General features: G+C 36.4%; 13 protein-coding genes across 13 annotated transcripts in view; 2 read left to right on the top strand and 11 right to left on the bottom strand.

Annotated features, from left to right (window-relative positions):
- LOC138328954 (uncharacterized) overlaps positions 1 to 1311 on the bottom strand; it is a 1852-nt gene extending 541 nt beyond the window's left edge. The window contains 5 exon segments of the mRNA XM_069275661.1: positions 136 to 294; positions 296 to 426; positions 584 to 731; positions 894 to 990; positions 1134 to 1311. Of these exon segments, the coding sequence (XP_069131762.1) occupies positions 136 to 294; positions 296 to 426; positions 584 to 731; positions 894 to 990; positions 1134 to 1216 (618 nt within the window). The 5' untranslated portion in view covers positions 1217 to 1311.
- A 1851-nt stretch (positions 1312 to 3162) lies between these two features.
- Positions 3163 to 5011, bottom strand: LOC138328952 (uncharacterized). Its single transcript, XM_069275660.1, has 5 exons — positions 4826 to 5011; positions 4586 to 4682; positions 4269 to 4416; positions 3821 to 4110; positions 3163 to 3438 (listed from the first exon to the last, which is right to left on the bottom strand). The coding sequence occupies exons 1-4, from the start codon at positions 4906 to 4908 to the stop codon at positions 3821 to 3823; spliced, it is 618 nt and encodes a 205-aa protein (XP_069131761.1). The 5' UTR covers positions 4909 to 5011; the 3' UTR covers positions 3163 to 3438.
- Positions 5012 to 6842: 1831 nt separating this feature from the next.
- On the bottom strand, positions 6843 to 8691 carry LOC138328951 (uncharacterized). The gene is made up of 5 exons (XM_069275659.1): positions 8514 to 8691; positions 8274 to 8370; positions 7957 to 8104; positions 7510 to 7799; positions 6843 to 7125 (listed from the first exon to the last, which is right to left on the bottom strand). The coding sequence occupies exons 1-4, from the start codon at positions 8594 to 8596 to the stop codon at positions 7510 to 7512; spliced, it is 618 nt and encodes a 205-aa protein (XP_069131760.1). The 5' UTR covers positions 8597 to 8691; the 3' UTR covers positions 6843 to 7125.
- Positions 8692 to 10532: 1841 nt separating this feature from the next.
- LOC138328950 (uncharacterized) lies at positions 10533 to 12383 on the bottom strand. Its single transcript, XM_069275658.1, has 5 exons — positions 12206 to 12383; positions 11966 to 12062; positions 11647 to 11794; positions 11200 to 11489; positions 10533 to 10815 (listed from the first exon to the last, which is right to left on the bottom strand). The coding sequence occupies exons 1-4, from the start codon at positions 12286 to 12288 to the stop codon at positions 11200 to 11202; spliced, it is 618 nt and encodes a 205-aa protein (XP_069131759.1). The 5' UTR covers positions 12289 to 12383; the 3' UTR covers positions 10533 to 10815.
- Positions 12384 to 14229: 1846 nt separating this feature from the next.
- LOC138328949 (uncharacterized) lies at positions 14230 to 16082 on the bottom strand. The gene is made up of 5 exons (XM_069275657.1): positions 15905 to 16082; positions 15665 to 15761; positions 15346 to 15493; positions 14899 to 15188; positions 14230 to 14516 (listed from the first exon to the last, which is right to left on the bottom strand). Exons 1-4 carry the CDS (start codon positions 15985 to 15987, stop codon positions 14899 to 14901), a joined length of 618 nt encoding a protein of 205 aa, XP_069131758.1. The 5' UTR covers positions 15988 to 16082; the 3' UTR covers positions 14230 to 14516.
- A 4953-nt stretch (positions 16083 to 21035) lies between these two features.
- On the bottom strand, positions 21036 to 22295 carry LOC138328948 (uncharacterized). The gene is made up of 4 exons (XM_069275656.1): positions 22147 to 22295; positions 21907 to 22003; positions 21588 to 21735; positions 21036 to 21429 (listed from the first exon to the last, which is right to left on the bottom strand). Exons 1-4 carry the CDS (start codon positions 22227 to 22229, stop codon positions 21140 to 21142), a joined length of 618 nt encoding a protein of 205 aa, XP_069131757.1. The 5' UTR covers positions 22230 to 22295; the 3' UTR covers positions 21036 to 21139.
- A 4526-nt stretch (positions 22296 to 26821) lies between these two features.
- Positions 26822 to 30287, bottom strand: LOC138329872 (uncharacterized). Its single transcript, XM_069277162.1, has 4 exons — positions 30205 to 30287; positions 28216 to 28297; positions 27832 to 27980; positions 26822 to 27669 (listed from the first exon to the last, which is right to left on the bottom strand). Exons 1-4 carry the CDS (start codon positions 30285 to 30287, stop codon positions 27381 to 27383), a joined length of 603 nt encoding a protein of 200 aa, XP_069133263.1. The 3' UTR covers positions 26822 to 27380.
- A 2047-nt stretch (positions 30288 to 32334) lies between these two features.
- On the bottom strand, positions 32335 to 33959 carry LOC138328947 (uncharacterized). The gene is made up of 5 exons (XM_069275655.1): positions 33782 to 33959; positions 33542 to 33638; positions 33225 to 33372; positions 32779 to 33068; positions 32335 to 32391 (listed from the first exon to the last, which is right to left on the bottom strand). The coding sequence occupies exons 1-4, from the start codon at positions 33862 to 33864 to the stop codon at positions 32779 to 32781; spliced, it is 618 nt and encodes a 205-aa protein (XP_069131756.1). The 5' UTR covers positions 33865 to 33959; the 3' UTR covers positions 32335 to 32391.
- Positions 33960 to 35707: 1748 nt separating this feature from the next.
- Positions 35708 to 37560, bottom strand: LOC138329871 (uncharacterized). The gene is made up of 5 exons (XM_069277161.1): positions 37478 to 37560; positions 37238 to 37334; positions 36919 to 37066; positions 36471 to 36760; positions 35708 to 36089 (listed from the first exon to the last, which is right to left on the bottom strand). Exons 1-4 carry the CDS (start codon positions 37558 to 37560, stop codon positions 36471 to 36473), a joined length of 618 nt encoding a protein of 205 aa, XP_069133262.1. The 3' UTR covers positions 35708 to 36089.
- A 7243-nt stretch (positions 37561 to 44803) lies between these two features.
- LOC138330246 (bridge-like lipid transfer protein family member 3B) lies at positions 44804 to 138302 on the top strand. The gene is made up of 18 exons (XM_069277716.1): positions 44804 to 44942; positions 49526 to 49688; positions 61577 to 61615; positions 62207 to 62289; positions 62744 to 62852; positions 63478 to 63718; positions 66711 to 66874; positions 67313 to 67487; positions 68249 to 68350; positions 80833 to 81315; positions 125182 to 125288; positions 125706 to 125774; positions 126398 to 127547; positions 127932 to 128524; positions 129573 to 129729; positions 130532 to 130800; positions 131425 to 131527; positions 134372 to 138302. Exons 1-18 carry the CDS (start codon positions 44899 to 44901, stop codon positions 134827 to 134829), a joined length of 4509 nt encoding a protein of 1502 aa, XP_069133817.1. The 5' UTR covers positions 44804 to 44898; the 3' UTR covers positions 134830 to 138302.
- LOC138328847 (bridge-like lipid transfer protein family member 3B) lies at positions 81425 to 125139 on the top strand. Its single transcript, XM_069275570.1, has 3 exons — positions 81425 to 81438; positions 81579 to 81907; positions 124779 to 125139. The coding sequence occupies exons 1-3, from the start codon at positions 81425 to 81427 to the stop codon at positions 124802 to 124804; spliced, it is 369 nt and encodes a 122-aa protein (XP_069131671.1). The 3' UTR covers positions 124805 to 125139.
- Positions 89834 to 104065, bottom strand: LOC138330244 (protein trapped in endoderm-1-like). The gene is made up of 2 exons (XM_069277714.1): positions 102840 to 104065; positions 89834 to 93954 (listed from the first exon to the last, which is right to left on the bottom strand). The coding sequence occupies exon 2, from the start codon at positions 92864 to 92866 to the stop codon at positions 91880 to 91882; it is 987 nt and encodes a 328-aa protein (XP_069133815.1). The 5' UTR covers positions 92867 to 93954; positions 102840 to 104065; the 3' UTR covers positions 89834 to 91879.
- On the bottom strand, positions 107104 to 108083 carry LOC138328848 (protein trapped in endoderm-1-like). The gene has a single exon (XM_069275571.1). The coding sequence runs from the start codon at positions 108049 to 108051 to the stop codon at positions 107104 to 107106; it is 948 nt and encodes a 315-aa protein (XP_069131672.1). The 5' UTR covers positions 108052 to 108083.
- Positions 138303 to 138771: the final 469 nt, after the last annotated feature.

Genomic DNA, 138771 nt, shown 5'->3' with positions numbered 1-138771 from the left:
GACACGGACGTTTTTTTTTTTTATCGTAGACAGAGTACTAATACAGGAGTTCCGAGGACGGGGATTGACTTTACAAAACGGGAAAAAATATATGTGTATCTCTATTTGTAAGGGACACATGCTACATGTACCAACCTAATAAGGCACTGGGTACCAGGCGTTGATTTGGCGCTGGACACACAGCGGGAACAAAGCTAAATGCTCCTCCTCGAAATAGTCGCAGAACTTCCGTGCCCAGTATAATTCATCGCATGGGAGCTCCTTTGTCAGCTTTACTCACAGTTGAAGCCCCTTGGCTAAACATCCTCATTGCATGGGAGCGCTTTTCGAAATCCACAAGGTTCCACACACGGGGCTCGAAGCGCTTCCACGAAGCACGCTTGGCCTGGCATGGATCAGTGCCACAATAACGGCAGAGTGAGCGACCTTAAATAACGACAACGGGTGATTAAAACATCTCAAAATGTTCATTGAATACTACAGCCTAGTAAACACATTCCACAGAAAGTGGGTTTTTAGTTCTTTTTTACACTATGACTGAAAGATGAAGAGAAAAGTGACAAGGAATAGCAATACTACTTACGAGCTCTCCATTCCCTGAACATGGAACAAACGGTTCTCCATCTTTCTTTGGAGCGCTTTCCAACTAGTGGTGCGTACGCATGTGAGTAAGAAATCACCAGAGACACAATTCCACAAAGAATGGTACAAAATGCCTCATTTCCGATAGTCTGAAATAAATAAAATGGTTATTGAACTAAGTTCCAGAGTTGCGTACCATGCTAATATTTCAACTGTTGCAAGACAGAAGCGTCTGCGAGCGTTATTACACACCATATTTATTGTACAATACGCCAAGATCAGAGTTCGTTTAGATCTAATACTCTACTCACCCACAACAGATCGCCTTGTGTTGGGCATGCTTTTCGAAAATCTGTGGCGGTGAAATAGTTTGAGATTATTTTGGTATATCCTAGCTCGGGCTCCACGCTGAACAAATAAAATTACAAAAGTATTAAAGTTGGTATCATAACACAATAAATCATACCATGAACAAGTCATGGTACAAAGTACAGTTGAACATGGCTTATAAATGTGACAAAACAAAACACCAGAAAATCGTCCAAACTTACCACATAATGCCTTTATAGGCAGCAGGGCCTTGCTGCACGACGCTAATGATTACCAAGAAAATCAAGAAAAGTTTGATATCCATGTTGGTAAACGAGGAATTATAACGGCAAGGAGCTGGTAGCGGAGAAACCCGTCGTCTCCGCCATGACCTATTGCTAAGCAGCCTGGCAACAAGTATTTGACGTCACAATAGGCCCTTCGTCATCACCACCATGACGTCACATTATTTGTTTCCGCTTGGAGTAGCAATGAACGGAAAAAAACGGCCTGGCCACGGAGAACGGCCTGGCCCCGGGTGATATTTCCATTAAGTGGGATGCCCCTGTTTTGAACCATGCATGAGCAATTAAAAATCAAGTATATTCTAATATTGGTATATCCAATATCAAGGGTTTGATTTAAGTTTCATTATTTAGAAAAAATAAATATAATTATAATGGGTTAGAGAGTACAATATTAGGATCGCTCGGAAGTGTGTCATGGCCGGAAATGCTAGCTTTACGTGAAACCAAATCAATGGCGCGTATTTCGGCAAAATTATTGAAACATCTACATGATTGACCGGATATAATAAATAAGCTTATTTTACCGATGTGATAGGGAATCCTCAATTCTAAGTAGGTTTAAAGGAAACATTTGTGTACGATTACTGCAATTTCGGGTCGAAAAATTATGATATTATGCAATTTATGAGGTGTTTTGCTTTAGTTACCATTGTTTTCAAATGCATAGATAAGCGCAGAATTTGGTCAAATATTTGCCTAAATATCATATTGAAATTGCACATGATGTGCATATTAATTACATATATATATATATATATACATCCATGCACATGTTTTTCACAGTTTAACGGCTATATTTAGATTTCTAAGACATGTGCCTTATTTTCATAAATCTAACAAATCTACCATTGTCAGTCACCAGAGAAGGAAAGTAAATCAACGGAGAAGTAAATAATCATGCGGTCGATTGGAGGCAAATTCTGTGTTATTACCGTGACAAAAATGATGTGTAAATATCAAATGTATTTATGATTTGGTGGGATGAAGCATCAGGCGGGACAAATCCGTTGTGTGGTGCACGTCTTGAAATTGGGAGAGTCTGTTGTAAAGTACCAACGTTGACACCTGGTATTGTCATTAGATGGTTTACAAATAGTTATTTTGTATAGATGACAGTCCTTGAGGTTTTCTTTATAGAAGTCGTATGCCGCATCACATATGTTGCTTCCGCTTCCGGAAAGGGGTAAGGTTTGGATACAGCTACGATTGAAATAGATGTCATGACACTTTCAGAATTGGTTTGTTGACCTATTAAATAGTTAACATTTCCAGCGTGGACATCATTATCTGGAAAGGTATTTCAGGTATAATTACAGAATCAAATGTCCTTATTTTTTAATTAGATATGGAGTATCTGTTGTGCATTTTAACAACAAGAAAAACGATGGCCATAGGAAGCCACCTTGAAGAACTCAGCTACATTACATATTTAAAAATAAAAGTGAAGATTAGTATATTTCTACCATGGTGACCACAATAAGACGCCTTAATTTCTATGACAATGTCAGAAGTTCTCGCAATTTTTTCTGTACGTTTGCGCAGCCAGGGTTATGTAAGGACGGTCTCCCACGTATATGAAGTGTGTGTGTTTTGGGAGAACAAGTAAGGTTGACGGATTACGTAATATTTAACGCCTAACTCAGTATGTGTATGGTTATTTAACAATTGTTGAACTGGTATACAACCCTCCATATTGGATGGACCGATTTTAGAATATACTTGATTTTTAATTTGTGGTATATATATGTCTTAAAACAAACGTCACTCGCTTTATACAAATATCCTCCGTGACCATGCTGTCCTTCTGTGATCTGCTACCTCTATCTTCCCTCCACCTCCAAATTCGGACACGTCATTAGAAGACCATACATGTAAATTTGACTGTAACACAAGCGCGATATAGGACGTAGTCAAAACAAAACTCGATTGTCAATAGCAACATATTTTAATGAATTCTCCCAAAAGCATCAATGATCAATATTGATCATGTCATAAAAGGAAAATTATTATCGACATAAATGTTATCGAAATTTACGTTGAAAAAAAAAATCACTCCAAATCACAGGAGTAACCAACACAGTCCGGTAACACGACATTCTTCTGTACTCGGCGATCACTCGGGAACGACATCAAATAGTTCAGAAGGAAGTACGGACGGATAAGGATGAGAGATGAAAACAGAGCGGAACGAACAGGTTGTATCGATATATTCGCCACCTCTGCCTAATCATTTGAGGATCTGAAATAAACAATCCAAGCTTTAATCAATGTACAAAAGGTATTTCAAGTAATAATGATGCTCATTTATTCCGCTATCTAAAACAACATGGGTTTGTGACAAGATAGAAATTCCTTACCCAAATATTTTGATTTCAAACTGATTTCCTCATGTTACCAGATGCTTCAATATTTCCAAAAGAAACTTAACTGGTTCTATTTTTTCAGTCATTAATTTGAGTTGAACGAAATGTTTAGATAATCTTTACACTAATAGACACGGACGTTTTTTTTTATCGTAGACAGAGTACTAATACAGGAGTTCCGAGGACGGGGATTGACTTTACAAAACGGGAAAATATGTGTATCTCTATTTGTAAGGGACACATGCTACATGTACCAACCTAATAAGGCACTGGGTACCAGGCGTTGATTTGGCGCTGGACACACAGCGGGAACAAAGCTAAATGCTCCTCCTCGAAATAGTCGCAGAACTTCCGTGCCCAGTATAATTCATCGCATGGGAGCTCCTTTGTCAGCTCTACTGACAGCTGAAGCCCTTGGCTAAACATCCTCATTGCATGGGAGCGCTTTTCGAAATCCACAAGGTTCCACACACGGGGCTCGAAGCGCTTCCACGAAGCACGCTTGGCCTGGCATGGATCAGTGCCACAATAACGGCAGAGTGAGCGACCTTAAATAACGACAACGGGTGATTAAAACATCTCAAAATGTTCATTGAATACTACAGCCTAGTAAACACATTCCACAGAAAGTGGGTTTTTAGGTTTTTTTTTACACTTTGACTGAAAGATGAAGAGAAAAGTAACAAGGAAAAGCAATACTACTTACGAGCTCTCCATTCCCTGAACATGGAACAAACGGTTCTCCATCTTTCTTTGGAGCGCTTTCCAACTAGTGGTGCGTACGCATGTGAGTAAGAAATCACCAGAGACACAATTCCACAAAGAATGGTACAAAATGCCTCATTTCCGATAGTCTGAAATAAATAAAATGGTTATTGAACTAAGTTCCAGAGTTGCGTACCATGCTAATATTTCAACTGTTGCAAGATAGAAGCGTCTGCGAGCGTTATTACACACCATATATAGTATTTATTGTACAATACGCCAAGATCAGAGTTCGTTTAGATCTAATACTCTACTCACCCACAACAGATCGCCTTGTGTTGGGCATGCTTTTCGAAAATCTGTGGCGGTGAAATAATTTGAGATTATTTTGGTATATCCTAGCTCGGGCTCCACGCTGAACAAATAAAATTACAAAAGTATTAAAGTTGGTATCATAACACAATAAATCATACCATGAACAAGTCATGGTACAAAGTACAGTTGAACATGGCTTATAAATGTGACAAAACAAAACACCAGAAAATCGTCCAAACTTACCACATAATGCCTTTATAGGCAGCAGGGCCTTGCTGCACGACGCTAATGATTACCAAGAAAATCAAGAAAAGTTTGATATCCATGTTGGTAAACGAGGAATTATAACGGCAAGGAGCTGGTAGCGGAGAAACCCGTCGTCTCCGCCATGACCTATTGCTAAGCAGCCTGGCAACAAGTATTTGACGTCACAATAGGCCCTTCGTCATCACCACCATGACGTCACATTATTTGTTTCCGCTTGGAGTAGCAATGAACGGAAAAACGGCCTGGCCATGGAGAACGGCCTGGCCCCGGGTGATATTTCCATTAAGTGGGATGCCCCTGTTTTGAACCATGCATGAGCAATTAAAAATCAAGTATATTCTAATATTGGTACATCCAATATCAAGGGTTTGATTTAAGTTTCATTATTTAGAAAAATAAATATAATTATAATGGGTTAGAGAGTACAATATTAGGATCGCTCGGAAGTGTGTCATGGCCGGAAATGCTAGCTTTACGTGAAACCAAATCAATGGCGCGTATTTCGGCAAAATTATTGAAACATCTACATGATTGACCGGATATAATAAATAAGCTTATTTTACCGATGTGATAGGGAATCCTCAATTCTAAGTAGGTTTAAAGGAAACATTTGTGTACGATTACTGCAATTTCGGGTCGAAAAATTATGATATTATGCAATTTATGAGGTGTTTTGCTTTAGTTACCATTGTTTTCAAATGCATAGATAAGCGCAGAATTTGGTCAAATATTTGCCTAAATATCATATTGAAATTGCACATGATGTGCATATTAATTACATGTATATATATATATATACATCCATGCACATGTTTTTCACAGTTTAACGGCTATATTTAGATTTCTAAGACATGTGCCTTATTTTCATAAATCTAACAAATCTACCATTGTCAGTCACCAGAGAAGGAAAGTAAATCAACGGAGAAGTAAATAATCATGCGGTCGATTGGAGACAAATTCTGTGTTATTACCGTGACAAAAATGATGTGTAAATATAAAATGTATTTATGATTTGGTGGGATGAAGCATCAGGCGGGACAAATCCGTTGTGTGGTGCACGTCTTGAAATTGGGAGAGTCTGTTGTAAAGTACCAACGTTGACACCTGGTATTGTCATTTGATGGTTTACAAATAGTTATCTTGTATAGATGACTGTCCTTGAGGTTTTCTTTATAGAAGTCGTATGCCGCATCACATATGTTGCTTCCGCTTCCGGAAAGGGGTAAGGTTTGGATACAGCTACGATTGAAATAGATGTCACGACACTTTCAGAATTGGTTTGTTGGCCTATTAAATAGTTAACATTTCCAGCGTGGACATCATTATCTGGAAAGGTATTTCAGGTATAATTACAGAATCAAATGTCCTTATTTTTTAATTAGATATGGAGTATCTGTTGTGCATTTTAACAACAAGAAAAACGATGGCCATAGGAAGCCACCTTGAAGAACTCAGCTACATTACATATTTAAATATAAAAGTGAAGATTAGTATATTTCTACCATGGTGACCACAATAAGACGCCTTAATTTCTATGACAATGTCAGAAGTTCTCGCAATTTTTTCTGTACGTTTGCGCAGCCAGGGTTATGTAAGGACGGTCTCCCACGTATATGAAGTGTGTGTGTTTTGGGAGAACAAGTAAGGTTGACGGATTACGTAATATTTAACGCCTAACTCAGTATGTGTATGGTTATTTAACAATTGTTGAACTGGTATACAACCCTCCATATTGGATGGACCGATTTTAGAATATACTTGATTTTTAATTTGTGGTATATATGTCTTAAAACAAACGTCACTCGCTTTATACAAATATCCTCCGTGACCATGCTGTCCTTCTGTGATCTGCTACCTCTATCTTCCCTCTACCTCCAAATTCGGACACGTCATTAGAAGACCATACATGTAAATTTGACTGTAACACAAGCGCGATATAGGACGTAGTCAAAACAAAACTCGATTGTCAATAGCAACATATTTTAATGAATTCTCCCAAAAGCATCAATGATCAATATTGATCATGTCATAAAAGGAAAAATATCATCGAAATAAATGTTATCGAAATTTACGTTGAAAAAAAATTGCACTCCAAATCACAGGAGTAACCAACACAGTCCGGTAACACGACATTCTTCTGTATTCGGCGATCACTCGGGAACGACATCAAATAGTTCAGAAGGAAGTACGGACGGATAAGGATGAGAGATGAAAACAGAGCGGAACGAACAGGTTGTATCGATATATTCGCCACCTCTGCCTAATCATTTGAGGATCTGAAATAAACAATCCAAGCTTTAATCAATGTACAAAAGGTTTTTTCAAGTAATAATGATGCTCATTTATTCCGCTATCTAAAACAACATGGGTTTGTGACAGGATAGAAATTCCTTACCCAAATATTTTGATTTCAAACTGATTTCCTCATGTTACCAGATGCTTCAATATTTCCAAAAGAAACTTAACTGGTTCTATTTTTTCAGTCATTAATTTGAGTTGAACGAAATGTTCAGATAATCTTTACACTAATAGACACGGACGTTTTTTTTTTATCGTAGACAGAGTACTAATACAGGAGTTCCGAGGACGGGGATTGACTTTACAAAACGGGAAAATATGTGTATCTCTATTTGTAAGGGACACATGCTACATGTACCAACCTAATAAGGCACTGGGTACCAGGCGTTGATTTGGCGCTGGACACACAGCGGGAACAAAGCTAAATGCTCCTCCTCGAAATAGTCGCAGAACTTCCGTGCCCAGTATAATTCATCGCATGGGAGCTCCTTTGTCAGCTCTACTGACAGCTGAAGCCCTTGGCTAAACATCCTCATTGCATGGGAGCGCTTTTCGAAATCCACAAGGTTCCACACACGGGGCTCGAAGCGCTTCCACGAAGCACGCTTGGCCTGGCATGGATCAGTGCCACAATAACGGCAGAGTGAGCGACCTTAAATAACGACAACGGGTGATTAAAACATCTCAAAATGTTCATTGAATACTACAGCCTAGTAAACACATTCCACAGAAAGTGGGTTTTTAGTTCTTTTTTACACTATGACTGAAAGATGAAGAGAAAAGTAACAAGGAATAGCAATACTACTTACGAGCTCTCCATTCCCTGAACATGGAACAAACGGTTCTCCATCTTTCTTTGGAGCGCTTTCCAACTAGTGGTGCGTACGCATGTGAGTAAGAAATCACCAGAGACACAATTCCACAAAGAATGGTACAAAATGCCTCATTTCCGATAGTCTGAAATAAATAAAATGGTTATTGAACTAAGTTCCAGAGTTGCGTACCATGCTAATATTTCAACTGTTGCAAGACAGAAGCGTCTGCGAGCGTTATTACACACCATATATAGTATTTATTGTACAATACGCCAAGATCAGAGTTCGTTTAGATCTAATACTCTACTCACCCACAACAGATCGCCTTGTGTTGGGCATGCTTTTCGAAAATCTGTGGCGGTGAAATAATTTGAGATTATTTTGGTATATCCTAGCTCGGGCTCCACGCTGAACAAATAAAATTACAAAAGTATTAGAGTTGGTATCATAACACAATAAATCATACCATGAACAAGTCATGGTACAAAGTACAGTTGAACATGGCTTATAAATGTGACAAAACAAAACACCAGAAAATCGTCCAAACTTACCACATAATGCCTTTATAGGCAGCGGGGCCTTGCTGCACGACGCTAATGATTACCAAGAAAATCAAGAAAAGTTTGATATCCATGTTGGTAAACGAGGAATTATAACGGCAAGGAGCTGGTAGCGGAGAAACCCGTCGTCTCCGCCATGACCTATTGCTAAGCAGCCTGGCAACAAGTATTTGACGTCACAATAGGCCCTTCGTCATCACCACCATGACGTCACATTATTTGTTTCCGCTTGGAGTAGCAATGAACGGAAAAACGGCCTGGCCACGGAGAACGGCCTGGCCCCGGGTGATATTTCCATTAAGTGGGATGCCCCTGTTTTGAACCATGCATGAGCAATTAAAAATCAAGTATATTCTAATATTGGTACATCCAATATCAAGGGTTTGATTTAAGTTTCATTATTTAGAAAAATAAATATAATTATAATGGGTTAGAGAGTACAATATTAGGATCGCTCGGAAGTGTGTCATGGCCGGAAATGCTAGCTTTACGTGAAACCAAATCAATGGCGCGTATTTCGGCAAAATTATTGAAACATCTACATGATTGACCGGATATAATAAATAAGCTTATTTTACCGATGTGATAGGGAATCCTCAATTCTAAGTAGGTTTAAAGGAAACATTTGTGTACGATTACTGCAATTTCGGGTCGAAAAATTATGATATTATGCAATTTATGAGGTGTTTTGCTTTAGTTACCATTGTTTTCAAATGCATAGATAAGCGCAGAATTTGGTCACATATTTGCCTAAATATCATATTGAAATTGCACATGATGTGCATATTCATTACATGTATATATATATATACATCCATGCACATGTTTTTCACAGTTTAACGGCTATATTTAGAGTTCTAAGACATGTGCCTTATTTTCATAAATCTAACAAATCTACCATTGTCAGTCACCAGAGAAGGAAAGTAAATCAACGGAGAAGTAAATAATCATGCGGTCGATTGGAGACAAATTCTGTGTTATTACCGTGACAAAAATGATGTGTAAATATCAAATGTATTTATGATTTGGTGGGATGAAGCATCAGGCGGGACAAATCCGTTGTGTGGTGCACGTCTTGAAATTGGGAGAGTCTGTTGTAAAGTACCAACGTTGACACCTGGTATTGTCATTTGATGGTTTACAAATAGTTATTTTGTATAGATGACTGTCCTTGAGGTTTTCTTTATAGAAGTCGTATGCCGCATCACATATGTTGCTTCCGCTTCCGGAAAGGGGTAAGGTTTGGATACAGCTACGATTGAAATAGATGTCATGACACTTTCAGAATTGGTTTGTTGACCTATTAAATAGTTAACATTTCCAGCGTGGACATCATTATCTGGAAAGGTATTTCAGGTATAATTACAGAATCAAATGTCCTTATTTTTTTTTATTAGATATGGAGTATCTGTTGTGCATTTTAACAACAAGAAAAACGATGGCCATAGGAAGCCACCTTGAAGAACTCGGCTACATTACATATTTAAAAATAAAAGTGAAGATAAGTATATTTCTACCATGGTGACCACAATAAGACGCCTTTATTTCTATGACAATGTCAGAAGTTCTCGCAATTTTTTTCTGTACGTTTGCACAGCCAGGGTTATGTAAGGACGGCCTCCCACGTATATGAAGTGTGTGTGTTTTGGGAGAACAAGTAAGGTTGACGGATTACGTAATATTTAACGCCTAAACTCAGTATGTGTATGGTTATTTAACAATTGTTGAACTGGTATACAACCCTCCATATTGGATGGACCGATTTTAGAATATACTTGATTTTTAATTTGTGGTATATATGTCTTAAAACAAACGTCACTCGCTTTATACAAATATCCTCCGTGACCATGCTGTCCTTCTGTGATCTGCTACCTCTATCTTCCCTCCACCTCCAAATTCGGACACGTCATTAGAAGACCATACATGTAAATTTGACTGTAACACAAGCGCGATATAGGACGTAGTCAAAACAAAACTCGATTGTCAATAGCAACATATTTTAATGAATTCTCCCAAAAGCATCAATGATCAATATTGATCATGTCATAAAAGGAAAAATATCATCGAAATAAATGTTATCGAAATTTACGTTGAAAAAAAATTGCACTCCAAATCACAGGAGTAACCAACACAGTCCGGTAACACGACATTCTTCTGTACTCGGCGATCACTCGGGAACGACATCAAATAGTTCAGAAGGAAGTACGGACGGATAAGGATGAGAGATGAAAACAGAGCGGAACGAACAGGTTGTATCGATATATTCGCCACCTCTGCCTAATCATTTGAGGATCTGAAATAAACAATCCAAGCTTTAATCAATGTACAAAAGGTATTTCAAGTAATAATGATGCTCATTTATTCCGCTATCTAAAACAACATGGGTTTGTGACAAGATAGAAATTCCTTACCCAAATATTTTGATTTCAAACTGATTTCCTCATGTTACCAGATGCTTCAATATTTCCAAAAGAAACTTAACTGGTTCTATTTTTTCAGTCATTAATTTGAGTTGAACGAAATGTTTAGATAATCTTTACACTAATAGACACGGACGTTTTTTTTTTTATCGTAGACAGAGTACTAATACAGGAGTTCCGAGGACGGGGATTGACTTTACAAAACGGGAAAATATGTGTATCTCTATTTGTAAGGGACACATGCTACATGTACAAACCTAATAAGGCACTGGGTACCAGGCGTTGATTTGGCGCTGGACACACAGCGGGAACAAAGCTAAATGCTCCTCCTCGAAATAGTCGCAGAACTTCCGTGCCCAGTATAATTCATCGCATGGGAGCTCCTTTGTCAGCTCTACTGACAGCTGAAGCCCTTGGCTAAACATCCTCATTGCATGGGAGCGCTTTTCGAAATCCACAAGGTTCCACACACGGGGCTCGAAGCGCTTCCACGAAGCACGCTTGGCCTGGCATGGATCAGTGCCACAATAACGGCAGAGTGAGCGACCTTAAATAACGACAACGGGTGATTAAAACATCTCAAAATGTTCATTGAATACTACAGCCTAGTAAACACATTCCACAGAAAGTGGGTTTTTAGTTCTTTTTTACACTATGACTGAAAGATGAAGAGAAAAGTAACAAGGAATAGCAATACTACTTACGAGCTCTCCATTCCCTGAACATGGAACAAACGGTTCTCCATCTTTCTTTGGAGCGCTTTCCAACTAGTGGTGCGTACGCATGTGAGTAAGAAATCACCAGAGACACAATTCCACAAAGAATGGTACAAAATGCCTCATTTCCGATAGTCTGAAATAAATAAAATGGTTATTGAACTAAGTTCCAGAGTTGCGTACCATGCTAATATTTCAACTGTTGCAAGATAGAAGCGTCTGCGAGCGTTATTACACACCATATATAGTATTTATTGTACAATACGCCGAGACCAGAGTTCGTTTATATTTATAATACTCTACTCACCCACAGCAGATCGCCTTGTGTTGGGCATGCTTTTCGAAAATCTGTGGCGGTGAAATAATTTGAGATTATTTTGGTATATCCTAGCTCGGGCTCCACGCTGAACAAATAAAATTACAAAAGTATTAGAGTTGGTATCATAACACAATAAATCATACCATGAACAAGTCATGGTACAAAGTACAGTTGAACATGGCTTATAAATGTGACAAAACAAAACACCAGAAAATCGTCCAAACTTACCACATAATGCCTTTATAGGCAGCAGGGCCTTGCTGCACGACGCTAATGATTACCAAGAAAATCAAGAAAAGTTTGATATCCATGTTGGTAAACGAGGAATTATAACGGCAAGGAGCTGGTAGCGGAGAAACCCGTCGTCTCCGCCATGACCTATTGCTAAGCAGCCTGGCAACAAGTATTTGACGTCACAATAGGCCCTTCGTCATCACCACCATGACGTCACATTATTTGTTTCCGCTTGGAGTAGCAATGAACGGAAAAACGGCCTGGCCATGGAGAACGGCCTGGCCCCGGGTGATATTTCCATTAAGTGGGATGCCCCTGTTTTGAACCATGCATGAGCAATTAAAAATCAAGTATATTTTAATATTGGTACATCCAATATCAAGGGTTTGATTTAAGTTTCATTATTTAGAAAAATAAATATAATTATAATGGGTTAGAGAGTACAATATTAGGATCGCTCGGAAGTGTGTCATGGCCGGAAATGCTAGCTTTACGTGAAACCAAATCAATGGCGCGTATTTCGGCAAAATTATTGAAACATCTACATGATTGACCGGATATAATAAATAAGCTTATTTTACCGATGTGATAGGGAATCCTCAATTCTAAGTAGGTTTAAAGGAAACATTTGTGTACGATTACTGCAATTTCGGGTCGAAAAAATTATGATATTATGCAATTTATGAGGTGTTTTGCTTTAGTTACCATTGTTTTCAAATGCATAGATAAGCGCAGAATTTGGTCAAATATTTGCCTAAATATCATATTGAAATTGCACATGATGTGCATATTAATTACATGTATATATATATATATATACATCCATGCACATGTTTTTCACAGTTTAACGGCTATATTTAGATTTCTAAGACATGTGCCTTATTTTCATAAATCTAACAAATCTACCATTGTCAGTCACCAGAGAAGGAAAGTAAATCAACGGAGAAGTAAATAATCATGCGGTCGATTGGAGACAAATTCTGTGTTATTACCGTGACAAAAATGATGTGTAAATATAAAATGTATTTATGATTTGGTGGGATGAAGCATCAGGCGGGACAAATCCGTTGTGTGGTGCACGTCTTGAAATTGGAAGAGTCTGTTGTAAAGTACCAACGTTGACACCTGGTATTGTCATTTGATGGTTTACAAATAGTTATCTTGTATAGATGACTGTCCTTGAGGTTTTCTTTATAGAAGTCGTATGCCGCATCACATATGTTGCTTCCGCTTCCGGAAAGGGGTAAGGTTTGGATACAGCTACGATTGAAATAGATGTCACGACACTTTCAGAATTGGTTTGTTGACCTATTAAATAGTTAACATTTCCAGCGTGGACATCATTATCTGGAAAGGTATTTCAGGTATAATTACAGAATCAAATGTCCTTATTTTTTAATTAGATATGGAGTATCTGTTGTGCATTTTAACAACAAGAAAAACGATGGCCATAGGAAGCCACCTTGAAGAACTCAGCTACATTACATATTTAAAAATAAAAGTGAAGATTAGTATATTTCTACCATGGTGACCACAATAAGACGCCTTTATTTCTATGACAATGTCAGAAGTTCTCGCAATTTTTTTCTGTACGTTTGCACAGCCAGGGTTATGTAAGGACGGCCTCCCACGTATATGAAGTGTGTGTGTTTTGGAAGAACAAGTAAGGTTGACGGATTACGTAATATTTAACGCCTAACTCAGTATGTGTATGGTTATTTAACAATTGTTGAACTGGTATACAACCCTCCATATTGGATGGACCGATTTTAGAATATACTTGATTTTTAATTCGTGTTATATATGTCTTAAAACAAACGTCACTCGCTTTATACAAATATCCTCCGTGACCATGCTGTCCTTCTGTGATCTGCTACCTCTATCTTCCCTCCACCTCCAAATTCGGACACGTCATTAGAAGACCATACATGTAAATTTGACTGTAACACAAGCGCGATATAGGACGTAGTCAAAACAAAACTCGATTGTCAATAGCAACATATTTTAATGAATTCGCCCAAAAGCATCAATGATCAATATTGATCATGTCATAAAAGGAAAAATATCATCGAAATAAATGTTATTAAAATTTACGTTGAAAACAACAAAGAAAACGCACTCCAAATCACAGGAGTAACCAACACAGTCCGGTAACACGACATTCTTCTGTACTCGGCGATCACTCGGGAACGACATCAAATAGTTCAGAAGGAAGTACGGACGGATAAGGATGAGAGATGAAAACAGAGCGGAACGAACAGGTTGTATCGATATATTCGCCACCTCTGCCTAATCATTTGAGGATCTGAAATAAACAATCCAAGCTTTAATCAATGTACAAAAGGTTTTTTCAAGTAATAATGATGCTCATTTATTCCGCTATCTAAAACAACATGGGTTTGTGACAGGATAGAAATTCCTTACCCAAATATTTTGATTTCAAACTGATTTCCTCATGTTACCAGATGCTTCAATATTTCCAAAAGAAACTTAACTGGTTCTATTTTTTCAGTCATTAATTTGAGTTGAACAAAATGTTTAGATAATCTTTACACTAATAGACACGGACGTTTTTTTTATCGTAGACAGAGTACTAATACAGGAGTTCCGAGGACGGGGATTGACTTTACAAAACGGGAAAATATGTGTATCTCTATTTGTAAGGGACACATGCTACATGTACAAACCTAATAAGGCACTGGGTACCAGGCGTTGATTTGGCGCTGGACACACAGCGGGAACAAAGCTAAATGCTCCTCCTCGAAATAGTCGCAGAACTTCCGTGCCCAGTATAATTCATCGCATGGGAGCTCCTTTGTCAGCTCTACTGACAGCTGAAGCCCTTGGCTAAACATCCTCATTGCATGGGAGCGCTTTTCGAAATCCACAAGGTTCCACACACGGGGCTCGAAGCGCTTCCACGAAGCACGCTTGGCCTGGCATGGATCAGTGCCACAATAACGGCAGAGTGAGCGACCTTAAATAACGACAACGGGTGATTAAAACATCTCAAAATGTTCATTGAATACTACAGCCTAGTAAACACATTCCACAGAAAGTGGGTTTTTAGTTCTTTTTTACACTATGACTGAAAGATGAAGAGAAAAGTGACAAGGAATAGCAATACTACTTACGAGCTCTCCATTCCCTGAACATGGAACAAACGGTTCTCCATCTTTCTTTGGAGCGCTTTCCAACTAGTGGTGCGTACGCATGTGAGTAAGAAATCACCAGAGACACAATTCCACAAAGAATGGTACAAAATGCCTCTTTTCCGATAGTCTGAAATAAATAAAATGGTTATTGAACTAAGTTCCAGAGTTGCGTACCATGCTAATATTTCAACTGTTGCAAGATAGAAGCGTCTGCGCGCGTTATTACACACCATTTATAGTATTTATTGTACAATACGCCGAGACCAGAGTTCGTTTATATTTATAATACTCTACTCACCCACAGCAGATCGCCTTGTGTTGGGCATGCTTTTCGAAAATCTGTGGCGGTGAAATAATTTGAGATTATTTTGGTATATCCTAGCTCGGGCTCCACGCTGAACAAATAAAATTACAAAAGTATTAAAGTTGGTATCATAACACAATAAATCATACCATGAACAAGTCATGGTACAAAGTACAGTTGAACATGGCTTATAAATGTGACAAAACAAAACACCAGAAAATCGTCCAAACTTACCACATAATGCCTTTATAGGCAGCAGGGCCTTGCTGCACGACGCTAATGATTACCAAGAAAATCAAGAAAAGTTTGATATCCATGTTGGTAAACGAGGAATTATAACGGCAAGGAGCTGGTAGCGGAGAAACCCGTCGTCTCCGCCATGACCTATTGCTAAGCAGCCTGGCAACAAGTATTTGACGTCACAATAGGCCCTTCGTCATCACCACCATGACGTCACATTATTTGTTTCCGCTTGGAGTAGCAATGAACGGAAAAACGGCCTGGCCACGGAGAACGGCCTGGCCCCGAGTGATATTTCCATTAAGTGGGATGCCCCTGTTTTGAACCATGCATGAGCAATTAAAAATCAAGTATATTCTAATATTGGTACATCCAATATCAAGGGTTTGATTTAAGTTTCATTATTTAGAAAAATAAATATAATTATAATGGGTTAGAGAGTACAATATTAGGATCGCTCGGAAGTGTGTCATGGCCGGAAATGCTAGCTTTACGTGAAACCAAATCAAATGGCGCGTATTTCGGCAAAATTATTGAAACATCTACATGATTGACCGGATATAATAAATAAGCTTATTTTACCGATGTGATAGGGAATCCTCAATTCTAAGTAGGTTTAAAGGAAACATTTGTGTACGATTACTGCAATTTCGGGTCGAAAAATTATGATATTATGCAATTTATGAGGTGTTTTGCTTTAGTTACCATTGTTTTCAAATGCATAGATAAGCGCAGAATTTGGTCAAATATTTGCCTAAATATCATATTGAAATTGCACATGATGTGCATATTAATTGCATGTATATATATATATATTCATCCATGCACATGTTTTTTACAGTTTAACGGCTATATTTAGATTTCTAAGACATGTGCCTTATTTTCATAAATCTAACAAATCTACCATTGTCAGTCACCAGAGAAGGAAAGTAAATCAACGGAGAAGTAAATAATCATGCGGTCGATTGGAGACAAATTCTGTGTTATTACCGTGACAAAAATGATGTGTAAATATAAAATGTATTTATGATTTGGTGGGATGAAGCATCAGGCGGGACAAATCCGTTGTGTGGTGCACGTCTTGAAATTGGGAGAGTCTGTTGTAAAGTACCAACGTTGACACCTGGTATTGTCATTTGATGGTTTACAAATAGTTATCTTGTATAGATGACTGTCCTTGAGGTTTTCTTTATAGAAGTCGTATGCCGCATCACATATGTTGCTTCCACTTCCGGAAAGGGGTAAGGTTTGGATACAGCTACGATTGAAATAGATGTCACGACACTTTCAGAATTGGTTTGTTGGCCTATTAAATAGTTAACATTTCCAGCGTGGACATCATTATCTGGAAAGGTATTTCAGGTATAATTACAGAATCAAATGTCCTTATTTTTTAATTAGATATGGAGTATATGTTGTGCATTTTAACAACAAGAAAAACGATGGCCATAGGAAGCCACCTTGAAGAACTCAACTACATTACATATTTAAAAATAAAAGTGAAGATTAGTATATTTCTACCATGGTGACCACAATAAGACGCCTTAATTTCTAGGACAATGTCAGAAGTTCTCGCAATTTTTTCTGTACGTTTGCGCAGCCAGGGTTATGTAAGGACGGCCTCCCACGTATATGAAGTGTGTGTGTTTTTTGGAGAACAAGAAAGGTTGACAGATTACGTAATATTTAACGTCTAACTCAGTATGTGTATGGTTATTTAACAATTGTTGAACTGGTATACAACCCTCCATATTGGATGGACCGATTTTAGAATATACTTGATTTTTAATTTGTGGTATATATGTCTTAAAACAAAATTCACTCGCTTTATACAAATATCCTCCGTGACCATGCTGTCCTTCTGTGATCTGCTACCTCTATCTTCCCTCCACCTCAATATTCGGACACATCATTAGAAGACCATACATGTAAATTTGACTGTAACACAATCGCGATATAGGACGTAGTCAAAACAAAACTCGATTGTCAATAGCAACATATTTTAATGAATTCTCCCAAAAGCATCAATGATCAATATTGATCATGTCATAAAAGGAAAAATATCATCGAAATAAATGTTATCGAAATTTACGTTGAAAAAAAATGCACTCCAAATCACAGGAGTAACCAACAGTCCGGTAACACGACATTCTTCTGTACTCGGCGATCACTCGGGAACGACATCAAATAGTTCAGAAGGACGTACGAACGGATAAGGATGAGAGATGAAAACAGAGCGGAACGAACAGGTTGTATCGATATATTCGCCACCTCTGCCTAATCATTTGAGGATCTGAAATAAACAATCCAAGCTTTAATCAATGTACAAAAGGTATTTCAAGTAATAATGATGCTCATTTATTCCGCTATCTAAAACAACATGGGTTTGTGACAGGATAGAAATTCCTTACCCAAATATTTTGATTTCAAACTGATTTCCGCATGTTACCAGATGCTTCAATATTTCCAAAACAAACTTAACTGGTTCTATTTTCTCAGTCATTAATTTGAGTTGAACGAAATGTTTAGATAATCTTTACACTAATAGACACGGACGTTTTTTTTTATCATAGACAGAGTACTAATACAGGAGTTCCGAGGACGGGGATGGACTTTACAAAACGGGAAAATATGTGTATCTCTATTTGTAAGGGACACATGCTACATGTACAAACCTAATAAGGCATTGGGTACCAGGCGTTGATTTGGCGCTGGACACACAGCGGGAACAAAGCTAAATGCTCCTCCTCGAAATAGTCGCAGAACTTCCGTGCCCAGTATAATTCATCGCATGGGAGCTCCTTTGTCAGCTCTACTGACAGCTGAAGCCTTGGCTAAACCTCCTCATTGCATGGGAGCGCTTTTCGAAATCCACAAGGTTCCACACACGGGGCTCGAATTAAAAATCAAGTATATTCTAATATTGGTACATCCAATACCAAGGGTTTGATTTAAGTTTCATTATTTAGAAAAATAAATATAATTATAATGGGTTAGAGAGTACAATATTAGGATCGCTCGGAAGTGTGTCATGGCCGGAAATGCTAGCTTTACGTGAAACCAAATCAATGGCGCGTATTTCGGCAAAATTATTGAAACATCTACATGATTGACCGGATATAATAAATAAGCTTATTTTACCGATGTGATAGGGAATCCTCAATTCTAAGTAGGTTTAAAGGAAACATTTGTGTACGATTACTGCAATTTCGGGTCGAAAAATTATGATATTATGCAATTTATGAGGTGTTTTGCTTAAGTTACCATTGTTTTCAAATGCATAGATAAGCGCAGAATTTGGTCAAATATTTGCCTAAATATCATATTGAAATTGCACATGATGTGCATATTAATTACATGTAGATATATATATACATCCATGCACATGTTTTTCACAGTTTAACGGCTATATTTAGATTTCTAAGACATGTGCCTTATTTTCATAAATCTAACAAATCTACCATTGTCAGTCACCAGAGAAGGAAAGTAAATCAACGGAGAAGTAAATAATCATGCGGTCGATTGGAGACAAATTCTGTGTTATTACCGTGACAAAAATGAGGTGTAAATATCAAATGTATTTATGATTTGGTGGGATGAAGCATCAGGCGGGACAAATCCGTTGTGTGGTGCACGTCTTGAAATTGGGAGAGTCTGTTGTAAAGTACCAACGTTGACACCTGGTATTGTCATTTGATGGTTTACAAATAGTTATTTTGTATAGATGATTGTCCTTGAGGTTTTCTTTATAGAAGTCGTATGCCGCATCACATATGTTGCTTCCACTTCCGGAAAGGGGTAAGGTTTGGATACAGCTGCGATTGAAATAGATGTCATGACACTTTCAGAATTGGTTTGTTGACCTATTAAATAGTTAACATTTCCAGCGTGGACATCATTATCTGGAAAGGTATTTCAGGTATAATTACAGAATCAAATGTCCTTATTTTTTAATTAGATATGGAGTATATGTTGTGCATTTTAACAACAAGAAAAACGATGGCCATAGGAAGCCACCTTGAAGAACTCAACTACATTACATATTTAAAAATAAAAGTGAAGATTAGTATATTTCTACCATGGTGACCACAATAAGACGCCTTAATTTCTAGGACAATGTCAGAAGTTCTCGCAATTTTTTCTGTACGTTTGCGCAGCCAGGGTTATGTAAGGACGGCCTCCCACGTATATGAAGTGTGTGTGTTTTGGGAGAACAAGAAAGGTTGACAGATTACGTAATATTTAACGTCTAACTCAGTATGTGTATGGTTATTTAACAATTGTTGAACTGGTATACAACCCTCCATATTGGATGGACCGATTTTAGAATATACTTGATTTTTAATTCGTGTTATATATGTCTTAAAACAAACGTCACTCGCTTTATACAAATATCCTCCGTGACCATGCTGTCCTTCTGTGATCTGCTACCTCTATCTTCCCTCCACCTCCAAATTCGGACACGTCATTAGAAGACCATACATGTAAATTTGGCTGTAACACAAGCGCGATATAGGACGTAGTCAAAACAAAACTCGATTGTCAATAGCAACATATTTTAATGAATTCTCCCAAAAGCATCAATGATCAATATTGATCATGTCATAAAAGGAAAAATATCATCGAAATAAATGTTATCGAAATTTACGTTGAAAAATTCTCTCCAAATCACAGGAGTAACCAACACAGTCCGGTAACACGACATTCTTCTGTACTCGGCGATCACTCGGGAACGACATCAAATAGTTCAGAAGGAAGTACGGACGGATAAGGATGAGAGATGAAAACAGAGCGGAACGAACAGGTTGTATCGATATATTCGCCACCTCTGCCTAATCATTTGAGGATCTGAAATAAACAATCCAAGCTTTAATCAATGTACAAAAGGTATTTCAAGTAATAATGATGCTCATTTATTCCGCTATCTAAAACAACATGGGTTTGTGACAAGATAGAAATTCCTTACCCAAATATTTTGATTTCAAACTGATTTCCTCATGTTACCAGATGCTTCAATATTTCCAAAAGAAACTTAACTGGTTCTATTTTTTCAGTCATTAATTTGAGTTGAACGAAATGTTTAGATAATCTTTACACTAATAGACACGGACGTTTTTTTTATCGTAGACAGAGTACTAATACAGGAGTTCCGAGGACGGGGATTGACTTTACAAAACGGGAAAATATGTGTATCTCTATTTGTAAGGGACACATGCTACATGTACAAACCTAATAAGGCACTGGATACCAGGCGTTGATTTGGCGCTGGACACACAGCGGGAACAAAGCTAAATGCTCCTCCTCGAAATAGTCGCAGAACATCCGTGCCCAGTATAATTCATCGCATGGGAGCTCCTTTGTCAGCTCTACTGACAGCTGAAGCCCTTGGCTAAACCTCCTCATTGCATGGGAGCGCTTTTCGAAATCCACAAGGTTCCACACACGGGGCTCGAAGCGCTTCCACGAAGCACGCTTGGCCTGGCATGGATCAGTGCCACAATAACGGCAGAGTGAGCGACCTTAAATAACGACAACGGGTGATTAAAACATCTCAAAATGTTCATTGAATACTACAGCCTAGTAAACACATTCCACAGAGAGTGGGTTTTTAGTTCTTTTTTACACAATGACTGAAAGATGAAGAGAAAAAGTAACAAGGAATAGCAATACTACTTACGAGCTCTCCATTCCCTGAACATGGAACAAACGGTTCTCCATCTTTCTTTGGAGCGCTTTCCAACTAGTGGTGCGTACGCATGTGAGTAAGAAATCACCAGAGACACAATTCCACAAAGAATGGTACAAAATGCCTCTTTTCCGATAGTCTGAAATAAATAAAATGGTTATTGAACTAAGTTCCAGAGTTGCGTACCATGCTAATATTTCAACTGTTGCAAGATAGAAGCGTCTGCGCGCGTTATTACACACCATTTATAGTATTCATTGTACAATACGCCGAGACCAGAGTTCGTTTATATTTATAATACTCTACTCACCCACAGCAGATCGCCTTGTGTTGGGCATACTTTTCGAAAATCTGTGGCGGTGAAATAATTTGAGATTATTTTGGTATATCCTAGCTCGGGCTCCACGCTGAACAAATAAAATTACAAAAGTATTTAAGTTGGTATCATAACACAATAAATCATACCATGAACAAGTCATGGTACAAAGTACAGTTGAACATGGCTTATAAATATGACAAAACAAAACACCAGAAAATCGTCCAAACTTACCACATAATGCCTTTATAGGCAGCAGGGCCTTGCTGCACGACGCAAATGATTACCAAGAAAATCAAGAAAAGTTTGATATCCATGTTGGTAAACGAGGAATTATAACGGCAAGGAGCTGGTAGCGGAGAAACCCGTCGTCTCCGCCATGACCTATTGCTAAGCAGCCTGGCAACAAGTATTTGACGTCACAATAGGCCCTTCGTCATCACCACCATGACGTCACATTATTTGTTTCCGCTTGGAGTAGCAATGAACGGAAAAACGGCCTGGCCACGGAGAACGGCCTGGCCCCGAGTGATATTTCCATTAAGTGGGATGCCCCTGTTTTGAACCATGCATGAGCAATTAAAAATCAAGTATATTCTAATATTGGTACATCCAATATCAAGGGTTTGATTTAAGTTTCATTATTTAGAAAAATAAATATAATTATAATGGGTTAGAGAGTACAATATTAGGATCGCTCGGAAGTGTGTCATGGCCGGAAATGCTAGCTTTACGTGAAACCAAATCAATGGCGCGTATTTCGGCAAAATTATTGAAACATCTACATGATTGACCGGATATAATAAATAAGCTTATTTTACCGATGTGATAGGGAATCCTCAATTCTAAGTAGGTTTAAAGGAAACATTTGTGTACGATTACTGCAATTTCGGGTCGAAAAATTATGATATTATGCAATTTATGAGGTGTTTTGCTTTAGTTACCATTGTTTTCAAATGCATAGATAAGCGCAGAATTTGGTCAAATATTTGCCTAAATATCATATTGAAATTGCACATGATGTGCATATTAATTGCATGTATATATATATATACACCCATGCACATGTTTTTCACAGTTTAACGGCTATATTTAGATTTCTAAGACATGTGCCTTATTTTCATAAATCTAACAAATCTACCATTGTCAGTCACCAGAGAAGGAAAGTAAATCAACGGAGAAGTAAATAATCATGCGGTCGATTGGAGACAAATTCTGTGTTATTACCGTGACAAAAATGAGGTGTAAATATAAAATGTATTTATGATTTGGTGGGATGAAGCATCAGGCGGGACAAATCCGTTGTGCGGTGCACGTCTTGAAATTGGGAGAGTCTGTTGTAAAGTACCAACGTTGACACCTGGTATTGTCATTTGATGGTTTACAAATAGTTATCTTGTATAGATGATTGTCCTTGAGGTTTTCTTTATAGAAGTCGTATGCCGCATCACATATGTTGCTTCCACTTCCGGAAAGGGGTAAGGTTTGGATACAGCTACGATTGAAATAGATGTCATGACACTTTCAGAATTGGTTTGTTGACCTATTAAATAGTTAACATTTCCAGCGTGGACATCATTATCTGGAAAGGTATTTCAGGTATAATTACAGAATCAAATGTCCTTATTTTTTAATTAGATATGGAGTATATGTTGTGCATTTTAACAACAAGAAAAACGATGGCCATAGGAAGCCACCTTGAAGAACTCAACTACATTACATATTTAAAAATAAAAGTGAAGATTAGTATATTTCTACCATGGTGACCACAATAAGACGCCTTAATTTCTAGGACAATGTCAGAAGTTCTCGCAATTTTTTCTGTACGTTTGCGCAGCCAGGGTTATGTAAGGACGGCCTCCCACGTATATGAAGTGTGTGTGTTTTGGGAGAACAAGAAGGTTGACAGATTACGTAATATTTAACGTCTAACTCAGTATGTGTATGGTTATTTAACAATTGTTGAACTGGTATACAACCCTCCATATTGGATGGACCGATTTTAGAATATACTTGATTTTTAATTTGTGGTATATATGTCTTAAAACAAAATTCACTCGCTTTATACAAATATCCTCCGTGACCATGCTGTCCTTCTGTGATCTGCTACCTCTATCTTCCCTCCACCTCAATATTCGGACACATCATTAGAAGACCATACATGTAAATTTGACTGTAACACAATCGCGATATAGGACGTAGTCAAAACAAAACTCGATTGTCAATAGCAACATATTTTAATGAATTCTCCCAGAAAGCATCAATGATCAATATTGATCATGTCATAAAAGGAAAAATATCATCGAAATAAATGTTATCGAAATTTACGTTGAAAAAAATGCACTCCAAATCACAGGAGTAGAACCAACAGTCCGGTAACACGACATTCTTCTGTACTCGGCGATCACTCGGGAACGACATCAAATAGTTCAGAAGGACGTACGAACGGATAAGGATGAGAGATGAAAACAGAGCGGAACGAACAGGTTGTATCGATATATTCGCCACCTCTGCCTAATCATTTGAGGATCTGAAATAAACAATCCAAGCTTTAATCAATGTACAAAAGGTATTTCAAGTAATAATGATGCTCATTTATTCCGCTATCTAAAACAACATGGGTTTGTGACAGGATAGAAATTCCTTACCCAAATATTTTGATTTCAAACTGATTTCCGCATGTTACCAGATGCTTCAATATTTCCAAAACAAACTTAACTGGTTCTATTTTTTCAGTCATTAATTTGAGTTGAACGAAATGTTTAGATAATCTTTACACTAATAGACACGGACGTTTTTTTTATCATAGACAGAGTACTAATACAGGAGTTCCGAGGACGGGGATGGACTTTACAAAACGGGAAAATATGTGTATCTCTATTTGTAAGGGACACATGCTACATGTACAAACCTAATAAGGCATTGGGTACCAGGCGTTGATTTGGCGCTGGACACACAGCGGGAACAAAGCTAAATGCTCCTCCTCGAAATAGTCGCAGAACTTCCGTGCCCAGTATAATTCATCGCATGGGAGCTCCTTTGTCAGCTCTACTGACAGCTGAAGCCCTTGGCTAAACCTCCTCATTGCATGGGAGCGCTTTTCGAAATCCACAAGGTTCCACACACGGGGCTCGAATTAAAAATCAGTATATTCTAATATTGGTACATCCAATACCAAGGGTTTGATTTAAGTTTCATTATTTAGAAAAATAAATATAATTATTAATGGGTTAGAGAGTACAATATTAGGATCGCTCGGAAGTGTGTCATGGCCGGAAATGCTAGCTTTACGTGAAACCAAATCAATGGCGCGTATTTCGGCAAAATTATTGAAACATCTACATGATTGACCGGATATAATAAATAAGCTTATTTTACCGATGTGATAGGGAATCCTCAATTCTAAGTAGGTTTAAAGGAAACATTTGTGTACGATTACTGCAATTTCGGGTCGAAAAATTATGATATTATGCAATTTATGAGGTGTTTTGCTTAAGTTACCATTGTTTTCAAATGCATAGATAAGCGCAGAATTTGGTCAAATATTTGCCTAAATATCATATTGAAATTGCACATGATGTGCATATTAATTACATGTAGATATATATATACATCCATGCACATGTTTTTCACAGTTTAACGGCTATATTTAGATTTCTAAGACATGTGCCTTATTTTCATAAATCTAACAAATCTACCATTGTCAGTCACCAGAGAAGGAAAGTAAATCAACGGAGAAGTAAAATAATCATGCGGTCGATTGGAGACAAATTCTGTGTTATTACCGTGACAAAAATGAGGTGTAAATATCAAATGTATTTATGATTTGGTGGGATGAAGCATCAGGCGGACAAATCCGTTGTGTGATGCACGTCTTGAAATTGGGAGAGTCTGTTGTAAAGTACCAACGTTGACACCAGGTATTGTCATTTGATGGTTTACAAATAGTTATTTTGTATAGATGATTGTCCTTGAGGTTTTCTTTATAGAAGTCGTATGCCGCATCACATATGTTGCTTCCACTTCCGGAAAGGGGTAAGGTTTGGATACAGCTGCGATTGAAATAGATGTCATGACACTTTCAGAATTGGTTTGTTGACCTATTAAATAGTTAACATTTCCAGCGTGGACATCATTATCTGGAAAGGTATTTCAGGTATAATTACAGAATCAAATGTCCTTATTTTTTAATTAGATATGGAGTATATGTTGTGCATTTTAACAACAAGAAAAACGATGGCCATAGGAAGCCACCTTGAAGAACTCAACTACATTACATATTTAAAAATAAAAGTGAAGATTAGTATATTTCTACCATGGTGACCACAATAAGACGCCTTAATTTCTAGGACAATGTCAGAAGTTCTCGCAATTTTTTCTGTACGTTTGCGCAGCCAGGGTTATGTAAGGACGGCCTCCCACGTATATGAAGTGTGTGTGTTTTGGGGAGAACAAGAAAGGTTGACAGATTACGTAATATTTAACGTCTAACTCAGTATGTGTATGGTTATTTAACAATTGTTGAACTGGTATACAACCCTCCATATTGGATGGACCGATTTTAGAATATACTTGATTTTTAATTTGTGGTATATATGTCTTAAAACAAACGTCACTCGCTTTATACAAATATCCTCCGTGACCATGCTGTCCTTCTGTGATCTGCTACCTCTATCTTCCCTCCACCTCCAAATTCGGACACGTCATTAGAAGACCATACATGTAAATTTGGCTGTAACACAAGCGCGATATAGGACGTAGTCAAAACAAAACTCGATTGTCAATAGCAACATATTTTAATGAATTCTCCAAAAAGCATCAATGATCAATATTGATCATGTCATAAAAGGAAAAAATATCATCGAAATAAATGTTATCGAAATTTACGTTGAAAAATTCTCTCCAAATCACAGGAGTAACCAACACAGTCCGGTAACACGACATTCTTCTGTACTCGGCGATCACTCGGGAACGACATCAAATAGTTCAGAAGGAAGTACGGACGGATAAGGATGAGAGATGAAAACAGAGCGGAACGAACAGGTTGTATCGATATATTCGCCACCTCTGCCTAATCATTTGAGGATCTGAAATAAACAATCCAAGCTTTAATCAATGTACAAAAGGTATTTCAAGTAATAATGATGCTCATTTATTCCGCTATCTAAAACAACATGGGTTTGTGACAAGATAGAAATTCCTTACCCAAATATTTTGATTTCAAACTGATTTCCTCATGTTACCAGATGCTTCAATATTTCCAAAAGAAACTTAACTGGTTCTATTTTTTCAGTCATTAATTTGAGTTGAACGAAATGTTTAGATAATCTTTACACTAATAGACACGGACGTTTTTTTTATCGTAGACAGAGTACTAATACAGGAGTTCCGAGGACGGGGATTGACTTTACAAAACGGGAAAATATGTGTATCTCTATTTGTAAGGGACACATGCTACATGTACAAACCTAATAAGGCACTGGATACCAGGCGTTGATTTGGCGCTGGACACACAGCGGGAACAAAGCTAAATGCTCCTCCTCGAAATAGTCGCAGAACTTCCGTGCCCAGTATAATTCATCGCATGGGAGCTCCTTTGTCAGCTCTACTGACAGCTGAAGCCCTTGGCTAAACCTCCTCATTGCATGGGAGCGCTTTTCGAAATCCACAAGGTTCCACACACGGGGCTCGAAGCGCTTCCACGAAGCACGCTTGGCCTGGCATGGATCAGTGCCACAATAACGGCAGAGGAGCGACCTTAAATAACGACAACGGGTGATTAAAACATCTCAAAAATGTTCATTGAATACTACAGCCTAGTAAACACATTCCACAGAGAGTGGGTTTTTAGTTCTTTTTTACACAATGACTGAAAGATGAAGAGAAAAGTAACAAGGAATAGCAAACAATACTACTTACGAGCTCTCCATTCCCTGAACATGGAACAAACGGTTCTCCATCTTTCTTTGGAGCGCTTTCCAACTAGTGGTGCGTACGCATGTGAGTAAGAAATCACCAGAGACACAATTCCACAAAGAATGGTACAAAATGCCCTCTTTTCCGATAGTCTGAAATAAATAAAATGGTTATTGAACTAAGTTCCAGAGTTGCGTACCATGCTAATATTTCAACTTGTTGCCAAGAGAAGCTTCATGCTCTGCGCGTTTATTACAACAACCAATTTTATAGTATTCATTGCTATAAAATCCGTCCGATCGACCAATACCATAGTTCTTATATAATTTAATAGCTACAACTCAATACGTCACGCCACCACGAGAGTCGCCTTGTGTTGGAGCATACTTTTCGAAAATCTGGTGTGCGTGTAAAATAATTTGTCGATGTATTCTTTGTATACTTCCTAGCTCGGGCTCCACTGCTGAACCTAAATTAAAATTACCAAACCTTATGTTAAGTTGGTATCATAAACCAACTAAATCATACCAATGAACAAGTCATGGAACATCTAGGAACCAGTTAGAACATGGCGTAATAAACATACACTTGACAAAACCAAAACACCATAGAAAATCGTCCTAACACTTAACACATAAATGCCCGTTTAAAAGCAGCAGGGCCTTGCTCACCTACGCAAATGACTTAACCTAAGAAGAATCAAGAAAAGTTTTATGGGGATATCCATGTTGGTAAACGATGTAATTATAACGTCCAAGGAGCTGGGTACGTAGAAACCCGTCGTCCTCCGCCATATGACCTATATGCTAAGAGGCCAGACCCAGGCAACGAAGAAATGCTGAACTTCTCAATAGCCCAATCGTACCATCACCCACCAGGCACGTCACAATTATTTGATTCCTTCCCGCATGCGTCCGCAATGAACGGTCGAAAAACGAGCCAGTCCCAACGGAGAACTGCCAGGGCCCCGAGTTGTGATCGAATACCGAATCAAGTGGGATGCCCCAGATTTGTGAGAACCATGGCGCTCAGAGCAAGTTCAAAAAAATCAAGATTATATTCAAAAATTGTGTAACATCTCAATATCAAGGGTTTTGATTTCAAGTTTCATTAATTAGAAAAATAAATATAATGTATATGGGTTTAGAGAGTACAATATTAGGATCAGCTCGAATTAGTGTAGTCAAGTGGCCGGAAATGCTAGCTTTACGTGAAACCAAATCAATGGCGTCGTATCTTCGGCAAAATTATTGAAACATCAACATGAATGACCGGATAATAATAAATACACGCTTTTTATTTTACCGATCGTGATAGGGCCATCCATCCTCAATTCTAAGTAGGTTATAAAGGAAACATTTGTGTACGATAATTACAGCAATTTTCGGGTCGAAAATCTAATGATATTCAACATCAATTTATGAGGTTGTTTTGCTTTAGTATACTTACCAACTGTTTTTCAAAAAGCATAGATAAGCGCAGAATTTTGGTCAAATATTTGCCTAAATATCAATATTGGACCAAATAGCACATGATGTGCATATTAATTACATGTATATATATATATACATCCATGCACATGTTTTTCACAGTTTAACGGCTATATTTAGATTTCTAAGACATGTGCCTTATTTTCATAAATCTAACAAATCTACCATTGTCAGTCACCAGAGAAGGAAAGTAAATCAACGGAGAAGTAAATAATCATGCGGTCGATTGGAGACAAATTCTGTGTTATTACCGTGACAAAAATGATGTGTAAATATCAAATGTATTTATGATTTGGTGGGATGAAGCAGGCGGGACAAAAGGTGACGTCTTGAAATTGGGAGAGTCTGTTGTAAAGTACCAACGTTGACACCTGGTATTGTCATTTGATGGTTTACAAATAGTTATTTTGTATAGATGACTGTCCTTGAGGTTTTCTTTATAGAAGTCGTATGCCGCATCACATATGTTGCTTCCGCTTCCGGAAAGGGGTAAGGTTTGGATACAGCTACGATTGAAATAGATGTCATGACACTTTCAGAATTGGTTTGTTGACCTATTAAATAGTTAACATTTCCAGCGTGGACATCATTATCTGGAAAGGTATTTCAGGTATAATTACAGAATCAAATGTCCTTATTTTTTAATTAGATATGGAGTATCTGTTGTGCATTTTAACAACAACAAAAAAACGATGGCCATAGGAAGCCACCTTGAAGAACTCAGCAACATTACATATTTAAAAATAAAAGTGAAGATTAGTATATTTCTAGAATGGCATAACAATAAAGAATACAATGAATAATTCATGAAGTACAAAGTACATTCGAGATGAACATGGCTTAGTAAATGTGACAAAACAAAACACCAGAAAATGCACAAACTTACCATGTAATGCCTCGATAAGCGACAGGGCCTTGCTGCACGACGCAAATGATTACCAAGAAAATCAAGAAAAGTTTGATATCCATTTTGGTAAATCCAAGTATTACAATAACAAGGCAAGGAGCTACTCGCAGAGAGACTCATCATCTCCGCCATGCCTAATTGCTAAGCAGCTAAGCAACAACATTTGACGTCACAACTAGTCTTTCGTCGTCATCACCACTATGACGTCATACTATTTAGAGAAGCAACCTTGGAGTGCATTGCTGGAAATACGGGGCAAATTCTGTATCACGACCGCGAAATAAAGTTGTGTAAATTTATTAAGGACGATGTCAGCATTGTATATCGATACCTGTAGTCTATGTACATATATATATCCTTTAGTGGCGTAAATAATAGAAGTACAAAACTAGGATCCGTTGTAAGTGCATGTACATGGCCTAGAATTGGGAGAGCTTTACGTGAAACCAAGTCAACGTTTACACCTGCAAACTGTTATTGAGGTTGTATTGACATATTTGACCGTATAGAAATAAAAACCGTTTTGATGTTGACGTGTGGCAGAATTATGTCTTATTCTAACATAATGTTTAAAGTGAAAAATAATTATCAATTATGGACATTTTTGAGGTTCCACCTGGGCGGTAAAAAATCCATATAGGCCGAATCAAACTTTTTCGTTTTTATATTAGATACCATTGTTTCAAATGCATATGTCAAAATGATTATCTGATGTACATGTTAATTACAAGAAATCGGTGTGGCTATAGGACGTCACCCTGGAGAACACTCAGTTATATATATATAATATTTGCATATTTCTGCATTAAGTACTAAGGTCACCACAGATATAAATTTGAATCTAATCTATAATCCTATATCATCTAAGACACCGTCAACCAATTAGGAAAAAAAACTGACAAAATTAACCTTTTAATTAATAAGGGTCGTTCTGGCAGACTTTTTCCATTAGTTAATAAAAAAGTTATTTACTGTTCCTGCTAAGCGCTCAGAATAAAGGGAGAGTGACGGGACAGTGGGGTGTAATTGTTCAGTGTCTCTGGTGGTTTGTTTCAGTTAGACAACAGTATAAAACCGGCAAACGTTCCATTATTACAAAGATGGCAATGCGAAACATACTGCAGTCTTCCATATAGTATTTTATGACTGTGCTGAATTTTCATAAATTTATTGTACTCGGCAATCACTAAGTGAGGCTACTATGGCCTCAGACCACAATTACATTCACTATATGTACCAAAGAGAGAAAAAAAATGAAAATTGTATATATTTGAAATTTAGGGGGAAAAAAAAGTGATTTCAAATAAAATTAAAATTGAAATTTAGGTATTACTTTCTGAAGCGTAGTTGAGTAAGAAAGTGTGTGAACAACATGCTTGTTTTCGAGATATTCTCACCTACATGTCACAAATACACAAACCTATTTTTATGATAGGGAAATCCGGAACCCGAAGAAAATGCACTACTCAAGCCTCATAACAGAAAATGTGTCCTACGCACAATAAAGCTCCTTGAAAAATGGGTTAAAACTAAATTATCCCCGGTAGTACAGATATTAAAATAAAAAAAGTGAAGTATAAAGTATACACATAACTGCAAAGCTAAAGCCTTAATTTCTAACAAAAGTTTTGTAATATCCCTAAAAATTAATAATTACATTACGTTACAACACCGGGAAGTATTCTTGTTATCTGGGGGTCATTTCACACAGGGATATGAGAATCGGTTACAATTCGTAATATCAATTCGCGCCTAACGTTTTCGGGGTTAGATAAAAAAAAAAATCGGTAAAATCGTATATACAATAATGGTACTATACACGAATAGTAAAATGGTCACTCTGATGAGTAATTGATATAAACTGTAACTAATTCTCAAATGCCAATATATGTCTTAAAATTAGTGTCCTTTATACAAATATATGAAGTACTAGCTGTCGGTCTGTGACCAGCACCGATCTCTGTAAACTCTGTATTTCCTGGACAAAGTCATGATACATCACAGTCCGGTAACACGACATTCTTCTGTACTCGGCGATCACTCGGTAACGACATCAAATAGTTCAGAAGGAAGTACGGACGGATAAGGATGAGAGATGAAAAAAACAGAGCGGAACGAACAGGTTGTATCGATATATTCGCCACCTCTGCCTAATCATTTGAGGATCTGAAATAAACAATTCAAGCTTTAATCAATGTACAAAAGGTATTTCAAGTAATAATGATGCTCATTTATTCCGCTATCTAAAACAACATGGGTTTGTGACAAGATAGAAATTCCTTACCCAAATATTTTGATTTCAAACTGATTTCCTCATGTTACCAGATGCTTCAATATTTCCAAAAGAAACTTAACTGGTTCTATTTTTTCAGTCATTAATTTGAGTTGAACGAAATGTTTAGATAATCTTTACACTAATAGACACGGACTTTTTTTTTATCGTAGACAGAGTACTAATACAGGGGTTCCGAGGACGGGGATTGACTTTACAAAACGGGAAAATATGTGTATCTCTATTTGTAAGGGACACATGCTACATGTACATGTACCAACCTAATAAGGCACTGGGTACCAGGCGTTGATTTGGCGCTGGACACACAGCGGGAACAAAGCTAAATGCTCCTCCTCGAAATAGTCGCAGAACTTCCGTGCCCAGTATAATTCATCGCATGGGAGCTCCTTTGTCAGCTCTACTGACAGCTGAAGCCCTTGGCTAAACATCCTCATTGCATGGGAGCGCTTTTCGAAATCCACAAGGTTCCACACACGGGGCTCGAAGCGCTTCCACGAAGCACGCTTGGCCTGGCATGGATCAGTGCCACAATAACGGCAGAGTGAGCGACCTTAAATAACGACAACGGGTGATTAAAACATCTCAAAATGTTCATTGAATACTACAGCCTTGTAAACACATTCCACAGAAAGTGGGTTTTTAGTTTTTTTTACACTATGACTGAAAGATGAAGAGAAAAGTAACAAGGAATAGCAATACTACTTACGAGCTCTCCATTCCCTGAACATGGAACAAACGGTTCTCCATCTTTCTTTGGAGCGCTTTCCAACTAGTGGTGCGTACGCATGTGAGTAAGAAATCACCAGAGACACAATTCCACAAAGAATGGTACAAAATGCCTCATTTCCGATAGTCTGAAATAAATAAAATGGTTATTGAACTAAGTTCCACAGTTGCGTACCATGCTAATATTTCAACTGTTGCAAGATAGAAGCGTCTGCGAGCGTTATTACACACCATATATAGTATTTATTGTACAATACGCCAAGATCAGAGTTCGTTTAGATCTAATACTCTACTCACCCACAACAGATCGCCTTGTGTTGGGCATGCTTTTCGAAAATCTGTGGCGGTGAAATAATTTGAGATTATTTTGGTATATCCTAGTTCGGGCTCCACGCTGAACAAATAAAATTACAAAAGTATTAGAGTTGGTATCATAACACAATAAATCATACCATGAACAAGTCATGGTACAAAGTACAGTTGAACATGGCTTATAAATGTGACAAAACAAAACACCAGAAAATCGTCCAAACTTACCACATAATGCCTTTATAGGCAGCGGGGCCTTGCTGCACGACGCTAATGATTACCAAGAAAATCAAGAAAAGTTTGATATCCATGTTGGTAAACGAGGAATTATAACGGCAAGGAGCTGGTAGCGGAGAAACCCGTCGTCTCCGCCATGACCTATTGCTAAGCAGCCTGGCAACAAGTATTTGACGTCACAATAGGCCCTTCGTCATCACCACCATGACGTCACATTATTTGTTTCCGCTTGGAGTAGCAATGAACGGAAAAAACGGCCGGGCCACGGAGAACGGCCTGGCCCCGGGTGATATTTCCATTAAGTGGGATGCCCCTGTTTTGAACCATGCCTGAGCAATTAAAAGTCAAGTATATTCTAATATTGGTACATCCAATATCAAGGGTTTGATTTAAGTTTCATTATTTAGAAAAATAAATATAATTATAATGGGTTAGAGAGTACAATACTAGGATCGCTCGGAAGTGTGTCATGGCCGGAAATGCTAGCTTTACGTGAAACCAAATCAATGGCGCGTATTTCGGCAAAATTATTGAAACATCTACATGATTGACCGGATATAATAAATAAGCTTATTTTACCGATGTGATAGGGAATCCTCAATTCTAAGTAGGTTTAAAGGAAACATTTGTGTACGATTACTGCAATTTCGGGTAGAAAAATTATGATATTATGCAATTATGCAATTTATGAGGTGTTTTGCTTTAGTTACCATTGTTTTCAAATGCATAGATAAGCGCAGAATTTGGTCAAATTTTTGCCTAAATATCATATTGAAATTGCACATGATGTGCATATTAATTACATGTATATATATATACATCCATGCACATCGTTTTCACAGTTTAACGGCTATATTTAGATTTCTAAGACATGTGCCTTATTTTCATAAATCTAACAAATCTACCATTGTCAGTCACCAGAGAAGGAAAGTAAATCAACGGAGAAGTAAATAATCATGCGGTCGATTGGAGACAAATTCTGTGTTATTACCGTGACAAAAATGATGTGTAAATATCAAATGTATTTATGATTTGGTGGGATGAAGCATCAGGCGGGACAAATCCGTTGTGTGGTGCACGTCTTGAAATTGGGAGAGTCTGTTGTAAAGTACCAACGTTGACACCTGGTATTGTCATTTGATGGTTTACAAATAGTTATCTTGTATAGATGACTGTCCTTGAGGTTTTCTTTATAGAAGTCGTATGCCGCATCACATATGTTGCTTCCGCTTCCGGAAAGGGGTAAGGTTTGGATACAGCTACGATTGAAATAGATGTCATGACACTTTCAGAATTGGTTTGTTGACCTATTAAATAGTTAACATTTCCAGCGTGGACATCATTATCTGGAAAGGTATTTCAGGTATAATTACAGAATCAAATGTCCTTATTTTTTAATTAGATATGGAGTATCTGTTGTGCATTTTAACAACAAGAAAAACGATGGCCATAGGAAGCCACCTTGAAGAACTCAGCTACATTACATATTTAAAAATAAAAGTGAAGATTAGTATATTTCTACCATGGTGACCACAATAAGACGCCTTAATTTCTATGACAATGTCAGAAGTTCTCGCAATTTTTTCTGTACGTTTGCGCAGCCAGGGTTATGTAAGGACGGTCTCCCACGTATTTGAAGTGTGTGTGTTTTGGGAGAACAAGTAAGGTTAACGGATTACGTAATATTTAACGCCTAACCCAGTATGTGTATGGTTATTTAACAATGTTTGTTGAACTGGTATACAACCCTCCATATTGGATGGACCGATTTTAGAATATACTTGATTTATAATTTGTGGTATATATGTCTTAAAACAAACGTCACTCGCTTTATACAAATATCCTCCGTGACCATGCTGTCCTTCTGTGATCTGCTACCTCTATCTTCCCTCTACCTCCAAATTCGGACACGTCATTAGAAGACCATACACGTAAATTTGACTGTAACATAAGCGCGATATAGGACGTAGTCAAAACAAAACTCGATTGTCAATAGCAACATATTTTAATGAATTCTCCCAAAAGCATCAATGATCAATATTGATCATGTCATAAAAGGAAAAATATCATCGAAATAAATGTTATCGAAATTTACGTTGAAAAAAAATTGCACTCCAAATCACAGGAGTAACCAACACAGTCCGGTAACACGACATTCTTCTGTACTCGGCGATCACTCGGGAACGACATCAAATAGTTCAGAAGGAAGTACGGACGGATAAGGATGAGAGATGAAAACAGAGCGGAACGAACAGGTTGTATCGATATATTCGCCACCTCTGCCTAATCATTTGAGGATCTGAAATAAACAATCCAAGCTTTAATCAATGTACAAAAGGTATTTCAAGTAATAATGATGCTCATTTATTCCGCTATCTAAAACAACATGGGTTTGTGACAAGATAGAAATTCCTTACCCAAATATTTTGATTTCAAACTGATTTCCTCATGTTACCAGATGCTTCAATATTTCCAAAAGAAACTTAACTGGTTCTATTTTTTCAGTCATTAATTTGAGTTGAACGAAATGTTTAGATAATCTTTACACTAATAGACACGGACGTTTTTTTTATCGTAGACAGAGTACTAATACAGGAGTTCCGAGGACGGGGATTGACTTTACAAAACGGGAAAATATGTGTATCTCTATTTGTAAGGGACACATGCTACATGTACCAACCTAATAAGGCACTGGGTACCAGGCGTTGATTTGGCGCTGGACACACAGCGGGAACAAAGCTAAATGCTCCTCCTCGAAATAGTCGCAGAACTTCCGTGCCCAGTATAATTCATCGCATGGGAGCTCCTTTGTCAGCTCTACTGACAGCTGAAACCCTTGGCTAAACATCCTCATTGCATGGGAGCGCTTTTCGAAATCCACAAGGTTCCACACACGGGGCTCGAAGCGCTTCCACGAAGCACGCTTGGCCTGGCATGGATCAGTGCCACAATAACGGCAGAGTGAGCGACCTTAAAATAACGACAACGGGTGATTAAAACATCTCAAAATGTTCATTGAATACTACAGCCTAGTAAACACATTCCACAGAAAGTGGGTTTTTAGTTCTTTTTTACACTATGACTGAAAGATGAAGAGAAAAGTGACAAGGAATAGCAATACTACTTACGAGCTCTCCATTCCCTGAACATGGAACAAACGGTTCTCCATCTTTCTTTGGAGCGCTTTCCAACTAGTGGTGCGTACGCATGTGAGTAAGAAATCACCAGAGACACAATTCCACAAAGAATGGTACAAAATGCCTCATTTCCGATAGTCTGAAATAAATAAAATGGTTATTGAACTAAGTTCCAGAGTTGCGTACCATGCTAATATTTCAACTGTTGCAAGATAGAAGCGTCTGCGCGCGTTATTACACACCATTTATAGTATTTATTGTACAATACGCCGAGACCAGAGTTCGTTTATATTTATAATACTCTACTCACCCACAGCAGATCGCCTTGTGTTGGGCATGCTTTTCGAAAATCTGTGGCGGTGAAATAATTTGAGATTATTTTGGTATATCCTAGCTCGGGCTCCACGCTACACAAATAAAATTACAAAAGTATTAAAGTAAGTATCATAAAACAATAAATCATACCATGAACAAGTCATGGTACAAAGTTCAGTTGAACATGGCTTATTAATGTGACAAAACAAAACACCAGAAAACCGTCCAAACTTACCACATAATGCCTTTAGAGGCAGCAGGGCCTTGCTGCACGACGCTAATGATTACTAAGAAAATCAAGAAAAGTTTGATATCCATGTTGGTAAACGAGGAATTACAATAGCAAGGAGCTGCTAGCGGAGAACCCCGTCGTTTCCGCCATGGCCTATTGCTAAGCAGCCTGGCAACAAGTATTTGACGTCACAATAGGCCCTACGTCATCACCACCATGACGTCATATTATTTGCTTCCGCTTGGAGTAGCAATGAACGAAAGAACGGCCTGGCCCCGGGTGATATTTCCATTAAAGTACTTGTGCAGCCATTTTTTTTATAATACGCAGGATATTGCTTTGGATGAATGAAAAATTAAGTCCCACCCAATGAATCGAATGAGCTAGGTGGTCACGTGGTCTTGTGATGTCAGAGTAGTCCGCGGCTACACAATGTAAGCCTAGTACTATACATGTATACAGCATATATACATACATATGTACTTATATCCGCATTGTGCCATCCTACATCATTCCACCCTAGTATGATACAATAAAGTAAATATTTGTAATATATTTCAAGCAATTAACTAGTATTTGTTTGTCATATAACATTACGACCTGAAAAATATCGACTTTACTCTATCACTTGGAGATATTGCACAGATTTCCAAAACATAGAGACAGCGACACACAAAGCACACTGCATGCAGGGGAGACCACAAATGCGATTATGGATCAATATAGGCACTACCTGACCGTTATATCCAACCCTTTTGTTTTCAATATAATATTTTGAATTGAATTGAAATGTGAAAATGAATTAATGTAAATTTTGGTTTGCCATTGTAAAACATTACACATAAAAAATCTTTTTGTTCTTTTCCAGAATAGCCAGAAGTTTGGCCTTGTGTTTGGTAGTTTTGGTACCGATGGTCAATGATGATGTTGGGTTTATTAAAAGAGATAAAAGATTACTTTTACAAAAAGTCTGTTTAAATATCAGTACACTGTATTTTAATGCGATTTTGGGGCAGTATGTAACAATAGATAGTGGTCTTAATTTGCCCATGCAGAGGTTCTCAATTATTTTAGCAAACGTTAAAACTTAAAATCCTTTTAAAACAAACATGTACACTGTAAATTACACAATCATTTTATGTATGATATTTTGTCATTTGGATTGAAATTTTACTTCATATTTTCGGATTTTTTTTCCAAATTGGAATGGTTCACAGTGGCGTAGGAAGATGAAACGTTATGGGGGGGGGGGGGGGGGGGGAAAGATCCTCTATATTTTGTAACCCCCCCCCCCCCCCCCCGCCGCCGCACCTACAGGAGGAGATTAATTCAACTCCAAACCATGTATGCTTTATGTACATTTTTCATATATTATTAAATTTAATCCTTGTACACATCTACGAATACGCAAATTGGCCAAATTAGCGTGTGAGCGCCGATGGCGCGAGATTTTGGGGTTTTAGGGGTCTGAGGGTGACCCCCGGGAAAAATATTGTAATATAGAATGACTGAGATGAGTTTTACAGTGTATTTTGATGATTTTGCGAGCGCCTGAAAGCGCGAGATTTTGGTGTTTGGGGGGGTCCGGGGCCTCCCCCGGGAAAAATATTACGATTTAGAACGGCTTAAATGAGTTTTGATGAATTTGCGAGCACCCGAAAGCGCGAGATTTTGGTGTTTGGTGGGTCCGGGGGTCTCCCACGGGAAAAAATACCATTTAGAATGGCTTAGATGAGTTTTACGATGCATTTTGATGAATTTGCGAGCGCCCAAAGGCGCGAGAATTTGGTGTTAGGGGGTCCGGGGGTCTTCCCCGGGAAAAAAATTACGATTTAGAATGGCTGAGATGAGTTTTACGATGTATTTTAATGATTATAAAGCGTTCTCAACATGTTAATTTTTCGATTCAAAGCTACCTGCATTTAGAATTGATAATTGTGTCGTCATAACATTATGCAACCCTACTAAATGAATTAATTGTCTCGCTAAGACATAAACAAATTGATCTTTTAAGAGACATTTTTTTTTAATAGTACATAGAATCCGTTGATGAACATGTTTAGTCTAATATTCGTGTGTATTGAATTTTCACTATTTAAGGTATGACATTATATGCTTGAACGTTTTAGGAAATGCGCCTGCCCAGCGGAAAATTCTAGAATGAAGTACGAAAAATGTGCAGTTGCCCCCCCCCCCCCCCCCCCCCCGCCCCCCCCCCCCTGCGCCCCCCCCCCCCCCCCCCCCGCTTCCTACGCCCCTGGTTCACGTTCCTTTTACCAAAGATTGAGAGGAAATTCGGTCGGGACCGGCCAAGTACTTCGTATTAAGCCAAGTTGTCGAGTTTTCCGAGTTCGTATTAACCAAGTTCGACTGTACTTACCCAGATCGTCTGACACCACGAATAAAATATGTGGAAGTGAAGCAGCATGAATATACACAGTAAAACAAAGAAGGAGGCCTAGAATGGTTTGAATCTTCTTCATCATTATCTGTACTCGTCTGTCCAGTCCTAGTTACATATATATACTGTCACTGCCATGGCTTCATATGTTTATCAAAGGTCAAAAACAGATAAACACTCGTCTTCACATGGCATTATTTATTCGTAAGGTGACAGTTCCTAGGCATGGAGTTGTTCATCCTCGATACTCCAGGGGTTACTATCACTGACGTAATATCCACCCCTGGTCTATCTCATAGTAAAATATCTGAAGCAACAGAAAACAGGTAATATATGATTCTTTGATGCACATCAACGGAATTGTATAACGGTCTATTGTGGTTGACTGTGTTGATTCGCTCTCTATATATCTACCTAGCATGGTGTTTTTTTATTAATTTCACGATTCATCAGGCCAAAACTTCGTCAATACTTGCCCAATTTTGTTCATCAAGCACTCATTAACTTTGGAAAGATAAAGTATTTCTATCTAAGGTAAGATATGTCCGTCCATATGTCCGCCGAGTTCAAACCCTTGATACTGTAATACATGTATATTGGTGTAAACTGTTGGTTAAAAAAATCGTGCCAGGTCCCTGTGATACAAAGGTCACAGTACATTGTACATGTACACAATACACATTGGGAAACCAGTTAACTTGTTCACTTGCCCTGTCCATATTTATACATCAATATTCCCGCTACACTTATATAAAGACATAACGAATTTCCATTACGATCTTAATGACCAGGTTCAATCTTTGGGCTAAAAATCCCCCTCGGGACGTGGTTTTACCTCCAAAGTCGAGAACCACATTGAATTTCATAAATATATATTTGCATCTATTTTTTGTAGTTTGTTTGGGTTTTTTTATGAGTTTTACGGCCCATCGACAACTAAGGTCATTTAGGGCCAAATTACAAGGCAGGCATTAGTATTAGGATATAAACAAGGACTGTATCTAAAAGATCAGGATAAGAAAAAGGCAAGTAAAAACTAAATCAAAATTGTAAATGTTGATTTAATAAAAAGAGTTACATAGGATAAAATAGTTTTGACTAAAACACATGAAAAAACTCATGCACAATGTTTTGTGTACAGGCATTTTGGCATACAGGCGGTCACGTGGGGATATGATTGAGATGTACAAAATACTTTCTGGAAAATACGATAAAGAAGTCGCAGATTTGTTTTCAATCAACCAGGGATCAAGTACCCGCGGACATGATTTGAAAGTGTACAAAGAGCATTCAAGGCTGTGCGTGAGAAAACACTCGTTTACCCAGAGAGTCGTGAATACTTGGAACAGTCTCCCATCAAATGTTGTTCAGTCTAGGACAGTTAAGCAATTTGAATATGAACTCGATTCACATTGGAAAAATCAGCCAGTAAAGTATTTATACACTGAAAAAATAAATCCATGAATTTCTAAGAGCTGACTATTATAGGATTATAAAAAAATCCTGTACATGTTAACATGTATGTTGTCAGAATAAATCTATGTATCTATGTATGTATCTATGTGTAGTAAAAACGTAGTAAGACAAGTCACGTGTTTATACCTCATTCATACCATTGGCTAAAATATAGAAATGTATTATGGGTAACTAGTGATCACATGATTGTGTGTTTACTTCCAAATATAGTGATAGTTTGCGTGCCATTTTTTCGGAAAAAGTGATTTATTTGAAAAGATTTAGACTCCAGAATGTTATTGTATTTTACATGCATATCAATTTGACTTGCGCATTTGTACTTTTTTACTATCAATAATGGACTGAAATGAGTTATAAAGCTATCATTTCCACGTTTTATCTATAAATGATATAATGCGAAATAACAAATTAAATCGGTCTGACCGTCTTATCTAGGATCAGCGAAGATCGGCTACTCCCGGCTAAATTCGTGAAATTCTTAATTTATATATATTTACCTGCTTTAGGTTTCTGAACGGATACATATAACACAAAGAAAATAAGATCTCCGTCAAAAGGCAAAATTTCGTTTTTAAGTACCAGGTCAGAGAAATCACTATATTTGGAAGTAAACACACAATCATGTGATCACTAGTTACTCATAATACAATTTTCCTTATTTCGACCAATGGCATGAATGAGGTATAAGCACGTGACTTGTTTACTACGTTTGACTACAAAGAACCCGTGTTTTGTACCATTATGGGAAAAATCCCCAGCGGATCAGGGTTTGAATTATTTTTTATTTGATTTAAACATATTGTATTGCAAAATGTGCAATGGGATTGGGCACAAGTTGTACAACTTCTATAAAGCTATTTTATAACCAGTATGCTCCTCGAGGTGATAATTTGGAAAGACTCCTAATATATTTTTATTTTAAATCTGCCAGGGTTTCATTTCCACCATTTGAAATTGCTAAGCAATTTTATCATATCATTGTTTAATTTCCATATTCTTTCCAACTAAATGGTTAAGCTTCCGCGTAGCCCAATTAGCTTTTTGGGACGCTAATACTTATTTCCTGTTATACACTGCATACTTCCAACCTCTCACAAACGAAAAGTGTGGCCAATTAACACATAATCCCCTTTCATGACCAATCAGGATTACTTGACCATGAAAGGGGCTGGGGATGTGTGCAGTCGACTATGATTTGTTCAAAAAATGTCTTTATGTCTAAAATTATCTATTTTTTATTATACTCTATAACATTATTTTTATTTTCATTATCTTTTTTTCATATCAAAAGAACAACTACAGTGTACGTATACATTGTAGATCTTTCTAAAATAGACATAAAAGGGATGTCCGTGTGCTTACCTTTTTGTTCGAGTTTCTTATTAATTAAAGTGCTCCAATTACATGTAACTGACGTGTACACTTCAATAAAAAAAAGTCCGCTATATTTCCCATTTGAATGCTTTATTTTTAAACACATATACAGTGACTGTATATTAAAGATTCTTCAACGCGGACGGACCATAAGTGATACTCATCATGTGACCTTCATATACAAATGTATAAATATGTCTTAAATATCAAAGATATAGACGTTTTAACAAAGCATGACAATTTATTGAATCGTGCCCTTTATATATCCGGGCCTCGAACTCACGATCTGCAGCACCCAATCGCCAATACCTTCTACCACTGCGCCACATCCCACACACTCACAATAATATAAAACAGCGACGTATATACAATATATATATATTGAATTGGGGGATGATCTGAGCTTTGCTATTAAACTCTAATTTACGACATCACGAGACATAAAATATTTCATACACCTTACAGATGTATCAGCATGACCCACTTGGAGTCAACTATCTTGTATAATTGTAGATCACGTAAAAACTGCCAAAAGCGATCAAATGGCACCATTATAATTCAAGTTTTTCACTCTACAGAGACGACCAAAAAATTAAAAAGCTTTTATTTCTTAGTCGTCTATGTTGAATGAATAGTAAGTACCTATCTCATACTATATTTCTAAAACGGTTATTTATGTATCATTTGAATAAATTCTTGCCGGCATGGCTTCATACCCGATATCGTAAGAATACTCTGTAAATATGATTTGTTCAACTATCTTTCGCATTTTATTTCTGATATCGTTTTTCCAAATCGTTCACAATGGAAGTCAAGTGTTATACCGCTGTCTATAACTTTGAAGAAATCATAATGTTTAACAGAACGCAAAACGATACAGATTTTACTAGCATTATGCTCATTCATAACGTAATTTCTCCACATATTTTATGGTCAATTGGTCTGAAATTTCCTGAACATCTTAGAATGATAACTAATATGGTTCAGTTATTTGTTAACTTAAGAAAAAAAGATATTTATGAGTTGTGTGATTTGTGTGGTATTTTTTTATAACGACCATATAACACATACAGCTCTTCACTGCTCCAAAACTGAAAGTTTTAGAGACGATTTATATTGTATATTTTGTATGGAGTTTGACAAACATGTTTTTTTTTGTTTTTTTTGAAAATGTTAATTATTAATTACTATTATTGATAATATCATCTAATTAACTGAAGATTGATTTATCTTATCTCAGTAAATGTTTTGTAATTTGTACCTGTATTTTGCTACTTAAATGTATTGTGTTGTATTATTATGTAAAATTCATTATGGAGGCAAATAAAGAAATACTAATAATCCAACACCCTTCAGCTACAATGTACGCGCCTGATCATAACTGTATCAAAGACGTAAAAAAGTCTTATATTATATATTGTGAAGCTATTGAAAATATGTTATTACGTTTATTATTTTTTTCAATGTTGACAGATAATGTTAATACTTCAAAGAAACAGCAAAGAAAGCTACATATTGTATCTTAGTAAAATTTACACATTTGGAGAAAATCAACAAACCAATAGAACCAACCAATTATTAGCATTTAAATCACCAATAAAAAACGATAATAAATAAGTCATTAAAAACCAGAAACACGTATACAACATACATTGTATATGTTACACAACATACAAAATGTATGTACAAAATGAATACAAGATGGTGTATCAACATGACATAATTTGTTTTTGTTAATTGTTATTTTGAAATAAATACAGTTATAGATCAAGAACTCTTTAAATTTATTGTTTTGTTTTATTTATGTTTTGATCTTTTGCACGTACAACGTAATTTATATCTGTGTAGTCCCCCCTTACAGAACCCCTGAATACAAAAGTGGGCGTGCACCCATACGACGGCTGCCACTTACAACAATAAAAAGTGTTTCCTTAATATTCATTAAGAATGATTTAGCTAAAGTATGATCAAAATGCCATTTAACAAGCTTTTAACCATTCACTAAATATATCTAAATAGGAAAATTGTACTAATAAAATATTTCATTATTTTTTATTTGTAACGGCATAAGCGATCTAATCATGGCTACAGCAAAACAGAAGTCGGGAGAAGGAAAGAACAAGGCAATGGATAAAGCTTAATATTTGTTATTTTTTAAAAGTGCGGAGTGAAAATGGCATCTATATTGAAGAATCAGATCCTCAAGCATCTGTCTAAGTAAGTAAATGTGTACTTAAGTGTCCGGATCATTTTATTTAAGTCATAAATCCCTGTACCAAAAGACGAATTTTGTATGAATATTGATGTTTTGATAATGAAACAAGTTTATGTTGCACATGTACAGTAGGAATGTATGTGTGTTATTGTGAGTGTGTGTGGCACGTATGTTGATGGAGATGTTATAATATGTGTCAATTTAAATAAATGTACTAATTATTTTACTGTGAATTAAATAAATAATTTTGTATTGTATTACAGCCAGCCTCTGAAACGAATGAATAAATCTCGTCTTGGATCTGATATTACCCCTGTGAATCGTTACACATTATGACATTTAAACTGTCACAGCCAAAACAAAGATAATATCCTTGAATTGCCTCGACTGGGGCATCACAAAACATTAATGAAACATATATCGCACTTGATCGACTCATGATAATTTTTATTATCACACTTGGGAATGTAAAAATTCTGCACCCCACCATATATACATACAGACATTATCAAACAAAGACAGCATGTTTGGACATACTTGTTTATATGCGAACAGTGAATATCAAATTAAACAAGCAAGTCATATTCTGCAGAGATCAAATAGTGGCAGTTTCGAGATCTCAAAACAACAAATTAAATTGGGTAAGTACAATTTACTGTTGATAAATCCCACTTTCTAGTGGATGTGATATCACCTTAACACAAATTTTGTGACGACATCATCACAGGAGTTCAAAGGTTGCTATAGGACTATTCGACGGTAAATTGTACTTTACCTACATTGTTTTGGGATCTTGAAACACTCATATTGGAACAACATCCAAATTCATGCAATTAAATCAATTTTACTTTATCATCATCATCAATATTATGACAAAACATGTCATGTATGTTATTTTCTCTACGATTCCCAATCCGGCAAGATCATACAAATTAATGTACATTTTGTCATTGTGGGCTCATTGGTTCTGTCCCCCATAGTTGCAAACAAACATGGTTAAAATATATTATAGTTCCAGGTGTCACTTCCATATTTCTCCACAAGAGTACAGAATGAAAAACCTTGCCAAAACAACAAACATCCTTCAGAGTTAATGACAAGCAAATAACTCGAAGAAAAGTATGACTTCTTTAATTAATTACTGTACGGTATCAACATGCAGGGATACAAGATGGGGCTCATATTTAAGTATGTATTTATTCAAATAAGAACCAATATCAAACTGAAAAACGACAAATTAATTAAGCGAAGAGTATGAATTACCTCATATATTGTATTATTATGTACCCAACATGCCAGGAAAGTTAAGTCAGACGGACAGAAAATTTTCTATTGGAGAGAGCACAATTGACGGCTTAAACAACAGATATGAACAACAGAAACCAGAAAAATCCCATTTAGATGTCTGGGAAAAACTTTTTAAAATTTTTCCTTTCATCATGATATTAAAAGAACAAACATCAAACTTAGTATTTGGATTGACCAAAACCAAACCATCAATAAAATTTAAATTATCATTTTGAGAACAATAATGGTACTTACCTCCCCTTTACAATTCTTTGTTATTTATGACATAATTGCTATTATGCAACATTACAATGTAACTATGATGCCATAAAGATACCTTATGCCATATAATCTTTTATTGAAAATTTATATATACTGATACTTCATGCACAAAGAGCATACTATTTTGAACTTATATGCACCATGTGTACTGACTGGAGTGGCTGCAATATCAAACAAACTCATCAAATGAAACTTAGTTAGTCCACATATCTCTTAGTGAAACTTCTTTACAGACTAATTATATAAGCTACAGGAATCCCACCACCAACACCAATTTCTACCAAAACTCTAGTTGGTGTGGCCTACAGCACCAAATATATAACAAAACAGAGTAGTAGCTGAGTTTGAACCCATGCCCTGTGTTTTTATATAATTAAGAGTCTCTGTTTTACCATGGCCAACTGATGTATAGCTTTATACAGTGTATTTATAAAAGGAAATCCCTCCTAGTACAAAGCTGGAAGACAATGATACTGATACCACTAATATATATACAAATAAAAATTTATCTACATTGTAGAACATTATCCTCCCCACCTTCTCTCTTTCCCTCCCCCACCATGCACTTTCTCCATCTCCCCCTTCTTCCCCTACCCCTTTTGCCCTCCCCTTCCCCCTTCCCTCTACCGGCCCCTTACCCCAACTTCATACCGACCACTCAGTGACTAGATAAGCTTGCAGTGGATGGGTGACTTCTTAAGTTGAGGCAGCAGTAGTGGGTGACTACTTATAGTTGAGGCAGCAGTAGTGGGTGACTTCTTAAGTTGAGGCAGCAGTAGTGGGTGACTTCTTAAGTTGAGGCAGCAGTAGTGGGTGACTTCTTAAGTTGAGGCAGCAGTAGTGGGTGACTTCTTAAGTTGAGGCAGCAGTAGTGGGTGACTTCTTAAGTTGAGGCAGCAGTAGTGGGTGACTTCTTAAGTTGAGGCAGCAGTAGTGCGTGACTTCTTAAGTTGAGGCAGCAGTAGTGGGTGACTTCTTAAGTTGAGGCAGCAGTAGTGGGTGACTTCTTAAGTTGAGGCAGCAGTAGTGGGTGACTTCTTAAGTTGAGGCAGCAGTAGTGGGTGACTTCTTAAGTTGAAGCAGCAGAAGTGGGTGACTTCTTAAGTTGAGGCAGCAGTAGTGGGTCGCTTCTTAAGTTGAGGCAGCAGTAGTGGGTGACTTCTTAAGTTGAGGCAGCAGTAGTGGGTGACTTCTTAAGTTGAGGCAGCAGTAGTGGGTGACTTCTTAAGTTGAGGCAGCAGTAGTGGGTGACTTCTTAAGTTGAGGCAGCAGTAGTGGGTGACTTCTTAAGTTGAGGCAGCAGTAGTGGGTGACTTCTTAAGTTGAGGCAGCAGTAGTGGGTGACTTCTTAAGTTGAGGCAGCAGTAGTGGGTGACTTCTTAAGTTGAGGCAGCAGTAGTGGGTGACATCTTAAGTTGAGGCAGCAGTAGTGGGTGACTACTTAAGTTGAGGCAGCAGTAGTGGGTGACTTCTTAAGTTTAGGCAGTAGTAGTGGGTGACTACTTAAGTTGAGGCAGCAGTAGTGCGTGACTTCTTAAGTTGAGGCAGCAGTAGTGGGTGACTTCTTAAGTTGAGGCAGCAGTAGTGGGTGACTTCTTAAGTTGAGGCAGCAGTAGTGGGTGACTTCTTAAGTTGAGACAGCAGTAGTGGGTGACATCTTAAGTTGAGGCAGCAGTAGTGGGTGACTTCTTAAGTTGAGGCAGCAGTAGTGGGTGACTTCTTAAGTTGAGGCAGCAGTAGTGGGTGACTTCTTAAGTTGAGGCAGCAGTAGTGCTTGACTTCTTAAGTTGAGGCAGCAGTAGTGGGTGACTTCTTAAGTTGAGGCAGCAGTAGTGGGTGACTTCTTAAGTTGAGGCAGCAGTAGTGGGTGACTTCTTAAGTTGAGGCAGCAGTAGTGGGTGACTTCTTAAGTTGAGGCAGCAGTAGTGGGTGACTTCTTAAGTTGAGGCAGCAGTAGTGGGTGACTTCTTAAGTTGAGGCAGCAGTAGTGGGTGACTTCTTAAGTTGAGGCAGCAGTAGTGGGTGACTTCTTAAGTTGAGGCAGCAGTAGTGGGTGACTTCTTAAGTTGAGGCAGCAGTAGTGGGTGACTTCTTAAGTTGAGGCAGCAATAATGGGTGACTTCTTAAGTTGAGGCAGCAATAATGGGTGACTTCTTAAGTTGAGGCAGCAGTAATGGGTGACTTCTTTAGTTGAGGCAGCAGTCGTGGGTGACTTCTTAAGTTGCGGCAGCAGTAGTGGGTGACTTCTTAAGTTGAGGCAGCAGTAGTGGGTGACTTCTTAAGTTGAGGCAGCAGTAGTGGGTGACTTCTTAAGTTGAGGCAGCAGTAGTGGGTGACTTCTTAAGTTGAGGCAGCAGTAATGGGTGACTTCTTAAGTTGAGGCAGCAGTAGTGGGTCGCATCTTTAAGTTGAGGCAGCAGTAGTGAGTGACTTCTTAAGTTGAGGCAGCAGTAGTGGGTGACTTCTTAAGTTGAGGCAGCAGTAGTGGGTGACATCTTAAGTTGAGGCAGCAGTAGTGGGTGACTTCTTAAGTTGAGGCAGCAGTAGTGGGTGACTTCTTAAGTTGAGGCAGCAGTAGTGGGTGACTTCTTAAGTTGAGGCAGCAGTAGTGGGTGACTTCTTAAGTTGAGGCAGCAGTAGTGGGTGACTTCTTAAGTTGAGGCAGCAGTAGTGGGAGACTTCTTAAGTTGAGGCAGCAGTAGTGGGTGACTTCTTAAGTTGAGGCAGCAGTAGTGGGTGACTTCTTAAGTTGAGGCAGCAGTAAAGTAAATTTTCTTAAAGAAACTACTTCCTAATCTGTATTATTTAACAAAGTATATCCTTCAAATTATAAGTACATTTACATGTCTGCAACACCCACTTATATATTTATCTACTGTGTAGATATAATCAGGGGGAGCCATAGCTACTTTTGACACTTAAGCACTTTAATAACAGCTTATAATTATTATGTCATTTGACTGTTAATGTGTAGACCAAATTATTGTATTTAAGTATTTAATGTGGTTATTTTTAGATTCACAAAGAATTTATCGCCGGACAAGATCAACTTGAGCACACTGCGAGGAGAGGGAGAGTTGTCTAACTTGGAACTCGACGAAAACATTCTGATGGATCTGATGGACCTCCCAACGTGGATGAAGCTAAGCAAGGCAGTCTGTAACAAGCTCACCATCAAGGTAGGGCACTAAACTTAACTATTTCACCCCCGAAATTTCATAATGGACTGATCTAGTCTTTGATTTAGAAGATCCTAAATGTGTCTTCAGGTGCATGAGTGAAAGAATTTATGCTAGATATTTACCTGAAGATTGAAAAGATGAATCCCATTGTGTCGCATTCCCATTTCAGATGGAGCGTTCCACCAGAGTTACTTCCCTTTATTTCACTTCGTCAGTACCAACAAAGTGAAACAAAGGGAAGTAACTCTGATAGCTAGATCAGACTGAGATGGAAGTACACATGAAGAATTCATGTCCCGCAAATATTTTGAGTGTTGTAATTTATAAGCTATAGCTTATTTGTAAAATTAATGAGCTATTATTTCTATACAATTTTGGATGAAGATCAAATTAAGCTGCGGTCTGTATGATATATGACTCTCGATCTCTATATAGCTATATATCCAGATTCAGGGGTGAGCAACAGTTAGGTCTGTACTGTATATGTACATGGTTAAAAACTTTTCCTTGACTCAAATGTTTGGGCTTTCCTTTTCCTTTTGTTGATTTAGGTAGAGATGTCTGTTTATCCCCATATTTTTCTTTGCTCGTTATGAGAGTTATCTGCCCTTGTGGGTAGATATTGACTGTGCAGACATCGCTAGATTGTGAGCGAATATTACAGCATTATCTGAATAAAAATATATGATATTATGCTCACAGACACATGACGCGGCAAACCATACCTAACTGCAAGGGCAGATAACTCTATAGTATGCAAATAGAGAACAGGAACCACAAGCAAGTCCAATAAGGATTCATTTCTGTATAAAGTTAAGTTATTGGGCATGCATTATAGGTCCTAAGAAAACTTGCAACTAGTTCAGATATAAATAATATCTTATCAGACTTTGTGAAATATTAGGGACAATCTTCAGTTTGAGGTTAAATATTACCAAAGTGAGGCTAGCTGGCTCCCACTCCCACAATTCCTTTGGGAGGCAAACAGGAAGTGCATGTATTTACTGTAGTGTAAATAATTGATGGCTTGATGCCAAGAACGAATATCCCCTACTCTGAATACAATATTCTGGAATTAAGCTGTCCTTCGTCGCATATTCATTTTTCCTTGAGGAAATATTGGTTGTATGTCTATGAGATAGCAAATCATATGGTCCACTAGGGCTTCTTGATCAATATATACTATCATATCATTCTTGTTTTTCTTGGCCAAACTTTCCACATTGGCTTCTAATGGTGGTTATATTGGGGTTGTATAATTTGATTTGTTAATCTCATCTATGCATAAGTATGATGATTTTGGGTGAATTTTGTGCATTTTATATTAATTTTATTGCTAAAATTTTGATTAATAATTTTGTAAATTTGATTTTATTGCTAAAATTTTGATCTAATATTTATGGAAAATATATAGTATTAGTCCAATTTCCCTATATATTTTCTTAAAATTTCTTGGGAGATCTTTCATGTTCCTATTGGATTTATGACTACGTTTGCAATTTGTAACAAATATTAGTATATTAATTTATGTTTTGATTTTCATAAATGTCTTATTATTTAGGTCCGAAATATATATTGTAGTTTCATTTATTTTCCATAATTGATGATATGATTTATGTATAATGAGAGAATCTTTTTGTTCATGATTGGTTAAAATGTGTTCAGTGGCTCTAGATAAGTAGCAATTTACACTGTTAAATATAAATTAAAGGAGTTTTCTTATGATGATGTTAAGAATAGCTGGACAGTATTTGTATAAGTCTGTATTAATAGCTAACAGCACAACCTTATCTCTGTTATGATTGATGAGTATTATCATATAAAAGTTATAATGACATGCTTTTCTCTTAAGGCAGATCTAGATCACTAATTTTACCTTATGTATACAATAAAATTTATATTCACATTTCAAGTTTTCAAACTATCGATATGTCATTCTTTAAAATGAGCTTATTTCATACTTCTCCAATTTAATATGTCTTGTACTATTTTTTTTAAACCTGGACAAAAGCTGTAACAGACAGTCTATATCTAGTATATTGGCCTGCTGGAATCGTTCATCCCTCACATCATGTTGAACCTGTTTGACCGGAGCTAAGATAATCAATATTTACCCGCTTAACTTAATTTCATCTCATAATTCAATGATGATATTGTTCTTCAATTTTTGTTCTCTGAATGACCTACAAGTTTGGGTCATTCTCCTCTGAAATGACATTAACTCTATTTCCATATTGCGGAGGATACTTGGTTCCAGGAAGTTTGCTTTTGTTTTGCCTCCTATCAATGAATATATATTCCTCATTCAACTTAATGTCAAGGTTTTGAATTTGGTAGTGGAGAAATTCAAGGAAAAACTGGAGTTCACATTGAAAAATCAATTAACACCCGCCAATTGCTGCATTATAATTATAAATATGGTAGTCTTCTTTCATGAGAGCTCGAGGTTGTAATGATAGATTGTCAGACACTTTATACTTTGTTTCTGGAGTCCAGAGGTGGCGGGTTAGAGTTAGAATGTCAGACACCTTAAATAATTTTGCCATTGCAATTATCTAGAGGTTGCGTGGTAAGTAAGAATGTCAGACACCTTAACCATTTGGCCACTGCCATCTAAAGTTGGCATGATAGAATAAGAATGTCAGACACCTTAGCCATTTGGCCACTGCCATCCAAAGGTGGCATGATAGAATAAGAATGTCAGACACCTTAGCCATTTGGCCACTGCCATCCAAAGTTGGCATGATAGAATAAGAATGTCAGACACCTTAGCCATTTGGCCACTGCCATCCAAAGGTGGCATGATAGAATAAGAATGTCAGACACCTTAACCATTTGGTCACTGCAATCCAAAGGTGGCATGATTGAATAAGAATGTCAGACACCTTAACCATTTGGTCACTGCAATCCAAAGGTGGCATGATTGAATAAGAATGTGAGACACCTTAACCATTTGGTCACTGCAATCCAAAGGTGGCATGATAGAAGAAGAATGTCAGACACCTTAGCCATTTGGTCACTGCAATCCAAAGGTGGCATGATAGAAGAAGAATGTCAGACACCTTAACCATTTGGTCACTGCAATCCAAAGGTGGCATGATTGAATAAGAATGTCAGACACCTTAACCATTTGGTCACTGCAATCCAAAGGTGGCATGATTGAATAAGAATGTGAGACACCTTAACCATTTGGTCACTGCAATCCAAAGGTGGCATGATAGAAGAAGAATGTCAGACACCTTAGCCATTTGGCCACTGCAATCCAAAGGTGGCATGATTGAATAAGAATGTCAGACACCTTAGCCATTTGGCCACTGCAATCCAAAGGTGGCATGATTGAATAAGAATGTCAGACACCTTAGCCATTTGGTCACTGCAATCCAAAGGTGGCATGATAGAAGAAGAATGTCAGACACCTTAGCCATTTGGCCACTGCAATCCAAAGGTGGCATGATTGAATAAGAATGTCAGACACCTTAGCCATTTGGTCACTGCAATCCAAAGGTGGCATGATTGAATAAGAATGTCAGACACCTTAGCCATTTGGCCACTGCAATCCAAAGTTGGCATGATTGAATAAGAATGTCAGACACCTTAGCCATTTGGCCACTGCAATCCAAAGGTGGCATGATTGAATAAGAATGTCAGACACCTTAGCCATTTGGCCACTGCCATCCAAAGTTGGCATGATTGAATAAGAATGTCAGACACCTTAGCCATTTGGCCACTGCAATCCAAAGTTTGCATGATAGAGGTTGCGCGGTAAGTAAGAATGTCAGACACCTTAACCATTTGGCCACTGCCATCCAAAGTTGGCATGATAGAATAAGAATGTCAGACACCTTAGCCATTTGGCCACTGCCATCCAAAGGTGGCATGATAGAATAAGAATGTCAGACACCTTAGCCATTTGGCCACTGCCATCCAAAGTTGGCATGATTGAATAAGAATGTCAGACACCTTAGCCATTTGGCCACTGCAATCCAAAGTTTGCATGATAGAAGAAGAATGTCAGACACCTTAACCATTTGGCCACTGCCATCCAAAGGTGGCATGATAGAATAAGAATGTCAGACACCTTAGCCATTTGGCCACTGCCATCCAAAGTTGGCATGATAGAATAAGAATGTCAGACACCTTCAGCTCTTCCACTTAGACATTACGGAGGTGTTGGGGTACAGTAAGTGTTTGAATACCAGACAACTTAACCACCTTAACCACTCAGCCACTGCTGCCCAACCCACAAGTGAATGTTTTTTAGTACAATCGGGTTGACCAGTGTATATGTGGTAAATTTATGAGACAATTTGTCACCTTTGTTTTTGTGCTGTATGTTCCGATATATGAACAAATTTAACTGATGATTAAAAGTACCGTATTCTACCCAATAAGCACCCAGGGTGGTTAAAAAATTGAAGCAAAATCAAGGGGGGAGCACCTAGTAGAAAAAAAGTTGGACTAGCTTTTCATGAAATTGATATACAAAGTAAGCCATAAATCAATTTGCAAAAGAAATCAATACGGAAATTAACTTAGTTTTCAAATTTTCAGTCTGCATTTATTATGAAATAAGTGAAATTGAATCCTAAAAAAAGGGGGAGGGGTGCTTAGGGATGACGGCATTTATTAGGTTGAATACGATATATTTTTAAAGCCCATGGGCCTCTTATTGAGTTCTGTGACACTATTGGCTGGCTTCTTGTTAGTGCTGACATCTAGTGGTCATTTGTTAGACTAACGATTTGATCGGGTGATGTTCTATCTACTGAATTCTTATAAATTGTCATGAGTGCTTAAAAACTATTGATTAAAAAATCACTTGCAAGCAGGATGTTGTTGTAAACAATTTCACACATGTGGTACACAGTAACGCGTGAACGTTTATAGATACCCTCATAGCTACGTACTGGTATCAGCTTGTTACTAAAGTGGCGCCATCTGGGAAAGTTTAATATCCGTTATATTCAGCTGGGACGTTGTATGTATTGTACGTAATGTGATGTATCAGAAAGTATCATTTTTTTGATTTTTTTTTATCTTCATTGATGCGGAAATATTTTTTTTGAAATTATTTAAATTACCAGGAAGTATTTCTAATGTATTGGATTCAGTACTGAGCTTGAAGTAACTGCTAATTTAAATGTGGTTATCACCTGATCTTTTTGCCATTCAATGATTTCGCCCATGTAATATTTTTGCGTATATGTCACTTGTGTATATTAAGTTATGACTAATACTTCTCTTTAAAAATTTCATATGAATTGAACACTCATTTATGCATATGATTTTAAATGATCATTTCATCTAAACAGAATCTGTTTATCACGAATTTAAGTCTTCCACTGTTTAATGATGTTTATATAATTCAATTATCTATAATCTTTCTACTAGTATATACAAGTATATGTCTATTAAGATACTTAAGCAGAACTTTCTAAATTTAGATCGCTAATTTTAGATTTACCAGGTAAGTCATTAAAATGACTCACTTTAAAAACTTTTTTTTTTTTTTAAATAGTCATTGGCTGCTAGCTAGGATATAATTTGAAGTTATAAAATGAATGCCACAATATACAGCTTAAAGATATTTCTATCATGTTAAGAGTAGATAGATCCTATTGATTTAGACATTGGTAAGTAGTGGTGACAGTTTACTTTCACTGGGCCAATTGCAAGTGTTCATGTTTAATGCAGCAAATATGATATTAATGTATTGTGTAAATTTGATGAGATCATACATGGTAAAAGAGTGGTTAAGGCATGATGCTGACAGTTAAAAACTGTAAAACTAATTAGCAAACCAAAATGAACAAACAAAGTCATGTCTTCAATCTGTAGGTCAGTGGGTTTTTTTTCTGGTACTCCAATTTTCTCCACCATCTAACCCTGCAGGCCTGTTCTGAAATAACTTTGGCAGTTATATATAATAACTCCCTAAACCCAAACACATGATTTATATCAAATGTACTTTTATAAATATTTTCCTGCAAGCCTCGATCAGGATCATAGCATTATCTATCATCATTCACTTAAAAAAAAAAAAAATCTGTCCCTGATAGATATGCATGATTGATATTCAGATCTAGTATCCATAAGGTGAATTCATGCTGACATATAAATAGCTTGTTTGTCAGACAATAATATGACATATGTCTGAACATATAGCCGATGAGCCAGTTCAAATATTGATACATAGATTGTTGTGGGTTTTCCCTGGAACCATTCAATATTTTAGAAAAATTTACCTATATTTTATAATAACATCGATTTGTTTGGGTTAGGGATTCAAACAAATGGTTAGACTGACAGTAATCGGTGTATAGTAGATACAAGTGCCAGATAACTAGGAAAGTATTGGTTATTAAATAGGAGCTTAATTCTGTCACATTTTCTTGCTTATAACCTAGTGAAGGTTACAGACCCTCTGGGTCTCTTGTTTACGATACATTTTTACATCTTTGCTCTTAAAACATTCCTCGGCTCATTTCTGATTGTGTGTCTTTATCAGCCTGTATGGGTATTAGGGCAAATTATATCGTTTTAAGGGCAAAGTATATCGTTTAAGGAATAGGCAGAGTCATGAAGGCAGTAAAATATAAGTAAAAGTTTAATGTAATGCCAATAGTAAACAATACTTAGTTCTATTTGTTCTTCCATTTTTCCATTCAGTTGTCCATCCATGCATTCTTCCATTCATTTGTTTGTCAATTTTTCCATCTATTTGTCTGTCTATTTTTCCACCCATTTAACTTTTGTCTGTCAAAACTTAACATTCTGTAATTTAAAGATATCTTTATTGTTTTATTAATTATATTTAATTCCTTATTGGCCAAATACAATCACTCTCAATTTCTGACAAATGGGATGTCAAAAATATGACATCACGTATCAAAAGACAATGGGATTTACTTATGATAATGGTACTTTACCCATGTCATTTTGGTATCTTAACCGTTGTATGGGTGGCATACAGTTATTAGAATTTAATTGTATTTTGATGACTATATATCGCCAGCAATGGAGTCTGTTTTGTTTATGAGTTAATGACCATGTAATTGTTGGACAGTTTTTATCCGTGCTACAACTATAAATCTATTTTATTGCGAAGTTATCGTAATGTCATTGTCGGGTTCAAATGTGTTTTTGGCCATTACGACTATCTCTCAGCCAATTCAAATCATTCACCCCTGAAATTTCATAATGGACTGATCTAGTCTTTGATTTAGAAGAGTCTAAATGTGTCTTCAGGGATGAACGAGTTACTGTGAAGAATAAGCGATGTTACTGTTAAGTTGTTGTTAGGATAAGATAAACTTGTCTGGTAATGACAACATCTTAGATCTCAACATTGAAAGTTTGAGTAGCTTGACGAGGAATCAGTACAAAATACTCTGTCTTTTTGCGTACACAAATCTAAAACCCAACCAGCTTCACACTTCAATCCTGGCACTGTCAAATAATTTCCTTTTTGAATTTTTTTCAAAATTTAACAATCTTTGAGAAGAAGAAAGGAAAATTTCATCATAGATCTTGATAGATTCATGAAAAATTGTTGTTTTTATGAAGAAGAATATTTCTGTAAAGCTAACCAGAATTTTGTACCTAGTCTATCGCCACGGCAACAGTGCCTTTCAGATCCCGGTTTGTCCCTGCAGTATAAGTAGATTAGGAAAGCCATAACAAGATTTCGGTCTCTTTGGTGGTGCTTCGTTTGACACGGAATTGGCAGGTCGTAATGGACCAATCAGGGAGTGAAGCCTTTCTATGGTCAGCATGCCTGAGCCGAGATATTTACAGGACATGGTCCTTCGGAGGAAATTAAATGGCCTGATCATTCAATCAGATTAAGCTTCACTTGAGAGGTTCTACACTCGAAACTTAAATCAAACCGAAAACGGTTTATGTATGTGTAATGCATTTTGTAAATGATATGATGTAATATTTTGGACTTTGTTTGTTTGTTTAGTTTTACGTCCTATTAACAGCCAGGGTCATGTAAGGACGTGCCAGGTTTGTTGGTGGAGGAAAGCCGGAGTACCCGGAGAAAAACCACCGGTCAGCGGTCAGTACCTGGCAACTGCCCCACATGGGATTCGAACCCGCATCCCAGAGGTGGAGGGCTTGTGGTAATATGTCGGGACATCTTAACCACTCGGCCACCGAAGTAGTGTATATATACATGTATATATAGCTAGGCTGCCTAGCTGTATCAACAAAATCAATTATTAAACCGTTTGAATTTCAGAATCAATATAAGTCTATGTCATAACATGTAATAATTTAAAGTCAATGATACTTATTTTGAAGCATTCTACAAATTTGCCGATATTGTGCTTTAACTCAGATTTAGACTTTTAATTATAACAATTTGATTAATATATCATAATATTACCTATTAAGTTACTGAGATTATCGCGATTCAAATTTTACCAAGTTCCATTTTTGATGCCACATTTGAAGTTTCTCTATGTGTGGTATAGATATGCTTATACTGAAAACACATAATGGAAAAAAAACTGAAGGTGAAATGTTTGAATATATAACCAACATTGGCATGGAGATCTTAAATGTCAAACCATTACGTTTAGTTTGAGTAGACTTTAGAGATGTTGTAAACATATATAGCTCAACGTCTTTTATATTTTATCCAACTGTCCAAAAGCACATATTGAAATGCAAGAACAATGTATTTCATTTATATATATAGAGAGAGAGAGAGAATAAAAAATTTATACATTTCCAAGGTATAGAAGTAAGGTTAGATATAAATCTATCATTAGATTGTTATTGAATTGTTGTAGAGACATTAAAGATGGTTCATAGCCAAATTCCTGAATTAAACTTTAAGAGATTATAAGAGTCCGTAGCTGAGGTTAGTTTGAGCCGGGTTTCATGAATATTTCTTAAATTTAGGAATCCCTTAACTTAAAATTCGGCATTATACATTAAGCATTAGGGATTTTTAGGAAGGCTCTTTAATGTAAGTTTTTTCCTTAACTTGACTTTAAGGATGTTCATGAAACTTGGCCTTGGTAAAATGTTTTAATATCAATAAAATTATTTGAAGAAAAGTCATGTGCCTTTAAAAACCAAAATAGTCATGTCTCAAATTTTATGTAAATAGGGTAGTTTAAAGTGTATTTGCAGATTTGAATAAAAATGGTTTGAAGGTTTGCTATCGTAACTTTTTCTTAAAAATGATATAGAAATATGGTTTTGGAGTTGGGGAGTTATGCAAAATGATCATATTCCAAATTGATCATATTCCAAATAGATCATATTCCAAAATGATTAAGAGCAAAAATTATGCAATCAAATTTGTCTCAGAATGAGAATTGGTTTAATTGGTTCTATTGTTTTAACATCCTATGAGCAGCTAGGGTCATTTAAGGACATGCTAGGTTTAGATGGTGATGGGACGTCAGAGTACTTGTAGAAAAAACACCAACCAACTGCCAGTACCTACATGGGATTTCAACTCGAGACCCTAAGGTTGAGGTCCTGTAGTGATGTATCAGGACACATTAGCCACTCCGACATCAAGGGTCTTTCTAGGGTTAAAGAAAAAGGTCATGTTTTAAAATTCAGGCCCATTAGGCCTTTTGTTATTGTAGACTATATATATATTGTCAATACATACTGTACACTCCTTATGTTGGGATTTTGTTTACAATGTACTTGTGTGACTGGAATAAATTCCGTTGCTTTATTTGATCAGACCCGCCTACAAGGAAAACCGCTATATTTGTCTGCATATTTTTTATCTAATACCCTCATGTGCGTTAAAATGTACTTTTACAATCCAGAATGTTCATGGTAACATTGCCAATTATTTTTCTAGATTCACTAATTGAAAAGTGTTTAGGTGTAAAATAAATTAAATTTGACATTTTGCGGAATTATTTTGTCAATATTTAAAGTAGGTTTTATATATAAGCTAGACTTGATTGTGCAAAAGAGCATTCAATGTATTAGATTATTAAAAGTTCAGGAAAAATATTTGAATACAGTTATTCAGTATTTGTACAATAAATGACCAATCTCCAGATGGTATATAGTCTCGCCCCAGGCTCGTGTTCGACACCCATGTGTACCCATTCAATGTCGAAGCAAACACTCTAGCATACATAATAAAAAATGCAAAGTCATGTCCAGCACCACTGTCGTTTGGTTGACCACTGGCTATCTGTCTATATTGAATACATACAACAAGGTCATTACCTTTCATGTTATTGAAATGTCAGTCATTCAGAAATTTGTACAGAATCAAATTTCATAATGTTTATCAGTGAACATTTCACACTATGTATGTACACGTATATTGTACTATAGGCTGTTGAAATTGACAGGGTTGATTACCTTGACCTATACATTCAAAATAGCAAAAGTTATTTGATATTTATGTGACTCCAAAAATTAGCAAATAAAATTTTTATTTAATCATCATAAAATTTCTTTGATCGAAAAAACAGCACATTAGTACTAGTGGGAATCAATGGGCATGTCCAGTGACGTAACCTTGACATTCATTCAAGGTCAACATCTGACCTCTTGCTAAACATTCACTGTATATTTACGGCTCCAAAAATAAGTGATACAGAAGTAAAACTTAAAAGTTTTGATTTGTTTGATGAGATCTTGTATAATATTAGATGTTCATATAATACATGCATCCTCTTCTCATGGTATTGGACATATATCACTGGTGATTTTTTGTGGATTTAAACCAAAAAATAAGAATATATTATATTGTACATATACTGTTACTTTTTTCTACCTGTTCGTAGATCGTTTAAATGCAACAACAGTATGTGTGTATGAGGCCTATCAGATCTACGATACTTCAAGGAAGTAAACGCAATGCTATTACAACCTAATAGATTTTTTTTCCACATAGTGATGAAAGTAAAATAAAACAAGGATCGTAATACATATTGAAATTTCAGTTTATTTTGTGAATACTGTATTCTCGTACATCCTGGTATCACGGATATAGGCGTGCATAAGATTGTAAAAAAAAACACATGGGTAAAAAAAAGTCTTAATTATGATGTCACCGACAATAATTACCAGGTATATGACTTTTCGTGCATTATGACAACTTTAAAAACCGCAGACTCAAAGACCAACTTGGAGCAGAAAACGTAATATTTCAAGCAAATAATTATAAGTTCTCCTAAATGATTTGATAGTAGAAAAAATATACTGTCATCTGCTGGATAACAAGGATAGGAATATTCCACCCTCGGAGTCAATAAATTAGTCACTGATTTACTGACATCTCGGGTGGAATATCCCTATCTTCATACCCTAGCTTGGATTATATGAAAGTGTCATATCATCTACATGTACAGTCAGCAAATGGAAAAGCCTCTACCAAGGTTCCACAGGCATCTTAAAGTAAATGTCTTCAGCTAGAATGGCCACCAGTCTAGAATATTGAAAAAATCACTAAAATTTGGCTTGATGATTTTGTCTCTACTTCATGTCTGATTCTAAGTTTCAAACTAGGGGAGATAATCTAGTGATGAACTCTGTTGAGAAAGTCTTATCAACAACTTAAATGTGGTGGTCAGTTTATCTATAGTCTTCAGCCATCAGGACAAGAAGTAAACTGCATGGGGGAGGGAGGCATATAATGAGCGTTAGCTTGTTTATAAAGTAGGGTTAGTTTTTTACATCGTCCCAAAAACATTTTTTAGCATATAGGCCCCAATTTTTTGGTTGCAATTACATTAAGGAATTAATGTAATTGCAACCAAAAAACCCTGTTTATGGAACACGCGAACCCTGAAAGAAGGAGTATTTGGTTAAAATGTTTAACAGAATGATGATAAATGTCTCAAATTTAATTTGATAACTAATTATTTTTTATCATGTTTCAGATTATGTGGACGAAGCTGAAGAGTCAGCCGATTAGTATAGTAAGTATATAGATAAATGGAACACCATTGACTGATGAGCAGGAAGGAATTGCCCTGGAGATGATCGTCCTACTCTATAGTCACTAATATTCGCGGGCGTTTGAATTTCGCTTAATTCACAGATCCATTCAAATTCCGAAAACACATCTCTAATATATCAAAATCGTGGTTTTGTGTATTACAACCTGTCCTAAGAATGACGCTTCAAAAGGCTAGATAGATAATTCGCGAATATAAACCCCCTCAAATAAGTTTCAAACAGTAAATTTTACACCCGCAAAATTTTACAACTACATATATATACAGTATGTTATTCCATATCCATAGTTTTACTTTAAATCTCATTATTTTTCATGAGATACAATTAAATTTCTGTGTATTTTTGCAAGAGAGGTTGAACACAAATTCAAATATTCCATGAATAAGGTAAAATGAACACACAATTTTCAGTAAGAGCCGTTGATCGTGAATTGATGTATTTGTAAAAATGCTGAATTTCATTGACGCGAAATATTATATATTTATATATAAAGTAGTATGATATATAATTGTGTAAATTGTAATGTAATTTTAATTTTCATTCCATTTCAGTTTTTAGATGAAGTTATATTAGAAATGGAAACATGTGATGATCCTCGACCACCAAACAATCCGGCACATTTAGCGAGTTACAGGTAAAAATCAAATTACATAGTTATCATGTATGAGTATAATCTTGCTTGTTACTTTTAAAAATATTAATTTCTTAATTTTTTTCGTGAGGATTTTCGTAAAGTGTTAACTTTTTATGCATTTCATTTTGTTTACCAACGGTATTCTGTATTTGCATATTACAGATTTATCTGTCCTTGTGAATAATTATTGATTGTGACGTCGTGTGTCTGCAAACATAACGTCATGCTTTTCAGAGGAAAACCATGTAAGTTTTGCTCACAACAGAATGACACCACAATGGATACCTTCCCCCAAGGGAGGTAATTCCATAATATGCAAAGACGGAATACCCATGTATGAAAAGATGGAACATATCCTGTATGATCCTGATGTTATATGGATCGAGACAAGGGAGTTTGTATCTTATACTGGTAAATATATCTAGTTTTAATCAATTAACTTATTCTGTTACAGATCAGGGGGAAAGTATGGCTTTACGGATCGGGTCATTGATGGCATTTACGTCCATATAAATGCCGTGTCAGTCAAATTTATGTCCAGAAAATTCCATGCTTCTCTGCAGGTTTGTATATTTAAACAACTTGAATGAAAAAGTGATGTCAGAAAATTATAGTTTTGACTTTCTTTTCAAGTAATTGGAATCAAATTATTAACATTTATGTGTATATGTTGTCAAAAGCTAGGATCTTCAATTCCTGAAGGGAAAACTTTTAAATACAACTGTATGTATACAGCATTACATTTCAAAGGTGTATATTAGATAGTCACAAACTGAAAAGTTAGAAATTTTAAAAAATGTCTGATAATTTGGTTGAATACTGAAATTGACTTTGAATTTAATCATTTACATGCATATGTGAAGTTACATTCTGAAATTCTTGTTTTAAATGTATTCCATCTTTGCATATTACACAGTTAGCTCCCTTGCGGGTAGGTATCGATTGTTACGTCATTGTTTTGTGAGTGCAATTCACGCCGTTTTCTCAGAAAAGTATGACACTACGTTCGCAAACACATGACGTCCTACCCGCAAGTGCAGATAACTCTGTAATATGCAAATTCGGAATACCACAACTCCTGCTGTTCTATAAGTTGTGCTATCAGAAATTTATTATCTTTAGCATAATCTGCCATATGAGGAGAATAATATTCAAATTTTAATATGAATTCATTTGTTTTCTATACAGCTTTCCCGAGTTGTAGTTCAAAGTAAGACGCCAAACTGGCAGAAGACAGATGACCTGCGATCAAGCAAGATACGAGAAAGCAGTCGCGGCGAGATTTTATTGTTTAAAGAAGTGGAATGGCAGACGACTCGTATAGAGGCTACGGCAGTAGAAGGGGAGACAAACGACTTTTTACTGACTCCGCTACGACTGATAGCCAACCAATCAAAAATCAGAATCACTATTAAGAAAAATCTGAGTGGTAAGATTGTGTTATTGTCATGATCCTAATTTAACTTGAGGTCATTGTAACCAAAAAAAAACAAAAAAACAAAAAACAGGAATGAGTGAATGGATAGTTATATATACTGTATTTGTACCCAATAACCGGACACTTAAAAATTGAAAAGATAAGGGGGTTCTTAATGGAACCGAATTTGGACTAGTCTTTCATAAACTTATTGTACAAAATAAGCCATCAAGCATCTTGAAAAAGAAATCAAATAAGGAAACCATTGGTTTTCATATTTTCAGTCTGCATTTTAATTTGAGGTCGTTTAAAGTGAGGTCTCAATAAGGGGGAGGGACACTTACAGGGATGGGGCCGCTTATTGGGTTGAATCCATTATGTATGTACATGTATTAAATGAGAGCCTGCTTGGTAAAGGACATAATGTGTACGGATACTGAATCTTTAAGTCCCAATCCTGGCAGTTATCTATTTACGTAGATATTTGGGCAATAAAAATTATTTTGCATCTTAAAAAAAAAAAAAAAAAAAAAACTCTAGAGTAAGATATATCGTAAATTGGGATATTTCGGATATGGTCATATTTTGGCTTATTTGGCGTTTGTCATAAAAGAGCCAGATTTTAACACATCAAAATTTGGCTACGTATTTATTTGTTGTATAACGATCAATATCTGCATGCCATTTATAAGGTATGTGAACACATACTCTTGGATAAATTACTCAATCATGTTATTATATAAACATACATTTAAGGCATGTTCTGTCAACCAGAAAAACGTTACCTGTGTGAGTTTTTCTTTTGTCCAAACATGTATATCGTTAGATATTCGACTATTAGTAACTTCTATTGAAGACAAATATTTCAGGGGATCGTCTTTGTGTCAATATGGCCTCTAAAATAATCACGTCAGTATTTCATTGTTACGGGATATATGTGTATAGACAAAGTAAATCTTCAGAATTTCTTTATTTCAATCAAACCAAATTATGTGCCAAAATTTACATGGCATAGTGAAATGCCTAATTTTAATGCACCAAAATTTAACCACCCTATTTTGAAAAAAAAAAACGCCAAAATTTCACAATGCCAAAATATTCCAATCTACGGTATACTTTTTGCTCATCTGGTCCGAAAGATTTCTTTCTTTGAATAGGTATCCAAAAGATAATTGTGAGATTTTCTCCCCGCAAGTTTTAAATATATACAGTAAATAGACAATATAATTTATTTTGATATTTTTAGCCCACTATCATCAGATGGTGGGCTATTCAAATCGCCTTTCGTCCGTGGTCCGTCGTCCGTCCGTCCTTCCGTCCGTCCGTCCTTCCGTCCGTCCGTCCGTCCGTTAACAATTCTTGTTACCGCTATTTCTCAGAAAGTACTGAAGGGATCTTTCTCCAATTTCATATGTAGGTTTCCCTAGGAACCTAGTTGTGCATATTGCATTTTGGGACCGATCGGTCAACAAGATGGCCGACAGGCGGCCATCTTGGATTTTGATAGTTAAAGTTTGTTACCGCTATTTCTCAAAAAGTGCTGAAGGGATCTTTCTCAAATTTCATATATAGGTCCCCCTAGGGCCCTAGTTGTGCATATTGCATTTTGAGACCGATCAGTAAACAAGATGGCCGACAGGCGGCCATCTTGGATTTTGATAGTTAAAGTTTGTTACCGCTATTTCTCAGAAAGTACTGAAGGGATCTTTCTCAAATTTCATATGAAGGTTCCCCTAGGACCCTTGTTGTGCATATTGCATTTTGGGACCGATCGGTAAACAAGATGGCCGACAGGCGGCCATCTTAGATTTTGGTAGTTAAAGTTTGTTACCACTATTTCTCAGAAAGTACTGAAGGGATCCTTCTCAAATTTCATAGTTAGGTTCCCCTAGGACCCTTGTTGTGCATGTTGCATTTTGGGACGATCGGTCAACAAGATGGCCGACAGGCGGCCATCTTGGATTTTGATAGTTAAAGTTTGTTACCGCTATTTCTCAAAAAGTGCTGAAGGGATCTTTCTTAAATTTCATATATAGGTTCCCCTAGGGCCCTAGTTGTGCATATTGCATTTTGAGACCGATCAGTAAACAAGATGGCCGACAGGCAGCCATCTTGGATTTTGATAGTTAAAGTTTGTTACCGCTATTTCTCAGAAAGTAACTGAAGGGATCTTTCTCAAATTTCATATGAAGGTTCCCCTAGGACCCTTGTTGTGCATATTGCATTTTGGGACCGATCGGTAAACAAGATGGCCGACAGGCGGCCATCTTAGATTTTGGTAGTTAAAGTTTGTTACCACTATTTCTCAGAAAGTACTGAAGGGATCCTTCTCAAATTTCATAGTTAGGTTCCCCTAGGACCCTTGTTGTGCATGTTGCATTTTGGGACGATCGGTCAACAAGATGGCCGACAGGCGGCCATCTTGGATTTTGATAGTTAAAGTTTGTTACCGCTATTTCTCAAAAAGTGCTGAAGGGATCTTTCTTAAATTTCATATATAGGTTCCCCTAGGGCCCTAGTTGTGCATATTGCATTTTGAGACCGATCAGTAAACAAGATGGCCGACAGGCAGCCATCTTGGATTTTGATAGTTAAAGTTTGTTACCGCTATTTCTCAGAAAGTACTGAAGGGATCTTTCTCAAATTTCATATACAGGTTCCCCTAGGACCCTTGTTGTGCATATTGCATTTTGGGACCGATCGGTCTACAAGATGGCCGACCGACAGCCATATTGGATTTTGATAGTTAAAGTTTGTTACCGCTATTTCTCAGAAAGTACTGAAGGGATCTTTCTCAAATTTTATATGTAGGTTCCCCTTGTACCCTAGTTGTGCATTGTACCTTTTAGGACTGATGCATAATGCCTTTCGGGACTGATCGGTAAACAAGATGGCCAACCAGCCGCTATCTTAGATTTCATTGTTGAAGTTTGTTACCACTATTTTTGTAGAGATCTTATGTATCATAATTAATATGTTGTTATATTTGTTCTCTTCTCCATAGACTGTAGTATCATCTCAACTCGAGTGATGTTGTTTCTCGACGACATTCTATGGGTGCTGACCGACACACAGTTAAAGGCGGCCATCTTGTATGCCAATTCACTACGACAGATGATCGAGAAATCCAGAGAACAGAGTAAAAAACTGGCAGCAGATGCTCTTCTGGTATTTTGATCTCAATATATTTTTTATCAATATACAATCAACATTTTAAAATAAAAAAAATAAATGAAACAATTTAATTTTTAGTGTAATCAATATTTCGCGTCTTTATTATTTTGAACTTATTTATGTATTCGTAATCAAGCACTCTTGCTACCTTGAAATTATTATTAATTCATTTATAGGTTTTATTTAATGATTTGCGAATATTTTAATATGCCATCAAACTCTTTCACAAAATTATGCAAAAGTTTGTATCTCAAAAAAAATGAAATGATTTACATTATTTGAAAAAAAATTAGAAAAATATTCAATGTGTGTACACTCTGAATGTAAGAAATCATTCAAAAAGCTAACAGAGATTAATCTTATCATTTAAGGTAAGAAGTTCTTCCAATGATATTACCTGCACTTACACTAAAATTACCTCTTCTATAACAGCGACAGGGTCAGTTCCGACAGATGTACCCACAACAGGCTGCCCAACGGCCTCGCTCTGCGTCCAACGCAACACCAGCTCAGGCCTTCATGAAATATGATGTACAAACAACTTCATACCATCTCATCAGCAGCCGGATTGACCTTCACCTTTGTGACGATTCCTCTCCTGATTCTAGTAAGTCTTGTAGTTGTCTCCCCTTACCATCAGTAGAGATGTAGACCTCTCTGAGATTCCTCTCCTGTTTCTAGTAAGTGTTGTAGTTGTCTCCCCTTACCATCAATAGAGATATAGACCTCTCTGAGATTCCTCTCCTGATTCTAGTAAGTCTTGTAGTTGTCTCCCCTTACCATCAATAGAGATATAGACCTCTCTGAGATTCCTCTCCTGTTTCTAGTAAGTGTTGTAGTTGTCTCTCCTTACCATCAGTAGAGATATAGACTCCTCTGATGATTCCTCTCCTGATTCAAGTAAGTGTTGAAGTTGTCTCCCCTTACCATCAGTAGAGATATAGATCGCTCTGACGATTTCTCTCCTGATTCAAGTAAATGTTGTAGTTGTCTCCCCTTACCATCAGTAGAGATATAGACCTCTCTGACGATTCCTCTCCTGATTCTAGTAAGTGTTGTAGTTGCCTCCCCTTACCATCAGTAGAGATATAGACCTCTCTGACGATTCCTCTCCTGTTTCTAGTAAGTGTTGTAGTTGTCTCCCCTTACCATCAGTAGAGGTATAGATCTCCACCTTTTTGTCAATGCAAGAATGACAAAAACACCTCATTCTTAGTTATTTGATGAATCATTGATGTAATTAAAAACTTTTTGAGGTGAACAAAACAGTTTACCAGAAAGTTCAGAATGGCTTTTTCGGTGCTAAGATTGTTTCATTTTTTTCTTTTGTCATTATAACACTTGAACATTACATATTTATTTTTACAGATGTTCGGGAAAATCCTAAACATAACAAAAGGATAGAAGGCGGAGCTATGCAAATTACATTCAACAAGTTGTCTGTGGATATCTACCCTTTTAACCCTGCAGGTAATTAACATATCTCACTCTTTATGTTAATCTTATACTCAACTGACAATATGTCCATGGACCTCCATTACTCAACTGGGCGTATATATATAACTTGATATGCTGCTTGATTCTATAAGTTTCTGCTCTACTTTCTGTTGAAGTTTAAGTTTAGTTTGTATTCATACGTTCAAAGTCCACACTGGCCAATCACATTGGAGTCTGCTTCGTGATTGACAGGTCATGATCAGTCAAAGTATTTAGTTTTACAAACTTAGCTAGAAAGTAAAGCACCGATTGCAGCTTATTTATTAGATTTTTAAAAACTTTTATTTTCTAACTAGAGATAAAAAGAATTAGTTACAATGAAGTCTATAGAAATGGATTTGTAAAAAATTCTGCTGATTTGAAATAAGTTTTGTTTTATTGTGGTTATTTTGCATGGAGTTGATATTATATATGTGTGGTATAAATGCTGCCATGCTTTCAGTTGATTTTCATTCCACACAAAAATTTCACATCCAGGTTCAGTCCAGTTTTTATTGGAGTTATCCCCCCTTCATTGACAGCACCCGATATAATCCAAATATATCATGCATAAATGTATATATCATACCTGAAAAATACACTGTAATCCGCTTTCTGACATCACCTGCTGGATGGTCTGCTTCACACCATGGGCGAAATCTTAAGTAGATAGAGCAAATAAGCAAGAAATCTGCATATGGGGCACTATTGTTGCAAAACAAAGAATGAAATACAGGCATAAATTCATCTTTAGTTCTGAACTAAAATCAAACACCCCTAAAGACACATTTGAAATCTTCCAATTTAAAAACTGGGACAATTCATTATGAAATTTTAGGGGCGAATGAGTTTATTCTTTACAGAAATCAATACAGAAGTTTTGGCTGATAGTTTTCCAAAAACTTACACCCTATAATACATCTGTAGAGCTCATCAAAACTATATACTTTAAAAATGTTAATGTAAGATGATATTTTATATTAACATTTTTTCTTGCTCCAAGCTAAGACAAATTGTGCCACACACAAAAAAAACTGAAAAAAGTTAACTAATTTTTTAAACTAAATTGTACGATGAGAGAACTTGAAATTGAAGAAATCTATTGATTAAACCAATAAGAATATCTGTTCTGTAATAAATTTCACGAAAAAATCTGTCTGTGTAATCGAAACTCTTACTTTTGATTAAAATCATTTGGCATTTTACATAGTTATCTGTTCTAGTGGGAAGGTATTGAGTTTTATAACATTACAACATGTTTTTGAGTGGGAAAACTGTTATTTTCGGGGACAAAACAATCAAGGTTAGATAACTCTGTAATATGAAAAGATGTTATTAGGGAGGGAAGGGTATGTTATTGGCGTGAAGGTGTGACCGTCTGGCGGGGGACGTCAGTAATGGATGTATACTGTTATATCCAACCCTACTGGCTTTCAGATGAGGATTTGATCATGACTCGTGGTGAGTTTGTCCTATCAGTTAATGCATGTCCCCGTCATTTATTTTACTTGTATTATTCAGTAGCGAAAAAAAAAAACAACGGAAAAACACTTTTACCAACAGGTTCTGATGCTGTGGCAGGCTCAGAATTTGAAAGTCGCTTTTTGTGCAGAACCATGTGCTTCTCAAGACCTCCATAATATTGTAAAGCTGGAGTTATTCCCCTTATATTCACTTTCCTTTGTGTGAATTTTGAAATTAAAAAACGTTTATTATAAAGATAATTTCTTACAAGAAAAAAAGACTTCTGAAAAAAAAAATTAGAATAACTTAGAAATTTTTGTTATTTTGCTTTAGAAAAGTTCGGGTGTTCAGTAGGAGTAGTTTACTTTTGAATGCTAAGCTTTCAATTTTCTCTGGTTATTTTCTGCTGTGAGTACATATATATATTGCATGTGACTGTACTAAGATGGCCGCCAGATCTCTTAATGTTGTATTGGAAACAAATTGTATATATAGTAATGTACATACATGTGTAATTATAATAAAATGAAACTGAAAATTTTACTGGACATCAATCAAAATTACTGATAAATTTGACATTAACTGACAGAGTATATTGTTTTCATTACTGTGGTTTTCTTTTCTTAAAAAAAAAAAAAAAATCAAATATATAATATTTTAATATTTATGAAAGTTGTGTGTATTTCCAACATTATACCTGGTAGACATTTTTTAACATTTTTTTCCGAGGGATAGGGGGAGTTTTAAAACTATTTCTAAGGTCGTACGGGGGGTTTTAAAACTATTTCTAAGGTCGTACATCAAATATTTACATAAATTCTTACCAAACTACAAAAATGTACCTCCACTATTAAAGAAGATATTTTCCTGCTGACATAGTAATTGTTTTATAAATATAGACACTATTTAGTTAAGCAACAAGTTATATCATAATTTCCTAATGATAGTATTAAAATATCATAGCTATTACAGAGAAGTTGATTTTAAAATATGAATTTCATAAACATGCACATTCATAAGGGGATTGGTTTTCCAGGTTCAAAGGTCAAGGTCACTTGTCATAGTCATTATATATATAGAAACTGTGTGTTTGTATGATAATAAAATTTCCCACTTAAGTCATTTTAACTCCATCTTCATGGATGCCTTCCTTCAGGACTGAAGGTCAAAGGTCAATGTCTCTGTTACTGAAAATATTCCCTGTTCCCATTCCATAAACAAAGTTCTCTTAGGCCTGTCATTATTAAGTTCATCTGACCTGAAGGGTCAGGATGACCTATAGTCATCATGTTTCGTCCGTCGTCTGCCATCTGTTGTTTGCCATCTACCGCCAGTTAACTTTTCACATTTTGAACTTCTTCTCAAGTTGCAAGAAATGATTCTGACATGGTCCCAACAAAGTGTTGTTATTTTTCGGGTTGATCTGAAATCCAAGATGGCCACCACAGCTGCCATGGTGAAAACACATTTTGAACTTCTTCTCAAGTTCTACAAGTACAATTTGGCTGAAACTTGCATGAATGATCTTGACATGGTCCCAACAAAGTATTGTTATTTTTCGGGTCAATCCGAAATCCAAGATGGCCACTATAGTCGCCATGTTGACAACACATTTTGAACTTCTTCTCAAGTTCTATTAGTGCGATTTGGCTGAAACTTGCATGAAATGATCCTGATATGATCTTCACAAAGTGTTGTTACATCTCTGGATGATCCCAAATCTAAGATGGCTACTGTGACACCATATCTCATTAATTTCTTATATGACCATAGCCAAGGTAGTCAGATGACTGTTAAGGCCCTTGGGCCTCTTGTTTAATTAAGCTTAGGGATAGGTTAATGTAATTTTGTTGAATTCTTACTCAACCAAATTGCTACTAGTGTCTTGACCCACATGACCTATCTTGACCTATTTTGACCTATCATGACCTATTTTGACCTATCATGACCTTTCTTGACATTATGAAAGATTGATGCAGAACTTATAGCAGTAAAGGGAATATCCAGATTTTACCAAGTACGACATATATATATATATGATATTGCTCCGATTCCCGTATGACCGTTTTATATGTTCCTGCAAATTGACTTTTTGTCTTATTATTTTTAAAATATAGCTGAGAAATAGTGAAGTGGCTGTTTTCACTATATTGATAAAAAGGAATTTTGTTTTGTCCATATAATAATCTGAGATTTATTTCTGTAATATAAAAGATACTGCACCACGTGCACTGACAAATAGTTTTTTTCAATAAAAAACAAAAGCAGACCAATTGGTATTTTTCTTCAGTAACATTTTTATTTCAAATTATTTCATTAAATCAAAAGATTCAATTTTGGATTGATGGTCACAAAAGTTACGTACTTTACACCATTACCATTATTGAAAAGTTTGAGCTTCTAATTTTACCTCAAGATAAGAATATTAAAAATAATAAATTGCAATCCCGAAAAAATTCTGTGGCACTATGTCCTATATGGAATGAAGCATTGATTGTGCATGCACCAAATGCAAAATAAATAAATTTATATTATTTTTTGTGTATGGATATTATTGTTCAAATGATAGGTATCAATTGTTTATGATATGTCGGCGATGGAGCATCTTTACGGTAATAACAAAGATTGTAATTTTTGGGACGGTGAGCTTATGTCATGGCATGTCCGTCGGCATTCCGTCAACATCTCCTTTAAATTGCTTCTAGTCCTAGAGTTCTGCATGGATTGTAACCAAATTTGGCCACAAACATTCTTGGGTGAAGGGGAACTGAACTTGCAAAAATTTTGGCTCTGAATCCCCGGGGGCAAGAGGGGCGGGGGCCAATAGGGGAATTTGAGGTTAATCCTATAAATCGCTACTTGTCCTAGAGTTCTGCATGGAATGTAACCAAATTTGGCCAGAAACATCCTTGAGGGAAGGGGAACAGAACTTGTATAGATTTTGGCTCTGACCCTCTGGGGGTAGGAGGGGTGGGACCCAATAGGGGAATTAGAGGTAAATATTCAAATTCAATTAGAAAAGAAACAATGAACCTGTATTCAGAACATTACTTTGCATTACAAACCAGGTGAGCGATACAGGCCCTCTGGGCCTCTTGTTTTTGAAGCAAATCATTTAAATGTGACAGGATGCATGTACATTTTACTTAACTAACAATTAAAAGAGAATATAGTTTTAATCAATATAGATACAGTATATGGACTGCTATGCTAGAATATTCCTAAAATGGAAAATTGTCTTTTAATGATGAATGATTTAAATGGGTTCTCGGAGGAATTGGCTTTCTCTATCAACATATACATATTTTATATTCTGAGTCTTGGGGAAAACTGTTTATCATAACCTATATATATATATTATTTACATTCTGGACTTGAGGCATTGTACTATGGTCTTACTGTTTTGGTGGATTCTTCTAATGGATTTGTCGGGTTTTATTTTAGAAATACTGTTATTAACATACATGATTATACATTCATTAAATTTTGTTTTTGATGAGAGATTATTTATCTGTATCTTTGAATCAATATTTTTATCAAATGGCAATGTTTATAAGCATTTTCATCTGTTTTGTATCTTGCTGACATGTTTAAGAAAATATTCACATATTGTTTTAGAGATTGATTGTAATGCTGATGTCCATATACATTCAATGTTTATCATGCAAGACAAACTCAGACAGCTTGTTATTATACTTATATTATACTGTTAATGGGGTAATTTCTGACATCTTCTCAATGAATAAGATACCCTATATATAGTATCGGGTAATCTTCATCTATATTTGGTCATTGAGGCTTAGTGGTCAAAGTGCCTTTTCCACGAGCCCTCCACTTCTGAGTTATGATTGTCGAGTGGTTAAGGTGTCAGGCATTCTACCACTAGCCCTTCACCTCTGAGTTGTGGTGGCTGCATGGTTAAGGTGTCTGACAATCATTCACAAGCCCTTCAACCATGGGTTGTAGTGACTGAGTGGTAAAGATGTCCAACATTTTACCACTAGCCCTTCACCTCTGAGTTGTGGTGACTGAGTGGTAAAGATGTCCAACATTCTACCACTAGCCCTTCACCCTCTGAGTTGTGGTGACTGAGTGGTAAAGATGTCCAACATTTTACCACTAGCCCTTCACCTCTGAGTTGTGGTGTCAGAGTGGTTAAGGTGTTTGACATTCTACCATTAGCCCTCCACCTCTGAGTTGTGGTGTCTAAGTGATTTAGGTGTCTGACATTCTACTACTAGCCCTCCAACTCTGGGTCATGGTGCATGGGTGATTACCGTATTTCACCGGAAATAAGACCCCTCCCGCAAATAAGACCCCCCACATATTTTGACACATTTTCAGACTTAGGGGGGATGTCTGCAAATAAGACCCCCCACCTATTTTTCAGTTTACTGGATGATGGATTTGAGCAATGGAGTAATTAAAGATATCACCAAAATGACTTTGTATCGGAACTTCTTTTTGTTTGTTTTATCGGCATAGAAAAATCACGTAGTAAACAACTGTTTGTGTGCTTGTTATTTTTGTCATTTAATTCAAGTTAATTCACGGGTGATTTAATTTAATTATCAATAAATACGAATTGTGAACAGCGCTTATATTTAATTGGAGGCTATTTTCAACTAAATACGCCGATATATGTTTCCATGAACACTTCCTATCGGCATGGTCAACACGTTTTAGTGTTCGTACGGCTTTTCATTTTTTACATGAATCGGCAAAGATATTCATCATTGATGCAGATCGTTTCTGCAGTCGTGGATTCTAACTCAATACAATCATTACCTAAAATATATACTAAAGGCATTTACAGTTTCAAATATGTTTATTTGTGAACGTAACGTACCTGTAGTTCACGATCAGTTGGAGAAACCATGCTTTACTTTTCGGCCGCCATGTTTTGTTTACGCAGTCAGTATAATATGATTAGCCGCAAAGTTTTGTATTTTACTCCGGATACAAAAATACTTGCTAGGATGTTTTAATGCAGTTAATACTCGGATTAATATCTGAAATATTATCAAACTATCGTCGTATCAATAGCAATACCGATCAAATTCCCAAACACGACGTGGTGTGAAAATGTGCATGTATGGCTTCAACCCGGCGCCATTTTCCTACACATGTGTGTAACGATGTAACAAACAACTGCATCAGTGCATGTCGGCACGTTGAAGTTAAATCACGATCGTTTGCTCATTTGGCTGAGACGAATGTACGTAAATTCTTCTGTTTATGAACAAATTTGATATGTAAACGTTTGCGGTGAATTTTAAATAGGCCTGAGTCTGAATGGCGATCGTCCTTCCGATTCACGGAGATTGATTCACATGTTTACTAAGACAAAGATGTAGTTGTGATCGTAAACAATAACCTAATTTGAATATTTTAAAATAACTATACGATTATTAAAACTTCTGGATTAAAGTGACATTGCTTATGATGCTGTTTCTTCGTTTTGATTCATTGGTGAATGTCCGTGTGACTCTTGCAAAAATGTGCGTTTCCCTTTCAGACTTACGTTAAAACTGCCCTAGTATTGTTTATATTTTAATTTGTCATAACATTTGATTTAATTTTACTCACACATCTTCATTATTATTATTGATACTTGAACATCTTGCTATTACCCATCTGTCATATGACTGTTACAACAATGACAGGACATTAAAAAATCCAAGATGGCGACCTCATAGATCGATGTTATCAGGCGGGTTGTCCGCAAATAAGACCCCCCACCACTTTTGACCTTTATTTCTTCTCTGGGAGGGGGGTCTTATTTGCGGTGAAATACGTAGTCAAGGCTGCTGACAGTCTTCTGCCCCTACTTCTGGGTCAAAGTGTCTGAGTGGTCATTCTTCTCTGGGAGGGGGGTCTTATTTGCGGTGAAATACTGTAGTCAAGGCTGCTGACAGTCTTCTGCCCCTACTTCTGGGTCAAAGTGTCCGAGTGGTCATTGTGTCAGATATTTTATTAATGGCCCTCTATCTTTTGGTACATGTTCATGTTTTAAATGTCTTTTTACCTCTTTCACAAATCACATATATCTTACATTGCATTTCATTACAATTCTAGATCACATTTTCGCAAACATTCTTTAAACTTTGAATGCATTTGTTCTAATTATATTTTACAATAATTATTAATGAACTCTTCTAATTTCAGAAAACATCAATAAATCTTGATCGGAGATAGTAGTTATTTTTTTCGTGAATTATTATTTTGTAGCTACATTAACTTCTATTTATCTTCATTACTTTAGTAAGACTTTAAAGTGAGACTTTGTGTTAAACTCCATTACTTTAATGAGACTTTTGTGTTTATTCAAACAAATTTTTGTCAATAGCCAAAGCCCTAAGAGACCTGATATTCGGACTGCAACATGCTGGCATGAAGGGCTACCAAGTTTGTTTTAATCATTGACTTTGACCTTTATTAAAGGTCACAGGGATCATATAGTCTGAAATCGTAAAAACAACTCACTGTACATTTTATTTCTGCTATATATTGTATTAACTGTCAGATGACTGATATATATATAAAGGCCCATTGGGCCTCTTGTTGTTAAACCTTTAGATTAAACCATGAGGCAGATTCCTCAATCAGCATTAATTGAAGCTGTTGTTTTATATTTATGATTAACAAACATTACTTGCTGTTTCTAATGAACCACTTAAGAAGAACTATAAATTCAGGATTATTTTAGCCTTCCAATCATAAAAGTTGTCACTGATGAATTATAGACCTTTGTTTAATGTCTTTTTAGTATATTATCAGAATCTTTTCAGTCCTTCAATTATAGAAATTACCAGAGATGAATTACAAAACTAGGTTAATTCAGTTTATTTGTTATCTCAGGTATAAAATCTCACAAACACTTTAATCAAATGATATCATTAATGGAACAGAAATTATCGGCTTGGCACTTTCGAGCGTTGTAAATCAGGACACCCTCTCTCTTTGTTTAATTAACGAAGGATCATAAATAGGCTGATTAGCAGGTTTGGTGTGTGATGTATCAGGTTTTGAAACATGTTTGGTTCTCTTTGTAGAGTGATTTGATTTCAGTGTTGTATAGCTGTAGTTTCGCTGTACGTTGCTTAATGATCGTAACAATTTGATACAAGAAAAATTTTGAAACAAATGCATTATATATTCCCAAACAGTCTAATCTTAAAAAAATTATTCAAAACTGCTTGTATTTTATTTTCTTCTTTTTTGTTCAAATCGCGAAAATTTTGACCCATGGAAATGATCAGCTATTCGGTAATAGCTAAGTTGCAATAACATATAGGAGCACATTTATAATTGTGCCTGCTCTCACTTTTACATTCTTCCATAGATTGAAAATGGTATCATAAAAACATACCCCTTACACAAATATACAGGCCACATTGAAAATAGGTAAAGGAGGTAAGTGGGATTCCATAAATTTTCTCCTAAAATCATCAGAATGAAAATTTGTCTCATTGGAGGAAGTAGGAGGTAGGATGGCAATATATTACATCAGGAAATTTTTGTTTACTGAGAACACTAGAGAAATACAGAAGTTTCCATTGGCTGTGGAGGCTAGCTATATAGAAATTGACTCTGACGTCAAAGTACTGTACGCTACAACTCAGGGGAAATAAAAGTTTGAGGACTTGAAATAAAAAAAAAATTAGATCCAACTTTTACAGCTATACTAAAAATGTCTTTAATTGTTCATGGTGCGATAAAGTTAAAAAAAAAAAAAAAACTTGTACATACTATTGGTGCTGGTAGAACACATACCAGGTAAGACTATGCTGTAAATGTGGGTATTTTCATGTGTGCTTAATTTCGCGGTTTGCGTGCCTAAAACTTTCACAGTACTGTTGTTTTCGCAAAATATACACTTTCAGACTTTGAACAACAAAGTTTATACATAATACAAAATATGACTTTGGGGACGAATTTTTCACAATCAAGCACCTTGGTGTAATTAGCGTTAATTTTCCCCTCAAGTAAATTTTAATATCCACTGTAGGCAGTAAACCAGAGGTTTATGTCAGTCTATAGAAATCTAACTCTAAAGTGCAATCTTGCTGAACTATACTATCAAAGACACAAAGCAACACGCAAACACTAGCTGTCATATTATACTGACATTGATTGTTGACCTGCTATTAAAACACTGAGAACTAAGCTGGTGTTTGCTTTTGGGATTAATAGAATCTTACATGGGTCTGTGAAGTGGACAGGGATATCTCAACGGAAGTGAAAGATTTTGGCCGATCAACCCGATCAACCCGATCAACCCGAGGCTTGTCTTTGATGACCTAGATGATGTTCCTAATTCTCCCTTGAGTAATAATATAAGTCCTAATGATTGACAGATATGGAGCTGGAGTTGGTTGCTGGTACAAGTCACACACGACCATCTCCCTAAGCTCAGTCAGTGTAAGGTACCAGAAATCACCAAGTCTGATCAGAAATATACTAGCAGGCTTATAGGGTTACTGTAATCCAACATTCCCATGTGACTTTCAGAAATTTCGTGATCCAAGTAAATTCGAGTATTCTTATCTCCACATATTCATATCTACATCATTGATAGGAAATATCATTCAATTGTTTGTTGATTTGATTGTGGGGTAGGAGACAGCTAGTTGAGGGTGTTGATTTGATTGTGGGGTAGGAGACAGCTAGTTGAGGGTGTTGATTTGATTGTGGGGTAGGAGACAGCTAGTTGAGGGTGTTGATTTGATTGTGGGGTAGGAGACAGCTAGTTGAGGGTGTTGATTTGATTGTGGGGTAGGAGACAGCTAGTTGAGGGTGTTGATTTGATTGTGGGGTAGGAGATAGCTAGTTGAGGGTGAGGGATGGGGGTGGGGAAGGGAGGGGAGCGGATAAGAGAGTTGGGAATTTTGGTGATGGGGAAAGGGGTAAGAAAGTTGGGAAGTTGAAAAATTTGGGGAATGAAGATGGGGGGGGGGATGAGAGTAAGAGAGTTGCGGATTTGGAGGTGAGAGTTGTGAAGGTATGTGTTACCAACAATAGATAAAGACACTTTGCTCAACTCCTCCACCTATAATTCCCATTCAGTAGGTTTCAAAAAAGTGCTGAGCTAATTCAAGTCATTAAGAAACAATAGATAATGACAGATGTTACGTATGTATCCGTGATGTACTGTAGTGAATGTATAATGTTAAATATTCATTGTGTAGAATTGTTTATTGTTGTCGTATTTACCAATAAATTACAGATATATAAACAACAAAATTCTGTTACATAAAATATTTGGAAGCTGCGTGCCTTAAGCTAGTCACAAATATTTCTACACACAAAATAATTTGAAGGTTCTAAACCATGACTGAAAGTAGTCATAGAAGTTTTTTTATTATATAGTAGATGTGTTGAGGCTAGCGAAACTGTATAAACTCTACAGCCTCATCATTTACACAACAGCTGTGTCGTGTAGTTAATTTTAGACAATGGCTAATGATTGATTAGGCTGTCACCATTATGTTTTTAATTAGGGATGAACCATATTTGGTATTGTGGATTATCGATCATTTTAATTCAGTTCATTGTAATATAACTTTGGATTTATCAATATCAAACCTTTTCAAATCATTTTCTTTGATAATTTGATAAAGATGTAAATATTCAATATTTTCTGTTGACTATATGGATGCAAATTGTTTACTTTTAATTAACCCGTTTTTGGCACACAATTAGGTATTGACGAAGATGATTATATAATTCTGTATTTCCTATTTATTTCATAGTCATTCATTTCATCGCATTATTATTATTATTATTTCCATTTTCCATTCTACCATTCATTTTAAGATAATATCAGATATGAATCTGATATTCCGTATTTGCATATTACAGAGCTATCTGCCCTTGGGGGTAGATATTGATTGTGACGTCATGAGTTTGCGAGCGTAACGTCATACTTTTCGGACAAAACGATGTGAATTGCACTCACAAAATAATGACGTTACAATTGATACTTACCCGCAAGGGAGCTAACTCTGTAATATACAAAGACGGAATACATCTGAAGCTTGTTAATGTCATGTGATATGGGCAGATATCAGTTTGATGAAATATGGATTCAAATAGTACTAAAAATCATGCTGTACTAAACCAAAGTTATTTCCCTTTTCTACATATCACTTTGTAAACAATGTTGTGTAAACCAGAGTTTTTTCCCTTTTCTACATACCACTTTGTAAACAATGGTGTGTAAACCAGAGTTATTTCCCTTTTCTACATACCACTTTGTAAACAATGGTGTGTAAACCAGAGTTATTTTCCTTTCCTACATACCACTAAACAATGGTGTGTAAACCAGAGTTATTTCCCTTTCCTACATACCACTAAACAATGGTGTGTAAACCAGAGTTATTTCCCTTTCCTACATACCACTAAACAATGGTGTGTATATAACATGTGATTAATGTTAATCAGTTATATCACATTTTACTAAAAGTTGTCACACATGACTTGTTACAGATGTTACGCCTCACTTATTAAAGCTTTGTTCAAATTGTCACACCTGACTTAATAAGTTGCAAAATGTCACACCTGACTTCTTACAGATACCATGCCTGACTTGTTAAAGATATCATGCTTGACTTGTTTATTATATCACATGACTAGATAACAGTATCACATCTGACTTGTCTATGACATCATGTTTGATTTGATTGTCACACATAAATCGTTTGTCATGTAACTCCGGATATTGTCATGTCGGTTTTGCATGACTTTTTCATGATGTCATGCATGACTTCATTATTATAGCATATTTCTTATGCTTATCATATCATGCCTAACTTGTTTATATTATGGAATACTTGTGTTATTTTTTTTAATTTTATCGATCACACTTAACATATGTTATACCATTATGTCATACTCAGTCTTATGATACCATGTTTAACTTACTGTGATCTATTACTCCATGCTTGAATTGTTAACATGTCACACTTGACTTGCCACCATGTCACACCTGACTTATTATTCTGTGACAGGTGGAGAAAGGAAACACTGGTATCGGTATATGGACAACCAGGGATCTCGAAACTTCTGGGTCCAACAACTCTTCGCTGCCTTCAAACAGGAAGTTGCTCAGGCCCGCGAAACTTGCTGTGTCGCGTCCCCGACCCAGTCACCAGCTCATGAACCAGCCAATCAAAGGCCAGCAGAAAAACCTCAACCAACCAATCAGAATCCTAGCGGAAGTCGATCTCCATCTCAACCAGCTCCGCATCAACAAGTCCCGCCAATCCGCGTGTCAACACAGCGTCCACGTAGTACGAAGCTACTGGAGAGTTGTACTGTACTCAAGATAGAGGAATTTATCATCTACCAAGTATCCACCGCAGACAACAAACGTAACACGCCGTGTAAGTTCCTCAGCTCCGACAAGAAGCAGCTCCACCTACCTACAGATATGTCCGTGTTACACATGGAGTACACCGACTATTTCTTCCCCGAAGGCATCAACTATCCAGGTAAGTCTTTCACCTTCATACCCAAAAGTGAAACTTCAAAAATTGCTTTAGTAGTGCATAAATTATGCTACTAGTGAAACATGTGGAAATAATGTGTAGTGAAAACAAAATGTCCTCCACCATGTAATTCTCTTGAAGAGCTTTTCAATGTTTTGCTTGTAGGACTTTTCATCGCTGCCTTCAAACAGGAAGTTTTGCTCAGGCCCGCGAAACTTGCTGTGTCGCGTCCCCGACCCCATTTGAGTCACCAGCTCATGAACCAGCCAATCAAAGGCCAGCAGAAAAACCTATCAACCAACCAATCAGAATCCTAGCGGAAGTCGATCTCCATCTCAACCAGCTCCGCATCAACAAGTCCCGCCAATCCGCGTGTCAACACAGCGTCCACGTAGTACGAAGCTACTGGAGAGTTGTACTGTACTCAAGATAGAGGAATTTATCATCTACCAAGTATCCACCGCAGACAACAAACGTAACACGCCGTGTAAGTTCCTCAGCTCCGACAAGAAGCAGCTCCACCTACCTACAGATATGTCCGTGTTACACATGGAGTACACCGACTATTTCTTCCCCGAAGGCATCAACTATCCAGGTAAGTCTTTCACCTTCATACCCAAAAGTGAAACTTCAAAAATTGCTTTAGTAGTGCATAAATTATGCTACTAGTGAAACATGTGGAAATAATGTGTAGTGAAAACAAAATGTCCTCCACCATGTAATCTTGAAGAGCTTTTCAATGTTTTGCTTGTAGGACTTTTCATAGAGGGTGTGTTGTTTGTGTGTTGTAAATTCCAAATAAATGTCAAATATGAGTTATGAAATGTGGAAGCTATTTGACAATCATCAAAAGGTACAGACGGATAATGCTAATGTTTCAGATGTCGAATTATTCATCTTGTTCTTTAAACTGTACATCTGCCATTTGACTGTTTTATTACAAGTCAGTCAAAGGGCACCTAAGTTTGTACAATTGATTGACCTTGACCTTCATTTAAGGTTTTTGAAGTCAAGAAGGTTTATTCAAATGATTGACCTTGACCTTCATTCAAGGTTATAGGGGGTCAAGAAGGCTAAAATCGATAATTGACTTCTAGTAAATACTTAAGAGCCCTAGAGACCCGATATTAGGCTTATAATGCCCAATTGGATAAAGGGCTACCAAGTTTATTCAAATGAATGACCTTGACCCTCATTCAATATCACAGGGATTAAAGTGTCTAAAATGTTTTAAAAACTTCAAAACATATTGTCAATAACTCAGACCCCTAGGTACCTTTTATTGGGCCTGTAGCATCCTGGAATAATACGGGCTACCAAGTCTGTCCATATGAATCACCTTGACCTTCATTTAAGGTCACTCTTGGGTCAAATTGGCTAAAACATTCAAATGACTTATCGTCAATAAGTAAGAGGCAGAGGAACCTGATATTGGAATTGTAACATGCTGGGGTTACAGGGCTTCCAGTGTTGTTCATATGAATGACCTTGACCTTCATTCAAGGTCACAGGGATCAAATAAGCTACACTCTTCGATGACTTACTGTGAACTTAAATTCTACTATATGCTGTATTAATTAATAGTCTGATAACCGTTAGGGCCCATTGGGCCTCTTGTTTTGATTTGGGACCTGACTAAAATATTCTTACACAATGTACCAAATACCAAATAAATGAAAATATTATTATAAAGATGAACATGAGACCAAAACAGTAGCTGATGTTTACAAATGAATTGTATGTATGAATTATGCAAACATCTACCTAAAGTAAACAAGTGGTGTATATCGATCGCAATGTAAACGTCCACATTCTGATTAAATAATGATTCCCCAAACGAATTACCAATCTGTGAACCGCCATACGTTTAATGCACCTTTCTGGTTCTGATTTCACTAACGCCATAATAATATTTATCGCCACTTAACAGAAACCAAATACATGCATTCTGCACTTGAAACCATTTCCAGCAACAATTTACTTTTTAAACCGATACTCCGGGTTTGAATTCAGACGTGACATAACATTTGATTCTATAGATCGTTGTTACCAACACGACTTTGCTGTTGGGTCTGTCACGGCCGAGACTCGATAGATCCGATAGATCCGTAGAGGTTAGCGTTGTGTTGAAGCTCCGATAGGTGATTATGGCTTGACTAGTCTTGAGGGAGTCTTGCATTACGATGATCAATGGTTGTTTCAGCTAACAGGACAGTGTCACTCAACAATCCAATATATAGCCCCCAAGATAACAATCAGATATCATTATATTGATAGTTGTGGTCAACGTTCTGCATAGAAAGAAGATAATAGTTTTGATAATGCTATTGTTTTCAGTAATCTAAATCCAGTCTGGTAATGCTATTGTTTTCAGCAATATTAATCCAGCAATATTAATTCAGTTTTAATAATGGTATTGTTTTCAGCAATATCAATCCAGTTTTGATAATTCTATAGCTTAATTACCTCAATATTAATTTCATAGCATTGAGCTTCGAAGTCCATCACCAAATGAATCTAAATTGAAACAAATGTCTAGTTTCAAAACTGCCTTTGTCAGCAATGTTAGTTTCAAAGGAAAGAGCGTTACTGTAGTTGGCAGTTCATTAAAAGGTAAATTGAAATTGTCATCAAGTTTCCGAACTGTCACAATCAGTAATTATCAGATATCAGATATATATCATGGATGTATATTGCCACTGAGGCCTAGGACCATATGGTAGAAGACTTTAAGACGGAATAATTATATTACCATCCAAAAAAATAAAGCATCAGTCATGTCTGATATTGAAGTTACAAAATGACATAGGTTATTTAATTGGGGGAAATTTAAAAAAAAAAAAAAAAAAAAAAAAAAAATTGCAAAATCAAAATTTTGATGATGGGCAGTGCATGATACTTAAAATTCATTAAAAAAACATGCAATATGAAGGGAAAATAAACATCTTTTGTGAGCTCTATGAGCTCTGAGCTTGTATGAGCTCTGTTATTAGAGTTTTGAAAGAGACAAATTGTTTATTCATTCAACTAACCATTGGTTTGTCAATGTAAAACTGGTGACACTGAGAGTCTGATCTTTCAGTTAAGAAGATGTGATATCATCGACTAATTATTAACGATGCTATACAGTTATGTTGTTTGTATTTAAGCATTGATGTCACTAAAAAGAATCCCTTAAAAAAACACTGTAATGTTACATTTAAACATACTTTGTTTTATGAAATAGGGTATAAAATTAATTATAGGTATTAATGTCACTATTTTTTAATTTTATCGGGGTATGAAAAAAAAATTGTTTGCAAACTTTTGTGAGAATCCGTTTAAATGTAACATTACAGTGGTTTTTTAAGGGATTCTTTTTTCCGAATCAATACGCAACGTCAATGTCTCTATTGTGATGTCACGTTAACGTCGGGGTTTTGCGCCATTCTCATATTTTTTTTCATAGTGGTATGCAAAAAAAATATTGGCCAATCAGAAAGCCAGATTTGGTATGAAAACAAAGAAAAATTGATTATCATCAAATGAATGAACCTTTCTGAGTGATGACTAATGATATCTGTGTGAGCCATTTACCAAGGTCTCATGGTCTTTAGTTGGTGGTTTTGCTCCAGGAACTCCGAATTTATTCTCTTACTAAAGCCTTGCTTGTCCTTGATTAAATGGTTAATACAGGACTTTATTGTTAAACAACTGTTGCACAACAATAAAAGAAACATTTACTCTCCAAAATTTTACTTTAATTATAACGAAGCTATCACAGAATGTACTTGTCAAACATTTAACATAGGGCACAAATACACAAGAACACTTCTTTAAACTTGGCAGGAAAAAACACTTCTTGTTTTCAATAGTTAAATTTGAAATTCATTACCAATATTTGGGCTCCATAGCTATCTGCTACAACATTGCACTGTGTCATCAATTTTAATAATTAAAAATGAAAATTTCTATATCACAAAAATTAGTTTAAAGCGGACATATTATAAGAAATCAAAGTACTGAAAGTACTGCTGCGGTAAAACTTCTGGATGATAGGAGTTGATTCGAGTGTTAAAGATTGATAAGTCAATGGTTATATTATCAGTATAACTGCAAATTGGAAAACGATCCAAAGGAAACAGGACTCAAACTAAGGCTGAAAAACTAATACAAATAATTGTTTTTTTTTATTTGGTCGTAATAATTTATCACATTGATTTATTTTCTCACATTTTGTACAGGTCAAGTTATTCTAAATACACATAATGCATTTCAGTGCAGAACCTTCAATCAAAGAGGAAGTATTTATGTTGTCAAGTTTATATAAAGAAAAGTTTCAGCATTATGGTGACTTGTAATGTCAAATTAAATTGATTTTTTTTTTTGTTAAAAACTAAACAGGCATTCTTCAGATATCAAGAAAAAACTTACTGGTTATATTATATAAAATCTCATATAATGTTTAAGCAATACCATACACGTATTTGACCTTTAATGACTAATATGAATGACATCAAGGATTTCCTGTTTAACAAAAATGTATCTAGCAAGTTTAAGAACACCATACTATCTATAACTACAAAAATTAATGGTTGTCAGACCGTGTAACATATATAACTAACGTATATTGTCATAAAGGATGACTTTCATGCTTCATAACTTCACTAATACTACTTTGGCAACATATCAGGGAGAAAGAGGGGAAAGAGAGGGAAAGAGAGAAAAAAAAATCTCTGTCAGCTATCAGCTGTTTACCGGTATATGCTTTATCAAGTTTCAAGTACATCAATGTATATATATTAACTATAAAACTAAATAACCTGAGTTAACTAAACGACATGTAAATGGCAGGAAGGATATTTTTTGTCAAAACATGTTAATATTTTTTCTCTATGTCTATCAAGTTTGTAGTACATTACAACATATATTCTAACAAACGGTAACGGCACGAGTTACCTAAATGACAGATATTGTCATCAGTGTCCTTTTCTAACTACAATTTGTAAATATCTTCTTATTAAACATTATGGAAAGTTGTTCAGCAAAATTTGGAGCAAGGATAGGTCCAACATTCGGATCGCAAATTCACTCAGAAATTTTACTTTGACATGATAATTTACTTTGAAATTTGACTATTGGTTCCAAAACTGTTTTCATAAGGCTTGAACATGATAATTTACTTTGAAATATGAATATTGGTAGAAAAACAGTTCTTATAAGGCTTGGTTCAAGAAAAACATAATTGTAGCATATGATTTAATGAAGGATAGTGACACGCTTACTTTTTACTGTTTTGATGAATTGATACAAATCTATCAGATTAGTACTAATTTTGTGGAATATCACGGTTTTATTATCTGCTATCAGAGAATACCTGAATTCGACTGACTCTGAAATATGTCAAATTTGTTTCCTACTTACAATAAATATTTCATATTGATCTGTACAATGTAATGAAAAAATAACATACTCCTACCGGGAGGAGAAGATGGGAAGACTTAATTAGTTCAGTCGAATCATTTGAAATGGGTTGATATTTCTAAAATTTCCTTTACAGTAACGAAAATTATAAGCTTCAGTGGTTTCAATATATATTATAGCAGATTCACTCAGCAATTTTACTTTGACATGATAATCTACTCTGAAAAAAAAAACATTGTGTTACAAATTATATTAGTACATTTGCCTAGTACAGAATAGTACGTACATGTATTACAATTTCATTTATATTTTAAACACCTCCGAATTTTTTCATTTAATTTGCATAAACAACCAAACGATAAGATTTCGTTATAAAATGACACTTAACCTTGTGAGTGTGTATATCCAGAGTTAGATGTAGATTTTTATTGAGGAAATAGCTGAAGTAATTAAGGCTCTGCCTAAGGGCAAAGCTGCTGGCATCGATATGGTTCTTAACGAATACTTCATTGAATATAAAAAATATGTTTTTACCAGTTTTGTTAAAATTATTTAATACCATGTTACAAATTGGTTATTTTCCAGAGTCATGGGCCCAAGGTGTCATAATTCCTCTGCATAAAAAGAGGGATATTAATAATGTTAACAATTATAGAGGTATAACGTTAATTAGTCATTTAGCTAAATTATTTACGTCCTTGTTAAATAAGCGCTTGTTAAAGTGGAGTGCTCGTGAAGATATTGTCACCGATGCACAATTTGGTTTTAAGCCTGGGTTTGGTACTAGTGATGCTATCTTTGCGTTGCAAAGTTTAATTATTAATTCTATAGAGCAAAACAAACGACTATATTGTGCTTTTATTGATTACAGTAAGGCTTTTGATAGTATTAATCATCGATATTTATGGCATAAACTTTGGAAAAGTGGTTGTAGAGGGCGATTACTTAATGTAATTTCATCAATTTATGATAATGTACGTTCATGCGTGAAACTAAATGGTAAACTATCCGCCATGTTCGATTTGCATGTCGGTTTATTACAAGGGGAATCTTTGTCTCCCATGCTATATTCTTTATTTGTAAATGATATGGAAAGTGAATTTATAAACTCGGATTGTCAAAGTTACCCCTTACAGTTACTTAACCTTTTTATGCTAATGTATGCAGATGATACAGTCTAATTTTCCGAAGACGCTACTGACCTCTAGCATATGCTCAACTGTCTACAGACTTATACGGTTAAATGGAATTTAAAAGTAAACACAGATAAAACAAAAAATTGTTATATTTAGGAAAAGGAGAAGAATATTACCTGGTGAAAAATGGACTTTCAATGATAAATCTATAGAAATTGTTGATAAGTTTTGTTACCTGGGTTTGGTTTTTAATTTTAATGGAAGATTTGCTGTAGCACAAGATACATTAGCGTCTCAAGGCAGGAAAGCATACTTTTAATTAAAAAGAAAAATGAAAAACTTTAGCCTTAACACAGAAACAAAATTATCCTTATTTGTTACATATGTTACATGCATATTAAATTATGGTTGTGAAGTGTGGGGGCTAGATGTTTCGCCCCCAAGTTGAAAAAATTCACCTCCTTTTCCTTAAAGACATACTTAATGTTAGAAAAACAGTCAATACATCTATGGTGTTTTTCGAAACGGGTAGATATTCATTGTATGTTCAACGTAAGACAGCTGTTATGAAATATTGGTTAAAACTATTGAAAACAAACAATTGCATTCTGAAATCTTGTTATGATGCACTAGTCGAATTGAATAGCAGAAAACCTAATTGTAAAACGAATTGGGTCTATCATATTAAGCACGAACTTTGTAGTTTGGGATTTGGATATGTTTGGAAAAATCAATGTGTTTTAAATGAAAATCATTTTTTGCAAATATACCACCAACGTATTAATGATGTTCTTGTTCAAGAATTATATAGTGCGTTTGATGTATCTCCTAAATGTTATTTGTATAAACATATTGTTCATAATTTTTGTACACAGTTCTATTTAATTAAGCCTGTAAATCATAAATTCAAGAAGTTTTTAAGCCAATTCCGTATGCAATGTCATAGTCTTAATATCGAATCCGGACGTTATAATAATATTCCTAGAAATCAAAGGACTTGTTCATTATGTGATAAAAATGACGTCGAAGATGAAGTACATTTTGTTCTTCTCTGTCCGGCATATTCTGAATTAAGAGAAAAATACATTAACAGATATTTTTATCATAGACCAAGCGTGCATAAGTTTATAGAATTATTCTCTAGTAAAGATGTTAAAATTTTGAATATGTTGGGTAACTTTTTGTTTCGTGCAACAGAGAAAAGAAAAACTCTGCTCACAATTAATTAAATGATAAAATTGCTTTGTATTTGCCGTCAGCATCAACGTAGGTTCTGTTGTGATCACGTCTTTTATACATATGTAGCTTATTAGTATATTGAAATACTGAAATATTGTCCTCCGCCATCTTATACTTGTATACATTGTATGTCATATTATAATGATAATAATTGTACTGTTCCCTATATGCTTGTTATGCATTTGGATGAAATAAAAACTTGAAACACTTGAATCCTCTAAACAATAGAACAGCCATCTCTAGATCACTGCTTATTGTTTTGATGTGGTCATGATCAATGTATCACACCTTCACGCTTGGCTGCGCACTGCTACAGATACGAAGAGATGTATATATGGGGTGGTTATCTATCCTTTAATCTTTGAAATATTTTTCTCGAAAACCCAGCTCCCTACCGCTCCGAACCGCTGTAAATGAAAATTAATGTGTATGAGCAAGGGACGTCAGAAACATTATATAACATGTGTTGAGAATATGTATAACAGTATTTACATTAAAACCTATCTTTTAAAACCACCCAGTGGTCTGAGTAAAAGTGGTCTTAATAGCGAGGTGGTCTTAATTCTGAGGTGGACCAGGTTTCTTCTATGATCATGACGATCAAGAACAGAAACTCTGTATCCTAGCTGACCGGTACATAATATATGTACTGTATTTTTGTTTCAAAATTGAAATTTTATGAAAAATGCAATATACATGTATATATAAATGTATATTATATATATTTTTTTTTTTATTTTTTTTTTGTTCAATTTTTTGCATTTAACACATTTACAAATACATGGGACATCAACATAAACTTGACATGACATATACATTACATTTATATAAAAAAAAAACATAAGAAACATAACATAGCATGCTGAGTATGTACATGTACGTGTGGGGAAAAAACAGTTTGATATATTTTGGTTAAGATAAATTTGCAAATTACTATATTTGATCAATTAGTTTTGTCGGCCATTAGAATCTTAATCATATCATATTTTAATGCATGCGTATCTAATCAAAACCAATAATTTACAAATATTTTTTAAAGTTTGATGAATTATGGACATATAATGACTATACCATTTATTTCTAGAGCATAGACATATTTTTTTCATTAAATAAAGTTAATGGTGTGTGCTTATTTAAATCTTAAACTGAATTTCACTGAAGTAATTGTTGACAATCTAAATGAAAATACTTTTTCTAGACATTACTTTCTATTATGTTTTAATTATAATTCAAATACATATCGTTAGTTTAATCAGAGATTTAGATAGTAATTAAATTATCTATGTCTCTGGTTTAATTATCACATAGTATCACCTGAGGTAAATGAGAATCTATGTGTTTTAAAATTGGTATTGATCTGTGTAAATTATTATTAATATTTACGGAAATCGATTTTAATTATCCCGCCATGTGCAATGATTGGTCAAATAATAACTTACGATCACAATCGGTAAAGTGTTTGAAAGACTACTGTGCAATAGTCAAGCGTACTTTTAACTAATGCAAAACACCGATTGTTTACCGCAACAAAATAGATGACACATCTATTGAAATAAGATGATTGACGTACGGTACTTCATAAATATCTGAAATAAGATCAATATATCTCATACATTAAAGAATTTTAATTCCATTGGCGTTACACGTATGAGAAAGAACTGCCTAAATCGTTCGATCTCGCCACCAGGGCTATCGAAAGAACGTTGCATTACTTGTGGTTTCGATCACGTCAACTGCCAGCCTCCAGCGTCACAAGTATGCAAATGATGGCGATTAACACTCTCCTAGTACAGGTAGATAATCTGATAATTAGGTCGACGGAAACAAAAGACTGACTGATGTACCTGCGGGTAGTTGGTCACGGGTTGCTGCGTGCGGGAAGGTGAGGCACAGCGAGGTGTGAAGTCACATGTGCCTGTGGTCATAATCAAAGGGTCAATTAGTGTTAATTTAGTGGTCGTTGGGACTATGAAAATTGGTCGTAAAACGGAATAGCGGTGTGATTGTATTTCTGAAGAGAAAAAAAATCGGAACTGAAAATAAGTGGCCGTAATAGTGGGATGTTCGTAATTTAGTGTATATGCTATACAGTACATGTCTATGTTTGGAATAAACTTTTGGAAAATAAAAATAAAATAAAACAAAAATAAATATAAAGACAAAATAAAAGAATATTTTCAAGCATGGTGAATTAACAACAAATAAAAATATGAAATAAAAAAAAATAAAAGTAAGCTGCCGACGACAAGGGTTGAACCCCGGACGTCAGCATAGAAAGCTCAGGACTTACCACGACACCACTTATAACTGATTGGCATTTGCTTATTGTTAACTTCATAATGAAATGCAGTTCATTAAATTTTCTTATTTTCTTCGCAATCCACTTAAATTGATATTGATGCTGCTGAATAAGTTTACAGAATGATTCTAAACTAGTTTATATTGTATCTGGGTGCAAATTACAACTACATAGATCTATACCACAAATGTGTGGTTATTCAGTTTATTCTTCACGACACCAGCCGGGGGGGTAAAAAGCTAGTTCCGGAATTGCGATCCCAATACTGGTAAAACCAAGTTTTACCGTAAAAATGAAAATATTCGACTGAAGAAATTCTTTAGAACTTTTTCAGACATATATATTTAAAGCTTTTGACACAGTTCTACCACATAAAATATATCACATTGCTTTTAACTTATGGGTAAACATCAAATGTTTCACCTGCGATACCTATCTGCAATCTGTTCTCCAAGAATTCTGTGACCATGTACTCTACCAAAATCCCAGTTCAGGAGGTGTTTGAATCATGTTTGTAACTGACTAGACATGCGTTACGTATGCGTGGGTTCATGATGGAATACACAAGTGGGTTGACCAGGCACCTCGCCCAACTCATATAGATAAATGTCAGATGAAGAATCGGGCTGTAAATCTTCATTTGGGGGTCGAGTACAGACATCACGACGAATGGCATGTAAAGGAAGAAAAAGGTGGTCAGAATCAACATCACCATGACAACCAAACGCATATCCCGCCGTGTGTATTTTCCGTGGATAATTGAAGAATTTGACGATCGGGATTTACTCCGTATTGCGTTAATTGTTTCCTTACTTATCCAGAATCGGATCAGAATTCCCACGTAACAGTACAAAATCACAGGTATGCTGGATATCATAGCAAATGGTAGTAGGAACCGCTTGAAGGAATTTTGCGCGTAGAACGGTTGACAGAAGAACCGATTGGGATCATATTCTAACTTACCCCACAATTCTGTTAGAGGGAATAGTAATACTAGGGGATAAATCATCCATGAAAGCACCAACATCTTTATGATGTTCCACCGACTACTATAGATCTGTTGATATTTTCCGAAGTGAACGACAATCAGATACCGGTTCACAGAGATCAGAACCAGTCCGAATAACTCTGAACCTTTTATGCTGTAGGCGATGTATCCCATGAACCTACAGAATCCCAGGTTCACTCCCTCCGTTGACAAATCCGGCACGGTGAACGAGAGTATGGAAATGTACGGTAGACATGTTACACAGACGACCATGTTGTTTATCACGAGATTTAAAATGAACACCGTGCCAACATGTCTGTGTAATTTTGTTTTGAAAATTGCGACAAGTATAGCGAGATTGGCAGGAAATCCGACGACAGATGTGATGGTTGCTGCTATGTTATGATAAAAACGTACATCGTCGGGGATTTGTAGCGAATGAGACGAGTCATTAAGGTTATCCGGTGATGCCGTTATTAAAACTTCCATGGTTATGTTTTTAAAATATTCTCAAATGCATAACACTTACCCAAGAAAAATTCAATTATCTTTGAAAGAGGAAGTTTGGAGACTTCTTTTCAATGAAATGGAGAATTCCGATAAATAAAGATTCCTTTTCTGCACTTAGACAAAAGATTCTCTCCTTTCTGAATCTCTTATGTATCCTTTTCTTGCCGTTTAATTCACTGAAGCACATTTCTCATTATACAGTGAAAGTTTCACATGACCTAGGGGATCTATCAAATTTGTCATGTAGATAAAATCCTATGTTTCCATCATCTCTGCTCATAATACCACAAAATAGAAAAAGGTCGTCTTATCACAAATTCATCCTCTTAGGAATTCAACGTTCTCTGTAAAAATCGTTGTATTTATGAGCTCGAGTGGCTGTTCATTTCTTATAAGTTGAAATTACGATACCTCTGTGAGGATTTTTATATTAGCGTAATGGCACTTAAAGGGCTTTGTCACAAATTCTTAGTCCAGAAGCCGAAAGTGACAGAATTAGAAGCCTCCTTGCTATTTTCCATATGTGATGATCTGCCTGAAACAGCACTAGGTAATTTTTCGCTTGTTATTACCGACTGCACTGGCTTTATGGAAAGCACTGTCACACAGATGCTGAAAAGTCCCCTATCAAATGTCCCAGATGTGCTGATGTCAATATCACCTGTCAAGCTTCATATGTCATCTAGCGAAAGAGGCGAGTTGTAGATTACGCCTTTTGAATTTCAAGTTGATTGAATATATCCCAGATATGCAGTTGTCATCATCCATTGAATTCCACAAATTGATTGTGGTTGTTGTCGAAACAAAGCTTGTGCTGATAAGCTATGATAAAATCTATCTGGTATTTCTGTTGTAGTTGACTCAAATTGTTCCACATTAGGAAAGCGCTTTACCTGAATGCTGACACAGGATGCAGTTCTCTTAGTCTTGGTTGGGTTAGCACAGAAACATCAGCAGCCCTACAATGGCTGTTCTGATCAGGCAGATGTTTTAGCATTAAGCGCGGGTCCCCGGGGTGAGAATTCTGTACTCAGGATCGCAGTCCTCATGGGCCAATCACATGATATCTGAAACAGATAAATAAGTTGCGCTTAGTTGTCATTAAAGATTCATCAGAATGCTGATTTCTGAACTCAAAGTCGAAAGAATCGTGCTGTGATGTTGTGATGGTGTTCTGGGATTTAAATTTAATTTACTTTTTGCGTATGTCATGATAGTTTTGGGATCTGATGTTTGTTGATAGATGAGTACTGTATTTGTTGTATTGTGTGCCCAGCATTAAAAGCACCAAAGTTTCTGAACTTCGGTTTTCGACCTACACAATAGGATTTTCATATGCATTTTTTTCTAAACACATGTTGATTTTGTCGTGGGTTAAGTCTGGACATTGTCTTCTTAAATCCCTTAAGAATTAAAAAAAATGAATATATAAATAAATGAAAAAAATAATTAAATAAAAAAAAAAAAAAAAATTCTTATCAGAAAAAAAAGTGAATCAAAACCAATTGCATCTTTTACAAACTATATTTCATTTTATCTAGGGCCACAAGTTCAATTGATTTATGAGTTCAAATCTGTAATAAATAAAACCTGAAAATATGAATATCATATCGTATTGTATGTACATTGAAATCTTTTGTAAAATTAGAATTGTGGCTATTTTTTTTAGATAATTTTATGAAAGCTCTAAAAGTGATCCCAAGAAGTACTCCATCCCCTCAATTTTCTTAATGCTGTCAGCACCAAGGGCACTTATTAAGGTGAATGCATGACTATAATAATCGGTATATAGGAGAACTCGAAAACAGGTTCGTAACCGCACCTTCGAATGTTTTCACAAGAAAATTCATACTCTCCCAATACTAAATTTGATTTTGATTATCGAACAGTATGGAATAAAATATAGGGGCACTTTCAAAGGACATTGCACCCTGAGAAAATCTTTATTATTTAATATACGGTACTCTTACGGAATTTAATGAATTTAAAGACCATCTTAGTGTCTCATGCTCTTTACTAATGGGGAAAATACGAAAGGTGTTGTAACGACAGGCTAAAGGATCTTGCATTTTTAACTCAATATGTAGACATCAATGTTCTTAAAGCTATAATAGAAATTACTTTATGTAGGATGTTCAATATATAAACTTCATTTGAGATATATTACAGTTTCAGATATATGTCAGTGCAAATTAAAATGAAATCCCTATCTAAGATTTTAATGATTTCACCCTATAATGATATGCGTAATTTTCCTTATTCCTCTTTGATATGCGTAATTTTCCTTATTCCTCTTTGTGTGTTGTGTAATAAACGAACGACATGATAATGCACTTTTATTTTCAACGGTAAATCAATACTTTAATGGAAACCTTCTGTCACAAACATTTTCCAATTAGCCTTGTTTGCTTACTTTTATGCGTTTTAGGAGAAACCTTGAGCATCAGATTTCATTTCCGATGTGACTAGGAAAATCCTGACATCGAAAACCTGACCGATCCACGACACAATATTTGTCTTCCTGCGTGCTTTCAGACAATCTACAGTAAATTTCTCATGAATATTCATTAACTAATTAATGATATGTAGTTCATTTCACGCTTGTGTATACGCTATGTATAAAAAATATGTACAGTAAAACCAACATTAGCGACCACCTGTGTATAAAGACCACCTGTTTAATACGACCATGTTTCAAGGGGTCCCAAATGACCAATTTCAACACAATTCAACCTGTGTATAAAGATCACCTGTCTATAAAGACCATTTTTTCTCTGTTTTTTGGGTGTAAATCAAAATTAACCCTAAAACCAGCTATACAATTTTAGCATGGGCAAAGACTATACCATGATGAAAATTTTGACCAGGGACAGAACTGAAAGCCTTTCTGATGGTGGCAATTTTTTATCTAAAGGCTGATTGTCAGGAAGCATGTATCTATGGACTTAATTATTTTGGATTCTGCTTATTGATAACATTTCATTATATCAGTTTGTCACATCATAATGTTGGCCAACAAATTATTGGTACGCTTTTAAAATTCAATAAAGCACAAAATTACGATCCCTCTGAAATCTGCCGTTTATTATTTAATAGTGTACCATAGTTGTTCCATGTATAAAATCTGTCACGGCTCAACGACTCTGCAATATCATTATTAATTCATCGCTATTAGGAATTGTTCCTTTGTTACTGAGCATGCGACACGTTATCAAGGGATCAACAACATGGCCGAACACAGATATTGGTATTTGATAACATGACGTAACAAACATTATCACTATTGCTAATTGATTGCATTTTGATGAAATGGGTCCTGATAATTTCTAAAACAAATTTTTGTTCGAGAGAACGAAGCTATGGAATTTTACACGATCAGATTAGATACTTGAAGTTGTTGAAATTGTAAAATACATGCGTGCTGACATTTTTTATTATAATTCCTCCACACAAAACCTGCTTCTAATACAATTAACAGCTCAGCAATTTTGCAAATTATCATTTCTAAAATTTTCACATTATCTTTGTATGTAGGTGTTTACATTTCTGTTCGAAAGACTCTTGGGGCCAATAAAAATTGTAACTGTTAGAAATTGAAGAGATTTGAATTCATAAAGTGTGGATCAATGTGCTTGTTTGAAGTGTTGATTAATTACCATGAGCATGCAGCATGAAATTAATGCTTATTTTCCATGTTTATGCGTATCAAACTAAAACCTCCTGGGACTGTCATTGGTAAATCTCAAAATTGTCAATAAAATTTATATCAATGTAATATATCAGAAAAAACAAGTCTGTCTACACAGTAAAACCTGGTATTTTGGCTACCTCTGTATAATGGCCACCTGCCTAACAGGACCACTATTTCTCCCATACTTGACAGGGATATCCCATAGTTGCTAGGGAAAAGATAGCTCTGACTTTTACCAAGGCAGGGAAAAGACAGCTCACACGTGCTTGACAATGACATCACCGATATGTCTGATATCTCCGGAGACTGGCATCATTAATTTTGATGTCTCTGTGATGATGATGCTGTGGAAATAATTCTGAACTACTGAATTCTTTAAAATTGGAGAAAAATACCATTAAACATTCTGTCAAGTGGACAGGGGTATCTCAACCCGAGTGAAATATTTTGGCTGGTCAACCCAAGCTTTAAGGCTTGTAAGATTGTATTAGTCCCAAATGACCAACTTCAACGCAACACCAGCTGTAACAAATCTATGTAGAAAATAACCCTGGAGTTTTACAAGGGTATTAACTTTAATGTGATACTAATAGTGGAGGAAAACCAGAGTACCCAGAAAAAACCACCAACCAGTAGTCAGAACCTGGCAACTACCCCACGTGCGATTCGAACCCGTAACCTTGAGGTGGAGGGCATGTGGTAATATGTCGGGACATCTTAACCACTAGGCCACCACCCACCACGGCCCCACAAAACAAATTATGAGGAAAACTAATAATGATCAAGCAGATAGTAAAATATCAATCTTGCAGTTGGAGTTGCTCAGTCCTGACTATACAGCTGGAATACCTATAGTTGAGAATGATAAAATTAACACTCAGGGAATTTTATCATCCTATTTGCTTTGCTAGTAGATAGGGCACCAGATAAACTTATTTTCAGAATGTGTCTTAATTTAGATCTGTGAGCTCTTAACAATATTGGCATTGGTTACTTTAGACTTATGGGAATTCAGCTTAAACATGTGGGGTCCATCTTTGAAACACCTACGGAATGAATGACTACAGAGATACAAATACACATTTTGTTTGCTAATGAACTCACTAATTATGGGCCATTACTTTGAAACAAATGACTAATGATGCATATTTGTTGCTTTGTGGCTCACTAATTTTTGTTGCCAAAACAAACAAAAATCTGTTTTATCCATCAAATATGCATTTTGTATGATAATTAATTCACTAATTATAATTAATTTGCTAATTATAGACAAATACTTTGATGAAAGATTTATTAGCAGTGCTATGTAATTACCTCTTGATTTACTGCTGCCTCAGATAAATGAAATATCTACCAAGGGATCAACCAAGCTCTGATTTATTACCGTTTATGGGTAAATTTCCCCTCAAGGAATGAATTCCCCTCTGGCCTAAAATTCCCCTGAAGATTTAAAAATTTCCCATTTGAAGCTAAAAAATGACCGTTTTTGTAACATAATTTCCCCTGTGACTTATTTTTCATTAATTTTTTTAGACTTTTGTTTGCAAATTTCTTCATATTTATCATACAGCTACTGCATAGTTTATGATAAACTCAAATTTTTCATTATTGAGCTTAAACTCTTGCTTTACTAAATCTTAAAATAAAATTAGTTGTTTTACAGTACTTTTTCGTCAAAATGAATATAATTTAGGACCAAAATAAGAAGATTCAAATTCCCCTATATTTCGCCAAACTTTTCCCCTATTCGATAAAAGGGTAGTTTCCCCCAAAACCTAGATTGATCCCTGCTACCATTGATCTTTCTCATATATACAACATGGAACTTTTTTACAATACAATTCACAGTGAGTTGTGTTACTGTTTACCATATATACATGCAAAGGCATCACCACAATATCTAATACATTATAATTCATTTAATGCATTGAATATAATGGTAAGTGAAATTAATTACCTTTAAAATATTTAATCATTTTTACACAATAGATAAGCATTAATTTACTATACTTAGAATAAGAATGAAATTATCTGTGATGTACTATAATAGCGAGATGAATTCTGACTTAACTTACCGCTTGTTCAGTTTTATTGGTCCATTCACTTATACAAGAATCCTCAAAATATCGTTTACATTCACAGTCAACTCTCAGAGATCAAAACCACACGCAAAAATGGCCAAAATCACATGGTGATCAGACAGATATACCGGATGATGAACAAAATCATTACACACATGTATCTAAATGAGTGGTGCTCGTCAATGATACTGGCTCGTTAGTTGATGCTAGTGTACCATTAGCAGTGAATGGCTGACTGATTGGAGCTGTACAAGTTTACTACAGCTATAGGGCACCAGATGGTCAGTAGATACCATGTCATCCCTCCAGGATCATCTCATCTCTTATACCTCCTCTCCCTCTCCCATAGACAGTTTCATCTGTAGTTCAATCCCCTATATATGTAATTACTTTCATTTTTTCTCTCTATCAAACATCTCTATTTCCATCCATCTGTCCGTCTGAAGTTTACTTTTTAGGTCACTTGAGAGTTAAAAAAAACTGTGACCTATTTTGCCCTTTGTCCATTGTCGTCTGTCGGCAGTTGTATGCTGCTAAACAATTTACATTTTCGACTTCTTCTTCAAAACCACTGAACTAAATTTGTTGAAATTTTGCAGAAACCTTCCATGATTTCAAGGTCAACCAAAATTGTGAATTTTCTAGTCCCAGCCCCCAGGGGCCTTACGTGTACATTCGGGTTGGGTCAAAAGGGATCAAATAGGCTAAAACTTCAAAACTCTTCTTCAGAAATTGCAGAAATGGTAGAATCAAATACTCTTAGTTCTTAAGGTTCTTCACAAAAATTGTGAATTATATGACCCTGGGGTCTCATGTTTCCCCCTGGGGAGGGCGATCAAGTTTACTGTAGTTTATATAAGGAAAACACATTTTTGAGCATAATTTGGTCATTTATAATAGGAAATGAGTCAAATGTTGTCACAATTATCCTATGAAATGGTTGTTGAACCACTGCCACCCTATGCTGTGGTCTCTATTTGTAATAAAATGTAGTTCCTCTTTCATTCTCCTCCAAACCCCACCCTTTCCCCTCCCCATATGTCCCTCACCACCACCACCTCTAGTTTGTATGACCAGTGATTGGAACTTTATGCATTGTTGAAGATCCTGTAGTTGATCTTCTCCCCTGTATCCACCTTAACACCCCTCCCCCTCCCACCCCCTCAAATTTGTCTGACCAGTGTTATAGGAACTCTCCCCTTTGCCCCTGCTGATCCCCCTCCCCTGTGTCCCCCACCCCCTCCTTCCTCCCAATTGTCACTCCCTCAAGTATTTATTACCAGTGATAGGAACTTACCCCTGTGTTAAGGTCTAGTACATACCTCCAGCTGAGATAATTAGTGATAATCTGACTATTGTTTATAGTGTTAAACAGATAGGTAGATTCTATGGTAGATGTTCTTGATCTTTGATAGGACATTAATTAGTTTAGATCATTAGTTCCTAATGTTGTAGGTTCTATGGTAGATGTTCTGAATCTTTGATAGGACATTAATTAGTTTAGATCAGCAGTTCCTGATGTTGTAGGTTCTATGGTAGATGTTCTGGATCTTTGATAGGACATTAATTAGTTTAGATCAGCAGTTCCTGATGTTTAGATCATCAGTTTGTACTACCCTGTTATTTGTATTGTTAAACATATGTGCTGTAGTTCCTACAGTCAGCTAGTGCGTTTTTAAGGGCTGTTTGAGAAATGGTCTGGTCTGAGCTGATGTGGCAGTGTCTTTTGGCAAGGTGTTTTTAACCCAATTGAACAAAATGTTCTGTGAAGTAGTCTACAGCCTGCTACAAAATTACTTTTGGCACTTGGGCCATCTACACATTAGCTAAAAAAGAAAAATCTATTATACTTTATTTTTCATGTACCCTTGCGAATAAATTTCTTTCTGAAGTCCAGACAATTTTTTCAATATTGCAATTGATGAAAGTTGTCAGTAGTCTCCAGTATTATATTACCATGACTCTTGTTTTAGTTTGCTTGTACCCCATGTGTAAGCTTTGTAACTTGTAGTCGTATTTGAACACTGCTTACTATGCAGCTTTACACTTTGCTGTAAATTTAAAACGTTTTAAAATCCTTTACTCAGAAATCCTATACTCTATCGTGAAGCATTTTCAGATCATTCCTCATTATTGTATATTTGAATTAGTTAATAATCACAATGCATATTACTTCAGAAAGGGCCATGGTAGCCGAGTTGTTAAGGTCATGACAAAACACTAGCCCTCTACCTTTGCGTTGTGAGTTCAAAACCCTTCTTGGTACAGTTGCCAGGTATGAACTGTAGGTCGGTGGTTTAAATCTGGATACTCTGGCTTTTGTCCATCTACTACACATGGCAATTCCTTACATGACCATGGCTTTTAATTGGACATAAAAGAACATTAACTCAACCGGTATAACTTTGCAGCCATCAAAGAACTATGTGTACTTTGCAGCCATCAAAGATTTTGGGTGATCAAAATTATAGATCATTTACCGTAAATATATATATGAGATATCTACCCTATACTTTGTTTATTTTTACTGTGATATGTTTACAGAGATGACCACCTCCAGATGGACCTATACCTGTAATGCTGTACAGTAAAATGTTAACATGTTAACTATTAACTGCCTTGCTGATCTGTGTAGTCATTTGGTTTATATATACTGTTAGGATATCAAGTTATCTCCCCTTATTTTGCCCTTTCAAATTATGTGTGGTAGTGAACTGCTATTCACAGCTGGTATATATTTATTTCTCCATCTGCTCTTTGTAATTTTTAGTTTATAACTCCCTCCCCCCTCCCTACTCCCCCTTAGTTTTAAAACAGCACTGGTTTGTCCCCTTATATTGCATTATACAGTATTGCTCATCCTTTTGCTGTTTACTATATTTGATGTTGAAGAACTCATTAATTAGCAAACGATTAGGCTTATAACAATCCTTTTATGATCTTGGAGTTTATCTCCCCTAATCTTCTTACATTATTGTATCAGGTTGATTATCCCCTATAAGGCCAAAAAAAACAATTTGTCTGTTTAGGGTAGATAGGATTTTTAGTGCGAGTGTACTCCTACTATTATTTTCCTTGTCGGGTGTAGAGTCTGTGTACATCCACTATGCGCAGATTCCAACTGCGCACGCGATACCGGAAGTCAGTGTCTTATAGCGTTTAATAGATTTCGCCGTGATTTAGTGACACCAAACTTTCAAAAACATATATTAAGATATACTTGCCAGCGATAATCTACTATAAATTAACAAAAATGACATTACTCAGTGTAAATTTGTTTTTTGTAAACTTCAAGCGGCGTATCATACAAACTCTTGCATCGATCATGATATTCTGAGCATCTGATTGACTTTGGAAACTTCTGGAACAATATAATGCAATTCAGGATTATACAGTCAATAAAAGAAAGTGACGAAACTGATAACTTTTAGTACAGGCCACATATTTAATTTATTTCACATCATCCTAGGTCCTAGGTATACGTTGCACTATCGCTTACTAAACCCTGTGACCATAGACCGCATTTGCTGAGTTCTATTAATATTTATAAATGACACAGCTTGCGTAAGAGAACAGATAAAAACTAGACACAGGTAAGATCTAATGTCACCCCAAAATGCGTGCATGACACAGGTGACTGGACGGTGTTCTAGCGGACGACTATTTTGAACAGCGGAACAAGTGTATAGTATCAATATCAATACGATAATAAGCACACTTTTATGTAACAAAGAACTTCAAAGTAATTTCACATTAAGTTCTGATGAAGTTCAGGACAGTATTTATTACAATGCACAAGGGGCGTAAACCATCTCCTTGCAATATTCCCAAGGATAATGAGCGAAAGTGCTACATACACCTGTTGTAGAGGATTATTTCATACTGGAAATTAAGGTTAGGAAGTAAATATATTTTTTTCATAGAAATAATTGCAAAAAAAATTAGGTCCGAGGAGAAAAAGTTAGGGTCAGTCGGATAACCCTAAACAGACATATTTATTTTAATAGCCTTCGTTAAAATTTTTCTGTGGAGTTATCTCCCTTTACTTACCTGAAGTCCATCCTTGTTATAGAATCCAATATATAGAAAGGTATTTTTTGCTATCCGTTATACATTTAGTTGATGATTAAATATGATACATTTTGTACTTATAAATTATATAAAACTTTAAAATACTAACCAAAGGTATGAATTTGTCCTCTTCTTTCTGTTTAGATAACTTATCCAATGACAAAAGCTGTCAGGTGCCTCAATAATCCTCCGGGGAAAATTAGATCCCGTTTACTATTTTAGAGATCAGCTGCGATGGCTTCCAACAGGAAACCTCTTCCTATCATACATTGATAATTACCATGTCCAAATCTCTGATGTATTGGAGAGATAAATCCTAGGTGATTTAGAAAGGACTAGGATCCGACTGGAAATCACTTCATGGTTATCCTTAATCCCTTCAAACTGGACCAGGCTGTACGTGGTGGGCTTTCATTTGGTTTTTCCGTTCAGACCTAACAGTCTTATTTCTGGGTCAAACATGACCCCATCTGATTGTATACTCTAATTAATGTCCATGAATGCCTTAGATTTCTGTGGAAAAAATTTCCAATATGTCACAATGACAGTTAATCATGAACTGCTGACAGACTGGCTAATGAGGGTCGACCTCTCTCCCGGGAGGGTTTGGCATGTAGAGTGGGTCTGCTCCGCTCATGGACTAGTGCATGTAACACCTGAGTTTGTCTCTCGATCACACCGAGCAGCCTCATTGCAGATGGCGCTGTTGACACAAGATGTTGATGTTTCGTGTGAAAACAGAATGGAAAATGAACGCAGGTCTAATGCATTGTTTATGTCATCAATACACGAGTCCTTTTATTTCTCGTCAGTTCAGTTAAACAGACCGTCATATAAATCAATTAATATATACACTACCTCATATGGTAATGTATTGTTACTATTTGCTAAATGGAAAAATTGAACGAAGGTGAGGGATCCCTCGGGATTGACAAGACAGCAAATGGTTGTCGGGGACTGGGGACCAATCAGAAGCCATTGCTACAACAGAAGCTGTGTCTATAAAGTGTTATATGAATGTTTCACAGAATATGTAGATGGATCGTGGAGGATGTGGGCTCTTCCCAATGTATCATGTCTAGTAATGGCCGTCTGTCACATGCCGGAAACAAGTTCCTTTGTCAAAGAGTAGGTGTCTATCTCCCTAGGCAAGGCTATTAAAGAGGAAAATATTTTATTTGGAAGTGGGTTGAAATATCAGCTTTCCAATTAATGTTTATGAAGCTTGTGCGCAACATTGATGTCGACAGCGTAATTAAAACTGTTAAATGTTGACTATAAAATGTAGAACTCCTTTTGCGAAAATTCTAGAAGGCTTTTTTTTCTTCAAAATAAAAATAGATAAAATCAATGATCTAAAAGAAGAGAAGTGTGTGAGTTTTAAGTTACAAATTTCGTTGTTTTGTGGATATGGTATCAATAACATGAAAAGCGCAGAAAGATGAATCAGTGAACGGAAACAAATATTTACTTTGTGTACGGATTCAGTTCCTGTATTGTCAAGACACACTCTGATGGTTTTATGACAATAATTTTCTATCTCAATGACCCGGCTTTTCTATTGCAAAATACAAAAACAATAAATCTGTCAAAACCAAAGGGAGATGACAATATTTATCTTTCTTTTTTGTAATAAATGAGGCTGAATTTGCTGCGGGACTTTTTTTTTTTTCGGACAGAGAATCACGAACAGCCTATTCAGGTTAGTGTTAAGCTCTTAAATATTGGGGAGTGAAATCGTGATCTGGGCGATCAATACGTCCAGCAAATGGTAGCAACGTACATCAAAATTTATGTCATGAATGGCTACTCTGGTGCTCTGTTCTCATACAGTTAAAGTAGTGTACCCTTTAGCTGTGTCAGTAATTTGCGACCATAATGGAAGTTTATGGATTGTTACTATGAAATACTCGGCAATTCTGTCAGACTGTAACTGTCATGTAGGCCAGGAGTTACTTAAAACATTGGTCCGTGATGGCTTATATTACAACAGAATGGACATTGTCTACACATCTGGTTCGTGATTCAAGCTTATTGTGGTGGCTTTATGTTACCAATCATTTGTAGACAAGTCTTATTAAACATTTTCGGAAAGATTCATTGACAATAATGTGTAAATTTGGAGACTTATCAAACAACAAGAATAACTCTGTATAATCAAAATTCCTACTATAAATTTTATTTCACATCTCATTGCAAAACAAAATTATACATCTTATAAAAATCAATTTCAATGACCCAGGTGTATAAATGCAAGGAGTCTTAGTATAGGAGTGCTGGAGAAAACCCACATAATCGGGCAGGTGGCCCCTGACCTTTTCAGGTTCATATCAGAACCTCAGCTGGCTAGGTGAAAATGGTAAGCTACCACATCATCAGACAAAATCAGGTCTATAATAAGCCCCTCTCGGCAACAAGCCCACTCTCAGCAATAAGCCCAATCTCAACAATAAGCCATACTTAGCTATAAGCCCACTCTCAGCAATAAGCCCATTTTAAACAATAAGCCCAATCTCATCAATAAGCCCACTCTCAGCAATTAGCATCCTCTCAACAATAAGCCATGCTCACCAATAAGCCCTCACTCAACAATGAGCCCCCTCTCATTAATAAGCCCCTTCTCAACAATAAGTCCCCTCTCAACAGTGAGTCATTCTCACAATAAGCCCCCTCTCAACAATAAGCCCTCACTCAACAATGAGCCCCCTCTCATTGATAAGCTCCCTCCAAAAGCCCACTCTCATCAATAAACCTTCTCTCAGCAAGAAACCCCTCTCTTAACAATAAGCCATGCTCATCAATAAGCCCCCTCTCAGCAATAAGCCCTCACTCAACAATGAGCCCCCTCTCATTAATAAGCCCCCTCTCAACAGTAAGCCATTCTCACCATTAAGCCCCCTCTCAACAATAAGCCCTCACTCAACAATGAGCCCCCTCTCATTGATAAGCTTCCTCTCAACAATAAGCCCACTCTCATCAATAAACCCCTTTTCAACAATAAGGCCCTCTCAGCAATAAACCTCCTCTCAGCAAGACACCCCTCTCTCAACAATAAGCCACCTCTAAACAATTATCCCCCACTCAACAATAAGCCACCTCTAAACAATTATCCCCCACTCAACAATAAGCCACCTCTAAACAATTATCCCCCACTCAACAATAAGCCACCTCTAAACAATTATCCCCCACTCAACAATAAGCCACCTCTAAACAATTATCCCCACTCAACAATAAGCCACCTCTCAAACAATTATCCCCACTCAACAATAAGCCTCTCAACAATATCCCCTTTCAGTTATAAACTCCTCTCAGCAATAAGCCACCTCTCAACAACTCAGTAGTAAGCCCTCCTCAACAATAAGTCCACTCTCAACAATAAGCCCAGTCTAAATAATAAGCTCACTCTCAACAATAAGCCCCTTCATGACAATAAGCCTTCCTCAACAATAAGTCCCCATCTACAATATGCCTCTTCTCAGCCATAAGCCACCTCTCAACAACAAGCCCCCACTCAACAATAAACTTGTTTTCATTAATAAGCCCCTCTCAGCAATAATCTACCTCTCAACAATAAGTTTCCTCTTAGCAATAAGTTCTCTCTCAGCAATAAGCCCAATTTCAACAATAAGTCCCCTTTCAGCAATAAGTCTTCTCTTATTAATAAGCCCCCACTCAACAATAAGCCCCCACTCAACAATTAGTCCCCTCTCATTAATAAGCCCCTTTTCATCAATAATCAACCTCTCTATAATAAGCCGCTTCTCAATAATAAGTCCCCCCCTCAAAAATAAGCTTCGTCTCAGCAATAATCCACCTCTCAACAACTAGCCCCCACTCAACAATAAACTCCCTTTCAACAATAAGCCCCTCCCTGCAATAAACTTCTTCTCAACAATAAGCCCCCTCTCAACAATAAGCCTCTTCTCAGCAATAAGCCCTCTCTTAGCAATAAGCCCTCTCTCAGCAATAAGCCCCCTCTCAACAATAATTTCCCTTTCAGCAATAAGTCTTCTCTCATTAATAAGCCCCCACTCAACAATAAGTCCCCTCTCAACAATAAGCCCCCTCATCAATTAGCCCCCTCTTATCAATAAGCCCTTGATCGGCAATTAGCCCCTTTCAACAATAAGCCCTCTCGCCTTTTTTATGAAGTCTTTTTGAACTAACTAGGGTTTAATAATCTAGTGACATTCTAAGCCTCCTCACTACTTTCTTATTCTATTTGTTCGAAACTTTGTTATTAAATGTATTGCTGCATGGAGATCAATCTGATTTTGGATAAAAATTATTTTAATTATCATTCAACAATCTCATCAATAAAGGCCACTTTTATATGAATACACTCAAGAAAGAACCAAAAAGGGTAATTCAGATTATTGCGATACATGATTGTTTCTACAACAATAGACTTTCAGAATGTGAGAGTTCCGAAGACTATACACCAAAGTGTTAATAACGCAATGTGTCCATCCGGTGTAAACACTCGACACTACGATCATAGGATCCCGTGTGGGAAATATGGAAATCACCAGGAAAGGTGTGTATAGTACAGAGAATGTGGTCAGTATCAAAATCACAGTGATAATCAGATGCATATCCTGTTTGTAACGTGTATAAGACGTTAATGTCTGCACGGTTGCCCGCTGAATGGTCGGTCTTGCGTTCACCATGAATCTACTCTTCCATACTTTCTTAATCATTGCGATGTAACAGAAGGCTAGAACAGGCAAGCTGGAACCACAGAAAATAGCAATGAATGTACCAAAGGAATCCTTATTGAAAGGGTGGCAGAAAAACCTGGTATGGTCGTATTTAAACTGCCCCCATGCCTCCGTAACAGGAAGTAGTAATATTATGGGATAGATGCTCCAAGAAACTGCCAGCATTAGAATCTTGTTCCATCTTCGTTTATAGATTTGTTCATATTTGTTGAAATGTACGATAAGTATATATCGATTAACAGAAATTAATATTAAACCAATTATCTCTGTGCCGACAATGCTGTAGGTAAAATATCCCATAATCCTACAGAAAGTTGTGTCCGCCTTTTTAGTTAAGTGGGGGTCACGATCGGTAAACGAGAGGTATGCAATATAGGGTAGTGTTGATACACATGGGATTAAGTTTAATATGATCAAATTTAGAACAAACAACATGGCCGCCTCCTGATGCAGCCTCGTTTTGATAATAGCCACGATGGTTCCGATGTTAGCAACACAACCTAGAGTTGCGATGGTTGTTGCAGCAACATTATGAAGGAGTATAGTTTCCATGGAAACAGAATCGAAGCCTGTTTTATTAATGGCTATTGGTCCATGCATGATTATAGTCTGATTATACAAAACGTTTACGAATTACGACGTGATCTGTGAGCTCAGGTAATAAAAACAGTCATCACGGCAAATAAATGGCAGTCAAGAGGAAAATTTACAATTACACAACTCTTTCCTTAATGTCCGTTATCGAAGGTTAGACAAATACAACACTGTTAAAAATTATTATCCTACGTCTGGCATTAGATCTGCGTGGTTCTAGGTTTTGATATAGTTTATACAAACATTACCACAAAGTCCATTCATGATCCGTTGCTTTCTACTGTGGGTCATGACTGGAACCATTTCTTACACTTTTAATCCAACTCACTTAAACGATGTCTTCATTCATCATTTTGAAATAAGATTCATCCCAAGATGTCACTCAAGAATCCACAATTTGTCATGAAATGTCTGAATTTATCACATTGGGATGAGATCTAAAATTGTGACTTAAGAATCACAATGTCAGGAACTTTCATCATGATGCTTTTTTAATTCAAGAAAGTTTCAGAATAATTTATTTCATCGTCATAAATCCATAATGTCACAAAAGAGGCTTCCTTCATTTCATTGTGCTGATTTCTTAATCCAAAATTTCAGGACAATATACTGATATTATTAATCCATTTCATGTGAATTCATTCCACCATCAATAATTATCTAAAAATGTTAAAATATGTAAGTCTTTATCCATTTTAAGATAACATAGTTTATCATCAATCCATCAAAATTCATTAATAACATACACATTTCAATCCAGTTTGATGAATTTGTTAAGAATTCCGTCACATCAGATGAAAATTTTTTTCTTAATCTTTTTCCATCATTCCATCTTCATTCACATCTTAATCTTTAACAGCACATAGAATTATAACTTCTGTCAGACAAATTAATTCGTTTTATGAGTTAAAGAACATCTTAATTATTCCATCACATAAGATATTTGAATCACATCTTAATCCATCAAATCTTAATCTGATCACATCAATCTGTCTTAATGGTAAGCTATCATTATAACTTTGTCTTAAGCCATAGCCTTCATCTTATTCCTGGTAACATCTGAAACGAAAAACTCGTAATAAGTCAATCTGTGGGATTTAAAGTAATAAAACAAATAACATCCAGATTTTAATTAATAACTTAATTTTTATCTTGTTTGTATTTTCCTGTCAGTTGCTCACCTCTTTGTAGATTCATTTGTCAACAAATCGCGACAATCTGATAAGATGAACAACTCACCTAATTTGTTTTCATGTCGTACATTTCCTAAATGAATGAAATGCGTTGTCATGGATGTGACATTTTTACAGATGATATATTAGTTTTTTTCTCAGTGTAGTTACGTAACATCAAAGATGCCTGAGAAATATTTTCAGAATCATCGAATATGGTTGAAAGCCTTTCTCAGTGATAATGATGTGAAATGTCTTCATTTCGTGATTGACGTTTATCTTCAATATGAATCTCCGTCCAATCAGAATAAGTTGTCTCAGGATATGTCAACCAATCAGAATTCATGTTTGTTGTTGACACTTGACAATATTCCAAGTTGTTTTTTGAGATTTTTTGAGGCTGAAACATTGAAAAGTGTGATAAACACCAAAGATATTCAATCTTACTGTATAATTATGTGTAGAAGTATATTCATTAACTGATATCATACAAAATAATTAATGCAGCCATTGTATTGCAAATTGAATATTCCTGAATAAAACTTATTGCATTCATCAGTTTATGAATGAAGCTTTTGTTATATTCATAATATAAATCAATAAATTAGATTCAAAGCACCTATTCATATGAAAAACGAAAACACGTACAACTCTTATGAATATTGATGTGGATTAATTTACGGAAATCAATTAAACTGCAAAGAGTCGAAGGAAGAAAAGATAGAAAACAAAAACAACCACTTAAAAAGCTGGACACAAAAGAATTTCAGTACGCTGAAATGTAGGACACTCATTAGTGTGTTTACATCGTTAGAAAGGTCTTAATGATGTTGACCGAAATGAACTCTGTATGACTTATGGATAGTCGATATACGATATACACAATTTGTGATGTGTAGATATTGGTTGTATTGAGTGGACTTCTCGGATTGAAAAATAAAACAGAATTTTGAAATTGTTGTGAAAGGAATAACTGTGCAAATATTGGCAGAATTTGATGCGAGACTGTCATAGAGAAACATATTTAATATGTGTATCTCTAGTTATGTAAAAATGAATAATCCTGAGTTACTTGAAATTGAGAAAATTTATTGAAAGTGGCAACAAATAGGTTGGTATAAATTTGGCAGTGTACAGCAACAAACTTTGAAGAAACAAATCTTTCTTTGACCAGTACGTTATGTTTCATCGATATTTCTGAAGAAAACAGTGACATCAAAAACAGATTTAGAATTCCAAACTTCTCTCTTGTACATTCTATATGTATGAAGATTTACTTATGAAGATAAAGATGTATATAGATTGAGGATGTGTAGCAGACGACAATGTAGCAATGTAGCAGACGACAATGCAGCAGACGACAATTTTTCATTATAATGTCTCTTTTATTTGTTGCTTTTGAAAGTCTTTTTATGACCGTCTGCATACAGTAAAAAATAAAACTTAAAAATGTCATAAATCAGTCTATTGAATATTCAGAAATTTTGTTCATCATTATAAGATAACTCAGCTTGTATTATTTTAATGATCTTTACCAATATTTTCGTGGAGACATGCACTTTTTAATTTGAAATACAGAAGTTCCGAAAGATATCATATATAAGGATTCTGCACTGCTGACAAATGGTATTTTTTCGCTATCGAAAACAGGAGAAGACAATCTTACTTTGTGTTTTTCTTCAGTCGCAAAAGTTACTTTCTATACACCATTAACACAATTGAAAAGTTTGAGCTTCTTATATTACTTAAAGATAAAAATATTGAAATCGAATAATTAAAAAATTTCAATATTAGATTTTGGCAATCATTAATTTTGTGAAATAAATTTGACATTTACTTGAATTTTCTATGTCTCTATGCCAAAAGTGAGAAAGGTTTTAGCTTAATGGAAAAGAGACTTTAAGGATATATTTTGAGTTACAAGAAGAAAGAAAAAATGTGGTAAAAACAAACAAAAAAACAAATATGTTGAAAATAATAGTGAAATTAAAACGCAGCTTACCTGATTTGCCAATTTGTTGGTACCTGCAACTTCTCCAAATTTAAGATTTCTAACATTTTGTGTGCGATTACATGAAATTTTTTTTCTCAGAACAAACCAGGTCAGCTTCTGGTTGTGATTTGAAAATGTGTGGACACAATAAATAGTCATGAACAATTTTCCGAGTTGTGATTTTAGATAACATAAACATTTCAGAATGTGTGATATATTTAAACAACGGTTACGAATGAGCAGTGATGTGACAGGATATATACAGCCATTGTTTTATTGATGTTACCAGATTCCCAACGGGCCCATCCACATCATAATGCCCTTATATGGAAAGTTATCCAGAATTTCACAATATATAATATTCATTATAAAGTCCAATTTTACATGCAGGCATTATCATTTGTCATCACATTTGATAGAATTTTATTCATACATCTTTATTATTATTATCAATGCTGGTACACCATGCTATTACCCATCTGACTTACGACTGTTGCAACAATGACAAGACATTCAAAAATCCAAGATGGTGGCCTAATAGATCAACGTTATCAGGCGGGTTGTCTGCAAATAAGACCCCCTCCACTTTTGACCTTTATTTCTTCTCTAGATGGAGGGTCTTATTTGCGGTTAATGATGAATGCTGGTCTTGTGGATTTAAACATAATTGACACAATACTTCTAATTCATACACTTTAATTTCTTTGATCAAGGTACATAGTAGATATCAGTATGTAATACGGGTTAAAAGGTCAATCAACTACTTCTCCTGTTCCCGCTCAGAAGTGAGGGAAGTCTCAAGCAAGGCAATGTCCATGGTAAAATGAAAATGAAGGAAATCTCAGTCCTCACGTAGATTTACATAAGTGAACCTTGGTGAGGATATACTGACAACTAATAAATCAGTTGTCGCAAACCCGAATTGATCAAACTATTGATAGATTAATTTTAGGTGTGAGCCCATGGGCAGAGAATGTGACTGCAATGGACTCAGGTATATTGTCGAATATTGTACAAAGCCTGATGACCTCACAAAGAGAAATGCTCAGCTAGTAACCCAAAGCCTTCCTAGCAAAGACAAATGCTCAACTAAAAATTTTAAGCATTCCTCACAAAGACAAATGCTCAACTAAAAATCCAAGACCTTCCTCATAAAGACAAATGCTCAGCTGAAAACCCAAAGCCTTCTTCACAAAGACAAATGCTCAGCTAAAAAACCAAAGCCATCCTCATAAAGACAAATGCTCAACTAAACTAAAATCCAAAACCATCCTCATACAGACAAATGCTCAACTAAACTAAAAATCCAAAGCTGTCTTCACAAAGACAAATACTCCGCTAAAAATCCAAAGCCATCCTTACAAAGGCAAATGCTCAACTAAACTAAAAAAACAAAGCCTTTCCAACAAAGGCAAAAGCTTAACTATTGACTCAAAGGAATTGATTTGGACTTAGATAGCGTTACTAGCCCTTGCAGCAATAAACCTTCAGGATGTGCGAGTTCCGGAAACTATACACCAGAGTATTTATAACACAATGTGACCAACCTAAATATAGAATGAATAACTCTGTTACAAGATCCTGTGTGGGAAAACTAGATATGACTAGAAATGGTGTAAAAAGAACGCAGAATGAGGTCAGTATCAAAATTACTGTGACAATCAGATGTATATCCTGTTTGTAACGTAGTTGACAGGAAGTTGTTGTCTGCTCATTGGCCTGTTGAGTCGTTAGAATTCCGTTCACTGTTAGTCTACTTTTCCAAACTTTCCTGATCATGGCGATGTAACAAAAAGCTAGGACAGGGAAGCTTGGAACAGCAGAGAGGATTAAACATGTTCCAAATGAATCTTGATTAAAAGGATGGCAAAGAAACATCCTAGAATCATATTTGAACTGTCCCCAGACCTCCGTAACAGGAAGTAGTAATACTATGGGAAAGATGCTCCAAGAAACTGCTAGCATTATTTCTTTGTTTCGTCCGTGTTTATAAATTTTTTCATATTTGTTGAAATGTACGATAAGTATGTATCGATTAACAGAAATTAGTATTAAACCAATGACCTCCGTGCCGAAAATACTGTTGGTGAAATATCCCATGATCCTACAAAAAGTGGTAGCCATTTTTTCAGGTACGTAATGGTCATGGTCGGTGAATGATAGGTAGGCTATATAAGGAAATGTAGACATACATGGAATCAACTGTAGAATAATTAGATTCAACACAAACAACATGGCTGCTTCCTGATACAGCCTCGTTTTCAGAATAGCTACAATGGTGCCTATGTTTGTTATACAGCCAAGTGTTGCTATGGTTGTAGCCATAACACGATGGACAAGGGCTGTTGTTTCCATGGAAACCGTTGTGTTATTAGCAGCCATTGTTTCACAATCAATGAGACTCTTATACTACAAAATGTTTATGAATTACAACTAAATCTATCAGCACAAAAAGTAGAAATAGGAAATATATAGCAGTCAATGGAAAAATCTACCTGTTTATAGAATTTGGTTTGATAAAAATGTTCTGTTCAAAGTAATAGATCTTGCCATAGTCTTCATGGAACTTACAAACATTACCTCAGAGTCGCAAATGTTTCTTTTAAATTGTCCCATCAGTTGCTTATAACTGGAATTACAAATGAAACTTCAGCAATCAAGCACATGAAAAATTTGTTATCACATCATGAAATGTTGTCAGTCAACAAGAAAAGTACTTTATGATGAGTCATTGAATGTGATAATCTGTAATTGCTGGAGGTAGATATCAATATAATGTTTAGAAAATCTGATCCATCAAATCTTCATCCAAAACGCCACAAAATAATGTAATTCCATCTTAATTCATCATGTCCGAAGTTCATTACATCTGCATCCATCAGTCTAATGATGTCTTTTATTATTGCAAAGTCATCTCAATCCTTGACACAGATCTTACCGGTAATCCTTAACACAGATCTTAATCCTTTACCTTTTGGAAGGAATATCTTAAATCACTGGCCTTCAGAATCAAAGCAATTAAAAATAATTAACATCATGTAACTATTCATTATTAGACAAATTTTTTTATCAATATTTCCAGCCTTCTAATTGTAAACATTGTTGATTTAACTTTCCAAATTCTGTGATGGAAGTCATTTTTGTCAACATTCTCGTACAACAAAAAGTCCTGCAGTGAAAAATTTTCTGATTTAAAAGTCCTCGTCTTCAAAGTCTATAATATGAAATATTTTCATTCCATGTTTCCCTATTATCTTCAAAATAGAGATCTATATCCCGTCCAGAGATGATGTTTCAGAACATCCTTGCCAATAAAAATTTTTGCAGAGAAACATATTTAGATTTGAAGTTAATGTTTTGCATGCTGAATATCCAAAATGTCTTGACATTCCATGCGTGCCAGCTAAGGTTATAATCTTCAATATTTAATAAAGTCCATTCCAGAAATGATGTGCTCATAATATCTCAGATCAACCAATCAAAATTTTGAGTTTCTTGCTGTCACTTAAACTTAACTCTTGATAAGTTGTCTACAAATGTTTGTATTCCAGGCTGTTGTTTATGTGAAGCGATGACTGAAATTTCATGGTGTGTGTAAAACACTTTTATGATCGGTTTTTACCAACTTAGGTTGTGAACGTTTGGTCATCTGTGTAAAATATTTATATTGCATTTCTTTTATGTAAATCAGATTTGGCTTTGGGAAACATATAACGCATCTATCAAATTATGGATGCTGCTTCTCTAATAAAGACCAATTAATTAGAGATTAAAAGCACAAACTCATGTAAAATCTCAAAAGAACCTGCTACATTCATGAATATGAATTTAGGATAATTTACTAAAATCAAAGAGTTGGCGAACGACACCCAAGCGAAATAAAGCAACTAGCAACATATCACTTTGTGTAAAATCTAAAAAACACTTCTTACATTCATGAATATGGATGCAGAAACTAGCAACATGTGACCTTGGTATATTGAAATGTAGTAACAAGGGGAGTATTCATTAGTGTGGGTATTATAAGATAAAATACTGTAATTTTAACTCCCTTCATTAATGCTTATCTCTGAGAATTTCTTTGTGCTCAACTTGATTGATCTTATCAGGAGTAGATTTACAACATTAGGGCATTGCTCCTGTACTATTTTCTCTCTACCTTTTGTATAGCTTTATAAAATTGTTAGCTCTTTCATATAAAATGAGTGTTAAATGAAGAGATTCCTTAATATTCACCCCTAAAATTGCATAATGGACTGGTCTAGTCTTTGAATTGGTAGAGTCTAAATGTGTCTTCAGGGGTGAATGAATTAAGTCGTATACCTGAACCAAAAATTATGGATTTTTATTTTTGAAATATAACTGTGAAACAAATTTGATGATTTTGTAGTCCCAATAGTTATTAGCTTACATTTAAAACAACACTTATCACTTCTAGAACATTTTAAATAGATTAATCAAACGTTTATTTCCATATTGGGCGTATAATAATGACAATGGGAATAATTCATGTACCACGTAATACCCAATAATATTGGTGCAGTATATTGTATCTCCTGTGGCGATGGAACTTCTTTGAACTCTTTATAAGAGCTGTTTGTAATCTTTCTGCTGAAATGATGTTAGTGCAGGATATCATCTTTTAACATCAGTCCCAAACAAATGTTATCAGTGTCACGTGGTACCCGGTACATGAATTAGTACCTTTAATTCTCGTTTCTCAGAACAAATCAGTTCGCTTATTATTTCATCATACAGGGATATATCATAGAGGCATAAAAACAATATGAGATATTTATATATACATTTCCATATGTGTGATATTAAGCATATCATAAACAAAGGATGGTTTCTATAAACAATGGTTATGGTTGGATGCTCCGGCCATTGTTTTACCAGATTCCCAGAGGAACAGGCCTATCCTTTCTAATGGAAAGGTGCTCATGTACTGCAATTTTACATTGGAATATCTCTTTGTTCTGATTGATAAACAATAATATAAAATAAAATAAATACTCAGTTTACCTCCATGCTGTGTTTTATAAGGCTTATCAGGCCATTTATTCTTTGTCCCACCCATTGTCATTAAAGACAAGTTTTTTTCTCCCATTCTTCACAGGGATATCCCGTGGTTGCTAGGGAAAAAATATCTCTATCTTACACAGGGGGTTGTAAGACGGCTCACACGCGCTAGACAATAACGTAACGTCATTAATACATGCGGCATAACTGGGGTGTGCATTGTAGATGATGTCATCAATTTTGACGCATAACGACGTTTCTGCGATACTGGCGCGATGAAAAAGCTGGAAACTAAGTGGAATTTCATAATGTTTCTACTAAGTATGGGAGAAAAAGAATCAAACATGGGTCTGCAAAGTGAAAGATTTTGGCCATCAACCCTCGGCAAGCCTCAGGTTGACTGACCAAAATCTTTCACTCGGGTTGAGATATCCCTGTCCACTTCACAGACCCATGTAAGATTCTATTAGTCTTAATTAGGAATTATATTATTGTCTTATAAACATGTGAACCTGTAAAGTTAGATAAATTTATGTACCGAAACAGGCTTGAAACATAGAGATCCTCTTCACCAGACTCGATATCAAAATATATCGAAAAGTACAAAACTGACCATAAGGAGATTGAAGTTTGATATTACGATAGGAATTGAAGTCCAAACAAATTATGACATGGATAGAAAAAGATCTAAAGAAAATTTATCTTCGTGTTGTGTTTTTATAGGTCAGATGAGGCCATCGAGGTCCAATCTCTACGGAACAGGTTTGTGTCGATTCTGAAACTAATACTTGCAGTGACATCTTTATTAACAGAAAGTAATAATTTCGCTTTTAATTAATTTAGTAACCTTTTACACAATAGATGTAGATACAAGACACTTAAGTCCAGCTCCTGTTCTTGTTCACAAAGATGCCTCCTGGTATCCTCTCTCCTGTATGACGAAATCTTCTAAATCTGTCTTTCTTTTCATTCTTATCTTTTTCCATTAGAGCTAGAATATCAGGGATAGAATTTGAAAAAGGTTATTGAAAAGAAGCATACTGCAATTTAAACTAGTAACCTATTGCTATATATCCAGACCAAGATTTCAAAGAGGGGGTCTAGCTATCAAACTGGTCTGTAGTACCAGCCACTTTTACATAACAATCTCACACAGGTATTTATGCTGAGCATGTACTTTTGACCTTGGAAAATGATCACACTCTTTGTATATTTTATACTTGTGTCCTTGACCTTGAAGACAATGTATCCATGACCTTGAAGACAACCAAACTCTTCATACTTGTTTCTTTGACTTTGAAGACAACCAAACACTTCATACATGTGTCCTTGACCTTGAAGACATCCAAATTCTTCATACTTGTTTCCTTGACCTTGAAGACAACCAAACACTTCATACATGTGTCCTTGACATTGAAGACATCCAATCACTTTTAAGACTTGTGTCTATGACATTAAAGACAAACAAACTCTTCACACATGTGTCCTTGACCTTGAAGACATCCAAACTCTTTTAAGACTTGTGTCCTTGACATTGAAGACAAACAAACTCTTCATTCATGTGTCCTTGACCTTGAAGACATCCAAACTGTTTTAAGGCTTGTGTCCTTGACAATGAAAACAACCAAACTCTTCATACATGTGTCCTTGACCTTGAAGACAAACAAACACTTCATACATGTGTCCTTGACCTTGAAGAAAACCAACTCTTCATACATGTGTCCTTGACCTTGAAGACAATCACATTCTTCATTCTTGTGTCCTTGACATTGAAGACGACCAAACTCTTCATACATGTGTTCTTGACCTTAAAGACAACCAAACTCTTCATACTTGTGTTCTTGACCTTGAAGACAACCAAACCCTTCATACATGTGTCCTTGACCTTGAAGACAACCATACTCTTCATACATGTGTCCTTGACCTTGAAGACAACCATAAACCACACTCTTGCATCGCATCCTTGTTCTTGAAGTCAAATTGAAAACATATTCTTGCATCTTTGTCCTTAAATAAAACCACAGCCTTTGTGTTTGACTGGAAGACAACCACAATCATGGAACTTATATACACCCTCACATCTTACTATCCATCTCGGTTCTTGTGCCTACAAAGACTAACACAACCACAATTTAACAATTTGGCTCCAACATATGCTTTCCAGATTTCTAAATTTCTAAAGAAGAGTGTTTCTACCATATGTCACAAGATTTGAAACGATGAATTATTTAAACCTTGTTTTTAATTTGGAAGAAGCTTTCTGTCTAACACTTGCTTTTCTGTAAAGCAGTATCAATTCTGATATATATTGGTTAACAAACCTCAAATTCGTAACTACCAAGTTGTTGTGTGGTGTGTTCTAATAAAGGTAATGGAATATTTTATTCACTTCTAATGTTTTGTAGTGTCATCTTTGTATAGGTACCTGAAACAAAATTAATTTTACATGCTAAAGAATGTTTAAAACAAGTGTTTGTGAAAGGGATTTGCCCTCCAATTCAACGGTACACACACAAAGTTTTATCTTTTTCAGGTTTGTAATAAATTGATTAGATATTATAAAATAAATTGGCAGTACCATTTCAACCATGTTTGTGGTAATCATTGTACAAGAAATTGGTGGTGTCATTTTGGCCGTTTTTGTGGTAACCATTGTACAAGAAATTGGTGGTTGGTGTACCATTTTGGCCTTTTTTGTGGTAACCATTGAACAAGAAATTGATGGTACCATTTCGATGTTGTACTATTTCGTCCATGTTTGTGGTAAAGAAATGGGTGGTTCTGTTTGATGGTAGCCAATGTACAAAAGGTTAGTTACGATGTTTTCCCATCCTAATTGTTGTCTGTAAATCAACAGACCTCAGGCTCCGTGGGATTGCCGATGCTTAATGGCGCCAGTTCTGTCAGTGACAGACGTCAGCGGTACAGTTTAGAACAGTATACCTAGTCTTTAGTTACTGTCTGGTGCAGGACTCCGATATTCTCTACAGCGCACGGATTAAATGTCTACCGAAACCAGGACAATCCACAAAAAAATATCAGACTAGCTTTTCTTTATGGAAATAAATCACTAGCAGATCAATGTTATTTCTGGTACATGCCCCTTCTGGTCTGATATCAAAATATACTTTTACCTTATTTTTCCCCTAAATACATTCTATAAGCATTCAATTCAGTTGCGATAATTGTAGAAATGTCTGAATTAATATCTTCAGGTGGTATTTTCATTTATTTTGTTTAGTTAAGTAAATATTATGTAAAAGTACATGGGCTTCAATCATTTCGTTAGAGTTATTCTTTCTGTACCACTGTTTGTAGTTGTCGTTGACATGATTTTACCCTTCCTCTTCCCCATTGTCAGTCGACAGCCATCACGGACATCTTTAAGTGTTCTTTCACTGAAAAACAAATTATTTTGAAATTTTCAAAGCTACGTTTGACCCTGTTTACATTCTTTTACAAGAAATATGACAAATCAAGCAACACTATGATATTAAACAAAATGGCTGGTTGACATATTTTTTCAAAATGGATGACACTTTCTTAAAATTCGATTAATTTCAATACAGGTTCTAATTGAACATAACTCCTAAAAATAATTTCTCATTAAATTCATATGATTGCACAAACTGTTCATGGCTGGATTATATAAATTCATAAACAAATAACTCTGCATATTGTCTGACATCTTTGAAAATTCCAGGGTCAAGCATAATAATTAATTCCAGTGCAATTAAGGGAAAGAGTATAAAGTACGGAAAGAGTCAAAAAAGGGAATCATATTACAAACTATTGCGAATTTGAGGAGAAAATTGAAAATCAAAGGAAAAGATTATAAATGCCATTTTAATTTTGTTTACGTCCAATAAAGGATTATTTCCTGACTCAAAAGCCGTTTCAAATGCTTCTGTGTGATTGTAACACCCCAATGATTACCTCATTCATCCCTAAAATTCCATAATGGACTGGTCCAGTATTTGATTTAGAAGAGTCTAAATGTGTCTTTAGGGGTGAATAACAGTATTGTTGATTAGTCAGAAATACCTATAGGTCTCACAGCCTTGTAGTAATGTTTTACATGTATATGTTCAACTCACAAAGCTAAAACATTACGATATTGATTGTGCCGGAGTGTGCTGACAATGTGAATCATCTAAATTATTTTAGGCCTAACGTCATAACTCTTCCACTTCATAAACATTAAAGCCCATAATTATGATAGTAAATGTCAGTCATTAATATAGGCTCACAATTAAATGTTTCCCCATTAATGAATGAGTGAGGTAATGTTTTAATGGTAAATCTTTGTACTCTGTCGAATGTTATTTTAAAGTGTCCAGACTATTTTAGCTTGCACTTCAATTTTCTGACCTGACCTTCTGTATCTGGCATCTGAATATTATGACAAAATTATAGAATATCATAAAACAATTGTAAAGCCTGTTATTAGATATTCATTTTGTCGTATTTTCTAATCTAACACCATCCCGTTTGTGGGATCAATTGAGGATTTGGATTCCTGTCTAACATTCCATATCAAAGAACAAGTTTCTAGGGGAAACCGGAGTACCTGGAGAAAGCCACCAACCAGCAGTCAGTACCTGGCAACTGCCCCCACATCGGATTAGAACTCAGATTCCTGTCTAACATTCCATATCAAAGAACAAGTTTCTAGGGGAAACTGGAGTACCTGGAGAAAGCCACCAACCAGCGGTCAGTACTTGGCAACTGCCCCCACATCGGATTTGAACTCATGACCCAGAGGTGGAGGGCTTGTGGTCATTTGTTGGGACATTTTAACCACTTGGCCACCGCGACCATTTCTCATATGCATACAAATTACATGATTATATACATATATACAACAATCCATTATAGGAGAAGGGCATTACATTGTTCATTCACCCCTAAAGACACATTTAGACTCTTCTAAATCAAAGACTAGACGAGTCCATTATTGAATTTCAGGGCCAAATGAGTTCAGGTTATGTGTAGTCTGTTCCCGGGAAACTCACTTATGAATAATTATATAGAGTAATTACATCATTATATTAGATCACCTGTCACCCTAGGATAACATATAGTGTCAATTTTGTCACAGCGTTAGCTTCTGGATACATCGATCAATGTCCAGTCAATAAATATCATAGGAAAGGACTCAATTATGTATACGATATATAACTTTTGTATAGAGATTTCTGTATTATAAATATGTTCCAAGTCTATTGTGTTCTTACACTTTGTATTTCAAGAGTTACTTCCCTTTCAATATACATATCTTGTATTATTTCAAACTTATTCCTTCCTCAGTTACCTCCCTTGTATTCACTTAGGACTAAATATTAGTTACCATCTTGAGTGTTGAAGATATTTTCTGAAACATCTTTTGGATGTCGTAGTTATTTTCAGCAGTATTGGGAGACTTGCTAGCCTAAAAAAGTCTAAATCATTTTTAGCTCATGAGCTTATGTCATGGCGCGGCGTCCATCGTCCGTCGTCCGTCCGTCGTCCGTCCGTCAACATTTCCTTTAAATCGCTACTTGTCATAGAGTTCTGCATGGATTGTAATTTGGCCACAAACATCCTTGGGGGAAGGGGAACAGAACTTGTATAAATTTTGGCTCTGACCCCCCAGGGGCAGGAGGGGCGGGGCCCAATAGGGAAAATAAAGGTAAATCCTATAAAACGCTACTTGTCCTAGAGTTCTGCATGGATTGTAACCAAATTTGGCCATAAACATCCTTGGGGGAAGGGGAACAGAACTTGTATAAATTTTGGCTCTGACCCCCCGGGGGCAGGAGGGGCGGGGCCCAATAGGGGAAATAGAGGTAAATCCTATAAAACGCTACTTGTCCTAGAGTTCTGCATGGATTGTAACCAAATTTGGCCACAAACATCCTTGGGGGAAGGGGAACAGAACTTGTATAAATTTTGGCTCTGACCCCCTGGGGGCAGGAGGGGCGGGGCCCAATAGGGGAAATAAAGGTAAATCCTATAAAACGCTACTTGTCCTAGAGTTCTGCATGGATTGTAACCAAATTTGGCCACAAACATCCTTGATGGAAGGGTAACAGAACTTGTATAAATTTTGGCTCTGACCCCCTGGGGGCAGGAGGGGTGGGGCCCAATAGGGGAAATAGAGGTAAATCCTATAAATCGCTACTTGTCCTAGAGTTCTGCATGGATTGTAACCAAATTTGGCCACAAACATCCTTGATGGAAGGGTAACAGAACTTGTATAAATTTTGGCTCTGACCCCCTGGGGGCAGGAGGGGTGGGGCCCAATAGGGGAAATAAAGGTAAATCCTATAAAACGCTACTTGTCCTAGAGTTCTGCATGGATTGTAACCAAATTTGGCCACAAACATCCTTGATGGAAGGGTAACAGAACTTGTATAAATTTTGGCTCTGACCCCCTGGGGGCAGGAGGGGTGGGGCCCAATAGGGGAAATAGAGGTAAATCCTATAAATCGCTACTTGTCCTAGAGTTCTGCATGGATTGTAACCAAATTTGGCCACAAACATCCTTGATGGAAGGGTAACAGAACTTGTATAAATTTTGGCTCTGACCCCCCGGGGGCAGGAGGGGTGGGGCCCAATAGGGGAAATAGAGGTAAATCCTATAAATCGCTACTTGTCCTAGAGTTCTGCATGGATTGTAACCAAATTTGGCCACAAACATCCTTGGGGGAAGGGGGAATGAAATTGTATAAATTTTGGCTCTGACCCCCCTGGGGGCAGGAGGGGCGGGGCCCAATAGGGGAAATAGAGGTAAATCCTATAAATCGCTACTTGTTCTAGAGTTCTGCATGGATTGTAACCAAATTTGGCCACAAACATCCTTGGGGGAAGGGGAACAGAACTTGTACAAATTTTGGCTCTGACCCCCGGGGGCAGGAGGGTGGGGCCCAATAGGGGAAATAGAGGTAAATCCTATAAATCGCTACTTGTCCTAGAGTTAAGCATGGATTGTAACCAAATTTGGCCACAAACATCCTTGGGGGAAGGGGAACAGAACTTGTATAAATTTTGGCTCTGACCCCCCGTGGGCAGGAGGGGCGGGGCCCAATAGGAGAAATAGAGGTAAATCCTATAAAACGCTACTTGTCCTAGAGTTCTGCATGGATTGTAACCAAATTTGGCCACAAACATCCTTGGGGGAAGGGGAACAGAACTTGTATAAATTTTGGCTCTGACCCCCCAGGGGCAGGAGGGGCGGGGCCCAATAGGGAAAATAAAGGTAAATCCTATAAAACGCTACTTGTCCTAGAGTTCTGCATGGATTGTAACCAAATTTGGCCACAAACATCCTTGGGGGAAGGGGAACAGAACTTGTATAAATTTTGGCTCTGACCCCCTGGGGGCAGGAGGGGCGGGGCCCAATAGGGGAAATAGAGGTAAATCCTATAAAACGCTACTTGTCCTAGAGTTCTGCATGGATTGTAACCAAATTTGGCCACAAACATCCTTGAGGGAAGGGGAACAGAACTTGTATAAATTTTGGCTCTGACCCCCCGGGGGCAGGAGGGGCGGGGCCCAATAGGGGAAATAGAGGTAAATCCTATAAATGGCTACTTGTCCTAGAGTTCTGCATGGATTGTAACCAAATTTGGCCACAAACATCCTTGGGGGAAGGGGGAAAGAACTTGTATAAATTTTGGCTCTGACCCCCCGGGGGCAGGAGGGTGGGGCCCAATAGGGGAAATAGAGGTAAATCCTATAAATCGGTACTTGTCCTAGAGTTCTGCATGGATTGTAACCAAATTTGGCCACAAATATCCTTGAGGAAGGGGAACAGAACTTGTATAAATTTTGGCTCTGACCCCTCGGGGGCAGGAGGGGCGGGGCCCAATAGGGAAATAAGAGGTAAATATTCAAATTCCTTCAGAAAAGAAACAATGAACCTGTATTCAGAACATGACTTGACATTACAAACCAGGTGAGCGATACAGGCCCTCTTGCTAGCCTAAAAAAGTGGGCCTCTTGTTAATGAAATGGTGAATTTATCTAAAACATTGAAGGCTTTCTCCTTGTGATGTGTATTTGGATATTGCACATCTGGAATTATTTTCATTTCTGTTTCAGTGACAATTCTTGTAAATGCTGGATTTATCTCCCCTTCTCTGTTTCTGTGCCCCATGCTAGCCTGTACATTAAGGAGTTATCTCCCCTTGTCTGTTTCAGTGGCCCATGCTAACATGTATATTGAGGAGTTATCTTCAGTGCCCAATGCTAACCTGTACATATTGGAATTATATCCACTTGTCTGTTTTAGTGGCCCATGCTAACCTGTACATTGAGGAGTTATCTCCACTTGTTCCCCCCTTGTCTGTTTCAGTGCCCCATGCTAACTTGTACATTTAGTAGTTATCTCCACTTGTCTGTTTCAGTGGCCCATGCTAACCTATATATTGAGGATTTATCTCCCCCTGTCTGTTTCAGTGGCCCATGCTAACCTGTACATATTGGAATTATATCCACTTGTCTGTTTCAGTGGCCCATGCTAACCTGTACATTGAGGAGTAATCCCTTCTTGTCTGTTTCAGTGCCCCATGCTAACCTGTACATTTAGTAATTGTCTCCCCTTGTCTGTTTCAGTGCCCAATGCTAGCCTGTACATTAAGGAGTTATCTCCCCTTGTTTATTTCAGTGGCCTATGCTAACCTGTATATTGAGGAGTTATCTTCAGTGCCCAATGCTAACCTGTACATTTAGTAGTTATCTCCCCTTGTCTGTTTCAGTGCTCCAAGCTAACCTGCACATTCAGGAGTTATCTCCCCTTGCCTGTTTCAGTGCTCCACGCTTACCTGTAAATTCAGGAGTTATCTCCCATTACATTTTTCAGTGCCCCATGCTAACCTGTAATTTCATGGGCTATTTCCTGTTATATATTTCAGTGCCCCACGCTAACCTATACATAAAGGAATTATATCCCCTTGTCTGTTTCAGTGCCCCATGCTAACCTGTACATGCTGGTAAACCCAATCCGACTCAACCTTGACTACCTGACACTGCTGTGGGTCAACTTCTTCATGCTGAACCTCTCACAGTCTGTGGTACGTCCAACATTTTCATTTAAACAGTTTCTGTTGATTATTGAAATTTTCATGGTATCATAATTACCTAATTTTACTTTCTGGCAGAACATAATTTTGGAAGTGAAAATTTACAAGTGACTAGGACAGTTTTGAATGTTTTTCTTGCTTTATAGAACGAAATTCATTCTCAATTGACTCTATTTTCAAATAAATGTCATTTTTGAGTTATTGTCCTTATGAGTAAAAAATTGTTTGAAAAAGCCCAACGATATGTGTAAAGATTTGTGTAACAAACTATCAGTCAATGCTAACAAATATGAAAATAAGTTAAGCAAAAAACACGACATTATAAAATGAAAAACTACAAAAAAATTTTTTATTAATTATCCAAGGAAACAAAGAAGTCAGATTATAAATATAGATGTTGTGCTTCAGACGCCTGAAATGCTGGACGACACACCAAAACAACACGTGGATATTAAGATTGAAGCCCTAATGCCCAGAGTAAGTGACGAAGAAACATATGGATGTTAGAATAAAACCATTATCTAAACTGAAAATCTGTATAAAAACGGACCTTATGTATGCCCACAGATTTGTGCCAAAACTTCTGAGACTGTAAAGAGCATGGCAACCGATAGGTCCATAGATTTGTAGACCATAGTACCATAGACTTTCTTTTGGGTGAAGTAATGTTTCATTTCAAGTTTCAACATACCGGTTATTTTCATTTGTTACAAATTTTGCGATTTCTATTTAACATAGGAAAATCAAATTTTAGCAAATCAAAATCTTGCTAAACAGCAATATATAATAGTAGTACCGTACAACCTACTTTAGCGACAACCTCTGTATAACGACCACTTTTTAATCAGACCTCTTTGTAATAGTCCCAAATGGTTGTCCTGTCTATAAAGACCACTTCATTTTAGAGACCATTTTTACTTTGTCTTTATAGACAGGTTTGACTGTATTTTATGATTTATTTATTAGCAATTATTTCGCAGATGCAAGTTTTGCAACCACACAAATTGTGCTATAAATGGCCTTTTTGGACCCTAAAAATGTGGTCTTTATGCACAGGTGAATGTTAAGACAGATTTAACAGTGTATATGTCTTATTGTAGGTGATCGTGTCAGCAGAGAGGAAGGTAGAAAACCAGCCAGATCGACCGGAGGGAGTCCAGCTACAAGTCTCCAAACTCTGTGTCACCAATACACATGTTGAGGATAATACGGGACGAGCTGACCTCACAGAGGTTCTCAACGAATACAACAACGGCCATCTTTTTACCTCCTCCCAGTACCCCAACAACAATAACCCACTTAAGAGCGTGCCGCCACACTTCAGTACGTTTGCTAGCGGACGTGACAATGCCTATATGCAGCGTTATGCTAAAGAGTTAGTGGCAGGACAGCTACCCCCGGGTATGGAGTCCCAGGCGGGCTCTGAAGCCATCGCCAAACTTCTGAAAACCAACACATTAAAACGTAACGCTAGCTTTGATATCTGGTGTATATGTGCGGATCAGGCATGGCTGGAGTTTGTCGGAGTTCCCGTATCGAAATCCCGTCCGATTCCCTTTGTTGAATCGGTTCCTGTGACTCTATGGTTCTGCATGCCTCTTGTGATGGACGAGGCTGAGACAAAACTGAGTCAGAATAACCAGCTCGATGTGATCGGCATGAGTGGGACCAGTAGAAGAGGGAGCAGTAACGCTAACTCACACTCGTCTTCACCAGACCGTGACTATCGAGCATCACCACAGCGCGACCGACCCACACGCAGACTTCTCAAAGAATATTATTCCACAGACAGTGAGTCCTACGATACCAGTCCCGACGAAACACCGTCTTGTGATAATGCAAACCAATTTCCAAAATCTGAGGACAAAGGTCAAAGTTCACAACTGGCGACCTATAACCTTGTAACAAAGGTCGGGGGGCCAGTGAAGGCCCAGATGAATCATTCCCAGTTCCTGTTCCTGATGAGACTTTTAGAATCGTTTACAGTCTTCCAGACTCAGTTAACAGCAGACATAGAATATTTTCTGGGAACATCCACTTCTCCCACCACTTTTTCGGTGCCACTTGTGGTTCCTGATGTCGAGTTTGTCATGGTGTGCCCGTATGTGGCAGAGTTACTTCCCTTTACACATAATATGCAAACGAGTCCCTCAGGGGCAAGTCTGCGTGACGGAGACCTGATAGAGGATGTGGAATTAAAGGAAGAAGGTTCGCAGCAAATCGATCTTCGTCTCGAAAGTAATATAGAAGGTAGGTTAAACTGAGGAATAAAAATTATAAATGTTAAAATGACAACGTCATTTAGTGAAAACAGAAATAGAACATAAATGTTATATAAAATTTGATTTTTGAGGAGTTGATTTTTATATCCCTGCTATAAAAGGGTAAGCAAAGAGTATCACCTGAGTTTGTCCCACCTCCTCCCATCCCCTGTCTTCCGTCCTGCCCCGTCCGTCTTGCCCAAGCCAGATTTCATACAGAGGCAGAGACATTTAGAATAAACTTGTAAGCATAAACAGAAATGTGGTAAAAGTTATACGAATATTATTAAAAGTTTATTTGTCTTTCCCTTCCTAGTTTTATATTAGCCAGAAGATAAATGTTACTCTTTTTAAAAATGACCTTATATTTCAGATGAGGACTGTAAGATAGACAACAGCATGGCAGATTCAGGATCTCAGTGTTCCTCCCATACAGCCATCTCAAAGTCCCTCAGCGATTCTAGGATCCAATGTCACGCCGGCCTAGCGGTGACAGGCGAGGAGGAACTACACAATGCCGGGATGTTTGTGCCCGGACAGATTTCTCACTCAAGTCAGGGACTCAGCGACTCCCACCACGACTCCTCGTCAGGGTATGACTCAAGCTTTGGTTCCCGTGGATCTGGCTCGCAGCAAATGAAGAAATCTGCAAACAAGGCAGCCGACCAAGTGAAAAAATCGTTCTCATCCGCCTTGTCGGGTATAACTGGTTTGACGGACAAATTAAAAGCCAAAATGGACACAAACGAAGAGATGGAAGACATTGATTCTATGAGTATTAAAACAGACTTATCAGATGATGATCTGGATTTTGAGATGTTGAATTTAGAAGAAGCTGAAATGCCAGCCTTTCATCATCCCAATATTGGTGTATCAGAGACAGCTTCATCTACTGATACCGACATGCTGGATGATGTGTCAAGTTTATATGCAGAGAGTTCTGCAGCAACTAAGGGGAGAGAACTGGTGAGTAAAGCAATAATCATACTAGATGCTGACTTTTATTTGCTATTGTTCTTTAACTTTTGCATACTTTAGGATGAAACAATTTCCAAAATTCTTTCGATAATGTCAAAGTAATCAAATACTAAATATTAAATTGCATGTTTGTTTTGATATTTGCAGTAAAATAACAACAAAAGACCAGAAGACACAGCAGAAATATACCACAGCCTCCCAAACACACACACAATCACACTATCACAAGGAGACACAAACAGGAACATACCACAGCCTCTCAAAACATACACACTATCAAAAGGAAATACAACACTAACATACCACAGTCTCCCAAAACACACTATCTCAAGGAGACACAACACTAACATACCACAGCCTCCCAAAACACACTATCTCAAGGAGACACAACACTAACATACCACAGCCTCCCAACTCCCAAACATACTATCAAAAGGAGATAAAACACTAACATACCACAGCCTCGCAAAACACACTATCACAGGAAGACACAACACAAACATACCACAGCCTCCCAAAACACACTATCACAAGGAGATACAACATTAACATACCACACCCTGCTAAAACACAATATCACAAGGAGATACAACACTAGCATACCATAGTCTTCAAAAACACACTATCACAAGGAGATACAGCACTAACATACTACAACCTCCCAAAACGCACTATCACAAGGAGATACAACACAAATATACCACAACCTCCCAAAACACACTATCACAAGGAGATACAACACAAATATACCACAACCTCCCAAAACTCACTATCACAAGGAGATACAACACAAATATACCACAGCCTCCCAAAATAGGCTATCACAAGGAGATACAACACAAATATACCACAGCCTCCCAAAACACACTATCACAAGTAGATACAACACTAACATACCACAGCCTCCCAAGACACACTATCACAAGGAGACACAACACTAACATACCACAGCCTCTCAAAACACACTCTTACATAAAAATGGGGAAAAAGAACAAGTGAGGGTTCAAATCTATGCATATCATTGGATGTTTTACAGGTTTCTGTGATTGCATTCCGTATACGTGGGTCTGAGCTTCTGATGCAAAGCGACGGAAGTGATACAGCGATTCGTATCCAGGCACGGCACCTTAGTACCAACCAACCAGGCAACATGTACTATGAGGACTTCTATAACAAGTTCACGTCTCCACAAGGTCAGTAAACCAACTCATTGACCCCTAAAATTTCATAATGGACTGGTCTAGTCTTTGATTTGGAAGAGTCTAATAAATATAACATGCAATACTATTTGAAGCTTTTTTGCGAGGATTTAGTTTTGCGAATTAATATTGCAAGGACATAGTTTTACAAATCACCATTGTAGCCTTTGAAAGTGTCATTTACATTACTGGATGTGTTTTGTAAATCCTTGACGTTCGAAAGATTCCACAAAATATTCGTCGATTTTTGTGGAATTTACAAATTTAGCGAAAAAACCAAACCCCGATGAATATTAACAACGATACAGTGTATGAATTTATAAACGGTCATCACTGTTACCTTGTATGTTGGTATTCTCCCTTTGGTGAAGCGTGTGTGAAAATATACATCGTTCAAAACATATTTTCAAGGTCTCATTGTGGCATACTGGTTTTAAACTTAATTCATGTGTACAATGAAATTTTACGTGTGTTATATGCATAAGAAACCATGTGATACCTGATAAAGTTTGTGCGGGACTAGTATCTCCAGTGGTAATGGAACGTAACTATTTGTAATCGTCCCGCTGAAATGACGTTAGCGCTGGAATCATCTTTTAAAGTCATATTCCATCACCAATAGAAACAATAGTCCCGCACAAATGTTATCACGTATTACGTGGTATGTGAATAAGTCCAATTGATCAAGTAAAAAATTAAATAATGGTAGAAAAATGATTAGATTTGCAAAGCTTAAACAACTTGGAGAATACTGGTACTTTATTTTTCACATGTGTTTTTTTTTTATTATGTACAGGTATTTTTGGCCAGACTGAAGTTTCCCCAGATGATCTGAAATCCTTCACGATCAAACTTAAGATCGTGTCTGGGCCAGGAGCGGACGCAGAGCTACCAATCACAACAAAACCAGAATCTCCAGGATACCTAAGTGTCATGGCGGAGAAATGTGGCATCGCTTTCAACACCTCAAGTCTAGCCAACATGGCCAAATTTGTAGAGGACGAATCCTCGGGACAGGGCCTACCCATGCATGTCACAGTCAGTGACTTCCATTTATCACTAAAGGTTAGGCCCCACAAGTTTATATGTCCGTTGGTTGTTGAAGTTTATAGGTTTCAGTTATTTCTTTTTAGGCTTGAATAAGATTTGAGATATTACATTTTACTTATTCACCCCTGAAAATTCATAATGGACTGGTCTAGTCTTTGATTTAGAAGAGCCTAAATGTGTCTGAAGGGGTCAATGAAAGTGGTATCTATTTCTATTATTGTGTATATATATATATGTATTTTTGTAAGTGTTTCTAAACTCATCATCTATTGTAGAATAAAAAATAAAATCTTTATTTCCTGGAAAAACTGCTCTCTTTTGGCTTATTAAAAGAAAGCTATTTCAAGGTATAAATTCACTGATTGAAAAAAAAAAAATTGTATCCCTGGTAATTTAAATGTATGAAAAAGGGTGATTTTTTCCTATAATATTTTCACTGACTACAGAAGAAAAAAAAATATAAGAAAAAACAACTTCTTATGCTCAATAAGTTCACGCAATTACATGTTAAGGGAGATAAGTGTGTCTTTCTGGTTTGTTTTAATATAACAAATGTATCTGTTATTTTAGGTATCTGAGCGTTATATATCCGTGTTTTATGTAAAACTTTTCATCATTTTCTAATATTTTGTTTGACAGGATGATGCTCCGAAGCCGAATATACCTCCAGCTCCACCAGTAGAATGTATGATTCATAATCTGGCGATATCTCGTGGTTACGATGGAGTCTTCCATTTAACAGGTAACATTTCGAAAAAAATATTCAGTGGAAATTCCTTAAACCAAACAGACCAACAGCTGAACCTTTGAGAAGGTTCAGTGTGGGCAAATGAATCTGGCATTAATATTCTCATCTTCATAAATGCTTGCTCTTAAAACATAGGTACAGTATGAATAAACACATGTAAAAGTAGCTTGGTGGCAGTTGATACTCAAGATTAATCTTTTATTCATTTTATTTTGTAAAATATAACTATCAAACAGCATTAATTAGGTCTATCTGGTTGCCTTATAAGGAGTATGTAGTTTCTGTTTCATTATATAATACGAATGCATGATAATCATAATATCTCTATACTCTAAACCATTTTTAGCTCACCTGGCCCGAAGGGCCGGTGAGCTTATGTCATGGCGCGGCGTCCGTCGTCCGTCCGTCCGTCCGTCGTCCGTCCGTCCGTCCGTCCGTCCGTCAACATTTCCTTTAAATCGCTACTAGTCATAGAGTTCTGCATGGATTGTAACCAAATTTGGCCACAAACATCCTTGGGGGAGGGGGAACAGAACTTGTATAAATTTTGGCTCTGGTCCCCCAGGGGCAGGAGGGGCGGGGCCCAATAGGGGAAATAGAGGTAAATCCTTTAAATCGCTACTCGTCCTAGAGTTCTGCATGGATTGTAACCAAAATTAGCTACAAACATCCTTGGGGGAAGGGGAACAGAACTTGTATAAATTTTGGCTCTGGTCCCCCGGGGGCAGGAGGGGCGGGGCCCAATAGGGGTAATAGAGGTAAATCCTTTAAATCGCTACTAGTCATAGAGTTCTGAATGGAATGTAACCAAATTTGGCCACAAACATCCTTGGGGGAGGGGGAACAGACCTTGTATAAATTTTGGCTCTGACCCCCCGGGGGCAGAAGGGGCGGGGCCCAATAGGGGTAATAGAGGTAAATCCTATAAATCGCTACTTGTCCTAGAGTTCTGCATGGATTGTAACCAAATTTGACCACAAACATCCTTGGGGGAGGGGAAACAGAACTTGTATAAATTTTGGCCCTGGTCCCCCGGGGGCAGGAGGGGCGGGGCCCAATAGGGGAAATAGAGGTAAATCCTTTAAATCGCTACTAGTCATAGAGTTCTACATGAATTGTAACCAAATTTGACCACAAACATCCTTGGGGGAGGGGAAACAGAACTTAACTTGTATAAATTTTGGCTCTGGTCCCCCAGGGGCAGGAGGGGCGGGGCCCAATAGGGGAAATAGAGGTAAATCCTTTAAATCGCTACTCGTCCTAGAGTTCTGCATGGATTGTAACCAAAATTAGCCACAAACATCCTTGGGGGAAGGGGAACAGAACTTGTATAAATTTTGGCTCTGGTCCCCCGGGGGCAGGAGGGGCGGGGCCCAATAGGGGTAATAGAGGTAAATCCTTTAAATCGCTACTAGTCATAGAGTTCTGAATGGAATGTAACCAAATTTGGCCACAAACATCCTTGGGGGAGGGGGAACAGACCTTGTATAAATTTTGGCTCTGACCCCCCGGGGGCAGAAGGGGCGGGGCCCAATAGGGGAAATAGAGGTAAATCCTTTAAATCTCTACTTGTCCTAGAGCTCTACATGAATTGTAACCAAATTTGGCCACAAACATCCTTGGGGGAAGGGGAACAGAACTTGTATAAATTTTGGCTCTGATCCCCCAGGGGCAGGAGGGGTGGGGCCCAATAGGGGAAATAGAGGTAAATCCTTTAAATCGCTACTTGTCATAGAGTTCTGAATGGAATGTAACCAAATTTGGCCATCAACATCCTTTGGGGAAGGGGAAGAGAATTTGTATAAATTTTGGCTCTAGTCCCCCGGGGGCAGGAGGGGCGGGGCCCAATAGGGGTAATAGAGGTAAATCCTTTAAATCGCTACTAGTCATAGAGTTCTGAATGGAATGTAACCAAATTTGGCCACAAGCATCCTTTGGGGAAGGGGAACAGAACTTGTTTAAATTTTGGCTCTGGTCCCCCGGGGGCAGGAGGGGCGGGGCCCAATAGGGGAAATAGAGGTAAATCCTTTAAATCGCTACTAGTCATAGAGTTCTACATGAATTGTAACCAAATTTGGCCACAAACATCCTTGGGGGAAGGGGAACAGAACTTGTATAAATTTTGACTCTGGCCCCCCGAGGACAGGACGGGTGGGGCCCATTAGGGGAAATAGAGGTAAATCCTATAAATCACTTCTTGTCCTAGAGTTTTGCTTGGATTGTGACCAAATTTGGCCATAAACATCCTTGGGGGAAGGGGAACAGAACTTGTATAAATTTTGGCTCTGACCTCCTGGGGGCGGGAGGGGTGGGGCCCAATAGGGGATTTAGAGGTTAATATTAAGATTCCTTCAGAAAAGAAACAATGAACTTGTATTCAGAACATTACTTGGCATTACAAACCAGGTGAGCGATACAGGCCCTCTGGGCCTCTTGTTATTTTACGTTTTCGTGCCAACAAAATTTTAGTGGCAATTACTGTTCGTGGTTTACACTAAAATTACTGTATTGTACATGTGCTTACAAATGCGACTTTAAGCACAAGTCCGAGGCCCATGACTAGTCAATTTACAGCTGAACTAGTGGCAATTGTAATGAACTAGTCTGATTGGAGCAAAAAAGGTTAGCATAGCAGACTGTACTTGTAGTAGATGCTTTTGCTATGATTAATTTTCACAAATTCTAATGACCTGCGAAATACGTGTTAATCATATGCCAAAATAAGTTGTTTTACGGTAGCTAGATGTATATACCATATATATATATATATCTTATAAAGTAGCAATAAATTATCACCAACAAACTGTATTATAAAAAAATGATTTAATATTGTTTCAGCTGAATCAGTTTTTCCGAGCGCTCCCGAAGTAAAAGAGACAGAAGAAGAACAGAATGTGGAGGAGGAGAAACAAGCAACATCAGCAAATCAATCCTTGTTCCAGGAAAATCAACGACTACAGAAATCATTGGAGGAAATGTCAAATCTCCTTCAAAAAGAAAAACAATTGAACAGAAAAGTTAACCAAGATAACGCTAATCTACAGAAGGAGAAAGAAAATTTACAAAGTAAACTTAATAAGACATTGTTGCCAAGCAACGGCACGAACGAAAGTGAGGTTCACGCAAACGCTGTAATCGCTGAGAATCTGAAACTGCAGCATAAGGTGATATCCCAGGAAGATGAAATTAATACTCTGATAAAAGAGAAGAATTCTTTATTGGATACGCTTAAACTTTTACAGGACGAATTGTTGGAGTCGGAATCACGTCGACGACGATTTGATCATCATAGTTAACCATTGTGCCCTCTAGTGGTGTCTCACAACGGAAGGATTTAACGACTCGGTAGTTGTAACTGGGTGTGATTTTGTGATGATTGTTGTCAAATGTTAGAAGTTTTAGCTACGATAATCAATCATGTATAAAATGAATGAGAGATGCGTTGTTAAAAACACTAAGAAAAATGTGAAATTTGTTTGCTTTAGCATCAGATCAATAATGAAAATATGTTGTCATATGAAATCATGTTTATTTATATCAAATTCCATTATAATAGTTTCAGTTAGTTACATGGGTTTTGCAGATGAATCATGAATGAATTTCCCGCCATCTGTATTCATGGTTACCATTCATACTTTTGTGTTGTCATGGATACAATCGCAATTTTTTTTTTTAATTTTTCATAAATGAAGAATCTGTGAATGGACAAATATTTTCTCTCTCACTCTCCACAAATTTGTACTTTAGAAATATTCAAAGAATGTGTGAATTAGAAAGTGTTTTACTTCAGAAGATACTCTAAATGTTTTCGGGGTGAACAAATTTGGATCCTAGCTAGCTAGTCATAGTAGTATTTCTATATGTTTTAAATTTCAAGAAGTGCCATTTACGATTTTCTGCATAATTACTTGTTTAATTATATATACTGTATAACATATAATATTTATGTGTACTTATTTTTGTGGTTTAGAACTTAAAAAGTATTTTGTGTATAGAAATACTCATGGTTGTCATATGAAATAATAAGCAATGTGCAAAACTAATTTCATTATTTTTATGTTTGTGGTTCTTCAGCACCTAAGAAAACAACAAAAATTATGAAAATTCCTACACCACAAATATTTAGTGTTATACAGTATGTCACTGTTGTACATTTATAGAAAAGGATAGCAGAGTTGCTGTGATCACATTTCATTTTTGTCTCTTTTGATATATTTCGACTATTTATTTTTTTCACATTTGTTGCTATGGTTACACGATCCTGAATGTATATGTTTTACATTCGGTTTCGCTTATCAGTGTTGATTAAGAAGCTTTTCTGTGTTAAGTTTATTTTGTAGAAATACAAGTATAACAGTGCTTGTAGTTGCCTTTAGAATATTTAATTCTTAGCTTTGACAGTTATAGGTACTATATGTGTTAATTTTGAGGTACAGATATTTACTGTACATGTCCCATGTTAACGAATATTTTGTCCCTCGTTGACAAATTAGTATGTTCCTTAACAATAGTTATGTCTCTTGTTTACAACAGTTGTGCCCCTTGTTACAATAATTATCTCCCTTGTTAATCTTACTTTTTGTTCCAACTATTATGCCCCATGTTAATGTTAGTTATGTCCCTTGGTAACGGTTACAGTAAAACCCCTCTAACTCGAACCCAGATTCCTCGAATACCCCCTATTCGTCGAACTGGTCGTACGGTCCCAACTGTGTCCCTATATAATCTATGTAACAAAACCCCGGGTAGCTCGAACAGCTATTCGTCGAATACCCCTTATTCCTCGAACAGAAATATATCCCCGTTTCAGCAAATACATAGTATCTACCCATGCATTCGTCGAACAGATGTTCGGCCCTTGATAATTTTTTACCTGTGTCACACCTGACTGCACCGACCGTCACGGATAATAGCTCACGACCTGTGTTTATACAAGTGTCGTATCAAGTCTTTCGGTGATTAAGGGATTAATGGTGTCAGTATTACCTACCTACACGATCGCCAGTCGTTGTTTGATGCAAACTTTATTTCAATATTTCAGAAAAGGCATTACATAATCAATGTCTCTCTCGTAATAATCTTCTAAATACAAAAATACGGAAGATGTTGATTCATGTTAATAGAAAGTACGCATTGTGAAATGACAAAAGAGTCAAAAGAAATCGCTGACATCCGACTTCCTGTATAAGTTCAATATTTTTTTTTTAAATTTCTGTTTTTTCATTCTTTCAAAAGATATATAAACGATACCAAAATTTGATAGTGCTAAGTACAAATCACATTGACCGATGTTCGTTTTTATCGGTGCGTTCCGTATCTTTTTCCGCATATTGCATTTTCGTAACTTTCCTGGTGAACACATGTCACCTAACGCTTTTACAAGGTAGACATAGGTATCGTTGTTTGTTCGTAACTATGCTGGTTAATAACTTTATAGTGTGTATATATTTTTTAAATGTGTGAAATAATTTTGATAATTAAATCGTCGAAATTGTACACATTGTCTGTTTTAACCAATTATTGTACCACATTTGACGATCGTTTACATTTGATTTACAATGTTATCAGTATTTTCAAACCCTCTTTTTATGTAATACATGTATCTTTCAACTTGATATTGCTATCAAAAAACACTTTCATAAAAAATCCAAAATGCTGAAATTACGGTAATTAAAATGTCAATGCAATGCATTGTTTGTCACAGGGAGACTGGACATTCTGACTGTCAACGATCGATCATGACCAACCTCGGATGAGTCGAATACCCTGTATTCCTCGAATTATTGATCTGGTCCCCTGCTGTTCGAGTTATAGGGGTTTTACTGTATATCCCTTGGTAGCAATTATGTCCCTTGGTAGCATTATGTCCCTATAAGCAATGATTATGTTTCTTGCATTTAAGTTAAAACATTATTATCAAGATATCAACAGGTTTTTTTTCCAGTTAACTGCCTATTCAAAACTATTGATAACAAAAAAAGATTAAAAATATTGATATTGTATAATCAGTAAAGCCTATATGAAGGTATATTTTATTCTGAACTTATTTTTATCATTCATTTCTGATCTTTTTTCTGGAAAAGTGAATGTCATGTTCTTATTGTTAATATATTATTATCTTGATCTAGCATTTATTGATAAGAATTGGTTGGAGTGAAAAAATGTCTCAGTAAAGCTAAATAAAAGATGAGGGTATTTATTCTGGTTGATGTATGTGATAATTGCTCTTAACTCGTTCCCCCCAAAAATTTCATAATGGACTGGTCTAGTCTTTGATTAAGAGGAGTCTAAATGTGTCTTCAGGGGTTAATATTTCACTGGCTGAAAGCATTTCAATACATTTCATATGGAAAGCAATGTGATAAATTGTACTTACAAAAAAGTTATGGACTCTTTGTGAGATAAATACATATTATATGGTACATAAATCTTAAATGATTAACACAAAATCAATTAAGATAGATTAAGAATTTAACAGTAATTTAATTAACTCATTCACCCCTTCAGACACATTTAGACTCTTCTAAATCAATGACTAGACCAGTCTATAATGAAATGCGTGGGGTAAATGAGTTAATATAATTACAGTAATAACAATATGTTACTGTCCTCAGTACTGATTTCATATGTTTTTGAGGGACTAATTAAGAAATCCAATTAGGACACAAGCAGTTACCGAACACTTTTAAAATGTTTTACTCAAATCACATAATCATTGTATGATGCATAGTAAATGTGTTTGCTGATTTAGTAGCAAAGCCACACATAATTATCAATCTTGAGTTTGTATTTTGTATTTATTTATTTTTACCAGATTTACATAACATTTTCTTTATGTTTTTCATCATGTTATTTGTGCCCTCATACATATACAGTCAAACCTGTCTATAAAGACCACACAAAGTATTTATAGCCAAGCGATCTTTAAACACAGGTGAAATTATGTTGAAATTGACCATTTAGGACCCGGAGAAATTGGTCTTATTAAGCAGGTGGTCTTTATACAGAGGTTGTCGCTAAGGCAGATGGTCTTTATAAAAAAGTTGTTGCTAAGGCATGTGGTCTTTATACAGAGGTTTCACTAAAACATGTGGTCTTTATACAAAGGTTTTGCTAAGGCAGGTTTTATTTTATTTATGTTTATGTATTTGTCTTTTTGTGTGACCGTTCATCACTGAAACTTCTTTCTTAAAATCCTAAAATTCCTTTGATTTCTAATTTTAATCAAGCAAGCATAC

Source organism: Argopecten irradians, chromosome 8 (assembly GCF_041381155.1).
Source record: "Argopecten irradians isolate NY chromosome 8, Ai_NY, whole genome shotgun sequence".
NCBI classification, from domain to species: domain Eukaryota; kingdom Metazoa; phylum Mollusca; class Bivalvia; order Pectinida; family Pectinidae; genus Argopecten; species Argopecten irradians.
The sequence above is the reverse complement of the archived record's forward strand: the minus strand, read 5'-3'. Positions and strand labels throughout refer to the sequence as shown.

Excerpts from the sequence above, each read along its gene's own strand:
- LOC138328952 (XM_069275660.1), bottom strand. The coding sequence starts at position 4,908 with ATGGATATCAAACTTTTCTTGATTTTCTTGGTAATCATTAGCGTCGTG. Across the intron at positions 4,683-4,825 it reads GCCTATAAAGGCATTATGTG|CGTGGAGCCCGAGCTAGGAT; the intron begins GTAAGTTTGGAC and ends TTATTTGTTCAG. Across the intron at positions 4,417-4,585 it reads CACAAGGCGATCTGTTGTGG|ACTATCGGAAATGAGGCATT; the intron begins GTGAGTAGAGTA and ends TATTTATTTCAG.
- LOC138328951 (XM_069275659.1), bottom strand. The coding sequence starts at position 8,596 with ATGGATATCAAACTTTTCTTGATTTTCTTGGTAATCATTAGCGTCGTG. Across the intron at positions 8,371-8,513 it reads GCCTATAAAGGCATTATGTG|CGTGGAGCCCGAGCTAGGAT; the intron begins GTAAGTTTGGAC and ends TTATTTGTTCAG. Across the intron at positions 8,105-8,273 it reads CACAAGGCGATCTGTTGTGG|ACTATCGGAAATGAGGCATT; the intron begins GTGAGTAGAGTA and ends TATTTATTTCAG.
- LOC138328950 (XM_069275658.1), bottom strand. The coding sequence starts at position 12,288 with ATGGATATCAAACTTTTCTTGATTTTCTTGGTAATCATTAGCGTCGTG. Across the intron at positions 12,063-12,205 it reads GCCTATAAAGGCATTATGTG|CGTGGAGCCCGAGCTAGGAT; the intron begins GTAAGTTTGGAC and ends TTATTTGTTCAG. Across the intron at positions 11,490-11,646 it reads GTTCAGGGAATGGAGAGCTC|GTCGCTCACTCTGCCGTTAT; the intron begins GTAAGTAGTATT and ends TCGTTATTTAAG.
- LOC138328949 (XM_069275657.1), bottom strand. The coding sequence starts at position 15,987 with ATGGATATCAAACTTTTCTTGATTTTCTTGGTAATCATTAGCGTCGTG. Across the intron at positions 15,494-15,664 it reads CACAAGGCGATCTGCTGTGG|ACTATCGGAAAAGAGGCATT; the intron begins GTGAGTAGAGTA and ends TATTTATTTCAG. Across the intron at positions 15,189-15,345 it reads GTTCAGGGAATGGAGAGCTC|GTCGCTCACTCTGCCGTTAT; the intron begins GTAAGTAGTATT and ends TCGTTATTTAAG.
- LOC138328948 (XM_069275656.1), bottom strand. The coding sequence starts at position 22,229 with ATGGATATCAAACTTTTCTTGATTTTCTTGGTAATCATTTGCGTCGTG. Across the intron at positions 22,004-22,146 it reads GCCTATAAAGGCATTATGTG|CGTGGAGCCCGAGCTAGGAT; the intron begins GTAAGTTTGGAC and ends TTATTTGTTCAG. Across the intron at positions 21,736-21,906 it reads CACAAGGCGATCTGCTGTGG|ACTATCGGAAAAGAGGCATT; the intron begins GTGAGTAGAGTA and ends TATTTATTTCAG.
- LOC138329872 (XM_069277162.1), bottom strand. The coding sequence starts at position 30,287 with ATGGATATCAAACTTTTCTTGATTTTCTTGGTAATCATTTGCGTCGTG. Across the intron at positions 28,298-30,204 it reads GCTTATCGAGGCATTACATG|GTTCAGCAGTGGAGCCCGAG; the intron begins GTAAGTTTGTGC and ends ATTTTAATTTAG. Across the intron at positions 27,670-27,831 it reads GTTCAGGGAATGGAGAGCTC|GTCGCTCCTCTGCCGTTATT; the intron begins GTAAGTAGTATT and ends TCGTTATTTAAG.
- LOC138328947 (XM_069275655.1), bottom strand. The coding sequence starts at position 33,864 with ATGGATATCAAACTTTTCTTGATTTTCTTGGTAATCATTAGCGTCGTG. Across the intron at positions 33,639-33,781 it reads GCCTATAAAGGCATTATGTG|CGTGGAGCCCGAACTAGGAT; the intron begins GTAAGTTTGGAC and ends TTATTTGTTCAG. Across the intron at positions 33,069-33,224 it reads GTTCAGGGAATGGAGAGCTC|GTCGCTCACTCTGCCGTTAT; the intron begins GTAAGTAGTATT and ends TCGTTATTTAAG.
- LOC138329871 (XM_069277161.1), bottom strand. The coding sequence starts at position 37,560 with ATGGATATCAAACTTTTCTTGATTTTCTTAGTAATCATTAGCGTCGTG. Across the intron at positions 37,335-37,477 it reads GCCTCTAAAGGCATTATGTG|CGTGGAGCCCGAGCTAGGAT; the intron begins GTAAGTTTGGAC and ends TTATTTGTGTAG. Across the intron at positions 36,761-36,918 it reads GTTCAGGGAATGGAGAGCTC|GTCGCTCACTCTGCCGTTAT; the intron begins GTAAGTAGTATT and ends CGTTATTTTAAG.
- LOC138330246 (XM_069277716.1), top strand. The coding sequence starts at position 44,899 with ATGGCATCTATATTGAAGAATCAGATCCTCAAGCATCTGTCTAA. Across the intron at positions 81,316-125,181 it reads CGAAGGCATCAACTATCCAG|TGCCCCATGCTAACCTGTAC; the intron begins GTAAGTCTTTCA and ends TGTCTGTTTCAG. Across the intron at positions 125,775-126,397 it reads TTGAAGCCCTAATGCCCAGA|GTGATCGTGTCAGCAGAGAG; the intron begins GTAAGTGACGAA and ends GTCTTATTGTAG.
- LOC138328847 (XM_069275570.1), top strand. Across the intron at positions 81,908-124,778 it reads CGAAGGCATCAACTATCCAG|TGCCCCATGCTAACCTGTAC; the intron begins GTAAGTCTTTCA and ends TGTCTGTTTCAG.
- LOC138330244 (XM_069277714.1), bottom strand. The coding sequence starts at position 92,866 with ATGGAAGTTTTAATAACGGCATCACCGGATAACCTTAATGACTCGTCT.
- LOC138328848 (XM_069275571.1), bottom strand. The coding sequence starts at position 108,051 with ATGCATGGACCAATAGCCATTAATAAAACAGGCTTCGATTCTGTTTCC.